The 134,447-nt window shown below is 46.3% G+C and overlaps 2 protein-coding genes and 1 long non-coding RNA gene across 3 annotated transcripts in view; 1 reads left to right on the forward strand and 2 right to left on the reverse strand.

The window, feature by feature from the left end:
- Window positions 1–4,852, reverse strand: part of pdap1a (pdgfa associated protein 1a) — a 26,148-nt gene extending 21,296 nt beyond the window's left edge. The window contains exon 1 of the mRNA XM_072271588.1: window positions 4,744–4,852. Coding sequence (XP_072127689.1) covers window positions 4,744–4,756 — 13 coding nt within the window. The 5' untranslated portion in view covers window positions 4,757–4,852. The remainder of the gene's footprint in view (window positions 1–4,743) is intronic.
- Window positions 4,853–13,613: 8,761 nt separating this feature from the next.
- LOC140204789 (SH3 domain-binding protein 1-like) lies at window positions 13,614–92,680 on the reverse strand. The gene is made up of 19 exons (XM_072271590.1): window positions 92,541–92,680; window positions 73,408–73,447; window positions 72,065–72,169; window positions 67,307–67,383; window positions 61,933–62,044; window positions 60,501–60,577; window positions 57,461–57,578; window positions 51,849–51,917; window positions 51,228–51,318; window positions 50,110–50,237; window positions 46,699–46,810; window positions 43,596–43,677; window positions 39,014–39,094; window positions 34,957–35,070; window positions 32,944–33,041; window positions 26,296–26,437; window positions 22,709–22,863; window positions 20,465–20,929; window positions 13,614–14,847 (listed from the first exon to the last, which is right to left on the reverse strand). The coding sequence occupies exons 1-19, from the start codon at window positions 92,594–92,596 to the stop codon at window positions 14,801–14,803; spliced, it is 2,169 nt and encodes a 722-aa protein (XP_072127691.1). The 5' UTR covers window positions 92,597–92,680; the 3' UTR covers window positions 13,614–14,800.
- LOC140204790 (uncharacterized) lies at window positions 18,503–34,879 on the forward strand. Its single transcript, XR_011887708.1, has 3 exons — window positions 18,503–18,781; window positions 21,241–21,340; window positions 34,793–34,879. It is a non-coding gene; the product is annotated as an uncharacterized lncRNA (long non-coding RNA).
- Window positions 92,681–134,447: the final 41,767 nt, after the last annotated feature.

Here is a 134,447-nt window from a genome sequence, read left to right on the forward strand (position 1 = left end):
TGTACTGTAAAATCTACAAATTACTTCAAAATACCAGCTTGTTCATTATGTGACATGGGTAATCATCATCCCTCCATGGCTGTTCTTGGCAAATTTTTCTACAGTAGTGGTTTGCCATTGCCTTCTTCTGGGCAGCATCTTTACAAGACGGGTGATCCCAGCCATTATCAAGACTCTTCAGGGATTGTCTGTCTGGTGTCAGTGGTCACACAGCCAGGACTTGAGCTATGCACCAGCTGCTCATACGACAATCCAGCACCTGCTGCCATGGCTTAACTTGATCCTGATCAGGGGGCTAAACAGGTAGTACAACTTGCCCAAGAGTGACCTGCAGGCTAGATGAGAGGAGGAGTACATTTCACCTTCTTTGGTAGAGGTGCATCTCCACCATGCCACCCAAAATGTCAGTAGGTTTGTCAAATAAGATTTTAAGAACACAAGACCATAAGAAACAGGAGCCTAAGTTGCGATCTGACCTGCCGAGCCTGCTCCATGATTCAATAAGATTGTAGGAGATCTGGCCAAGGACCTTCTTTCCTTATCCTCCACCCCGCCCCCCCCCCCCCGTTACCCTTAATTCCCCAACTCCGCAAAAACCTATCAGTGTCTCAAAGATATTCATTGAGGTAGCTTCTACTGCTTCCCTGGGCAGAGAATTCCACAGATTCACTACTCTGTGAACAGCTGTTTCTTTTCATTTCTGCCCTCAATCCATTCCCCTGAACCTTGAGGCCACGTCTCACCTACCCACTTCTACCCTATCTATCCCTTCCATAATTTTATGTTTCTGTAAGATGCCTTCTCATGACAGCAGAGTGGTTAGCACAACACCTTACAGCACAGGCAACGTGGGTTCAGAGAGCAACTAGAAGAATCATTAGGAGGCAAAAGGTGAAATATGAAAGCAAGCTAGCAAACAATATCAAAGAGGATAGTCGAAGTTTTTTCAAGATGAGAGTGGATATCGGACCGCTAGAAAATGAGGCCAGAGAAATAATAATGGGGGCCAAGAAGATAGCCGATGAAGTAAATGAATATTTTGCATCAGTCTTCACCATGGAAGGCACTAGCAGTGTGCCAGAGTGTGAGGGAAGCAAAGTGAGTGTAGTTTCTATTACAAGGGAAAAGGTGCTCAAAAAGCTGAAAGACCCAAGGGTACACAAGACACCCGGACCAGATGAACTGCACCCTAGGATTCTGAAAGAAGTGGCGGTAGAGATTTTGGAGGCATCAGTAATTACCTTTCAAAAATCATTGGACTCCTGCATGGTGCCAGAGAACTGGAAAACTGAATAGGTTACTCCACTTTTTAAGAAAGGAGGAAGGCATCAGAAAGGAAATTATACACCAGTTAGCCTGACCTCAGTGGTTGGGAAGATTTTGGAGTCAATTGTTAAGGATGAGGTTACGAAGTACTTGGTGACACAAGACAAGGTAGGACAAAGTCAGCATGGTTTCCTTAATGGAAAATCTTGCCTGACGAACCTGCTGGAATTCTTTGAGGAGACTACATGTAGGATAGATAAAGGGGATGCAGTGGATGTTGTATATTTGGACTTTCAGAAGGCCTTTGACAAGGTGCCACACATGAAATGGCCTACAAAGTTAAGAGTCCATGGTATTACAGGAAAGTTATTGGCATGATTACAGCATTGGCTGATTGGTAGAAGGCAGTGAGTGGGAATAAAAGGATCCTTTTCTGATTGGGTGCCAGTGACTAGTGATGTTCTGCAGGGGTTGGTGTTGGGACTGCTTCTTTTTATGCTGCATATCAATGATTTAGATGATGGAATAGATGGGTTTATTGCCAAGTTTGCAGATGAAACGAAGATTGGTGGAGGGGCAGGGAGTGTTAAGGAAACAGGTAGGCCACAGAAGGACTTTGTTTAGGAGAATGAGCAAAAGAGAGGCAAATGAAATACAATATTGGAAAATGCACGGTCATGCACTTCTGTACTAGAAATAAATGTGCAGACTATTTTCTAAACGGGGAGAAAATCTAAAACTCCGAGATGCAAAGGAACCTTTAGGGCATCCTTGTGCAGAACGCCCTAATGGTTATCTTGCAGGTAGAGTCAGTAGTGAAGAAGGCAAATGCAATGTTAGCATTCATTTCAAGAGGCCTAGAATACAACAGTAGAGTTGTGATGCTGAGGTTTTATAAGGCACTGGTGAGGGCTCACCTTAAGCATTGTGAACAGTTTTGGGCTCCTCATCCAAGAAAAGATGTGCTGGCATTGGAGAGGGTTCAGAGGAGGCTCACAAGGATCATTCCGGGAATGAAAGGGTTACCATGGTGGGGGAGTCTAGGACAAGAAGGCACGGCCTCAGTATAGAGGGGCATCCATTTAAAACAGATGCTGAAAAATTTCTTTATCCAGAGGGTGGTGAATTTGTGGAATTTATTATCACAGGCAGCTATGGAGGCAAGGTCACTGGGTGTATTTAAGGCAGAAATTGGTAGGTTCTTGATAGGACATGGAGTCAAAGGCTACGGGGAGAAGGCTGGGGAGTGGAACTCAGGAGGGGGGGAAAAAAACGATCAGGCATGATTGAATGGCAGAACAGACTTAATGACCAAATGGCCTAATTCTGCTATGTTTTATGGCAGCGGTGGCCAACCTTTTATATTCCATGCGTCAATTTTTCACGCACGAGTTCAGATGCAATTTTTTTCATGCACCAGTCCCATATTTTTACAAGAATTGTGGGTACAAGAGTTGTATGGCGCATCTGAACTCATGCTTGAAAAAATTGACGCATGGAATGTAAAAGGTTGGCCACCCGTCTTATGGACTGATGCAAAGAGTTTGTACATTCTCCGTGACCGCATGGAGTTCCCTGGGTGCTCCGGTTCCCCCACAGCCCCCAGAGTCTAAAGATGTACCCGTTGGTAGGTTAACTGGTATTTGTAAATTGTCCCATGATTATGCTAGAGTTAAATGGGGGAATTACTGGATGGTGCAATCTAATTGGTGCAGGAGACTGTTGCGAACAGTTTCAAACTAGTGTCCGATGCGTGCAATCATGGGCCATTACACTACACCATGCTCAGAGTGATCAGTTTTAAAGGGTATCCATCGTGCGTGTTTGCGTTCAAAATGCAGTGATTTTTGTCACTGATAGTTGGCGAGAAATAAGCAGCAAGATAATTCATAACTGATTTGTTCACTGCGGTTTCAAGCGTTCGGACTGGAGATGCCAGAAATGGCCGCCAGTGAAAGTGCAACGATTTCATTACTTCAACAAGTCAGAAACTATAAAGAATTTGAAGGTATCAACAATCATCTTGAATGTTACAATGAAAATGAAGACTTGGAGGGTGCAATCGTCGACACCATTGTATGCAGTCCATTATCTGCACTGATTTTGCTCATTTACAGTTAAAAGAATGTGACATGGATGAATTCCTCCATCAATAATTATTAGGAAGTAATATAGTTTTATAGTACTACAATAGTATTGGTAGTGTTCTAATTAATTCTGTATTTTACTTAAATACATATCTTGTCTTTTTTTAAAAATAGCTCTAACTAAATCCATGAAACTTTGGCTAATTGGGGCAGCCGCTTAAATACGCCAGAATGTACTGGTCCTGATGTGTCCCAAATAACTGGAGTTCATGTTTATCTTTTCTCAAGGAGAACAGTGCACACAGTACTCCAGGCGTAGCCTCACCAGAACCCCATATAATTGCAACATTACCTCCCTGCTCTTAAACTCAATCCCTCTAACAATGAAGGCCAACATCTCAGTTGCTTATGATAACCTGCTGCACATGCAAACTAATTTTTGCAATTCATGTGCAGACACTCCCAAGTCCCTATTTACAACAATGGTGCAATTTAAATAATGATCTGAGCTATTTTTCCTTCCAAAGTGGATGACCCTAAAGTCAGCACTATTGCACTTCATCTGCCAGAGCCTTGCCCACTTAACTATATCTCTACAGTCTCTCTGCAGAATTTGCCTTTCCATTTATTCATCAGCAAACTTAGATACATTATTACCCCCTTTAGAATTCCTGTTAAATGTTATCTAATCTCAGTGCTATTTTCTCACTGATTTGTTATTACCTTCCATATTAAACCTACAACTGGGGTCAGGCTCCTACATTCCACGGTTTCACATTCATTTTAAAATTGTCTTCATCTCCCTCCTCCAACAAGGGTCACCCCCCCCCCAGCACTTCAGCACCCAACTAGGGTCCCACACTGTCCCCAATCGATGCAGCACCCATCTAGGGTCACGCCAATACCGACCGCTTCAGCACCCAAGTGGGGTCACCTCCACCCCGACGTCCCCAATCACCAGCACCCAACTAGGGTCACCGTTCCAGTCCCCAACCACTTCAGCATCCAAATAGGGCTATCCCACCCCAATCGTTTCAGCTCCCACCCAGGGTCACCCCATCCCTCATCACCCATTCCCCCTAGATAACACGTCCCCACCCTGGCTGGGTCCTCAGCATTACAACCACGGGGGGGGGGGGAATACAACACCCCACCTCTCCCCACACAACTCCAAGCTCCTTTTTCGGGATCAACATTCCCTACTCCCCCTCCCCTGGGGGACGGTCACTTTCACCATTCCCCCCCCCCCACCATCACCCCCAGTTGCCATGGCGCCGTTCGGGCCCAGGTGCCCGTCCCAGGCCCCTGAGGAGAGCCGTCCCTCACAGGACTGACTTATCACCTCCGTCCACACTTCCCCACCGCTCTGGCAACCCTCGGCAGCCCTCACCTCCCCGCGGCATCTCTACGAAGAACCAACGGCAGATCCCAGCACAACTCCCTGCTTCACAATCGACCGCCGCCACCACCGAGTGATGACACTTCCGCTGAGAAGGCTGACTGATAGTTCATCCGGCCTATTACCGCGCAGATGACGTCATCCACGAGGGAGAAGTCAATTAGCGAGGCGGGACCACAGCCGAACCGCCTCCTGTGTGGGCGAGTGGAATGAGCGGCAGCTGTTTGATTGATGGTTTCCCTCAAACCAATCAGCGTTTAGAATTCTGATGCACGTGAGACGGTGGCTTTTCCATCCAAAAAGGCTGGGGCCATGCCTCGAGAAGATCCAGCTTCAAAATGAGTTATTTGGGCGTGTAGAATGGAGATTAGGAGAAATATTGGAGCTGGTTGTCAGGGAAGTTTGAAACATGGAAGCGAATAATTTAAATATTTGTTCCCTTTTTCTTAATGTCCATCCACAGCCAGGAGATGTTGTAACAGGGTAGTTGACTTTTGGAAATCATACCTTAGTGTGGGTAATTGGCATGGAGGTCAAATGGTAGTTGATGGTACAAGAGAGATTACAGTGAAAGTAAAAATTAAAATGCAGATGCTAGATATCTAAAATATAAATAGAAATCACTGTGGGAAGAGAAACAGAGTTAATGCTTCAAGGTCAAAGCAAAGGGGACGAGCAGGCACGCCAAGCCCCTTTCAAACCTACAAGTCTGGTTCATTGGTGAGACTGATGGCGGGGGAGTTGTGTGGCCTTGGTTGTAGTAAGGACTAGATCTCATACCTCTTGCAGCAGTCCGGGAGGTGGGGAATGCCAGAGGTGGTGTGGCGCAGTGTTCGTGCTGGATTGGAGGCAGGCTCCTCCCATCGGTACTGCCCCCCCCCCCCCAGTGTTAATTCGGTGCAAGACAAACTGGATTACGTGTATGCATGCATTCATCTGTGGACTGCTGAGGGCTTGATCTTGCCAATAACACCTCTGCACCATCAATGTACTTGGAGACTTGGGCTATATGTTGTTGTTGTTGTTCGTCCTTCGTAGTCGAAGATGACCATGGCTTCAGAGTCAAATGGGAGATTGGTGGCTGTGGGTCCGGAGGTGACTGATGAGGCCAATCCGGGCCCTGAAGGCTTGCCCACATGTGGGACACAAGTGGGTGGGTGCTGTCGTGGCAGTGGATGCTGCTCGGGCCTTGCGTGCAGCACGCTTTCGTTGCGCTCGATGATGCGCCTGACTTCAGCTGCACGGGCTCCTGTGGTGATCTTGCTGCGCCAAGCTGGACGGTCGAGGGCAAGCGTCTCCCACGTGTTGATGTCGACACCCAGGCCTTTGAGGCAGTCTTTGTAACATTTCTTTGTTATATACATTTGTAGCATTATATACATTTGCCATATCACTGTATGTTTACTCAAAGATTCAAAGTGCATTTATTATCGAAGTATGTATGCAGTATACAACTCTGAGATTCGTTTTCCCACAGACTACTACGAAGTAAAAAAAAATGGAACTCATTCAAAGAAAAAATTCAAACACCCAACGCGCAAAGAACAAATTACACAAACGGTACAAACAATGGATTGAGAAACACAGAATATAAACCTTCAAACCACGTCATCGAAACAGTCCAGGAATATTCAGTTCAGTTCAATCTGGCACCCTGTCGTTCGTTGACTGCACTCTGCAGCGCCAGTCCACCCCAATCAAAACTGTACAAAATAACAACAGAGAAAAAGGAGTGACCAGAAGCCAGAGACCCGTCATAACGTGAACTACAGAGTCCAACCCACAAACCACATCGATTAAACCCTGCCCCAGACCCAGAGCCCTGGCAGCATCAAGTGAGAGGTAGGGAGACGGAGACCGAGCAAAGGCAGACACCTTCCTCCCAGAGAGCGAAAGAGAGACCAGTCTTTCACAGGCTTATAAAATGTTGGGTGGTTGGAAAGGTGGACAAATTACAACATAATAGGATGGGCTGGGAAGATAAAGGGCTGGAGCAGAAGGAAACTGATAGGAGAGGAGAGTGGACCACGGGAGAAAGGGAAGAAAATGGGCACCCAGTGGGAAGTGATAGGCATTTGAGAAGAGTGGCGAGAGTGGGGAATAAACGAAGAGGGGAGGGAGAGGGAATTGTTTTTACCGGAGGGAGAAATCGATATTCATGCCATCAGATTGGAGGCCACCCAGATGGAGTATAAGGTGTTGCTATATGTGCTGTAGGTTCTGCGTTTTGCACCCTGGCCCCAGAGGAACACTTTTGCCTGGCTGTATTCATGGGTATTTATGTACAGTTGACTGATCATAAAATCTGAGCTTGAACTTAAGTTGTGAATCTGCTGAGAACTTCGACTGTGTCCTGTGCTCCCGATACAGTACAGCCTCCTCAGCATTGGTGAGACCTGTTGTAAGTTGGGGGACTGCTTCGTCGAGCACCTTTGCTCCATCCACCGCAAGCAGAACTTCCCCGTGGCCAAACATTTTAACTGCCAATTCCCATTCCCGTTCTGACACGTCGGCCCATGGCCTCCTGTGCCAAGATGAGGCCCCCCCTCAGGGTGGAGGAGCAACACCTTGTATTCCATCAGGGTAGCCTCCAACCTGATGGGGTAGATATCGATTTCTCCTTCTGGTTAAAAAAAAGAAATTCCCTCTTCTTTTATTCCGCACTCTGGCCACTCTTCTTATCTGCCTATCACCTCCCACTGGGTCCCCTCCTCCCTCCCTTTCTCCGAAGGTCCAGTCTCCATTTCTATCAGATTCTTTCATCTCCAGCCCTTGACCTTCCACACCCACCTGGCTTCGCCTATCACTTTCCAACTATTCTCCTTCCCCTCCCCCCAATATTTTAGTCTGGCATCTTCCCCCTTTTCCACTCCTGAGGAAGGGTCTTGGCCCAAAATGTCGACTGTTTAGATTAGATTAGATTATGAGGACACACAGTCCTCTTTTATTGTCATTTAGTAATGCATGCATTAAGAAATGATACAATTTGTTCCTCCAGAATGATATCAACGAAACACAAGACAAACCAAGACTGAAAAAACTGACAAAAAAAACAGCAACAGGCAAAGCCAAGGATTTGGGGCCTTCCCCTCTGGAGATTCTCGATCGCACAGTAGCAGCGGCAGCGAACCGGGCATTTCAGAAGTTTCTCCAGGTGTTCCTCCGTGCTTCTCACAGCTGTCTCCATCAAATCAGAATTGTGCACGGCCCCTATTTAACAAATACGATATCATTTCACTGCGTCGCCATCTTCTCCTCCCGCCCTTCTGCCCGAAATGACTGGTTTTAAGGTGCCAGTAACTCACCTTTGCCCCTTATTCTGTCAGTAGAAACAGTTCCACTGGGCTTAGTATATGTATGTTGTATATATATCAAAACATGCAGTGAAATGCGTCATTCCGATCAGCGAGGATTGTGCTGTTGTGCAAGTGTCACTGCACTTCCGACGCCAACATAGCCTGCCCACCACTCGCTAAACCTAACCGTACATCTTTGGAATCTGGAAGGAAATTAAGCACTGAGAGGAAATCCACACTATCATGGGGAGAGTGCACAAAATCGTCACAGACTGAAGAGGGAATTGAATCCTGACCTTACAGCTGGTGCTGTAGGGCTACATGACCCTGCTCTGGCGTGTTCAACGCACACAAAATGCTTGAGGAACTCAGCAGCTCAGGTAGCATCCACAGAGGAGAAGATGGTGGCGCGCACAGCCGCTCCAAATTGATATCATATTTGTTAAATGGGGCCGTGCACAATCTTGATTTGATGGAGACAGACGTGAAGAAGCACGGAGGAACATCTGGAGAAACTTCTGAAATGCCCACTTCGCTGCCGCTGCTACTGTGCGATCGAGAATCTCCGGGGGGGAAGGCCCCAAATCCTCGGCTTTGCCTATTGCCTGTTGCCGGGGCCGGGGTCAAAGCGCTCAGCAGAGATGGTGCTTGGTGCTCGGTGTCGGAGGGCTGGCCGTAGGCTCGAAGTTTTTGGACGGACTCAGAGTCGGACTGTGGTCGGGTGCTTCCAGGATGCTGCATCGGCAAGTTTGCGGCGCTGGAAGCTCATGGCAGGAAGAGTTTCTCCCTTCCACCGTCTGCGTGAGATGATGGGACTTCCGAGAGACTTGGAGACTTTTTTACCGTGCCCATGACCTGTTCTTCATCAAGTTACGGTATTGCTTTGCACTGTTGTAACTATATGTTATAATTATGTGGTTTTTGTCAGTTTTTCAGTCTTGGTCTGTCTTGTGTTTCTGTGATATCACACCGGAGGAACATTGTATCATTTCTTAATGCATGCATTACTAAATGACAATAAAAGAGGACTGCGTGTCCTCATAATCTAAAAGGGGCTCATCAAGCCTGGTTGGCAGCTCATCTAGGAGAAGGAAAACCCTGATTTCAAACCTCTGCTGCCCTGCTGCTATACCCACTCATGGGGAAGGCTTCAGGAGTAAAACCCCAAGGGAAAAATCCAGAGCTGGAGTCCCAAAGCCAGTCACACGTTGAGCTCGATACTGACCGGCCACTCCTGTGACCCTGCTGGTGCCAAACAGTATTGGTCTCTGCCGTTCTTGTGGGTTCAGCCGTTGTGTGGAGAGGGAGAACAACTTGCTCTCCATATCGTACAGCCCTGGCTAGCATATCACGTAGAAAGCTAGGATGCAACATCCATCGTCAACCCTGACCAGCGAAGGGCCTCCATCTCTCCCTCTCAATGACATGGTTGCTTTGTTGTCAGTGTGAACTCTATGACCCTATTAGATCCCTTGTGACCTTATTGAATTGTGTTGTCAGTAGCCATTCCTATTCTTTTGGCCTTGTGATAGCTCTTATTTGCTGGTGAGGGCACAGCATAATATCCTTTAGGCTCAGTGACCGGTACTGAACGAGACCAGGGCAGACTATTGTCCCTCCATCATCACTCCCTGATGCAGGAGACAGAAAACACACATTCAGCATTTTAGGAAGGGCTTCTCCTCTGCCATCATATTTCTGAATGGTCTATGAACTCATGAACATTCTCACTGTCGGAGTTCAGAGGTCAATTCCAACGCCATCTGTAAGGAGTCCTTGTGGAATGCGTGGGTTTCCTCTGGAAGCTCTGGTTACCTCCCACAGTCCAAAGACGAACTGGTTAGTAGGTTAATCAGTCATTGTAAATTATGCCATGATGAGGCCACAGTTAAATCGGGGTCGCTAGGCGGTATGGCTCAAAGAGCCAGAAGCACCTATTCTGTGTTGTATCTACCTCAATGGAAACATAAATAAATAAACAATACCTCACTATTTTAATTCTCATTCCTATTGAGGAATATTGTATCATTTCTTAATGCATGCATTACTAAATGACAATAAAAGAGGATTGCGTGTCCTCATAATCTCATCTAATCTGTTCTGACATGTTGGTCCACAGCCTCCTCATGTGCCAGGGTGAGGCCACTCTCAGGGTGGCGGAGCAACACTGTCTGCATAGCCTCCAACCTGTTGGCATGAATATCGATTTCTCCTTCTAGTAGACAAATTCCTCCCCACTTCCTCTATTCCCCACTCTGACGTTTTATTTCTCACCCACCTATTACTTCCCCCTGGGTCCCCTCCTTCTTCCCTTTCTCCCATGGGATGGTCCACTCTCCTCTCCTATCAGATTCCTTCCTCTCCAGCCCTTGACCTTTCCCACCCACATGGCTTCAGACATTATCTTCCAGCTAGTCCTCCTTCCCCCTCCCCCCACCTTTTTATTCTGGCATCTTCCCCCTTCCTTCTCAGTGCTGATGAAGGTTCTCAGCCTGAAAATCCGACTGTTTATTCATTTCCATAGATACTGCCCAACCCACTGAGTTCCTCCAGCATTTTGTGAGTGTTGTTCTGGATTTCCAGCATCTGCAGAAATTCTCATGTTTACAATTATATCACTATTTTGCTCCCTTTTTTATTACTTATTTTTTATTATACTTCTTATTGTTACTTATGCTAGCGTGTATTCTGATTTCAACAGCAACCAGTCTTAAGATCTGAATGTGGATTGTACACTGAATTTAAAATGCAGCTCAGAACAATGGTGTTCTTGGACCTGCAGACTGGGGCCGATTGCAAACCAGGAAGCATCTCATTGACCTGAGATGCTGCATGTGCATGAATGCAACTCAGAGACAGTGGTGATTAACGCTCAATCTAGGATGTCTGGAGTGTTAGTTGAAGATTGAGGTGTTTGAAAATCATATGAAAGTAAGCGCAAAGTAAGCATTGCCAATCCAAAGTATTGAAGTAAGCAATGTCATTGTAACTATCGAAACAGTATAGAGTTATCATTGATCTTAAAGATATTAAAATGTGACGTACGCAAACACGAGAGAATCTGCAGATGCTGGAAATTCAAGCAACACACACAAAATGCTGGTGGAACGCAGCAGGCCAGGCAGCATCTATAGGAAGAAGTAAAGTCGTCGTTTCGGGTCGGGTCCCTTCGTCAGGACTAACGGAAAAAACAGATAGTAAGAGATTTGAAAGTGGAAGGGGGAGGGGGAGACCCGAAATGATAGGAGAAGACAGGAGGGGGAGGGATGAAGCCAAGAGCTGGGAAGTTGATTGGCAAAAGGGATACAAGGCTGGAGAAGGGGGAGTATCATGGGATGGAAGGCCTTGGAAGAAAGAAAGGGGGAGGGGAGCACCAGAGGAAGATGGAGAACAGGCAAGGAGTTATTGTGAGAGGAAAAGAGAAAAATAAATAAATAAATAAATTAGGGATGGGGTAAGAAGGGGAGGAGGGGCATTAACGGAAGTTAGAGAAATCAATGTTCATGCCACCAGGTTGGAGGCTACCCAATGTGATGTACTTTTGAGATTATGAGCCTCTTCTTCCATAAGTGTCTCCAGTGTGATGCCTGCTTACTTTGCTGAATGGGATCTGTTAGTCTTGCAAGACCATGGATCTGCGCCTGGAAAGTCTTCACTCTCCAGGGTGCAGGGCTGGGAAAGGTTGTATGGAAGACCAGCAGTTGCCCATGCTGCAAGTCTCCCTCCTCCACGACACCGATGTTGTCCAAGGGAAGGGCATTAGGACCCATACAGCTTGGCACCGGTGTCGTCGCAGAGCAATGTTTCACTAAGTGCCTTGCTCAAGGACACAACACGTTGCCTCGGCTGGGGCTCGAACGCACGACCTTCAGATTGCTAGTCGAATGCCTTAACCACTTGGCCACGTGTCCACACATTTGCTGAATGAAGGCTTTAATATTCACCAACTCCCGGTGCATAGTCACAACAATTTATAGTATATTTTATATATTGATCTGTGCTGCTGCAAAACGGCCAAAGTTACGACATTTTTCAGTGAGAATAAATCTGATTCCGAATCTGACTGACCAAATTTGACCACTCTCCCCTTGTCACTTTTATACCACTGCTCGTACCAAGTGAAGTCATCAATTTAAAATCCAAATCAACACACACAAAATGCTAGAGGATCTCAGCAGGCCGGGCAGCATCTATGGAAGGGAATAAATAGTCGACGTTTCGGGTCAAGACCCTTCTTCAGGACTGAGAACAAAGGGGCAAGACACCAGAACGAAAAGGTGGGGGTGGGGAAAGAGGCTAGCTGGAAGGTGATAGGTGAAGCCAGGTGGGTGGGAAAGGTCAAGGGCTGGGAGAGGAAGGAATCTGATAGTGGACCACGGGAGAAAGGGAGGAGGAGGGAACACAGGAGGAAGTTATAGGCAGGTGAGAAGTGGTAAAAGGTCAGATTGGGGGAATAGAGGAAGGTGGGGTTTGGGGGGAACTTGTTTGCCAGAAGGAGAAATCAATATTTAAAATACTTGTTGGGGGTTTGGATGAACATTAAGCAGAATTATTCTCACCCAGAAAGGGGCAAGGAGGAGGCCTGAACTTTCAGCCTGAGAGTGCGGCAGAGGCAAGTGGCAGAGTACCGTAGAGGTTGGCGTAATGCTATTAAAGAGCCAGTGACCCGGGTTCAATTCCTGCCACTGACTGTTGGTAGTTAGTACGTTCTCCCATCTGATTGCAGGGGTTTCCTCTGGGTGCTCCAGTTTCATCCCACATCCCAGAGACGTACAGATTTGTCAAATGGCAGGAGAGTGGGGTTGGGAGGGTTGATAAATCTGCCATGATGGAATGGCAGAACAGACTCAGTGGCCTCATTCTGTTCCTATGCATCATGGTCTTATGGTCTAATTGGGCCTGATGGGTTGTTACCATGCAGTAGGTCTAAACATTCAAAAAATCTTGTACAACTAAAACCAACAGGGTTATATACCAGCAACACACATCAAAATTGCTGGTGAACGCAGCAGGCCAGGCAGCATCTCTAGGAAGAGGTACAGTCGACGTTTCGGGCCGAGACCCTTCCTCAGGACTAACTGAAAGAAGAGATAGTAAGAGATTTGAAAGTGGGAGGGCGAGGGGGAGATCCAAAATGATAGGAGAAGACAGGAGGGGGAGGGATGGAGCCAAGAGCTGGACAGGTGATTGGCAAAAGGGATATGAGAGGATCATGGGACAGGAGACCCAGGGAGAAGGAAAAGGGGGACGGGGGGAAAACCCAGAGGATGGGCAAGGGTACAGTGAGAGGGACAGAGGGGGCAAAAGGAGAGAGAGAGAAAGAATGTGTGTATATAAATAAATAACGGATGGGGTACGAGGGGGAGGTGGGGCATTAACGGAAGTTAGAGAAGTCAATATTCATGCCATCAGGTTGGAGGCTACCCAGACGGTGTTATAGACTAAAAGCTGAGACAAGGGATAAGGCCCGATTGTTCTTCCGTGGCTAGCACAAACTCAAAGGACTGAATAAGCTGCAAAGATGTTCTTCTCTCTGATAAATGAATAGCAAATCAGAAAACTCTATCTTCTTTTATTACTGCGGTATCAGGCATATTTAAATTACACAAGGCACTTTTCATGTAGTATTTACAGAGAGATATTTTTGTACAAAAGTAAAGGGGCCTGGGCCACTGGGTACAGAATATGGCACTTCTGGTCAGAGGGCTGAGGCAGGCGGAGGCGTCCCACCCCTCACCTGAAGCCCACTCACTGCGCCGCAGAGCGGCTGGGCTGCAGTCGAGGGCTGAGACCAGGCCGAGTGTTCCACTGCGCTCACCACGAGATGCCAGCTCTGGCTCACGGGGGTCACACTCTCCGTCCTGAGGTGGGTGGCTGTGAGGTTGAACTCCACCCCCCCCGCAAACTTCACAAATGCAAGCACACGATCCAGGCTGGCGCCGGCGGGAGGACGGGCCAGGCAGCACAGAGGCGCAGTGGCTAGCGCAACGCTTTACACTGCCAGCATGAAGACCGGTGTTCAATTCCTGCTGCTGTCCATAAGAAGCCTGTACCTTCTCCCCGTGGTGATGTGCATTTCCTCCCACATTCCAAACACGCACAGGCTAGGGTCGGTAAGTTGTGGGCTTGCTACCTTGGCGCACTTGCGGGCTGCCCCCAGCACGCCCTCGGACTGTGTTGGTTGTTGATGCATACGGCGCATTTCGCCGTACGTTTCAATGTACGTGTGACAAATAAGGCTAATCTTTTGTGGAGAGACTACACAGTAATGGGAAATGCTTTGGAACATCTTGCGTCTGATTTTGCACCCTGGCCGAGACTGGGCAGAGGCTGCACTCAGTCCTCAGGATCTCTCTCCCGGATTTGCATCCCCATGCCAGGGGGCAGAACATTTCCGGGGATGGGAGCTGGTCTTGAACAGGAATGCCTTTCTCCTGCCTGGTGACAGACTGCTCGCACTTGTCGTGGTCATTGCTGGGCCCGTCAGTCTCTCCCACCCTCACTTCAGGCCTTCGGCCTTCCCCCATCGACAAAAGGCAAACCAGGATCTGCCCGAATTGATTGGACGCTTCTCCGGCGTGGGCTAGCCAATGGGACAGGCAGGTCTCAAATCATCACTTTCTCATTGGATGCTGGAATGAAAGGGGAGCCAATAAAAATGATTTGTATTGCAGGTGCTCCAGCGTTGTCCAATCATAGGTTCTGTTTTTGGAACTGGGTGGGTGGGAGGAGTACAGGGAGGATGATGATCATCATGACTGCTTTTCTGTGGTGGCTTCTGGTACCTGCTCCTGGGAACCTGCAAGGAAACAGACGGTACAGGTTGAGTACCGCTCATCGGAAATGGAAGAGCTTTGGGTTTTAGGTAAAATAATAGATTGGCATGGATTAGATGGACCGAATCACCTGTTTCTGTGCTGTATGACTAAGTTCCTATCAGATCTCTTCTTCTTCAGCCCTTTACCTCTTGCACCTATCCCTTCCCAGCTTCTTACTCCATCCCCCTCTCCTACCCACCCACCTGGTCTCCCCTATCACTTGCCAGTTTCTACTCCTTACCCTCCCCTCCCCACCCTCTCATTCTGGCTCCTTTCCAGTCCTGACGAAGGGTCTCTTCACAGCGGGCAGCACGGTAGTGCAGGGGTTAGCACAACCCTTTACAGTACTAATGCCCCGGGTTCAATTCCCGCCGCTGTTTGTATGCTCTTCTTGTGACCATGTGGGTCTCCTCCGGGTGCCCTGGTTTCCTCCACAGTCCAAAGGCGTACTGGTTGTGGTTAATTGGTCATTGTAAATTCTCCCATGAATGGGCTAGGGTTAAATCGAGGGTTGCTGGGTGGCATGGCTCGAAAGGCCGATTCCACACTGCATCTCAATAAATAAATAAATAAGGAAAAACATTGACTCTCTATTCTTTTCCGTAGCTGCTGAATTCCTCCAGTATTTAGTGTGTGTAGCTCATGGTTGAGTTGTCCCTCTGTATCAAGTTATTACGATGTGCACCGACCTGCTGCGTAGTAAACCAGCGCAAGTGTGCGAGTTGCGGCACGGCGAGGGTTAAAGACAGCATCCAGGCAAGGATAACCTGGGGGCAGTTGTGGTCCAGTGGGACCGCTAGCGGCACCTTGGCTTATGACGGACGAGATAGACCGGGGTGACTGCGACAATCGAGGTGAGTAAGGCCTCTGTCGTGTCACTTTTCCAGAAAGAGCATTCTGAAACATAGCGCCTCTTTACACAGGGGGAGCCTGAGACAGGTGGGAAAAGGATCCCACCCATCCCACCCCTCACACGCTCCCCACCACCAGTCCTCCATCCCCACCCCTCACAAACCCCCATCACCCGTCCCCTATCGCCACCCCTCACAAACACCCATCACCCGTCCCCCTATCCCCACCCCTCACAAACCCCAACACCCGTCCCCCTATCTCCATCTCTCACAACCCCAACACCCATCCCCTATCCCCAGGTCTCACAATCCCCAACACCCTTACCCCTATCCCCACCACTCAAAATCCCCAATCCCCGGGCCTCACAACCCCAACACCCATCCCCCTATCCCCACCCTTCACAAACCCCCACCACCCGTCCCCCTATCCCCACCCCTCACAAACCCCCATCACCCGTCCCCTATCCCCACCCCTCACAAACCCCCAACACCCATCCCCCTATCTCCATCTCTCACAACCCCAACACCCATCCCCTATCCCCAGGTCTCACAATCCCCAACACCCTTACCCCTATCCCCACCACTCAAAATCCCCAATCCCCGGGCCTCACAACCCCAACACCCGTCCCCCTATCCCCACCCTTCACAAACCCCCACCACCCGTCCCCCTATCCCCACCCCTCACAAACCCCCATCACCCGTCCCCTATCCCCACTCCTCACAAACCCCCAACACCCGTCCCCCTATCCGCACCCCTCACAAACCCCAACACCCGTCCCCCTATCCCCACCCCTCACAAACACCCATCACCCGTCCCCCTATCCCCACCCCTCACAAACCCCCAACACCCGTCCCCCTATCCCCACCCCTCACAAACTCCCACCACCCGTCCCCCTATCCCCACCCTTCACAAACCCCCACCACCCGTCCCCCTATCCCCACCCCTCACAAACCCCCATCACCCGTCCCCCTATCCCCACTCCTCACAAACCCCCAACACCCGTCCCCCTATCCCCACCCTTCACAAACCCCCATCACCCGTCCCCTATCGCCACCCCTCACAAACACCCATCACCCATCCCCCTATCCCCACTCCTCACAAACCCCCAACACCCGTCCCCCTATCCCCACCCCTCACAAACCCCCATCACCCGTCCCCTATCGCCACCCCTCACAAACACCCATCACCCGTCCCCCTATCCCCACTCCTCACAAACCCCCAACACCCGTCCCCCTATCCCCACCCCTCACAAACCTCCAACACCCATCCCCCTATCCCCACCCCTCACAAACCCCCAACACCCGTCCCCCTATCCCCACCCCTCACAAACCCCCACCACCCATCCCCCTACCCCCACCCCTCACAAACCAACAACATCCCACGCCTCACACCTTCCAATTAGAAAGATCAGTTCTCTCCCTCCACCCTGACTCTTAAGTCATCATAAGCATCTTGACTTGAGCACTGGTACTTAAAGGAATCCATATTTGTCACCTAAATGTTCCTCCAAGTTGCTGCAAGTTCAAAAATAACACCTACCACTCAGAGAACCTGTTACCTTCACTTGGAGGATGCACTGTTTTTGGCCACTCCATTAAGAAACAGTTTCAAATGGATTTGCAAGGACATTGTCAGAACTGTTGGAAATGTGAAAGAGCCGAGGCTCCTTTCTCCGGAATGGAGGAGATTGATGGGGGTTTTAAAATGATTAAAGGGATTTGATCAGCTTGAAGTATCTTCTCTGCCAGAAGGATGGACCAGAACAAGGGACCGGGGGGGGGCGGAAAGATGTGGAACTTGCTCTCGTGCTCTCGCAGGCAGTGGCTGAAGTGACTGGTGATGGGTTTAAGGCAGGGCTTCTCAACCTGGGATTCACAGACCCCTCAGTTAATGGTAGGGGGTCCACGGTATCAAAGAGTTGGGTACCCCTGATTTAAGATGAAGCTCCAGAGGGAGAAAGGAGAAGGGTTAAGGATTGTAGCTGAAATGAAGAGGAGTGGGAGGAGGCACTAGCAAAGTTCAAAGTAAATTAATTATCGAAGTATGTATATGTCACCATATACAACCCGAAGATTCATTTTCCTGTAGGCATTCATAGTAAAACAAAGAAGTAGAACGTAGAAAAGGACAGCACCAATCTTGGTATCATCCGCAAATTTACTAACCCACCCATCTACATTTTCATCCAGACCGTTTATATACATTATAAACAGCAGAGATCGCAGCACAGATCCCTGCCGAACACAACTAATGCAACAGAACCAATGAAAAACTACACACAAACCCAGAGTGTTATCCAGGCTTTCTGTGTTTTGGATATAGACTTGGACTATAGATTTTTTTTCAGTGTTATCATTTTTTATATTCTGCATTTCTGCCTGACCTTTCTCGTATTTTTGTGCATGGGGGAGAGGGATTGGGGAGGGGTTGACGTGCCTGTTCCATTTTTTTTGTGTGGGGAGGAGGGATTTGTGGGGGGTGAGTTGATGATCGTACTGCTGTTCTTTTCTTTCTTGGTTTCGTGACTCTCTGGAGAAGAGTAATTCCAGGGTTGTATACTTTGATAATAACCTTTGAACCCACGATCAAAGACTGGCAGACAACCAACGTGCAAAAGAAGACAAACAGCGTAAATTCAAATAAATAATACCGAGAACCTGAGTCCTTGAAATGAGTCCATAGGTTGTTGAATCAGTTCAGTGTTGAGGTAAGTGTAGTTACCCACACAGGTTCAGGAGCCTGATGGTTGAGGGGTTATAACCGTTCCTGAACCAGGCAGGACTGCTAACTGTGCCGATGTACACAGCTCACTGAAGGTGGCTGCACAAGTATTAGGGTGGTAAGAAAGACATGTGGCACACTAGCCTTTATATGTCACGGAACTGAAATCTACAGTCAGGAAGTTAAGTTGCAGCTTTGTAAAACTCTGACTGGGCTGCAGCTAGAGTTAGTGCATTCAATTCTGGTCAGCCTATCTTAGGAGGAATGTTGAGGATCGGGAGAGGACACAGACAAGATCTCCAGGACGTTGCCTGGAATAGAGGGCACGTGCTATAAGGAAAGGTAAGACATACTGATGGAGAACCTCGCCCTGAAATGTGGACTGTTTATTTGTCGCCACAGATGCTGCCTGACTTGCTGAGTTTCTCCAGCATTTTGTGTGTGTTGCTCTGGATTTCCAACATCTGTAGAATGCCTTGTCTGTGGTTGTAAGACACACTCGGGAAGCAGAAGCTGAGAGGAGATCTGATAGAAGTTTACAAAATAATGAGGTGCCTAGAGAGGCAGTCAGAATCTTTGCCCTGGGTCAAAATGTATAATAATAGAGGACATACATTTAAAGTGAGAGGAGAAAGTACAGAAGAGATCTGTGGGGCATGTTTTTTTTAAACCATGGAACGGTGGGTGCCTGGAATGTTCTGCTGGAGGGAGCGTGGTAAGGCAAGGATAAAAGACAACGTCCAGGTGGGGATGGCTGAGGAGGTTTGTAGTCAAACCCAGACAAGGGAGACCTTTGAAGTGAGACCACCAGAGACCCCTCTGCTTACTGCAGACGAAATAGGCAGGGGTGACTGTGATGGTGTGTAGTCAAGCAAAATGAGTGAAGCCCCTGTAGTGAGTCTAGAAAAGGCTCTCTAAAACATAGAGAGTAGGGGGTGCCAGATACAGATGAGATAGGACTAATGGAAGGATGTGAAATGCACCAACAGCTAAGGGACAATTGTCTGTACTAACTTCAAAATGTCATCGATTGTCAGCTTGAAGTTTTGATTGACTTTTAAAATCTCTACTGTGAATGGTGATTGATTTTATAAGAAATTCAAATAGATGTACAATTTACCAAATGGTCAATATCCATAACTAGTAAGCCATTTCAGAATAAAAACAGTCATTTTCTGTTCAGATCACTGTTCCCACTAAGCTGTGTGGGTGTACAGCAGCACGGTAACTGAAATGTCCCCACGTACAGAGCCTCTGCTGCCACACAGCTAGAATGGGATGCAGCTAGAAAAAGTTTACGAAGTGTTGAAGATTTTCTTTGTTGAATTTCATTATTACCCTTTAGTTAACAAATAAAATCAAAAGTATGTGATACTTCAATTTTCATTCGAGATAGTCATAGGACGCATATTACAAAAAAAAATTAAAGTGTCGCGCAGTTTTCAGGCCATGTAAAAGTTTCCTGTCCAGAGCAATGGTTGGCCTGTAAGAAAAAAAAACATTAGAGGGAACACTGGTTCAGAATTCAGAACAGTGTGGGTGACAGGGCAACACTAAAATATGTTTAGTCATGGGGTGTGTGTGTGTGAGAGTGTGAGAGAGTGAGTGAGAGAGTGAGAGAGTGAGAGAGTGAGTGAGAGAGTGAGAGAGTGAGAGAGAGTGTGAGTAAGGGTGAGAGTGTGTGTGTGTGTGTGTGTGTGTGTGTGTGTGTGTGTGTGTGTGTGTGTGTGTTCTGGGCCTAATGATTTTAGTTACTTTATTTTATTTTTGGCAATGACAGATCCGATACAGTAGGGCATATAAGTGGTTCTTAGACAGAAACATGAATATGCAGAGGATGGAGGGGTATGGATCAGTTGGTGGTAGAAGGATTAACTTTATCAGTTTAGTTAGTTCAGTGTAACATTATGAGCCGGAGGGCCTGTTCCAGATCTGTACTATACTTTGTTCAGTTTGATGAAATGCTTCTCCACACCCGCTCCACCTTTCCTCCCTCAGCAGCTACCCACCCTTTTCCATGCTTACCACTTTTGTCCTCGGAAGAAGATCCATTCATTTCCAATTTCACTCCGGAAAGCATCACTTGACCGGCCGAGTAAACCCTGATCCTGGGCGTTGCCTCTGGCTGCTTGTCCCAGCTGACCAGCGGGTGGCGAGGGTGGGAGGACAGCGTTTCGGGTATGGTCCGCTTGATCAAGGCCTCCAGCGTCTGCTTGCTCTTGTCCTTGGACCCCAGCTGCAGGCCGTCCGCCGCTGTTGCGCTGGGCAAATCCAGGCTGGTGGTCCGCAGGTGGGAGCGAGGGGCGGGAACGGGAGGGGGAGGTACCGCGGGCACTCGGGCCGGACTGGTGGTGGCTCTGCGGCCGATGGACATCCTGTCCTCGCTGGTGTGGGTTAGGGTGCTGCAGACTGGCTTCGAGGTCCACGGCAGATTGGCTTTCGGCTGTTGTGGGGGAGGGTAGGATGGTCTGGTGGGGCCTGGTTTCTTTGCTGAAACAGAGACACAAAACGCATTTTGTGTTATGGTAGGTGGTGGATCCCATTACATTGGTGCTCCTGGAGCCAAAAGTTTTGCTAATACACTATTCTACATGGGTGCATAACAGCTTGGCACGACAACTGCTCTGCAAATGACCACAAAAACTGCACACAGTTCTGGACACAGTTCAGCACATCTCAGAATTTAACCTCCCCTCCATGGACCCTGTCTACAATTCTTGTTGCCTCAAAAAAGCAACCGACGCAATCAAAGACCCAGCCCATCCCAGACGTTCTCCCTCTTTTCTCCCCTCTCCCATCAGGCAGGAGATACAAAATTCTGAAAGCCCGTACCACCAGGCCTGAGGACAGCTTCTATCCCACTGTCATCAGACTCTCGAAATGGACCTCTCGCACAATGAGGTAAGTTCTGGACCTCATAATCCGCCTCTTTATAACCTTGTGGTTTACTGTTTACCTGCACTGCACTTTCTCAGTGGCTGTTACGCTCTATTCCGCATTGCTACTGTCTTACCTTGCTCTACCTGAATGCACGGTGTGATGATCTGATCTGTGTGAGCAGTTCACTGCATCTTGGCACATGCTACAATAATAAACCAACACGAATACCAAGCACAACTCTGCCACGGATGGTCCCAATCCTGGCTGCGAGAGGGGGTGGGGTCGGGCGTGGGCTAGCAACCTCATCCTGCAAGCACCCAACGCTACAGCCACACCAACAGGACCTCCAAAGGCCTCATCCCCGGGAGAGGGAGGATTTTCGATAGAAGGCTGGCCCAGGACAATGTTGAGTTGCCGTTGGCGGCCTATCTCACAGTAGGAATGAGGGGGCTTAAGAAGAAGAAAGGTAAGCAGTACAAATACGTGCTGTGAGCAAGGTCCCGCAAGGTGTTATAGCCGGGTTTGGTAACAGGGATAAGCTCCCACTACCTACTAAATATCCCCAGTCACATGCACCTCAAATAACCTCTGACAACCAAGTCCAGCTCCTGGCTTTCAGGTGTGGCTAAGTTACTATGCCAGGCAGAACCGTTTCTACTGACAGGAGAAGGGCAAAGCTGGGTTACTGGTGCCTTAAAATGAGTCACTTCGGGCAGATGGGGCTCGTCAGCTCATCTAAGAGAGGAAAACTCTGATCTCAAGCCTCCGCTGCCTTGTAGCTACATCCACTCATGGGGAAGGCTTTGGGAGTAAACCCAGAGGGAAAAATCCAGAGCTGGGCATAGACTCATACTGTACACATACACACACACACACACACACACACACACACACACACACACACACACACACACACACACACACACACACAAGCCATTTTGATTTCAATGATGAATCCACTCGATTTCACTGATGATCCCCGCCTGCACCTTCCTCTAACCACAATCTTTGCTCTTTCCTCACAACTCTGCAAGTCTCCTTCTCTTTGATGTAAAATTCTCACTTTCAATTGAAGCATTTACTAAAATTACTGGAACAGAAACGGCAAACGCAGGAAATACCCAGCAGGTCAGTCAGCAGCTGTAGAAGCAGCTTCAATAGTCTTCCATTCTTCGGTGCATCAACAGCACCTCATTTTCATGTTCAGTTCCCTACCTCTCCTTCCCAGGACTCAAAGTGATGTGACAAAAAAACTCTCTCCAAAGCAGACCACAGCCTCTTCAACCAAAAGGACTTCCCCCCTCCAACCCGAACTGGAATCCTCAACCTGACCCAAGCATCGTCCAATCTCAAAGCGACCAAACTGAGGGATGCTTCTTCACCACTAACCTTTCTTCGCCGAGTTGTTAGGATTCTGGCCGGCGGTAACCTCGGCCTGGACAGACGGGGTCTGGTTCGGTCGGGCTTCCACTTTGCTGGGCCCCTCGGCCACGGGCAAGGGCGGTGACAGTGGGGGAACCGGGGGCTGTTCCTCGCTCAAGCACCTGTCCGGAGAAGCAGATGTACACTTAGCCAGATCGGTCTCAGCATGGTAGTGTGGTGGTTAGCACAACGCTTTACAGTACAGACAACCCGGGTTCAATTCCTGCCACTGCCTGTAAGGAGTCTGTACGTTCTCCCCGTGACCGCGTGGGTTTCCTCCCACAGTCCAAAGATGTACCAGTTGGTAGATTAATTGGTCATTGTAAATTGTCCAGTGATTAGGTCAGGATTAAATCGGGGGATTGCTGGGCGACGTGGCTCGAAGGGCCAGAGGGGCCTATTCCGCACTATATCTCAACAAATAAGTAATTAAAAAAATTTAGTCCAATCACAAACAAGAGCAAACCTGCAGAGGCTGGACATCCAAGTAACACACACAAAATGCCGGAGGAACTCAGCAGGCCAGGCAGCATCTATGGAGAAGAGCACAGTTGACGTTTTGGGCCGAGACCCTTCATCAGGACGAGGAGTCAGAATGAGGGGGTGGGGAAAGGGGAGGGAGAAACACAAGGTGAGAGTTGAAACTGGGGGGAGGGGGAGGGGGAGGGGGAGGGGGAGGGGGGGTGAAGTAAAGAGCTGGGAAGTTGATTGGTGAAAGAGATGTAGAGCTGGAGAAGGGGGAATCTAACAGGAGAGGACAAAAGGCCATAGGAGAAAGGAAAGAAGGGGAGGAGAACCAGAGGGAGGTGATGGGCAGGCAAGGGGATAAGGTGAGAGAGGGAAATGGAAATGGGGTATAGAGAAGCCGGGGGGGGGGGAGATTACCAGAAGTTCGAGAAATCAATGTTCAAACCATGAGGTTGGAGGCTACCCAGATGGAATACAAGGTTTTGCTACTCCAACCTGACTGTGGCTTCACCGCAACAGCAGAGGAGGCCGTGGACTGACACGTCGGAATGGGAATGGGAAGTGGAATTAAAACGGAAGGACACTGGGAGATCCCTCTTTCTCTAGCAGGTGGAGCACAAGTGCTTGCTGAGGCGGTCACCCAATCATCATCGGGTCTGACCGATGTACAAGAGGCCACACTGGGAGCACCGGGACTCACAGAATCACAGGCGGAGCGTCACCTCGCCTGGAAGGACTGCCTGGGGCCCTGAATAGTAGGGAGGGAGGTGTAGGGGGCAGGTGTAGCACTTGTTCCACTTGCAAGGATAAGTGTCAGGAGGGAGATCAGTGGAGAGGGATGAATGGACAAGGGAGTCGTGTAGGAAGCGATCCCTGTGGAAAACAGAAAGTGGGGGGGGGAGGGAAAGATGTGCTTGGTGGTGGGATCCCGTTGGAGATAGCGGAAGTTATAGAGAATTATGTGCTGGATGCAGAGGCTGGTGGAGTGGTAGGTGAGGACAAGAGGAACCCTATCCCTGGGGGAGTGGCGGAAGGTTGGGGTGAGGGCAGACATGCGCGAAATAGAAGAGATGCAGTTGAGGGCAGCGTTGATGGTGGAAAAATTTAATCGCTGTTTTGCTGGCGGCTTCAACTGTATCCCTGAACACATACATGTATGGTTCCTTGAAACAAAGTAAAACACTTCTAGGTGCAGCCCAGGAACATTATCAGGCAGAATTTGACACAATAAGGCACGGACTGAATACAGACAGCCAACAGAGGTTTGAAGGAGATGTTTTAAGAGGCAGTTGGATAGACACGGGGATATTCAGGGAATAGAGGAATATGGATCGTGTACAAGCAGAAGATAAAAGTTTAATTTGGCTCCACATTCAGCACAAACATTGTGGGCCAAAGGGGCTGTTCCGATGCTGTACAGTACAACAGCGGCTACTTTATTAGGTACACCTGCTCATTAATGCAAATATCTAATTGACCAATCATGTGGCAGCAACTCAATGCATAAAAGCATGCAAACATGGTCAAGAGGTTCAGTTGTTGTTCAGACCAAACATCAGAATGGGGAAGAAATGTGAGCTAAGTGATTTTGACCATGGAAGGATTGCCGGTGCCAGATGGGTGGTTTGAGTATCTCAGAAACTGATCTCCTGGGATTTTCACGCACAACATTCTCTAGACTTTGCAGAGGATGGTGACAGAAACAAAAAAAAAAATATAATGAGAGGCTGTTCTGTGGAATAGAGACGTTAAAGGAGAATGGCCAGACTTTTTCAAGCTGACAGGAAGGTGACAGTAACTCAAATATCCACGTGTTACAACAGTGGCGTACAGAACAGCAACTCTGAACGCACAACATGTTGAACCTTTAAGTGGACAGGCTACAGCGCAGAAGACCATGAACATATTGCTGTAGCTCTGGGTTGTTATGGGATGGAGTTGCTAGTGGCAATGCCCAACCCTCCTCCTTTCGCATCTGGCCTTGGGACAGTCCATGGTGGATTAGGGTTAGGGTTAGTGAGTTGTGAGCATGCTCTGTTGACCCTGGAGGAATGGCGAACCTTGTGGGCTGCCCAGAACAATCCTCGCTGACTTGATTTGATTTGATACAAATGATGCATTTCACTGTAAATTTCGATGTACTGTAAATGTGATTGACAAAGCCGATCTTTAAATAAATAATGCAAAAAGAGAGCAAATTAATGAGGTATATCACGGTTCAAGGCCTGTTCAGAAACCTGATCACAGAGGGGAAGAAGCTGTTCCTTAAACATGGAGTGTGGATCCTCAGGCTCCTGTACCTCCTGTAGTAATGAGAAGAGGGTATGTCCCAGATAGTGAGGGCCTTCGTGATTGCTGCTGCCTTCTTGAGGTATCGTCTTTTGAAGAAGTGGACTGGTTTGATTGGTTGAATTTGCAAGTTTGGGACCCAGGCCACTGAAGAAAGGGGAGCAACTAATACATTGGTTGGCCACTTTATTAGGTACCTCTCGTAATTAATAAAGTGGCCACTGTGTGTATGTTTGTGGTTTTCTGCTGCTGTAGCCCGTTCACTTTAAGGTTCGGCGTGTTGTTATTTCAGAGATGACCTTCTGCACACCACTGTTGTAACATCTGGTTATTTGAGTTACTGTCGCCTTCCTGTCAGCCTGAACCAGTCTGGCCATTCTCCTCTGACCCCTCATTAATAAGGTGTTTTTGTGCACTGGATTTTTTTCCCCGCACTATTCCCTGTAAATTCTAGAGACTATTGTGCGTGAAAATCCTAGGAGATCAGCAGTTTCTGATCTCTGTCTAGCACCAACAATTATTTCATAGTCAAAGCCACTTAGATCACATTTCTTCCCCATTCTGATGTTTGGTCTGAACAGCAACTGAACCTCTTGACCATGCCTGCATGCTTTTATGCCTCGAGTTGCTGCCATGCGATTGGCTGATTAGAGCAGGCGTACCCAATAAAGTGGCCACTGAGCATACAGGAACACACAACATCATTTTGTGTGTGTTGCTCTGGATTTCTAGCATCTGCAGAATCTCTTGTGTTTAGGAACACACAAGTTAAATTGATTGATAAATACTGAACCTACTCTTCCTTCTGCACCGTGACCTCCTTGACTGGCGGGGCTGCAGTCTGTGTCGGCTCCATCGAGATACTCTCTTTCTTCGGAGCTGTGTAACTCGAGTACAGGGAACTTGGGCCGAACATTCCTGACACACTGAAATCCAAATCTGCAAAGACAAAAGCACTCTGTGAACACCGATTGGTCAGTAGGTTAAATGGTCACATGGGCATCGTTGGACAGCGTGGGCTCGTTGGCATGGGCGGGACTATTACTGGGAAAGGGAAAGAGGAGGAGGAGGAAAGGATGGGGGAGAGGGGGTAAGAGGGAAGGATAGAGGGGAGGGGGAATTCTTCATAGTTCCTAACTTGTTGAAGTGACAAAATCATTCCTTTTTCACTTCCAGCCGTTTTCTGGCATCTCCAAGGCTGAATGCTCGAAACCACAGTGAACAAAACGGTTCTGAATTGCCTTACTGCTTATTTCCCACCAACTATTAGTGACAAAAAACACTGCCTTTTGAACACAAGCACATGCAGCTGATGCTATTTAAAAACTGTTCACTCCAAGTACAGTGTAGGGTCTGACGGCCACAGAAGTGCACGTGACTGGTGCTAGTTAGAAACTGTTCGGCAACAGTCTCCTGCCCCAGTAAAGTGGCATATTGTCTAAATAAACAATATTTCAAGGAAATCTTGGCTATTTTCTTGATCAGTTTTTCCTCCTTTAAGGATTGTCCCAAATAAATGGCTGCTCTGATTAACCGATGGCCCAATTAATTGGAATGGTTCCTTCAGGCTGTCAATAGCCCAGGGGGTGGAGGTGAGCAGTGGGGACAAGCTCCCACTACCTATTAAATGCTCCCAATGGCGTGCATCTCAAATAGCTTCTGACAACCAAGTCCAGCTCCTCACCATCACTTGTGGCTTAGCGGAACCATTTCTACTGACAGGAGATGGGGCAAAGACAGGTTACCGGTGCCTTATAACCAGTCGCTTCGGACAGATGGGGCTCGTCAGCCATGGTTGGCAGCTCATCTAGGAGAGGGAAAACTCTGATCTCAATTCTCTGCTGCCTTGCGGCAATACCCACTCACGGGGAAGGGTTGAGGAATAAAGCCAGGAGGAAAAATCCAGAACTACTGGAGTCCCTAAGGCAGTCGTACACCGAGTTCAACGCTGACTGGCGACTCCTGCGACGCCACTGGTGCTGAACTGTATTGGTCTCTGCTGTTCCTTTGGATTCATCAGCTGTGTGGAGAGGGGGAGCCTGATCCATGGGGAACAGCTTGCTCTCCATCGTACTGCCTTGGCTTGCATATCACATAGAGAGCTGGGATGCAACATCCATAGTTGACTCCAACCAACAGATCCAACCACAGTTAACTGGAATCCATTGTACTTGAACTTCAACCTTGTACTTCCAGCCCCTCACCTTAAACCTTTCCTATTTAATAATTAGGTGGGGAGAAATGGATTCTATCTCCCCTATAAACACTTCTCATAGTTTTACCTCTTTTCATCAGGTCTCCCCTAAGCCTCTGACACTCAGAGAAAGCGTCCAAGTTTGTCCAACTAATAGTTAATCCTATCTAATCCAGGAAACGTCCTGGTGAAACTGGCACAGTGTCCACACTGCCCCCGCCCTGGGACTGATAGGTGGGGGTTTTCAGCAGTGACATACTTTCTAAAGACTCCCTGGGAAAAAAAATGACAGACCTCCCAGTGACTCCATCAAAATACTGTCACATTAAGTACATTGCCCTGCAGATAGTGGGCATAGCGGTTGGCGCAGTGGATTTTACAGCGCCAGTGTTTGGAAGACTGGGGTTCAATTCCTGCCACAGTCTGTGGGGAGACTGTACGTTCTCCCCGTGACCATGTGGGTTCATTCCAGGTGCGCCAGCTTTCTCCCACAGTCCAAAAAAGGCGTTCTGGTTAGTGTTGGTAAATTCTGGGTACGCTATGTTGGTGCCAGAGGTATGGTAACACTTGCGGGCTGGCACCAGACACATCCTCGGACCGTGTTGGCACAAAACAGCATGTTTCAGTGTAGGTTTCGATGTTTCGATGTACGTGTGACAAATAAAGCTAATCTTTCACCTCCATCGCATTTTCTCATTGGAAAAGAATAAACGGAAAGAAGGAAGTGTCAACAATGAAAATAAATGGGGATATTTGATACTCCACTACCTGACAGAGAGTACAAGCTGCTCGTAACACGGTTGTCGGTTTTGTATCCGAGTGGGCTCTGTACCAGCAGAGGACTCCACGTGGACTTCGCCTCTGAGCACATCTACATGGAGCACTGTCACATCATCATCCATCATCAAGGACCCCCATCCTCCACCACGCTCTCTTCTCGCTGCTGCCATCGGGAAGGAGATACAGGAGCCTCAGGTCCCACACCACCAGGTTCAGGAACAATTATTACCCCTCAAACGTGAGGCTCCTGAACCAGAGGGGATAACTTCACTCACCGCAACACTGAACCGTTCCCACAACCTATGGACTCTCTTTCAAGGACTTTTCGTCTCATGTTCTTGATATTTATTGTTTGTTTATTTATTAATATTATTTTCTTTTTGTATTTTCACAGTTTGTTGTTGTTTTTTTGTACATTAGGTGTACGTCCATCTTGTTATGTGCAGACTTAGACCGTAAGGCCATAAGATGTAGGTGCAGAATTAGGCCATTTGGCCCATCGAGTCTGCTCCATCATTTCATCATGGTTGACCCTTTGTTCCCCTCCTCGACCCCATTCCCCGGCGTTCTCCCCGTAACCTTTGATGCCACGTCCAATCAAGAACCTATCAGTCTGTGCCATAAATACATCCAACAACCTGGCCTCCACAGCTGCCTGCAGTAACACATTCCACAAATTCACCATCCTTGGGCGAAAGAAATTCCTCTGCATCTCTGTTTTAAATGGACACCCCTCTACCCCCCACCATGGGAAACATTCTTTCCACATGCACTCTGTCCAGGCCTTTCAACATTCGAAAGGTTTCAATGAGATCCCCCCCATCCTTCTAAATTACAGCGAGAACAGGCCCAAAGCCATCAAAGGTTCCTCATATGAGAACCCTTTCATTCATGACTTTTATTGATTCTATTGAATTTCTTTGTATTTACTGTGAATGCCTGCAAGAAAATTAATCCAAGGGTTGTATATGGCAACATACATTTACTTTGATAATAAATTTACTTGAATTTTGAGACTGAGCATCTCCCATTAACACTGCTGTTGTGGTGAGTTGACAGATGATGGCGCTGTGGGACAGAATCGCCTCTCAAACCAATCTGACTGGTCAGAACAAACGAAGCTTGAGTGTTGACTGTCGGCCAAGATTCTCCGGATCTCTCACCTTCCCACTGTGCTGTCTGTGCAAAGGGTCGTCCGTGCCTTTTAAAGTCACAGCGTGAATTAGATACAGAATAGAGCTTTCTCTAACCTGTCCCGTCAAACATACCCGAAACTGGGTCATGCTGGCTACCGACAGCGTAAAGAACTCTTGACATTGTCCTGTCAACAATCCCAAAGCAGGGACCTTGCAGATTTGATATAGAGTAAATCTGCCTCTACACTATCCCATAAACACACCCAGGGATCGGACAACATGGGTTAGGTACAGAGTAAAGCCCCCTCAAAGTTCACAAGGTTCAAAGTACAAGGTATGTATACCATAAGACAGGAACAGAGTTAGGCCATTCAGCACATTGAGTTGGCACTGGCATTCAGTAATGGCTGATTTACTATCTCTCTCAACCCCATTCTCCTGCCTTCTCCCTGTAACCTTTGACGCTCTTACTAATTGAGAACCTATTATCCTCTGCTTTAAATATACCCAAAGACATGGCCTCCACAGCTGTCTGTGGCAATGAATTCCACAGATTCACCACCCTCTGGCCAAAGAAATTCCTTCTCATCCCTGTTCTAAAGGGACATCCTTCTATTCTTCATACAACCGTGAGATTCATCTTCTTGCAGGCATTCGCACGAGAAAGCAACACAATAGAACCCGCTAAAAAACCCACACTACAAACTCCACATCAAACACCCAATGTGCAAAGAAAAAAAAAGAACAAATTGTGTAAGCAATAAAAAAAAAAGAAAACAAGTTACACAGAACATGAACTGTGGGGCACTCAGCCACGGAGTCAGGGTGGTGTTGTAGCCGGTCCGGGAGCCTGATGGATGCAGGCCACAGGAACACAGTCAGATCAGCTCTACAGACCTCTACGTTATTCTATTAAATATTGCTAGGCAAGGACAACACAAGTTAGATACAGAGCAAATCTCCCTCTAGATTAGACTGTCCCAATATACACCCCCAGGACGGGGACAGCACAGGCCAGTGTCACGTTAGGCTAACAAGGTGACAGATCTGTGTATGGATGGCCGATAACGATTCTCTCTGACAACAGGGGCCAGTTTCTACCCACCGTTCTGTGCCCTAATTGTAGACATTTCTCCAACTGGTCCCTGGGTGAACTTGAGGGAAGAGGGTGACACCAAGCTCTGATTTGGTTGGTTGATGTCTTTAACTTGCCTCTTTTCAGATTACGACAGCAACATGAAACTCCGCTTGCCCCTCCCAGCATGATATTCGAAGAGCCTGTTGGTGGAGTGACAGCCTGCTCTCCGTGGGCTCTGTCTTCACCTCCCACTCCCTCAGTAAAGCAGGCAGCACAATCAAAAACTCCACCTTCTCCAAATATTCTCTCATCTCCCTTTGGGCAGAAGGTACAAAAGTCTGAAAGCATGTACCACCAGGCCCAAGGACAGCTCCTACCCGACTGTTATCAGAAGGAGTAGCGGACCGCACCACCCAATTTACATCGATGGTGCACAAGTGGAACAGGTCAAAAGCTTTAAGTTCCTCGGGGTCAATATCACAAATTACCTGACTTGGTCCAATCAAGCAGAGTCCACTGCCAAGAAGGCCCACCAGCGCCTTTACTTCCTGAGAAAGCCAAAGAAATTTGGTCTGTCCCCCAAAACCCTCACTAATTTTTATAGATGCACCGTAGAAAGCATTCTTCTAGGATGCATCACAACCTGGTATGGAAGTTGTCCTGTCCAAGACCGGAAGAAGCTGCAGAAGATCGTGAACACGGCGCAGCACATCACACAAACCAATCTTCCGTCCGTGGACTCACTTTACACCGCACGTTGTCGGAGCAGTGCTGCCAGGATAATCAAGGACACGACCCACCCAGCCAGCACACTTTTCGTCCCTCTTCCCTCCAGGAGAAGGCTCAGGAGCTTAAAGACTCGTACGGCCAGATTTGGGAACAGCTTCTTTCCAACTGTGATAAGACTGCGGAACAGATCCTGACCCGGATCTGGGCCGTACCCTCCAAATATCCGGACCTGCCTCTCGGTTTTTTTGCACTACCTTACTTTCCATTTTTCTATTTTCTATTTATGATTTATAATTTAAATTTTTAATATTTATTATTATTGTACTCCAGGGAGCGCTAAGTGCAGAATCAAATATTGCTGTGATGATTGTACGCTCTAGTATCAATGGTTTGGCGACAATAAAGTATAAAGTATGTAAAGTATGTAAGTGGTTCCCTTGTACAATACAATGGTTGCTTGACCTCCCCATCTACCTTGCTATGACCTTGCACTTTACTGTTTACCTGTTCTGCACTTTCTCTGTAGCTGGTACACTTTATTCTGCATTGTTATTGTTTTACCTCATACTACCCCAATGTACTGTGTAATGATCTGATCTGTATGAACAGTATGCAAGCCAAACTTTTCACTGTACCTCAGTACACGAGACAATAGTAAACCAAATCCAATGATGGTCTGGGGCCATACGATTGCCAGCTCTGAAGGGCGGGAGGCTGGATACTTCCTCCCCAAATCTCTCGCTGCCCCATCGACAACCCAACACCTTCCCACTCCAATGTTTTCCCCCATTCAAAGGGCACTCCCTTTTCCACCTAAACGGATTAATTTTGAATATCAACCTACCCATCACCTTCAATGTTCATACCACACTTGAATTTGTTTTAAAACCCTCCCATGGTTTCTCTGCTAGTGCCCAAGACAAAAATCTTATACGGTACAGTGCAAAAGACTTAGGTGCCCCCAACTATACATGTGTGCCCGAGACTGTAACTGCTGAAGAAAAGGAAGGTGGAGGAGCACCAGAGGGAGGTGACGGGTAGGTAAGGAGATGAGATGAGAGGGGGAAATGGGAATGGGAATGGTGGGAGGAGCGGGGCATTTACCAGATGTCCGAGAAATCGATGCTCATGCCCTCGGGTTGGAGGTTACCCAGACAGAATATAAGGCGCTGCTCCTCCAACCTGAGCGTGGCCTCATTGCGACAGCAGAGGAGGCCCTGGACCGTCTATTAAAATTATACTATCGGGGGGAGGGGGCGGCAGCGTAGTGGTTAGCATAACACTTTACAGTAGCAGTGACCTGGGTTCGATTCCCGCTGCTGCCTGTAGCATGTGGGTTTTCTGGCTCTGTTCCGGTTTCCTCCCACAGTCCAAAGACGTACCGGTTGGTAGGTTAATTGGTCTTTGTAAATTGTCCTGTGATTGGGCTAGGATTAATTGTGAGGTTCCTGGACAGCATGACTTGAAGGGCCGAAAAGACCTATTCTGCGCTGTTATCTCAAATGAATAAATCGAAATGGGGCCGTACCTTCAGGGAAGATGCTGTCCGCGTTCTGTATGATGGGCTCGATGACAGACACTACTTGAACCGAAGATGCCGATGCCATGTCCATCATTGACACCTTCCTGGGAAATGAGGAAAACACAAGTGTCAGATCCTCAGTACTCATCAACCAGCTTCAAAATCCCAGCCTCTGCACCTCCCTCTGCAACTGGATCCTCTACAGACGGACTGTGGAGAGCAGTCCAAAGATGTACCGGTTGGTAGGTTAATTGGTCATTGTTAATTGCCCTGTGATTAGGCTAGGGTTAAGTTAGGGGATTGCTGTGTGGTGTAGCTCAAAGGACAATGCTGTATCTTAACAAAGTAAAATAATTTTAAAAAAGTAATGAAATGCGACACAATATAGTATAGTGAACATAAAGGGAGCAGGAAGGACACAAGCTATCTGGAAAATTGACCCAGGTACCTGAGCCTTGGTATCTGGACCCCAACCCACAATCCGTACCCTGGCTGCAGCTATTCCACCCAACTGCACTTTGACCCCAGGCTCATTCTGGACCAATGAATGAGTCAGATACTGGACTGTCAGGATTTCTGATCAACCAGATGCCATATTATTGTTTTATGTCAGATGCCATGGTAACATTTTTATCATTTCTTAATGCATGCATTACTAAATGACCATAAAAGGGGACTGCGTGTCCTCATAACCATATCTTTCTACTCTCAGGACAAAGTGATACAGAACAACTTACTGACCTATGGAAACAGGAGACAATAGGCAATTGTCTGTTTTAGAATGCTTGCTGTGACCGAAGTCAAAGTGGAGTTTATTGTCATATACGTGTGCGCATAGATGTAATGAGAAACTTACTTAGAGAAGTATCACAGGCAAATAGCATCAGATATGCAACACTTACAAGAAAAACATAAATTAAAGATAAACTCTACAAAGTGTTTAACTCTGCCATGGACAGTCCTAAGCCCGGCTGCGAAAAGAGGAGGGTTGGGCATGAGGCTAGCAATCTCATCAAGTAAAAACTCAGAGCTACAGAAACACCGAGCAACACACACAAGATGCTGGAGGAACTGGGCAGGCCTGGGAGCGTCTATGGAAAAAATTACAGTCGACATTTCTGGCTGAAAACCCCCCCAGCAGGACTGGTTGTAGTTGTTTCCACAGATGCTGCCTGCCTGCCTGCCTGCCGAGTTCCTCCAGCATTCTGAGCATTTTGCTCGGATTTCCAGCGTCTGCAGATTCCCTCGTGTTTGTGCTGCGGAAACACCAACAGGAGCTCCAAAGACCTCATTCCTGGAAGAGGAAGGACCTTCGCCTAGAAGACGTGGGAGGTTGTGCAGTGAAAGCAGAAGCCAGAGGGCTGATCAACCTTCGGCCTAGGACAGAGGGCTCTGGTGAGCTGCTCTCGGCGGCCTATGCCACCGTAGGTGCGGTGGGCTTAAGGAAGAAGAAGGTACGAACTTTTGATGAGAAACAACCCATTTCACTCAAAAAAGAAGCAAAGTGCATTGTAGTGCAAAGTGTTTATAGTGCTGCTATGCTGAAGTACTGGTCAGGATGCAGGTAGGTTCAAGGACAGAATGGATGAAGGGCAGTAGCTGTTCTTGAACCTGGTGGCGTGTGGAACTTTGCACCTCTGTACCTCCTGCCCAGCGTTAGCTGTGAGATGATGGAACAGCTTAGGTGATGGGTATCTTTGATGATAGACGTTGCCTCCATGAGGCAGTGCCTGACAGTGGGGAGGGATGTGTTTGCGACGTATTATAATAGATGCAAGATACACTTCGCAATAAGTTAGAAGTATATGTATACATCACCATATATTACCTCATAAAAGATTCCTTTTCCTTGCAGGCATTAACAGGAAAAAAGAAATACAACAGAATTTTACAAAGAAAATTCAGATACCGACAAACAACCAATGAGGAAAAGAAGATAAATTGTGAAAAAACTCAATACTGAGAACACAAGTTGTAAAGAGTCCTCGAAAGTGACCTCTTACCTGACCTTTAACCTACCCTTCATTCCTGGGCCAGAGAAGATTTGGCCCTAGCACAATGGCAATGTTGCTGGGCGTCATTTTGTTCACATCCCGGTATTCGGCCAACTTCGCCAAAAATTTAATGAGATACCTGGTTTTCAAAACAAAACATAGAGATTTATTTTCTCTTGAGATAGATAGTCAGCCAACTGGGGTTGCCTTTGGTGGTGAGCTATTTAACTGTGTGAGGCATCACAAAACAAATAAGGTGACTCTGTACAAAAGTGGGTGTGGTATCGTGGGCGAGTTTGGTTAGAGGGTGGGTTACAGAACTGTGACTTTCTCCTTGTGTCCCATTTGTAGTGGATTCTATTAGAAGGAGTAAGAGTGATTCCCAAACCATACCCTCACAGGGATGGCAAACCCATGGCACACTGGCCCAAAATGGCACATGCAAACATTTTGTTAGCATGTGGCACAATGAGAATAAAGGTCTACTTGCACAGTGATGCCAAAGTCACAATGAAGCAACACCTCATATTCTGCTTGATTAGCCTCCAACCTGATGGTATGAATATTGATTTCTCTAACTTCCACTAACTCCTGGTAACTTCCCCTTCTCTCTTTTTCCATTTCTCATTCTGGCTCCCCTCTTGTCTTTCTCTTCTCCTTGCCTCCCTCTGGTGCCTTTCTCCCATGGTCCACTGTCCTCTCCTATCCAATTCCTTCTTCTTCAGCCCTTTACCTCTTCTACCCATCACCCCGCCCCCAGTTCTTACTTCATCCACCCTCCCCCTCACCTGGCCTCACCTATCACCTGCCCTCTCTTCCCCCCCGCCTTCTTATTCTGGCTCCTCCCTTCCTTTCCAGTCCTGATTTATTTATTGAGATAAGCCTTTCTGGCCCTTCGAGCCAATCTCCCGATTTAATCCTAATCTAATCACGGGACAATGACCAATTAACCTGTCAACCGGTAGGTCTTTGAACCGTGGGGGCAAAACCAGAGCACCCGGAGGAAACCCACATCGTCGTGGGGAGAACGTACAAACTCCTTACAGGCAGTGGTGGGTATTGAACCTGGGCCACCTGTACCGTAAAGCGTTGTGCTAACCGCCCTGATGAAGGGTCTCAGCCCGAAACATTGACTCTTTATTCCCACCATGGATGCTGCCTGACCAGCCGAATCTCTCCACCATTTTGTGTGCGTTCCTGAAGATTTCCAGCATCTTGTGTTTACGAGAATAAAGTGTGTTAGTCCTCCTTTTCTTGATCTTTTATGAATTTGCACTAATGCTCACAATTCCAATTTCCATATTTCTTATGTTTTATTTGAGGTATAATAACAACTTTGTTGGCACATGGCCAAGTGGTTAAGGTGTTCGTCTAGTGATATGAAGGTTGCTAGTTCGAGCCTTGGCTGAGGCAGCGTGTGTGTCCTTGAGCAAGGCACTTAACCACACGTTGCTTTGCGACGACACTGGTGCCAAGCTGTATGGGTCCTAATGCCCTTCCCTTGGACAACATCGGTGGCGTGGAGAGGGGAGACTTGCAACATGGGCAACTGCTGGTCTTCCATACAACCTTGCCCAGGCCTGCGCCCTGGAAACCTTCCAAGGTGCAAATCCATGGTCTCATGAGACTAACGGATGCCTATAAACAATAACAATTTTACATGTAAACTGGGTGGCAGGGTGGAGATACGTCTCTACCAAAGGAGGTGTAAGACCGCTCCTTCCCTCCGCTAGCCTGCAGCTCACCCTTGGACAAGGTGTAGCACTTGCTTAGCCCGCCTGATCAGGGTGACATGAAGCCATGGGAGCAGGTGGTGGATGGTCGTATGAGCAGCTGGTGCATATCACAAGTCCTGATTAAGTGACCACTGACGCCAGGCAGACAATCTCTGAAGAGTATTGATAATAGCTGGCAGTCACCCATCTTGTAAAGATGCTGTCCAGAAGAAGGCAATGGCAAACCACTTTTGTAGAAAAATTTGCCAAGAACAATCATGGTCACGTAGACCATGATCACCCATCTCATGCAACATGGTACTTAAAGGATGATGACTAAAACAATAGAAACATAGAGTCATAGAGTGACATAAGCACAAAACAGGCCCTTTAGCCCATCTAGTCAATGCTGAACTATTATTCTGCCTAGTAGCATTGAATTGCACCTGGATTGCTATTTAAAAATTATACACGCAAAATGCTGGAGGAACTCAGAAGGCCAGGCAGCCAATATGGAAAAGTGTAAATAGTCAACATTTCAGGGTGAGACCTTTTTCTTGGTCCTGAACAAGGACCCTGAACAGAAATATCCACTGTTTGCTCTTTTCCATAGATGCTGCCTGGTCTGCTGTGTGTGTTGCTTTGGATTTCCAGCAAATCTGCAGATCTCGTGTTTGTGATTTAAAAATTATGTTATTTTTCCATTCTCTTTTTCAAAGATTAATATTAGTAATCTTTGAAAATGTTCTCTAAAATGCTTGATTTTATTTCAATCGGTCTCTGTTATAGTTTTATTCATATTAAACAATGAATAAGGCCCAGGATTCATTATTTTAATTATAATTACTTATTCACTAATCAACGATAATCTCTTTGGAAAATTACCATAGAATACAAGAGAACTTTCGATCATCGCCAATTTGGGCGCACGATCTCACCAAGGTTCGCCACCCTGCTCTGCTGTCAGCATTATGGGGGGGGGGGGGGTCTGTCTAATACAAGGGCACAGCTGGTAGAGCCTGCCTCAGTGCGCCTGAGAATCGGGTTCAATCCTGATCTTTGGTGCTGTCTATGTGGAGTTTGCACACTCCCTCTGTGATAACACAGATTGGCCTCCTCTCCCGGTGCCTTGATTTCCTTCCACATCCTGAAAGGCATGCAGGATGGTTGAAGGTTCAAGTTCAAGGTACATTTATTATCAAATTGTGTATGCAGTATACAACTCTGAGATTCATCTTCTCCAGACAGCCACGGAACAAAGAAAACCACGGAAGCCATACAAAGAAAAACATAATTCCTCCCACACAAAAAAAAATCGTGCAGACAGCAACAAAAACATCAAACCCCCAAGCCTCGTTGGCCGCTATAATAAAGGCATCCGTTAGTCTTGCGAGACCATGGATCTGTGCCTGGAAAGTCTTCACTCTCCAGGGTGCAGGCCTGGGCAAGGTTGTATGGAAGACCAGCAGTTGCCCATGCTGCAAGTCTCCCCTCTCCACGACACCAATGTTGTCCAAGGGAAGGGCAAGGGCCGGTACAGCTTGGCACCAGTGTTGTCGCAGAGCACTGTGCGGTCAAGTGCCTTGCTCAAGGACACAACACGCTGCCTTGTCTGGGGCTCAAACTCATGACCTTCAGATCGCTAGTCCAATGCCCTAACCACTTGGCCACGTGCCCACTGTAAAGCACCCTGAACGCAGGTGAGTGGTGGAATCCAGTGGGTGTTGATGAGAAGTGGGGAGAACTTAAAAGATAAATACAAGGAGGTTCTGCAGATGCTGGAAGCCCAGATGAACACACATAAAATCCTGGAGGAACTCAGCAGGTCAGGCAGCATCTATGGAGAGGAATCAAGATGTGATGTTTTGGCCAGAGACCCTTCATCAAGACATGAAAGGAAAGGGGAAGACATCAGAATAAGAACATGGGGGAGGGTGGAAAAGGAGTACAAACTAGAAGGTGATAGGTGAAGCCAAGTGGAAGGGGGAGAGATGATGAAAGAAGAATTGAAAGAGGACAGGATAATATAGGCTAAGTATAAATAAGTCAGAATGGATATTGGGCAGAAGGGCCTTTTACTGTCCTGTTGCTCCTGGTCTACATCAGGAATTTCTGCCTATCCAGCACGTGTACGTTCCCCCTTCCGCCTCACCACGTTAAGACGATCCATTAAACCCACTGAGCCTCTGCTCACTTGCCCAGTACCGAGCTGGTTATCTCCTCATTCTTTACGCTTTATACATGCAAGCTGCCACTGCGCCCCGACTCAGTTCTTGGCCAAGGGCGGGGCGGGGCGGGATGGGGCGGGGCATCGTCGTACAGAAGTGAGTAACCGCCAACCCTCACCATTCTCCCGGGTGGCCTTACCGCAAGTTCTTGTAGGATTCTGCAGGCATCTTGGCACACACGTCCCTCAGCTGTTCTATCTGCTTAGGAAGATCTTTCTCACTGTGCAGGGGAAAATAGACAACATGAGGTTCGGAAGCAGTCTCTCCTGGAACTCGCCTACTCTCTATTTTACGCCCATGACTTTGAACCCATTCTGTCTGATCTTTGATCCGGCCACTAATGGGACCATTTCCCCCAATGTACACCCAATGCCCATTTTATTAGGTACCTCCTTTTCTAATCAAGTGGCTACTGAGTGTAAATTTGTGGCTGTAGCTCATCCACTTCAAGATTCAATGTATTATGCATTCAGAGTTGCTCTTCTGCACACCACTGTTGTTAACGTGTGGTTATCTGAGTTACTGTCACCTTCCTGTCAGCTTGAACCAGTCTGTCTATTCACCTCTGACCTCTGTCATTGACAAGGCCTTTTCACCCACGGAGCTGCGGCTCACTGGATGTTTTCTGTTTCTCACACCACGGTCTGTAAACTCCAGAGATGGTTAGGCGTGAAACTCCCAGGAGATCAGCAGTTTCTGAGACACTCAAACCTCCCCGTCTGATAAAAACAATCACTCCATGGTCAAAGCCACTTAGATCACATTTCTTCCCCGTTCTGATGTTTGGCCTGAACAACAACTGGACCTCTTGACCATGTCTGCATGCTTCTATGCTTTGAGTTGCTGCCACACGATTGGCTGATTAGATATTTGCATAAATGAACAGGTGTACAGGCGTACATAATAACCTTATATAATCCAATCAAATCTCCTTGCAAATTTCATGCTTCAGTGGAATAGCCCAGCCTCTTCACTCTAAATCTCTGATTGAAACTTCTCATTGTATCATTAGAGCTTACTTACTATGTTGACAGAGGCTATTCAGCCCATCAAGTCTATGCTCCCAAGCCTACTTCCATCTTGCAGCACTGGGTCTGTAACCTTGTAGGAGAGAGCGCTTGTAGATAACAGAGAGTCATTGTGCACTACAGCACAGAAACAGGCCCTTCAGCCCATCTAGTCTGTGCCACCCTGAACCATCTTCCTGCACCCGGATAATAGTCCTCCATGCCCTTCTCAACCATTGAAACAGCTCCCAGACGCTGCAACTGAACCTGCGTCCAACATTTGTGCTGGCAACTTTTTACCACATTCACACCACCTTCTGAGTGGCAAAGCTCCCCCTCAGGTTCCCCTTAAATGTTCCACCTTTCACACTTAACCCTATGACCTCCAGTTCTAGTCTCACCCAATGTGAGGGGAAAAGCCTGCAAGCATTCACCCTATCAATGTACTTATCATAATTCTGTATATTCCCAACCTGGGGTCCACGGACCCCTTGGTTAAGGGCAGGGGTCCAAGGCATAAAGAAGGTTGGGAACCCCTGGTTTGTAAGACCTTCTCTCTTTCTTCTGCACTGCTGTGTATAAAGTCCTAACTTATTCAACTTTTCTCCATAATTCAGGTCCTCAAATTCCTGTGACATCCTTTTAATTTTCTCTGCACTCTTTCACACTTTATAATTTCAGACATGCCACCCTGCAAAAACTCATTTCAGGGAAGTAGCACCAGCAATTTGCGGGAGACTCCTGGAACTTCCGGGAGAGGTGGGATGTCTGCAATAGAGTAGCTCCTTAGCAGCTAGCCAGCTAGTTTAAATAACGTTAGCTATGCTAATGAACAAATGACACCTGTTAAACTCACCTCAACATGTCTTTTACAGTCTTAACCCACCATGGGCAATAGAAAAGTCACTGTTGCAAACAGTGCAGCGAGCACCACTGTCATTATTTTTGACCCCTATTAGGTAGGGGTACACTTTAGTGTAGTCTGGGGTGACGTATGTTTTATATTTTCTTTTTTTGGACCACTCTGCCATGGCTCTCTCTCTCTCGTGGTCACTCTCGCGCTCTCTCTTGCTTTCTCTCACTCGCTCTCAAAAAAATGATTTCCGGGATATTGTATATAATTTGCGGGCATCAGGGAGCCACTATCAATATGCAGGAGACTCCCGGAACTTCCGGGAGAGGTGGGATGTCTGTAATTTTTTCTGTAGTTAGGTGAGCAGCACTGCACACGATACTCCAAATTCAGCCATACACATATGCACAATGTCATATACAACTTCAAAATAGCATCCCAACTCCTGTGTGCAATGCAATGTGCCCAGACCTCTCTCCAGTACCTTATCCAAGTACTGCCTCAAGGTGACGAGGGTCCCTGCCTTCACCACCCTTTCAGACACCGAGTTCCAGACCCACCACATTCTGGGTGAAATATTTCTCGTCATCTCCCCTGTAATCCTCCTGCCCATCACTTGGGTTCTATGCATCTGCTTTTCAAACCCTTCTACAGAAAACAGGTTCTTCTCATTTGCACTAAGCCCCTTCTTCTTTTACATGCTTAAGTCTCCACTCGGCCTCCTCTGTTGCAAAGTAAGCAATGTTAGTTGATCAGATTAGAAACAATGTTCTAATGCACAGTACCTCCAGAACCTTTCCAGCAATCTTCTTGGCCCTTTGCATTCCCAAAGTGCAGCAACCAGAGATGGACATAGTATTCTAAACGTGTCAGACTGCGTGATCTTCCTGCCTCCATAGGTGGAGGCAATGTGGGTCAGGTGGGCAGACTTGTCCACCAATGTGATTCAGCTACACAGAACAGTCTACTCCTCAGAGAGCCAATCAGAGATCAGAATACAAGCCCAGATATCACCCAGTGGTTGGCTTTGGTTGTAGGCCACTGCATTACCTAGAAATAATTCTGAAAATGTGTAGCTCTGGTTGGGTTGAGTTGCTCTCCAATCTTGGCAATGTACTTGCAAATGTTTCATCACCATACGAGGAAATATTGTCAGTGTGCTGTTACTGTGGTGTGTCCATAAGATCATAAGATATAGGAGCAGAAGTAAGCCATTCAGCTCATCGAGACTGCTCTGTCATTCAATCATGGCTGATCCAATTCTTCCAGTCATCCCCACTCCCCTGCCTTCTCCCCATACTCTTTGATGCCCTGGTTAATCAAGAGCCTATCTACCTCTGCCTTAAATGCACCCAATGACTTGGCCGCTTGTGACAACATATTCCCCAGATGTGGGCAATGTATCCTCGGAATGCTTAGGCCATAAGACAAAGGAGCAGAAGTCGGCCATTCGGCCCATCGAGTCTGCTCCACCATTTTATCATGAGCTGATCCATTCTCCTATTTAGTCCCACTCCCCCGCCTTCTCACCATAACCTTTGATGCCCTGGCTACTCAGATACCTATCAACCTACCTGCTTGGCCTTTATATACTTTTCAATCAGCTGATTGGTTGTTATTTCAGAAACTCAGTTGTGACGTGAGGAGGAATTCTCATCGCTGATTGGTTGTGGGTGTGTTGTGTGAAATGACGGCCTGACTGCTCCAAGAACATAGAATTTCAGTTGTGCATAAGCTAACAGCAACGTTGAGGAGAGTACTTTGCAGACTAGAAGACTGAAACAGGCTATTGGATGAGACCAATGTCTACAAAACCCAATGCAGCATATATTATGTCGGCCAAACTGGGAGAAAACTATGCACAGGGATCCATTAACATCAACTGGCTGTAAAGCGTCATGGCCAACTCTCCCTTGTCTCTACCCATGGAGATCGAGAGGGACACAAATTCGACTGGGCATCAGTGAAAGTCATAGCGCAAGCAAACACAGGGCGTGGAAGAGAATTCCTGGAAGTGTGGTTTTCCGCAAACAATTCTGTAAACAGACACGTAGACCTTGATCCTACTTACGAGCCAATGTGGGCAAAATTCCAGACCACAAGGCACAAAGTTTGCCACGCAGCCAATCAACGACGAGATTTCCTCCCCAAGTCGCAACTGAGTTTCCGAAATGACGACCAATCAGCTGATTGAAAAGTATATCAAGGCCAAGCATTCGGAGGGCACGCCACGATCAACAGCGCACTGTCGATGTCTCCTCGCGCGGTGATGAAACGCTTGCAAGTAAGTCGCCAAGATCGGAGAACAGCTCAACTCAACTCCATTACCTTTGAGGAAGTTCCAGCCGTGGTACTGGAGGAAAAGGGATTGAAAGTAACTACAAAAGGTAAACACGATGCACAGAACTATAAAATTCTCACTGGTTTCACCACCATTTAAGGAGACACCAATTCGCAGAAACTTACTAGGTTTCAGGTGGTTACTATGCAGCCACCTTCATCATCGGCCAAAGCCTACACACCACCGAGGACATCTTCAAGCACCGGTGCCTTAACAGGGGGGCATCCATCATTCAGGACCCTCAATATCCAGGACGTGCCCTGTTCTCATTACTACCACCAGGGAGGAGGTACAGGAACCTGGAGACACACACTCAACGATTCAGGAACAGTTCCTGTTCCTCTGCCATCAGATTTCTGAACGGACATTGAACCCATGAACACAACCTCACTACTTCTCTTTTGCATTACGTACTTATTTTTATTGTAACTGACTTTAACTTGGCGCGCCCGCACCGTACTGCTGCCACAAAGCAACACATTCCACGACTGATTTCAGTGACGAACGTGCCATCACCTACCTGGCAGCTTGAAACCATTCATCGTAAAGGTCAAACGTCATGAGCGGCTGAGGTAATTCACGGAGGTAAGACTTCAGTGCACCTATCCCAGAGAGGAAGATGGGTAACCATGATTCATAGAGACATGACAATTGAATTCACCTGCATTCTATGCTTTCTAATTTTAATCACTAGAATACTTCCACCCCTCTCTGACATAGTGGGGAACTGCGCCATTGCCTTCTGCTGGGTGAGTTTCCAAAGAGATCACCAGCTCGTAACCCAGCATGGACAGAAAGCGTGCAGGGGAGCCGGCTGGATTCGAACCCGGGACCTCTCGTCCCGAAGTCCGACACTGATGCCACTACGCCACCAGCCGGGTCACTTTTCTTTAACAAACACGAATACTTTAACATCTAATTTTCTCATTATTGGCTATTTATTTAGTGATACAGGACAGGGTGGGCCTTTCAGGCCCTTCAAGCCGTGCCACCCCCGTTACCCTTGACAACCCCGGTTTACCCCAACCTAATCACGGGACAATTTACAATGACCAATTAACCCACCCAGTATGCCTTTGAACTGTAGGAAACCAGTGCAAACCCACACATTCCACAGACTCCTTACAGAACGGTGCCAGAAATGATCCCCGAGCTCCGGAAAGTTTGCTAAGCTGATGTAATGATACTTGTTTTCTTTACCTTTCCTTGTGATCAAACCCATGATTTTGTAGAAGCGAATTGTTTACACTAATCAATTTATTTATATTTCTACCATAGCAACGAATGCACTCTTAGGGTCAAAGTCTACTCCTCATCCTGTTGTATGTGACACACCAAGACACATCCTGGCATCAAGTACCTCCAGGGCACTCCCCAGTGGGACAGGTTAGATGTGGAGTAAATGCGCCTCCCTCCACTGAACCATCAAACATTCCCAAGTCAGAAACAGCACAGGATAAAAGAGAGAAAAAGAAAATCATTTCAAAAAGCTGCAGCTGGAGGAAATCTGAAATAAAATCCGAAAATGTTGGACACACTCAGCAGGTCAGGCAGTGTCTGTGGTGAGGAAAACAAGCAGGGGAAGTATAGTTCAAATTAAACAGAGTGGGACAGCATGGGTTAGATACAGAGCAAAGCTCCCTCTACACTGTCCCATCACACACTCCCAGGGCAGGGACAAGTTAGATACAGAGCGAAGCTCCCACTACACTGTCCCATCACACACTCCCAGGGCAGTGAAAAGTTAGACATAGAGTGAACCTCCCTCTACACTGTCCCATCACACACTCCCAGGACAGGGACAGCGTGGGTTAGATACAGAGTGAAGCTCCCTCTACACTGTCCCATCACACACTCCCAGGACAGGGACAAGTTAGATACAGAGTGAAGCTCCCTCTACTCTGTCCCATCACTGGTAAATTGCCAATGTCACTCCACTCTTCAAGAGAAGAGAGGCAGAAGAAAGGAAACTATAAGCCAGTTAGTCCGACCTCAGTGGTTGGGAAAATGTTGGAGTTGATTATTAAGGATGAGGTTTCAGGGTACTTGGAGGCATATGATAAAATAAGCCATAGTCAGCATGGTTTCCTCAAGGGAAAATCTTGTCTGATAAATCTATTGTAATTCTTAGAATAAGAAGCAGGATAGACAAAGAAGAATTGGCTGACGCTGTGAACTTGGATTTTCAAATGGCCTTTGACAAGATGCCAAACATGAGGCTGCTTAACAACGTATCAGCCCATGGTATTATAGGGAAGATTCTAGTATGGATAAAGCAGTGGCTGATCGGCCGGAGGCAAAGAGTGGGGGTAAAGGGAGCTTTTTCCAGTTGGCTGCCGGTGACTAGTACTGTTCCACAGGGATCTCTGTTAGGACCAATTCTTTTTACGTTCTATGTCAATGATTTGAATGATGGAATTGATGGCCTGTTGCAAAGTTTGCAGACAATATGAAGATAGGTAGAGGGGCATCACTTAAAAAGATTAGGAGAATGGGCAAAGAAATGGCAGATGGAATACAGTGTTGGGGAGTGCATGGTAATGCACTTTGGTAGAAGAAGTGACAGGGTTGCTTTTTTTTCTAAATGGAGAGAAAATACTAAGGACTGACATGCAAAGGGACTTGGGAGTCCTTGTCCAGGATTCCCTAAAGGTTAATTTGCAGGTTGAGTCTGTGGTGAGGAAAGCAAATGCAATGTTAGCATTCATTTCAAGAGGACCAGAATATGAAAGCAATGATGTAATGTTGAGACTTTATAAAGCACTGGTGAGGCCTCACTTAGAGTATTGTGAGCAGTTTTGGGCCCATAATCTTGAAGGATGTGCTGAAACTGGAGACGGTTCAAAGGAGGTTCACGAAAATGAATCTAGGGTTGAATGGTTTGTCATATGAAGAGTGTTTGATGGCTCTGGGCCTGTATTCGCTCGAATTCAGAAGAATGAGGGGTGATCTCATTTAAATCTATTGAATGGTGAAAGCCCTTGATAGAGTGGGTGTGGAGAGGGTGTTTCCTACGGTGGGAGAGTCCAAGATCAGAGGACACTGCCTCAGAATAGAGGGACATACTTTTAGAAAGGAGGTGAGGCGGAATTTCTTTCGCGGGAGAGAAGTAAATCTGGAATTCTTTGCCACAGGCAGCTGTGGAGGCCAAGTCATTTGGTATATTTAAGGCAGAGGTTGATAGATTCTTGATTAGTCAGGGCATGAAGGGATACGGGGGGATTGGGGCTGAGAGGAAAATTGGATCAGTCACGATAAAATGGCAGAACAGACACGATGGGCCCAATGGCCTAATTCTGCACCTACATCTTATAGTCTAAACACCAATGGACCCATCATCCTGCATGCTTTTGGGGTGCGGGTAGAAACCAGAGGGTATCGCAGTCACAGGCAGCCCCCGAGGTCGGCATTGAACCTGGACTGGGAGGGGGAGCTGTGAGGCAGCAGCACTACCCGCTGCACCGCCAGCCTTGCTGCGCGCGGCAACGCTGAATGGCGGTAAGGGGCAGAAGGGATCATTTCTACACACCATCCTGTCAAAAGTCTCCGACCAACTACAGCAAGGCTACTGTAAGGTGCAGACAAGAGAACCCCCGTAAAATCTGTGCCGGAAAACTTCTTACCCGCCACGGCATGTGGGTCTGAATTAAACTCCTGCGGGTCAAAGGAACCACTGTCCAGCGCAGATTTTAAACGCTTCAGAACAGAAGCTGCAGCTGCCAGTCGGAACAGGCCCTGCAGAAATTGGAAGAGCATTATGCAGACAGCATCAGTCATAAACAAAGACTTAAAAAATTATCTTCATGCATCACATTAGATAAAACAAGCAAAACTGTATGTTGGTGTGTGATCTCACCAACATATCAGTAGTCTTAATTACAAATGCACAGTCTGTGCCTGTCCTTTTGATGTCATACCTCAAACTGACCACCAGAGGGAGTCAGAGATGAGAAGGCCAACCCCTTTACCGCTAACCTACCCATTAGGCTAATCATTCATTCATTGTTACCACCTGCACCTTGTTTGTAGCCCGAAATAAGTTGTTCATCCCTTTTATCTTTGCTCACTCTTGGAGTTATCTTTTGTAAGTGAAGCCTTGCTGTTGTTTGTAGGAATCTCTAGTTTCTGGAACTCTAATTGATGTTCTTTTTTTGGATTTTGACTTTGCCTGTGAGGTTTGTTTTTGGACGATCTGCTTATACCTTGCCTGCTAAGGAATCCAGCAAAGCCTCGTTGGATTCTTCCCTCTCATTTTGCGTGACTTTTCCCTGCAATTCGGTTCACGACCTTTCAGCGTGAGGGAAGTTTGACTGAACAAGTTACCTGGTCAGCTGTGACATTTGAATATGAACTTCGCATTTACCCACAGATTCCACTAGTGTCACAACCACGGGCTCTGCTGTGGGGGGGGGGGGGTCTACATTCCCCTGCAACAGTCTTGGCAATTCCGTCATGAGTAACCAAGTTTGAGCGAATCATGGTTCCATTATGGTGGTCTTTAACTCTTTTTTTGATCCAGTCTTGTTGACACCTGACCAAAACCACAGCAACATTTACACTCCCTGCTTACCTTCTCCGGGAAAGTGGGCTACCATTTTGACTGAGGCTGTGAAGGAGCTGTATTCATTTAGTATTTGGTTATTTGGTTAGTATTTAGTATTTGGTTAGTTTGAAGTTTTAGTTAACTGCCTGTTGGCTGAGTGTTTATTGCTTTCCTTTAAATTCTGCAACAGTTCTTGTTAAAGTCAGTGAACTGTCCACCCGCTTCATTGTCTCTCTCTGCACTTTTGCCATATCTGAATGTTTTGACAACTAGTCTAAATCATCTCGATCTTTCTTTGCATTGTCCTCAATACTCACTATTTAATTCATAGATTAGCTTTATCTCTCACATATACATTGAAAGTTAGAGTGAAACGCATCATTTTGCATCATATTAAATCAGCGAGGTATGTACTGGGGTGTTGCCACACTTCCAGAACCTTAAATAGACAAGTACGCATGATCCCGACTTGGAAATAAATTACTGTTCCTATACCTATGTTAGGCTGCAGAAACAGGCCCTTTGGCCCATCTAGTCAGTGCCAAACCATTTAAACTGCCTACTCTCATCGATAGTGTTGGCGCGTGGCCAAGTGGTTAAGGCGTTTGTCTAGTGATTTGAAGGTGGCTAGTTCGAGCCTTGGCTGAGGCAGCGTGTGTGTCTTTGAGCAAGGCACTTAACCACACATTGCTCTGTGATGACACCGCTGCCAAGCTGTATGGGTCCTAATGCCCTTCCCTTGGACAACATTGGAGGCGAGGAGAGGGGAGACTTGCAGCATGGGCAACTGCCGGTCTTCCATACAACCTTGCCCAGGCCTGCGCCCCGGAAAAACCTTCCAAGGCGCAAATCCATGGTCTCACGAGACTAACAGGTGCCTATAAATACTCCCATCGATCTGTACCGGGACCATGACCCTCCATACCCCTACCATCCTTGTACCTATCCAAACTTCTCTTAAACGTTGAAATCGAGCTTGCATGCACCACTTGTGCTGACAGCTCATTCCACACTCTCACCACCCTCTGGGTGAAGAAGTTTCTTCTCATGTTCCCTTTAAACTTCTCATCTTTCACTCCGAACCTGTGACCTCTGGTTCTAGTCCCACCTGCCCTCGGTGGAAGAAGCTTGCTTGCATTTACCCTATCTATACCCTTCATAATTTTGTTTCCCTCTATCAAATGTCCTCTCAATCTTCTACGTTCCAAGGAATAAAGTCCTAACCTATCCAATCTTTCCTTATATTTCAGGTCTTCCAGACTGGGCAACATCCTTGCAAATTTTCTCTGCACTCTTTCAACCTTATTTACATCTTTCCTGTAGGTAGGTGATCAACACTGCACACAATACTCCAAATTAGCCCTCACCAATGTCTTATATAACTTCAGTATATCATCCCATCTCCTGTACTCAATACTTTGACTTATGAAGGCCAACATGCCAAAAGCTTTCTTTACGACCCTATTTACCTGAGACATGTTGATTAAGCATTCTTGTTTAAATAATTCATGTATTATATGTAAAAATACATGAATCGCACACGTCATCACGCTACTACATGATGTGTGAGCGTCTCGCTTAAAGTAAACTCGAAGTTAGACTTACATTTTGGAGTCCTGAGTCTTCTTTTGAAGTAGTTTAATGTTCTGGTCACAAAGCGCAACACTTCCCTAATTATTGTGGGAATACCTCACCTCAAAGACAACAGAGGTTCAGAACGGCAGCTCATCAGCACCTTCTTAAGGACAAGTAGGGACAGACAATTAAACATTTGCCCTGTCTGTGAAGCCCACACTCCTTTCCATGAATTATTTAAAATAATCACTTCACTTCTACAAAATGCTGGAGGAACTCAGCAGGTCAGGCAGCGTCTATGGAGAGGAATAAACAGTCAATATTTCGGGCGGAGACCCTTCATCAGGACTGAGAAGGAAAGGGGGAAGACGCCAGATTAAGAAGCAGGGGAGGGGAAGCCAGGTGAGGGGAAAAGGTGGGTGGCTGGGAGAGCGGTGGAAGAAGGGAGTAGCTGGGGAGGTGATAATTTGAAGAGGAAAGGGGCTGGAGAAGAGGGAGTCTGATGGGAGAGGAGAGTAGACCATGGGAGAAAGGGAAGGAGGAGGGGACCGAGGTGAGGTGAGGAGAAGGGATGAGCAGAGAACCAGAAGGGGGAATGGAAAAAAAAAGAGAGAAGGGGAGAAATTACTGGAAGTTAGAGAAAGTAATGTTCATCCAGGAGGCCAGCTGAGATCCTCCAGCATATTGTGTGTGTTGCTCTGGATTTCCAGCATCTGCAGAATCTCTTGCTCTCTCTCGGGGGGTAGGGGCACTCCTCTGTAGGGAGTTTGCACGCACCCTCCGGGTTTCCTCCAAGTGCTCCAGTTTCCTCCCACATTTCAGTTTTGGGCCCAGTGGGCCCGCACCGTCCAGTTACACCCATGTGACCTTTCTCATTCATTTTGCTCTCTCGCTCTTTACCCGCCCCTCATCCTACCTCTTCTTTCATCCCTTTCTCCAGCAGCATCATGACGCAGGCCTCGATGGGGAGGGCGATGTCCTGCCCACGGCTCTCCAGGTGCTCCTCCAGTGGGCGTCCGAAGGCGGGGTTCTTGGGGCTGACGGCTTCTCACAGAGAAAGGGAAGGGAATTAAGGGCATGGGGCAGAGGCAGGAACCATCATTAACATGTGACTGACGGCCGGGGGGGGGGGGGGCGCCAGCAAACATCCCGGGCCGTTCACCCAAAACTGGAGGAATGATATGTGCAAGACAGTGACAGAGCATTCTAGTGTGAATGGGAGAGCGAGGCTTCGAGTGTGTGAGAGAATGCATGAGACAAAGGATGCTTGAGTCAATTGATGTGTCAGATATCAATAAGGTTGAAAGAGTGCAGAGAAAATTTACAAGGACATTGCCCGGACTTGAGGACACGAGTTGTAGGGGGAGGTTGAACAGGTGAGGACTTTGTTTCCTGGAGCGCAGGAGAATGAGGTGAGACAAAACTATGAGGGGTATGGATAGGGTTTGGGTGGCAGGGTGGAGATACGTCTCTACCAAAGGAGGTGCTCCTTCCCTCCACTAGCCTGCAGGTCACCCTTGGGCAAGGTGTAGCACCTGCTTAGCCCCCCCAGTCAGGTGGAGCCATGGGGGCAGGTGGCGGATGGTCATACGAGCAGCCGGTGCAGATCACAAGTCCTGGTTATGTGACCACTGATGCCAGGCAGACAATCTCTGGAGAGTATTGATAATGGCTGGGGTCACCCGTCTTGTAAAGACACTGCCAAGAAGGTGGCAATGGCCAACCACTTCTGTAGAAAAATTTGTCAAGAACTATCATGGCTATGGATAGACCATGATCGTTCATGTCATACAACACAGCGCATAATGATGATGATAGATAGGGTAAATACAAGCTGGCTTTTTCCACTGAGGGTGAGAGAGACAAGGGTCAAGGGTGAAAGGTCAAATGCTTAAAGGGAACTTCCTCACATGGAGGGTGGTCCCAGTTATGGGACGAGCTGCCAGCAGAAGTGGTGGATGTGAGTGTGATTACAACGTTTAAGAGAAGCTTGGGTAAGGGTGCTCTCCATCCCTTTAGACAGAGTCTACTGACCTGGTGTGTTGGTGCTGGTCTTCAGTGTCGGCAGCAGAGTGTCCAGAGCATCCAGCGACCTCCTGTGGTAATCTGCCTGGGCCTCCATCAGCTTCAAAAGTTGAAGAAAATGAAGTTATATTAACAGGACCTAGGGCAGCGCAGAGATTAGTGCAACGCCATTACTGCGTCCGCGGCCCGAGTTCAATTTCCAACGCTGTCCGTAAGGAGTTTGCACGCACCCTCCGGGTTTCCTCCAAGTGCTCCAGTTTCCTCCCACATTTCAGTTTTGGGCCCAGTGGGCCCGCACCGTCCAGTTACACCCATGTGACCAACTAACCGACCAACTGGTACGCCTTTGAGGTGTGGGGGGAAACCGCAGGAAAGCCTCATGGTCGGGGGGTGGGGAACGTCCATTCTGCTTACAGACAGCACTGAAATGGAACCCCCATTGCTGATCCCCAGCACTGAAAAAGCATTACGTCACCATTCCATCCCTCATATCAACCCTGAAGTGATCTTTCATTGATAATTGTACTGAGTTCGACGCCCTTTGCTCGGATCAGGAGGTAAAGCCCATCCCAGGAGTGTTTGATGTCGAGGGCCCGTACTCAATGTTGTTGTTCCGTTTTTCTAGCTTACCAAGTAAAAGTAGTTGGAGTATTCCTCCTCTTTGCTGGCGAAGTGGTACAGGTCAGCAGCGTACTCATCCTACAACGAGACGAAGGAAGCAGATGCGAGCGATTCTACTTTACACCAGGAGAGAGTTTGCGGCCGATGCTCGAGCTGGGGGGCTCGGAATAAGAGCGGCGCTGAAGACAGACTGTAACGTCGAATCGGCGACCATTTGTCTCCCCCACCCCTCGCTGTGGAAGGAGCAATGCCCCTCTCCCTTGTTAGGGAGAGAGAGGGAGCCTGAGGGAAGAGTGGTTTTCAATGGACCATAGATCATGGCCTCTCTTTGGGGGCTTTAATGTTGCTTACATGGTGATGGGGAGGGTTGATGCTTTCTAATGGAATTAGTGAGGGTGGGGGAAAGAGGGAGGGGCTGATGTTACTGCATGTGTCTGGGAGGGGGAGAGGGCTTTAGGGTTCTTGTGTTTTTTTCTGTCATTTGTTCTTTGTGTTTTTTTTCTCTGTTTTGTGGATGTCTGTGATGAGTAAGAATCTCAGGTTGTATACTGTATACATTCTCTGATATTAAACGGGACCATTGAAGTGACTGGTTCTGATGATACTGACTGAGGGGTTCCGGTGTGTCCTCTTGGGCCTGCTGGATGGTCAGAAGGATAGCTTTGCTCAAGAGGCAACTGTTGACCTGCTGGAGGAACTGGTCAGAGCGGGGGACGGAGTTGTTGACTTATTGCGTCAGGACTGATTCCTCCATCGGATCAGTTGCTGCTCCAGATTCCAGCATCCGCAACCTTCTGTCTCTCTGATTCAGGTTACGGGAGTGCTGCTGAGGACCTGAACGATCGGGAAATGGGACAGACACACAAGCCAGATCCTCGCCAATAAGCGCCTGGTCTAACATCTGCGGGAGGAAAGGGTGGCGACACCACCCAGAAATGGCCTCCAGCACATCTCACTGCGAGAGCGTTACGTTTTCACATCATGCCGCTCTGAAACGTCAGACCTCACTTGGAGTACTGGGAGTAGTTTTGGGCTCCTTATTTAAGGTAAGATGTGCTGGAATTGGAAAGGGCCCAGGGGAAGCTCAGAAGAATGAAAAGGCTGGCATTTGAGGAGTGCTTGATGTCTAGGGCTTGTACTCTTATGGAGTTCAGAAGCATGTGGGGGATCTCAATGAAGCCTACAGAATATTTAAAGACTGGACAGAGTGGACAGACATTCCCATTAATCGGAAGGACTCAGAACCAAGGGCACAGACTCAGAATAAACGGGGGGGGGGGGGTCCCTTTAGAATGGAGGTGAAGAAGAACTTCTTTAGTGAGAGGGTGGTGAATCCGTGGAATTCATTGTCTCAGAGGGCTTTGGAGCTCAGGTCACTGGGTTTGTTTGTTGATTGATTGATTGATCGATTGATCGATTGATTGATTGATTGAGACACTGTGCAGAATAGACCCTCCCGGCTCTTCGAGCCACACCACCCAGCAACCCCCGATTAAATCCGAGCCTAATTGCAGGGCAATTTACAATGACCAATTAACCTATCATCCAGCGTGTCTTTGGGACTGTGGGAGGAAACCGGAGCACCCGGAGGAAACCCACACGGTCCCGGGAAGAGCGTACAAACTCCTTACGGGCAGCGGCAGGAATTAAGGTTGAGGTTGATAGGTTTTTGATTGGTGGTGGGGGGTTTTTTAAGTGTTATGGGGAGAAGGTTGTTGAAAACAAAGCTGTCATGACTGAACGGTGGAGACTAGATGAGCGGAATGGCCTAATTCTGCTCTTATATGTTACGGTTGTACGGTGTTAAAGGGGTGGAGAGAAATACAAAGAGAGGGTATGGGACAGATGGGCTACTCTGCTCAGGGCCAGCATGGGCATGGAGGGGCGAGTGGCCTGTGTTGTAGTAAGTAACGTCAGGTCACATTTTCTGGGATTCAGGAGACAGAAAGCTGATCTGAAATAAATCTCCTTTCTTGCCAGGGCATTGCATTGCATGTGTGTGGCTCTGGTGGCTGATGGTCAGGTGAGTTGTCACACACAAGATCTTGGCAACTTACTTGCAAACGTTTCTTCACAATGCAAGGAAGCATCGTCAGTGCGCTGTTTATTGTGGTGCGTCCTCCGAACGTTTGGCCTTTATAGACTTCTTAATCAGCTGATTGGAGGTCATTTCGGAAACTCAAGTCCTGAAAACTTAAGTTTTCAGAACCGCAGTTCCCAGAAGCATGATTTTCTACGAATAATTCTGTGAACAAACACGTAGACCTTGATCTGTTTATGAGGCAATGAGGGCAAAATTCCAGACCTCAACGCATGAAGTTCGCCTGACAACCAATCAGTGAGAAGATTTGCTCCCCACATCACAAATGAGTTTCTGTAATGACGTCCGATCAGCTGATGGATAAGTATATAAAGGCCAAGCATTCAGCACTGACAACGTCTCCTTACGTGGTGATGCAACATGTGCAAGTAAATTGCCAAGATCGGAGAACAACTCAGCTCAACCACTGCTAGATAACGCTATCACAGCGCTGGTGAGCTGGTTCAATTCCCGCCACTGTCTGTTGTGGAATTTCAAATCATAGGAACAAAGACATTTTGCAGATGCTGGAAATCTAAAACAACACTGAAAAAAATGTTCGGGTTCCTCCAATATTTTGTGTGCATTGTAAGAAGAATGTAGAATCTCCCAGTGACCGCGTGGGTTTCCTCCGGGTGCTCCGGTTTCCTCCCACAGTCCAAAGATGTAACGGATAGTAGGTTAATTGGTCACAGGGGTGTAATTGGATGGTGTGGCCTCGTCGTTACAGTGGCACGTCTCTAAAGATTCAAGATTGTTCAGTGTTATTTCCCGCACGCAAGTGTTGCTTGGCAGCCGGGGGTGGGGTCGAAGCGCTCGGCAGAGGATGGTGCTCGGTGCCGGAGGGGCTGGTCAGAGGCTCGAAGTTTTCAGACGGACTCAGAGTCCGCTGCGGTCGGGTGCTTCCAATGGTGCTGCATCGGCAAGTTGGCGGTGCTGGGAGGTTCGTGGCAGGGAGAGTTTCTCCCTTCTGCCGTCTGTGTGAGATGACGGGGCTATCGGGACTTTGAGACTTTTTTTTTTACCGTGCCCATGGTCTGCTCTTTATCAAATTACAGTATTGCTTTGCACTGTTGTAACTATATGTTATAATTATGTGGTTTTGTCAGGTTTAGTCTTGGTTTGTCCTGTGTTTCTGTGATCTCTCTCTGGAGGAACATTGTATCATTTTCTAATGCATGCATTTCTAAATGACAATAAATGAGGACTGAGCGTCCTCATAATCTAATCTAATAATTGTTACTTTGGACCTAGTGCAGCACAAAACAAAAACACACACACACACACACACACACACACACACACGCACGCGATAAAGAACACAATAATAATGAAAAAACAGTAAATATAAATACATAAGATAGCTTACATACATAGATTGATTGTGTGTCCATAGAGTGACACTGGGCTGTACATAAGGTGACCGACAGGAAATAATAAAGTTGTGGTGGAGTCAGTGGGTGGAGGTGTTGATCAGCCTCACTGCTTGGGGAAAGGAACTGTTTTTGAGTCTGGTGGTCCTGGAGTGAATGCTATGTAGCCTCCTCCATGAGCAGGGTGAGTGGAATAAAGAAAAAGAAATAAGAAGGAAGTACTATTGATGTGAGACTTGTGGGAATTACAACCGTCAAACTTACACACAGCAAGATCCTGCTAACGACAAATTGACAACCACCAAATAACATTGAGAAATAGGCATTATACGTCAATATTTGTAAGGAACTAAATCGGTCTCCCCAAAGCAACACACACAAAATGCTGGAGGGACTCAGCAGGTCAGGCAGCATCTATGGAGATGAATAAACTGTCGACGATTTGAGCCGAGACTCTTCTTCATGACTGAGAAGGAGGGGGGATGATGCCAGAATAAAAAGGTGGGAGGGGGCAGCAGGGTAAGGAGGAAAGTTAGAAGGTGATGGATGAAGTCAGGGTGGGCTGGACAGGTAAAAGGGCTGGAGAGGAAGAAATCTGATAGGAGAGGAGAGTGGACCACAGGAGAAAGGGAAGGAGGAGGGGACCCAGGGGGAGTTGATAGGTAGGTGTGAAGACATAAGAGGCCAGAGAGCGGAAGGGGCGAGGTGGAAACTTTATTTTTTAAACCAGGAGAAGTCGATGTTCATGCCATCAGGATGGAGGCTACCCAGATGGAATATAAGATGTTGCTCCTCCAACCTGAGTGTGGCCTCATCTTGCCGAAAGAGGAGACCATCGAGCAAAATGTCAGAACTGGAATGGGAAATGGAATTGGAATGTTTGGCCATCAGGAAGTCTCGTTTGTGGTGGATATGGTGAATGGTGCTTGAAGCGACACCTCAATTTATGACAGGTCTCACCAATGTAGAGGAGGCCACATTGGGAGCACTGGACACAATAGACGACACCAGCGAATTCGCAGGTGAAGTGTTTCCTCACCTGTAAGGACAGTTTGGGGCCCTGAATGGAGGTGAGGGAGGAGGCTTACGGGCAGATGTAGCACTTTTAGTGAGGAGGGAGATACTTAAACCAATGTTGCTGTACTGGGATTTGAACTTACAATATTCTGACTTCAAGGCAAGAGAGCTTCCCAGCATGCTATTGGTAACATTAAATAAATAAAGTTATTTGTGAGTCACTTATAAATTATCTGACATTATAAGAACATTGAAATCAAAATGATTTGAGTGTTCAGATGGTCAGGCAGCATCTGTAGAGAGAGAAGCTGAGTTAATTCTTCAAGTCTATGTCCTTTTGTTTGAGCATCCCCAGCATTTTCTGATATTATTTCAATTTTCAAACATACAGTCTTTATTGGGTACACCTGTACACCTGCTCGTTAATCCAAATATCTCATCAGCCAATCATGTAGCAGCAAGTCAATGCATAAAAGCATGTAGACATGGTCAAGAGGTTCAGCTGTTGTTCAGACCAAACTGGTCTAAACAACAATGGGGAAGAATGGTGAAGAAATGTGATCTAAGTGACTTTGACCAGGAAATAATTGTTGGTGCCAGATGGGGTGGCTGGAGTATATCAGAAACTACTGATCTCCTCGGATTATTGTGCAGAACAGACTCCAGAGTTTACAGAGAATGGCGTGAGAAACAAAAGCAAAAATGCCCAGTCAGCGGCAGTTCTGTGGGTGAAAACACCTTGTTAACGTGAGAGGTCAGAGGAGATGGGCGGACTGGTTCAAGCTGACAGGAAGGTGACAATAACTCAGATAACCACACGTTGCAACAGTGGCGTGCAGAAGAGCATCTCTGAATGCACAACATGTCAGAACTTGAACTGAATAGGCTACAGTAGCAGAAAGCCATGCCCCTGCACTCAGTGGCCACTTTATTAGGTACAGGGGGTGTCTAACAGAACGTAGCCACTGAGAATATATCAAATGCTTTCAATGCCCTACCCGGGTCTCAACTGTCACGGAGCTATGGACCAACACCCCAACTTTGCCATACATCAATATTCCTAAGGTCCCTGAGTGTGTGTAGTTTGTTTGTTTTTCTGTTAAGAGGACGTGGTTCGTCTAATCCCCATCTCTGACGTGCTCCCCACGCACCTTGGATAGCTCGACTTTTCTCCAGATTTCCTCCACCTCTTCCTTGAGGAGGTCCACCTTCGCCATCTGAGACTGAGCAGCCGCTCCTGCATTGGCCGACTTTGTCGCCTGCGATAGCCTGGGAAAGAGGGAGTGACCACAAGTAGCTTGAGGTTGGGTGGAATGAGGCCCAGTATCCACATCAGTAATCAGACACGTTTCACTGTGGTCCTCAAGCTCGGGGTAAACCGTGCGTTAAACGGAATATGCTTGTTATTCCATTCCTCAACCTGCCTGCAATTAAAATTAAATTAAATTAAAGGCATCCGTTAGTCTTGCGAGACCATGGATCTGCGCCTGGAAAGTCTTCACTCTCTAGGGCGCAGGCCTGGGCAAGGTTGTATGGAAGACCAGCAGTTGCCCATGCTGCAAGTCTCCCCTCTCCACGCCACCGATGTTGGGGAAGGGCATTAGGACCCATACAGCTTGGCACCAGTGTCGTCACAGAGCACTGTGTGATTATGTGCCTTGCTCAAAGATGCAAGACGCTGCCTCGGCTGGGGCTCGAACTCACGACCTTCAGATCACTAGACCGACGCCTTAACCACTTGGTCACATGCCTGCAATAATCCTGATCAAAGCTCAAATAGTGATTTAACTGAGGGAGTGGGGGCATGAAATGAACTTCTCTTCTGTCCAGCGTGCGTGCACACGTGTGTTTGTGTCTTGGTGCCTGTGATTCGGTGCTTGTGAAGTTGTTTTCTCTGATTCTGTGCCAGTGTCTCCGTGCCCGCGTTTCCGCGCCAGTGACTCCGTGCCTGTATTACTGTATCGGTGGTTCTCCGTGCACGAGTACTTGTGTTCCTCTGTGAGGGTGTTCCTGTATTCATGAGGCTCTATGCTTCTATTCGCATGCCCCCCTGTATGTTTTTCTGTATATGTCTGTTCGTGTTCTCTCTCTCTCTCTCACACACACACACAGAGTTGTGGCGTGTTTGTATGTGTGCACCCGTGTGGATAGACATGAAAATCAGGATCAGAATGAACTGTTACTTGGCCACAGATAAAAATTTGGAAAGGCCAATACGAATGTAAAAGATCAGAGTAGCAAGCTTTCCTCAGTAGTAGACTTCAAGAAAATCTGAACTGCCTTCACACCTTGTAGCACATCGGGTGTCATTTTTACAGATTCATCTGTTTTTTTTTAAAAATCACCCAGATCTGGGCCGTACCCTCCAAATATCTGGACCTGCCCCTTGGTTTTTTTGCACTACCTTACTTCCCATTTTTCTATTTTCTATTTATGATTTATAATTTAAATTTTTAATATTTACTAATTTTAACTATTTTTAATATCTTTAATGTTTAATATTTGTAATCCAGGGAGTGTGAAGCGCAGAATCAAATATCGCTGTGATGATTGTACGTTCTAGTACCAATTGTTTGGCGACAATAAAGTATAAAGTTGCTCAACACTCAACCCAGCACAGATGGAAAGCATGCAAGGAGCCAGCCAGATTTGAACTCAGGATCATTTGCTTCAAAGTCCAGTGTTGATCCCACACCACCACCAGCTGACTAGTTAGACTGACTGGGAAAATTGAAAATCTCGTCTGACCAACTTTTTTTTTGTGTGAGTGCCACAGGGAAAAGCAGACAATGACTGCAGTTTATGTAGATGTAGCAAAGGCCACCAGTAAGTTATTTCACAAAGAGCTTTTGCAAAATATCGGTGAGAGTAGCACTGATCGTAGCGAGGCCGAAATACAGACCGTGGGACGGAAAAGTCACTTTTCACAAGGGAGAAAGATATTCCCCAGGGACTGTGAATGAGAGCACTGCTAGGTTGAAAATTTAGACCCTGAATCAGAAGCACAAATTCTAAATTGGGAGATGCTGCTGACCCGAAATACAGCTGCCGCAACTACAGGAGGACTTTAATGAACTGGCAAAATGGGCAAATAATTGGCAGTTTAATTCAGATTAACGCAGTGTAGTATTGCATTTTCACTGTGCATTTTTCTAGACGGTGGGGGTTGAAATGGCATAGAGCAGGTGTTGCTAACCTGGGGTCCACAGACCTTTTGATTAATGGGAGGGATCCATGGTATAAGAAAGGTTAGGAACCACTGGCCTAGAGGAATGATTACAGTCAGTGGCATCTTTATTAAGTATACCTGCTCATTAATGTGGGCACGTGGCCAAGAGGTTAAGGCATTGGACTAGCGATCTGAAGGTCGTGAGTTCGAACCCCAGCCGAGGCAACGTGTTGTGTCCTCGAGCAAGGCACTTAATCACACAGTGCTCTGCGACGACACCGATGCCAAGCTGTATGGGTCCTAATGCCCTTCCCTTGGACAACATCGGTGTCGTGGAGAGGGGAGACTTGCAGCATGGGCAACTGCTGGTCTTTCATACAACCTTGCCCAGGCCTGCGCCCTGGAGAGTGAAGACTTTCCAGGTGCAGGTCCATGGTCTTGCAAGACTAACGGATGCCTTCAACTTCAGCTCATTAATGCAAATATCTAATCAGCCAATCATGTGGCAGCAAATCAATGCATAAAAGCATGCAGACATGGTCAAGAGGTTCAGTTGTTGTTCAGACCAAACATCAGAATAGTGGAGAAATGTGATCTAAGTGACTTTGACCATAGGATGATTGTTGGTGCCAGATGGGGTGGTTTGAGTCTCTCAGAAACTGCTGATCTCTTGGGATTTTCACGCACAACAGTTTCTAGAGTTAACAGAGAATGGTGAGAAAAACAAAAAACCTCCAGTGAGTGGTTGTTCTGTGGGTGAAAACACCTTGTTAATGAGAGAGGTCAGAGGAGAATGGCCAGACTGGGTGACAGTAACTCAAATCACCATGTGGTGTGCAGAAGAGCATCTTTGAATGCACAACATGTCAAACCCTTAAGGGGATGGGCTGGGGCAGCGGAAAACCATGAGTATACACTCAGTGGCCACTTTATTAGATACAGGAGGTACCCTGTGTACACCAGTCACCGGAAATCGCTGAGTGTTGGGCTTTGCCCTCAGCTGGACACAATCGTGATCTTACCGATTCTTTGCTGCTGTCCAGTCCTGCGTCAGTTTGGCAAGCTGCTTCTTGTGTTTGAGAATGTTGGGAAGCTCCTCCTGTTTCGCAAGAAAAAGCCAGGTTAGGTCGGGTGGGAGTATTTCCAGGAAGTGACTGGCCCTGTTAGTTTCATTGCCCCGGGCCACAAGTTCCCAACAACCCCGACTCCCAGCGGGGCCTCCCCCGCCCCACACTCCTCAGGGACCTTCCTGCTTGCCTAGCACGTCAATCGAATGGGTAATCAATAACAGGTGAACACAGAGTGGGTCAGGCAGCATCTGCGGAAGGAGGGGGAGAGTTAATGCTTCAGGTCAAAGATTCCCTGTCTGAGACGCGAAGGAATGGAAACAAGTTAGGCTAGCGTTGCCGAGAAGGTGAGGGGAGGGGTGGAAAGGACGCGGGGTTGGCATAAGGATGTGTTGTAGAGGACATCTGGTCAATGAAGTTCTGGGATGGGGTGGGGAGAGAGACAGAGAGATCCACTCAGTACAGAGTGACCACAGACCACTCAACGTGACATAGAGTGACAAGCATTGCGGCTGCAAAGCACATGCCCACAACCATACCTGCAAGTGACCCAGGCCCTGAGTCAGAGGGACGAGATTCCCAGAGTCACAGAAAGCTCCTCTGCCCAGCTCGGAGCAACCACAAGCTCGCTCCCTCTCAGCAGAGCGACCGCCCACCCACCCCCCCCCCGACCTCTCCGCTCGAGTGCCCGCCAACTCCGCGACGTGGAATTTTATTTTTACTTTCTTTCGAGGTACAGTGTGGAACAGCCCTTCCGGCCTCCTGAGCTGGGTCGCCCAGCAACCCACCGGTTTACCTCCAGCCTAATCACGGGACAATTTACAATGGCCACATACTGGTACATCTTCGGACTGTGGGAGGAAACCAGAGCACCCGGAGGAAACCCACACACGCGCTCAGGAAAAACGTACAAGCTTGCTGCAGAGAATGCTGGAACTGAACTTCAAGATCTGATACCTGGAACTGGAACAGCATCGTCCAGGGGTCTACATACAACTCCATAAGGAGACAGAGCTAACTCCTGGGAATTTTGGATGCACCTTAGGGATAATTCAGTTCACGGACAAATAGCTTGTGAACTGACTATATATAGAACCATTTCCACCCCCCCCCCCCCCCCGCCACCCCTATGGGTAGTGTGTGGAACTGACAGTTACACATCGTTAGGAACAGGAAGAAGGGGAGCCGTTCCAGAGAATGACTGCACACAGCAACAGCAGCCTGCCGAGAACTTGAACCAGCCTGGAACAAGTCAATCTATCACCCCTCTGTGCAAATAACCGGCACTTTTGAAGCGCTCACGGTGCGTTAATTAGCTCGACACTGTCGGGACGGGAACTGGAATTAAAATGTTTGGCCGCGCCCCGTGACTGTCTTATTCCCTCACCTCGGATAGCTTAAAGAGTGGGTCCAGGACTTCTCTCTCCAGCTGGAGTTCGTGTTCAACGCGCACCTTCGCCAAAGTACCTTCCACGTAGCAGCACACCTCCAACATTTTCCTGCGGGAGAGTCCGGGTAGAATGAGAAGCAGAGAGAGCAGCTAACACACTGGGCCCAGCAAGGCAGGGTGTATCACATCAGAAATTCAATCCGAGACAGGGCATGGCTCTCTCTGATGGGGCTACTAGGGGAATTGAATTGAACTGAATTGACTTTATTTCTTACGTCCCTCACAAACATGAGGAGTAAAAATCTTTACGATACGTCTCCATCTAAATGTGCAATCATAGTAATTTATAATAAATAGAACAGTCAATGTAACACAGAAATACACTCGAATCAGCGTGAGTTAATCAGTCTGATGGCCTGGTGGAAGAAGCTGTCCCGGACCCTGTTGGTCCTGGCTTTTATGCTGTGGTACCATTTCCCAGATGGTAGCAGCTGGAATAGATTGTGGTTGGGATGACTTGGGTCTCCAATGATCCTACAAACCCTTTTTACACACCTGTCTTTGTAAATAACCTGAATCATGGGAAGTTCACAACTACAGATGCGCTGGGCTGTCCGCACCACTCTCTGCAGAGTCCTGTGATTAAGGGAGGTACAGTTCCCATACCAGGCAGTGATGCAGTGTCAGGATGCTCTCAATTGTGCCCCTGTAGGAAGTTCTTAGGATCTGGGGGCCCACACCAAACTTTCTCAACCGTCTGAGGTGAAAGAGGTGCAGTTGTGCCTTTTTCACCACACAGCTGGTGTGTCCAGTGGTAAGTGGACTAAACATTGAGAATCTGAGTCAGGTTTAATACCTTTAGCATAAGTTGCTAAATGATTTCATTGCAGCAGCAGTGTATTGCAATACATTGTAATAAAAATTACTATATATTATAATTATATTATCAGGTGGCACGGCAGCGTAGGGGTTAGCACAACGCTGTACAGTACCAGCGACCCGGGTTCAATTCCCACTGCTGACTGTAAGGAGTTTGTACGTTCTCCCCGTGACCGCGTGGGTTTCCTCCGGGTGCTCCGGTTTCCTCCCACAGTTCTAAGACGTATCAGTTGGTAGATTAATGGGTCATTGTAAATTGTCCCGTGATTAAGGTTAAATTGGTGGGTGTCGTGGCTTGAAGGGCTAGCAGGGCCTATTCCAATAGATAAAGATAAAAAATATATACAGTAATTAAGCCATTTGAAACTTAATTACGCAAACCTATGCTCTGTCCGCCAGAGAAAGCAGAATCTCCCAGTGGCCACCCATTTTAATTCCACTTCCCAATCCTATTCCGATATGTCCATCCACGGCCTCCTCTACTGTAAAGATGAAGCCACACTCAGGTTGGAGGAACAACACCTTATATTCCGTCTGGGTAGCCTCCAACCTGATGGCATGAACATCGACTTCTCTAACTTCCGGTAATGCCCCCCAACTCCGCCCACCTTCACGGTTTCCCATCCCTTTTCCTTCTCTCACCTCATCTCCTCTCCTGCCCATTGCCTCCCTCTGGTGCTCCTCACTCCCTCCCCTTTTCTTCCTTCCATGGCCTTCTGTCTCTCTCACCAATCAACTTCCCAGCCCTTTCCTTCATCCCTCCCCCTTCAGGTTTCACCTGTCACCCTGTGTTTCTCGCTCCCCTCCCCCACTGTTTAAATCTACTCCTCACCCTGTTGTTCTCCAGTCCTGCCCAAGGGTCTCGGCCCAAAAAGGTTGACTGTACTATTTTCCCCCACGGACGCTGCCTGACCTGCTGAGTTCCTCCAGCATTTTGCGTGTGTTGCACAGACAGCACCAGGTCATTGAAGCATCAGTTCTCCTCAGTACAAGGCTTCCCTGATAACCTCTGAATTTATTTACTTACAAGTTCAGTGTGGACCAGGCACCCTAGCGATTTTAACCCTGGACCAATCACAGGACAATTTCTCATGACCGATTCGCCTACTAAACTGTACGTCTTTGGACTGTGGGAGGAAACTAGAGCACCCGGAGGAAACCCAAGCACAGAGGGGAAGGAACGTGTGAGCTTTCTTACAGAGGACGCTGGAACTGAACTCCAAACTCCAACATCCTGAGCTGTAATAGCGTGGTGCTAACCGCTCTGCTACCACGGCAACCCTATTCAGCAACGAGCCTCCGAGCTCTCCTTCTGGTGGGTTGTGGTAGGACACACCATCCAGGAGGAACTGGATGATTCCCTGAAAGGCTGAGGCCAACAGACGTGACGTGAAATGTCAAAAGCTGAGCACCTGCCCACGAGCAGATGACAGCTACGACGGGAACAGTCACTGGACTTTGAACAGGAGCAGATACCTTAGTGGATTGTCTCATTGTCTCCTCAGAAATAAAGTGCAAACGGGCATTGACTGGTGATAGAACTGGAGGTTCCACTTGGCTCATTACCGCGTGGTGGGCTGTCGTTGATCGTGGAAGCCCGCTGGCAGAGTGGTTATCATAGGACCAGTGATCAGAAGATCCAGGTTCAATTCCAATTCCCACCACTGTCTTTGAGGAGTTTGCACGTTCTCCCCACGACTCCTCTGGGTGCCCCGGTTTCCTCCCACATTCCACAGACGGCGGTTTATGGTCAGTGCGTTGTGGGCACGCCCTGTGGGTGTTGGAAACGTGACAACACTTGTGGACTGCCCCTAGCGTAGTGTTGGTCGTTGACACAAATGACACATTTCATTGCGTTTTTCAATGTACTTGTAACTAATTAATGGTTTCATGAAACCTTTGGTTTATTGTGTGACTTTGTGGAAGGCGTGGCAAGGCAGGGGTTCAAGACAACATCCAGGCAAGGGTGACCAGAGACCTGAGGGAAGGGAAACCAGGAGCTGATTATTGACTTCAGCAGGAGGAAACTGGAGATCTATGAGCCTGCCCTCATCGGGGAATCAGAGGTGGAGAGGGTCAGCAGTCTAAAGTTCTTCAGTGTTATCATTTCAGTGGATCTATCCTGGGTCCTTAACGCAAGTGTATTTATGAAGAAAGCACAGCAACTCCACTACTTCCTTAGAAGTTCGTGTAGATTCAGTATGACATCTGAAACTTTGACAAACTTCTATAGATGTGTGGTGGAGAGTATATTGACTGGCTGCCTCACAGCCTGGTATGGAAACACCAATGCCCCTGAATGGAAAATCCTGCAAAAGTAGTGGATACGGCCCAGTCCATCACAGGCAAAGACCTCCCAACCATTGAGCACATCTACACGGAGTGGTGTTGTAGGAAAGCAGCATCCATCATCAGGGACTCCCACCACCCAGGCCAGTGGTCCCCAACCTCCGGGCCGCGGACCGATACTGGACCGCAAAGAATGCAGCGGTAGCCGGGACGCACCCAGCACATCTTTGAGAAAAAAGCCGAAATAAACGAGCTAATTAATTAGGTGACGCAATCGGCAATTGCCTCTGATCTGGGCTGACATTTACGTGCCGGGCGGCACCTAATTAATTAGCTTGCTTATTTCGGCTTTTTTCTTAAAGAGGTGCTGGGTGCGTCCTGGCCACCGCTGCACCCCTGCATGCTTCGCGGCAATGTATCGGTCCGCGGCCCGGTGTTTGGGGCCCACTGGCCTCGGCCATACTCTCTTCTTGCTGCTGCCAAAAGGTAGAAGGTACAAGAGCCTCAGGACTCACACCACCAGCTTCAGGAACAGTTATTACCCCTCAACCATCAGGCTCATAAACTAGAGGGGATAACTTTACTCAACTTAACTTACTCCATCACTGAACTGTTCCACAACCTATGGACTCACTTTCAAGGACCCTTCATCTCATGTTCTCGATATTTATTGCTTATTTATTATTAATTTTCTTTCGTTTTCAAATGTTTTTTGTGAAGCAACATCAGCTTAACCACAACCGAAAATGTCCTAAAGTACAATGCTTCTCTTTTTTCTTTTCTTTCTTACAACAACATAATGAAAATCAAATGAATTTATGAATAGTAAACAAGCAAAAAGCAAAGGAAACCCTACCCCCCCATCTCCTTTCCCCTTCCCAGCCCTTCCCTCCCCTCACTCCTCTCATATGTGCTGTTTAGTTCCTACCGCCTCCCCCCCCCCCCACACTGAGTTCAGCTGTCGGTCTCTTCTAAATACAGCAGTAATGGTTGCCAGATTTTTTCAAATTCCTTGAGTCTATTAATTTTCTTTTGTATTTGCAGTTAGTTGTTGTTTGCACACTGGTTAGGTGTCTTTCATCGATTCATTCTACAGTGTTTCTTGGATTTGCTGTGTATACCTGCGAGAGAATGAACATAAGGGTTGTGTTTGGTGACAAATGAGTACTTTCACAATATATTTGTTTTGGATTTTGAACTTTGAAGTAAATCTGCTGGAGCCAAACTTGCTTACTGCAGACAGAGAGGTGAGACTGACTTTAGCATTGTGGACAAAAATTGAGAAGAACACAGCTTCCCTTTACACAGTAATGGGAGGTGGAGACAGATGAGGCAGGAATAATGGAAGGATGTGAACTACACCCAACAACTAAGGTTGTCAGCTTAAAGTTCCAATCAATAAACAATCAATTGTCTTTACTAACTTCAAAATATCGTCGGTTGTCAGCTTAAAGTTTCAATTGACTCAGTGCCTACATTATTATTTTTTGTGTGGCTGTATTTTACTGATATCTTGCTGTCTTATACGTGCTGAGTGTGACTGCTGGTACTGTGTTTTGTATCTTGACCCTGGAGTAATGCTCTCTCATTTGTATTCATGGGTATTCATGCATGGTTGAATGGCAATTAAAATTAAATTGAATTGAACACCTCTATTGCAAATGTTGGCTGACCTTGCAAGTAAGAAAATCAAACATACACAATCTAAAATAATCAATACCCATAACTGATAAGAGAATTCTGTATAAAAATAGTAGTTCTCTGTTCAGAACTCAGAACAGTGTGGGTGACAGGGGTCATGCTGTTCTCCTTGTGCACAAGTAAAGTAAGGTATGTTTGGGTCATAAGAGTGAGTGCATTCTGTTTTGCTACTGTGATGACCTGCGCTGCCCTTTCTCTGTGACTATAGCACTTTATTCTGCATTCTGTTATTGCCTCAATGTACATGCGATGTAATGATTGGTATGGGCAGCACAGACTTTCACTGTACCTCGGTATATGTTACAATAATAAACCTCAGATCTCATTAACAACCCCAGCAGGGAATAACGTGACTCAAATGAATCAGCCGTTTTGATATTATTTCCATAACTATTTTCCCTCCGGTCATTCTCCCCACCTCGTGGGCCACGTTAGGAACATTCCTGTCCCTCGTCCTGGCCCCGTCTAGTCTTCCACCTTTAACGGACGGCTTCTGACTCACCGAATGTGTGACTCACTGTCCAGCTCTCTACAGCTGTCTCCCATACACTGAGACAGCACCATCAGCGGCATCTTTTTCTGCAAAGACATGCAAGAGACAATTATTGTAGGTGTTGCCGAGGGGAGGAGTGTGACCACTTTATTAGGTACACCTGCTCGTTAATGCAAATATCGAATCAGCCAATCATGTGGCAGCAACTCAATGCATAAAAGCATGCGGGCATGGTCACGAGGTTCAGACCAAACATCAGAATGGGGAAGAAATCTGATCTAAGTGACTTTAACAATGGAGTGATAGTTGGTGGCAGATGGGGCAGTTTGAGTATCTTGAAACCTGCTAATTTCCCGGGATTTTCACATATAGCAGTCTCTAAAGCGAGGTGTTCCCAACCTTTTTTTAATACCATGGACCAATCCCATTAAGCAAGGGGTCCAGGGACTGCAGGTTGGAAACCCCTGCAGTAGAGTTTACAGAGAATGGTATGACAGGCAAAAAAAAAATCCAGTGGACGAGACATTATGAGCCGAAGAGCCTGTTCCTGTGCTGTATTGCGCTATGAAAATGAACAATGTTAAGGAGAGAGAGGTCAGAGGAGAAAGGTCAGACTAGTTCAAGGGTCAAGACAATAGTCACTCAATTAACCACGTGTTACAGCGGTGATGTGCAGAAGAGCATCTCCAAATGCACAACACGTCGAACCTGGACGGGCTACAGCAGCAGAAGACCACACTGGGCTCCACTCCTGTACCTAATAGAGTGGCCACTGAGTGCAAGGTGATGGCGGGGAGGGAGTGGGTAGTCACAGTGTACCAAGTAGGACTTCGGGAGCCTCGGAACGATACACAGCTAAACAGTGAATAACAGGTGTAGGAAGATGCACTCATTTTTATGCCGAGCGTACCCTCGCCCATCTTATTCTCCCCATGCTTTCGTCAACTTCCTTCCAGACACTGCCACTCGTCTACACAACAGAGGCGATTTACAGTCACTCACCAATTTCTCCGTCTTTGAAATGCGGAAGGAAGCAGGAATAACCGGAGGAAAACCCCCCGGGAAGACATGCGAAATCCACACAGTCAGCGGACACCCGCCGCTGTTCTCCGCGTGACCGCGTGGGTTTCCTCCCGCATTGCAAGAGACGTCCAGGTCTGGGTTAGTCCGTCGCGGGAACGCCAGGAGCACGGCGACACATGCGGGCTGCCTCCCAGCACGGCCTTGCAATTCCATAGGTTACGGGTTAGGACAAGTACAGTCTGGGACACCGTTCGCTGCATGTTTTGACATACAATAACACTGACCCCTTCCTTTAAAATCTTAAAGGTGGCGGCTCCACCCAAGGGAAGAGAAGGTGAACTGAAGGGTAAAGTAGAGGCTGGTAGGGATAGTGGAAACATGTACGCCAGGGTGTGAATACAGGCAAGGTCAAGGAGGGGATTAATCCTTAGCATGGCAGGCAGCTTCTGGGGATGGGGAAAACAATCACATTTCAAGTTGACAACTCTCCATTGGGACCGGGAATAGGTATTTACAGCAGATACAGTTCGTTCTCAGTCTCAGTGACTCTTTACAACACATCTTTGCATTATTATTTTCATTTACACAGTTTGTCGTCTTATGCACATTGATTATTTGCCAGTCTCGAAGACACAAGGGGTTCTACGGATGCTGGAAATCCAGAGCAACACAGGCAAAATGCTGGAGGAACTCAGCAGGTCAGGCAGCACCTTTGGAGGGGAATAAGCAGCCGGCGTTTCGGGATGAGACCCTTCATCATGACTGGAAGGGAAGGGGGAAAAAGCCTTGGTCTCACCTTCTTGTTCTGGCTTCTACCCTTAGCAGTCACCTATTCACAAAATTGCCATCGGGGAGATGTTACAAGTCCATCACCACCAGGACTACAAGTCATCTCTGAAGCCTCTTTCCTGCAGCTTCTCAAACTCACTCAGGTGTAATACCCTAAATGTCCCTGCTCAACATCCGTTAAATGGCCTTCCCTGATCTCCTTGTTCTGTTGATAATTGTTGAGTCTGTTCCTATGTATTCTCCATTGTTGGAATCAGTTTTTTTCATACCTTCAAAAAGGTATTAGTTGAATTAATGATTTAAATTGGAATTGCAGTTTACTAACATTCTTAACTCGTAGTTTTCACAACTTGTGGTGTTTGTCTCCGCCTACTGGTGATAACATGGTATAGCAGTTACAAAACGGTTTATCACCTTTTGAAGTGTTGGCACATGAGACACTGGCTGTGACTGAGTATCTTTTAATTGGCCTTTTGCTTATCTCAGGAATTTGCCTTGGCTCTGTATAAAAGTGTCAGTCTCTGCAAAAACTGCCATCTTGTCTTTGTCTTAAGTTTCTTCTCTTTAGTTTCATGTGGTTGGTTGGTTGGTGGCTGTTTTTTTTCTTTAAACATCAAATAAACTATCCTGAAGGGACAAGCTTTCGCTCCTTCTTGGAGACTTTAAAAAAAACATGGGGATGGAAAACCTGGGCCTGTAGAGTCAGAGAGAAGTACAACATGGAAACACACCATTCGGTCCATCTAGTCCATGCCAAACCCATCATTAAACTGCCTACTCCCATCAACCTGCACCAGAACCAAAGCTCTCCATACCCGCGCACCCCCCCCATCCATGTACCTATCCAAACTATTCAAACATTGAAATCGAGCTCGAATGCACCACCTGTGCTGGCAGCTCTTTCCACACTCTCACCACCCTCTGAGTGAAGAAGTTTCCCCTTATGGTCAACTTAAACTTCTCACCTTTCACCCTTAACCCGTGACCTCTGGTTGTAGTCCCACCTAACCTCAGTGGAAAAAGCCTGCTTGCATTTACCCTAGCTATACCCCTCAGAGTTTTGTATACTTGCTGGAGTTTAGAAGAATGAGGGAGGATCTCATTGAAATATGACTAATATTGGAAGGCATGGATAGAGTGGGTCCTCTAAAAGGACCACAACCTTGTTGTAGGGTTGGAGGCTTGTGTGCCTCAATGACCCAGAGAGCTGTGTTGGCCGGAGTCAGGGCTTTATGCTTTGACTCTTCATAGGGTCACCCACACAAAACGGGTCAAAGGGTAGAGACCAGACTGAGTGTGGTCCACTCGTCCTCCAGCTCAGGGCTAACAACCCTGACTGGACAACCCTGATGGTATAGGACAGATAGAGCTGGAGGACCTTCATTACTGCCCAAAATTCCAGCGGTGTAACAGGTAGTAACCAACTAACTAACCGGATCGAGTAAATGCTTCCTATAGTGGGGGAGTCTGTGACCAAACAGCATAGCCTCAGAATAGAGGGACGTCCATTTAGAATAGAGATGAGGAGTAATGTCTTTAGCCAGAGGATGGTAAATCTATGGAATTCATTGCCACAGATGGCTGTGGAGGTCGTCATCGGTTGACCCTCGATTTGATTTTGAGAGAAGGTGGGGCTCCTTTGCCAAATATTATCATTTAATTTGAATTAATTTATATGGTTTCCTTCCAGTCTTATTTTATATAAATGTGAATTGGCAGTTGATGATTTTTCTTCTTTATTTATATAGATGATTGTAAGTTGTATTGCTCCGGGAGTTGGTTTCTAATGGTTTTTTTTTCCCTCTCTTTTTTCTTCTTTTTTCCTTTTCTTTCTCTTGCAGTTTCTGGGTTTTTTTTCCCTCTTTCAGTAGTTGGGGTTCTCTTTTTCCTTCTTTATAAAATTTTTTTTTCATTATCATATTCTTTTTTGATGTTTTTTTCTTCAGCTTTATTAACTGTATATATATATATTAATTTGCTGTAATCTTGTACCATTTTAAAGCTGTAGAAGATTATGTATCAATAAAAAGATTGAAAAAATGAGAACAGCGGTTGACAGGTTCTTGATTAGTAAGGGTGTCAAAGGTTACGGGGGAAAGCGGGAGAGTGAGGTTGAAAGGGATAGTAAATTGGCCATGACGAATAGCAGATCAGTCTCAATGGGCTAAATGGCTTAATTCTGCTCCCATGTCTATTTCATTCGTATCCAATAAATTGGCAACTCTAGCCATGAATGTTTTGAATGACTGTGATTCAAGTTCCAATTTTATTTATCACGTGCATGCTGAAATAGTCCAGCACGGACTAGATGGGCTGAAGGGCTCCATTTCTGCGACTCCATGGCACACACAGCGAAACACATCGTTTGTGCTAACAACACACCAAATGATGCGCTGGGGGCAGCCCGCAAGTGTTGCCACATATTCCGGCGCAAACACCGTGTGCCCGCAATGCTTGGCAGAGCAACAAAGAACATAGCAAGGAACAAACTAATACCAATTTCCACAGAGAGAGAGAGACACACACGCACACACACACACACACACACACATACACACACACAGACACACACGCACACACTCCTCTAATCTCAAGACAGGCCATCGTCTTCAGCCTCCAGCCTACCTGGATTCACACTTGGACACGTAGACACTGGGCTGTCTAGCCTGCAGCCTCTGGGGTTCAATAGTCTAAAGGTTCACCATCCCCTATGTGAAGATATTCCTCCTCAAGTTCAGACCCAACATGGTCTAACCCTTCTGCCAACACACTGAACCCCCTCCCAATTCGAGGCTCTCCGAATGGGGGAAACAGCCTCACAGCATCTTCCTTCCAATCCCTCTCAAGCATCCAAGCCATGACTGGTGGTATCGCTCGGGCTAATTTCAATAAATTGTGTGTGGTGGGGCGTCAGGCTGTTGTTATAAACACGGCGGGTGGGGTTGCTTCACTCACCAGGCGTCTCTCGAGATCTGACCCCTGTTGACCCTGAAGACAGGCCTGCAGCTTCTTGTGTGTGTTGGATGTGGCTCGCCTCGCGGGTTCGATCCTGTTCTCAAACTGATCAATGGTGGAGACACAAGAAAGAAGGTGCGAGATCAACTCACTCTGCATTGACATGGTAGTAGAGTTGCCATAGCAACACAGCAAGGCCGAAGACTGAACGAAGAAAAGCGTTTTGTTCAAGTCTCTTAAAAACCCAGGCCCCTTACCTCCCAGTGTGGCTTTAAGGCAGGTTAACCAGTTTAGGCATTGAACCTCAGGCGATACAAGACTTCCTTAGTTATCAGAGTGACAGCTCAGTCTCACTATTAGTTACCACTGGGGCCTCTCTTCCACCGTTCCGAGACGTTTATCAGGAGCGCAGGGCCCTCGGTATTGGCAATGACCCCTCCCATCCATCCAACAATCCCTTTGACCTCTACCATCAGGCAGGAGGTACTGTAGCGTTAGGGCAAAGGTTGTTAGGATGGGAAACAGCTTCTTCCCCCAGTGAGACTACTGAACCCCTACCCCCATCACTAGTTTAACTTCTGCCTTCTAACTTGTGTCGTAAATGCATCTTATTCTAAATGCCAGCCTTCTGGAATATTTATATATAATTTGTTAAGTTGTTTGCGGTAATATTTACTTTACGTGTTGTGTGTGGAGTTAGAAGTACTTGTCTTGTGCACCTTAGTCTGGAGGAACATTGTTTCGTTTGGCGGTATACGTGTACGTGGTTGAATGACAATAAATGAACTTGAACTCGTCCCTCAGCACCTCTAACCTGCACGTACAAATACTACCAGTGAGGTTAAACTGTGTGACACATAGTGAGAACGTCACAGTGCATGGGGTACTTGCAAGAAGCCGCCAACGTTGGAATGAGCCGGTGGTCAGGACAGCGCAGTGGCTGGCACAGCGCTTTACAGTACTGGCAACCCAGGACCTTGCACGTTCTCCCTGTGACCATGTGGGTTTCCTCCGGGTGCTCTGGTTTCCTCCCACAGTCCAAAGACGTACCTGTCCACAGGTTAATTGGTCACTGCAAATTGTTCTGTGATTCGGCTCGGATTAAATTGGGGGTTGTTGGGCAGCATTTCTCGAAGGGTCGGAAGGGGATGGACGGATGGATTGTCAGGATCAGTGGGCAGTGAGAAGCCTCTGGGTTACAATTCTGTTTCTCTTGATGGAGGGAGAAGGGCAGGGTGCCGGAGGAAATGGGACCATTTGCCTCAGTCATTTCCCAGCACGCCTGCTTATAGCGCAAGTGTCATCCTGACATTAAGGTTCTGAGTTGTATGATAGCAATGTACCTGGATGAGGTCCTCGGTGAGAAGCAGAGAATTCTCGGTTCTAGAGGGGAGACAGAGAGGAGAAAACAAGATTAGGTGTGTCGCTTATTTAAAAATATATAGGTATTTCTGATTGAAAGGAGTTTGTGAGCTGTGTAGTGTAACACATCTGTATTTCTGGCTCTCAAATATTCATGATGTTTCATATATTTTCATTCCCCAGACCTAACTGGCGGGGTCTCCTTGAACTTCTGCAGTCCCTTGGCTGAAGAAGCCCAAAAGTTCATATCATGCGTAAAGCAAGATGGGGTGGGGGGTGATGTTGGAAATCGATCATCCCAGCCTCCGGAATCGAAGCTGCAATTCCTTGGGCAATGTCCCAGGTCTAACCAAACTCAACTGCCTTTCAGTGGTAGTTCAAATCACCAACATCAGTGGCTCTTCTTCTATACTGAAGCCAGAAGTGAGTATGTTCACTAATCTACGTAGAAAATAGAAAAGAACAATAATGACTGGATACTGATTGTGGACGATGAGCCACGATCACAGTGAATGGCGGTGCTGGCTCGAAGGGCTGAATGGCCTACTCCTGTACCTATTGTCTATTAACACAGAACAGGCCCTTTGGCCCACAATGTTGCGCTGATCTTTCAACCTAGTCTAAGATTAATCTAACCCTTCACCACTACGTAGCTCTGCATTTTTCTAAGAGCTTCAATGTCCCTAAAGTATCTCTTCTACCACCGTCCACCACTCTTTGAGGAAAAGACATCCCCCTCCCATACTTTCTTCCAATCACCTTAAAATGATGCCCCCTCGTATTAGTCACTTCTGCCCTGGGAAAAAGCCACTGGCTGTCCACTGGATCAATGCCTCTCATCATCTTGTACACCTCTATCAAATCACCTCTCATCCTCCTTTGCTCCAAAGTTAAAAGACTATTAATCTCCACCTCCTTCAGGATCAATGTTGTTGGTCGACAACAATGACCAGAGATTTATATAAATACCACGACTACAAGGCCGGGTTGGTGGCAGGGTATTCACCTCCTGATACCCCAAAACCTTTCCACCATCTACAAGACACAAATCGGGAGTGTTGGGCAGTAGGGCTCACTTGACTGGAGAGGTACACCTCCAACAACACTCCACACCGGAAAATAGTTACATTTTGGACCAATACCTTTGAACCGAAAATCCTACCGAGATAGTGGATTTGGCCTAGTCTGTCACGGGTAAAGCCCTTCCAACCATTGAGCACACCTACATGAAATACTGTCGCAGGAAAGCAGCGTGCAACATCAGAGATCCCCACCACCCGGGCCACGCTCTCTTCTCACTGCTGCCGTCAAGGTAGAAGGTACAAGAGCCTCGGGACTCACACCACCAGGTTCAGGAACAGTTACTACCCCTCAGCCATCAGGCTCTTGAACAAAAGGGGATAACTACACTCATTTGCCCCATCATTGAGATGTTCCCACAACCAATGATCTCACTTTAAGGACTCTTAATCTCATGTTCTTATTATTTATTGCTATTTATTTACATTTGCACAGTTTGTTGTCTTCTGCACTCTGGTTGATCTTTCACTGACCCTGTTATAGTTACTACTCAATAGATTTGCTGAGTATGCCCGCAGGAAAATGAATCTGTGGGTTGTATATGGTGACATATATGTACTTTGACTTTGGAAGGTCAATCTTAAAGGCGGAATACAGGGTTAATGGCAGGAGTCTAAGCTGTGTGGAGGAACAGAGGGATCTTGAGATTCAGGTCTACAGTTAACGCACAAGTTCATAAAGTGGTGAAGCAGGCATATGACATGTTGGCCCTCTTTCGTTGAGTTAAAGAGCCACAAAGTAATCCTGCAGCTCTGAAAAGCACTAGTTAAGCCGCACTTGTCGTATTGTGTTCTGTTCTGGTCACCTCATTATAGGAAGGATTTGGAAGCTTCAGAGAGGTGGGAATGGGGGTCTAGGGTGGTGAATGACATGCCAGTCTAGTAGCTTCTGTTTTAGAGGCTGCAGAGCATCAAACATGGCTCCAGAGATGCACTTCTGAGACCATACGTTATAGGAGCAGAATTAGGCCATTTGGCCCATTGAGTCTGCTCCACCATTTCATCATGGCTGATCCATTTCTCAGCCCCAATCTCCTGCCTTCTCCCTGTATCCTTTCATGCCCTGACTAATCAAGAATCTATCATTCCCTGCCTTAAATATACCCAAGGACTTGGCCATCTAGCCAACTTGCAAAGTTGACAGAGCTCTGCTTGAGCCAAGACCATGAGAAAGAGGAGCAGAATTAGGCCATTCAGCCCATCGTGTCTGCTCCATCATGACACCCTTTATTTTCAATCCCATTCTCCTGTCTTCTCCCAGTTACCCTTAATCCCCTTACTAATCAAGACGTTATCGATATCTGCCTTAAATACACCTGTTGTGGCTACTCGAACAAACCATCACCGCTTGGAGACTAAGCATGGGGGGGTGGCAATTAATCCTGTGTGATGTGCCTTCCAATCGAATCCAACAATGTTTCAAAGTCTAAGAAAATATTCGATCCTTTATTGAAAAACCAGCAAAATGAACAACTTTGAAATGATAAAACTAATGAACTAATACCAGTGATATAACAAAATAAACAGTCTTAGTGTAATAAATGTAATTAAGCTTTCTTCAACGTAATTAAGCCATTTGAAACTTAATTACGCAAACCTATGCTCTGTCCGCCAGAGAAAGCAGAATCTCCCAGTGGCCACACATTTTAATTCCATGTCCCATTCCCATTCTGATATGTCTATCCACGGCCTCCTCTACTGTAAAGATGAAGCCACATTCAGGCTGGAGGAACAACACCTTGTATTCTGTCTGGGTAGCCTCCAACCTGATGGCATGAACATTGACTTCTCAAACTTCCGCTAATGCCCCACCTCCCCCTGGTACTCCATCCGTTATTTATTTATATACACACACATTCTTTTTCTCTCTCTCCTTTTTCTCCCTCTGTCCCTCTGATTATACCCCTTGCCCATCCTCTGGGCTTTTCCCCCCCTCCCCCTTTTCCTTCTCCCTGGGCCTCCTGTCCCATGATCCTCTCATATCCCTTTTGGCAATCACCTGTCCAGCTCTTGGCTCCATCCCTCCCCCTCCTGTCTTCTCCTATCATTTTGGATCTCCCCCTCCCCCTCCCACTTTCAAATCTCTTACTAGCTCTTCCTTCAGTTAGTCCTGACGGAGGGTCTCGGCCCGAAACGTCGACTGTACCTCTTCCTAGAGATGCTGCCTGGCCTGCTGCGCTCACCAGCAACTTTTATGTGTGTTGCTTAAAACGTAATCAAGTGGCTTTGAGCAAAGTTAAGTGGTCAACATAAAAGATGTCATTTCCGGCCGTCTCTAACTCTAACTGAACTAAAGACACAAGTATGAATGAGTAACTAAAACTCTTTGCCTCTACCACGCCCCACCCACGTGACTAATTACCATAATAAACATAAACACACAACATAGACTACATTGCAGATAGAGAACAGCTCCTACAGCACCCAGTGACTCAGCTTCCACAGCCCGCTGTGACAACAAATTCCACAGGTTCAGATTCGCCATCCGCTGGCTGTAAAAATCATCCTCATCTCCATTCTAAAGGGATCCCTTTACACTGGCCCTTCTACTAATGGAAACAGCCTCTCCACGTCCGCTTTATGCAGGCCTTTCAGTACCCTGTAGGTCTTAATAAGATCCACTCCACCCACCCATGCAAGCCTGCAGACATTAAAGGCTCCTCACGCGTCAAACCTTTTGTTTCTGGGATCGTTCTTGTGAACCTTATCTAGACCCTCGTCAGGGCCAGCATATCTTTTCTTAGATATGGGCTTCAAAATTGCTCAAGTGCAATCTGACCAGCACCTTATAAAGTGTATGGTTGGCCAGAAAGAATGAAAGTTAGTGAACAGGAATGGAAGCAGCCATTTTGTGATACTGTCCGTGCATCCCCCCCATTTTGTGAACTCATTCTTGTTCTGCGATAACATAATCAGAGCAATTGAAGGTGGACACAAGGAGTTTCAACCAATGACCTGCTAAACTTGGAGAACAATCTCAGACAAGAAGCCATATATTATGTAAAGTGGCAGGTTTGCAGGAGAAGCAGTCTGTAATCTTGTTAGACCCACCTGGTTTGAACCAGTTAGAGTTGAAGAGAACAAAGGCACAATGTTGAGAGCAGAGACCGTAGAACAATGCTGATTGTAGCCCTGGACGAGAATGAATAAGGAGGTGACCCAGGTAGGTCAGGCGACCTGGAGCCAATGGGACAGAAGAGCATCATTTGAACTGATGACGAACACTACAAGAGCTATGAACTTCAAATGCAAAGGAGCGACAGCTCTTCAGATTCCAATCATCGCGGATGTGGAAGACCCCACGGACATGTGAGATTAGATCGGGACTCTGAGGAACATGTAGCCAGCAAAGACTCCTTTCCTGGGTAATAACTTTTCTATTCTTTTAATGTTCATGGAGGGTCAGAAAAACCTAGTAGGCGTACACACAGGTTGTGTAAATTTACATGCTCTTCAGCTGAGATGATAAAGGTACTTGCAGGTAATTTCTGATTCTCTCGGTGTCTCCCTATTACTAAGGGGTAGATCTGTGTCACAGAATGAGGTACAAAGCCTGTAGAGTGATGGACTGAATCACAAACAAGAGAAAATCTGCAGATGCTGGAAATCCGAGCTGGAATTACGGGTCGAAACATCGACCGTACTCTTTTCCATAGAAGCTGCCTGGCCTGCTGAGTTCCTCCAGCGTTTTGCGTGTGTTGCTGAGAGTAAAGGACTGTTTCCTCTCCCTTGTGCTGTTGGTTCTCATGACATAGTTTGAGCTTTGCTTAAAACCAAACACCAGAAGTGAAAGAACATGATATAATCCACTGTGTAAGACCCAGTAGGAACGAGGTTAAACCGATTATACTTTCCACCTTTCATTGGAACATACAGAATCCTTACAGGGCTTGGCGGGGTAAACGCAAGGAAGGCAGGGACATCACAGTAGAGCTGTGATTGGCGTGATGTTATTACGGCTTGGGGTGGCGGAGTTCGAAGTGCTATCACCCCTTCTGTCTGTAAAGGGTTTGGACGCTCTCCGTGTGGGTTTACTCCTGGGCGCCCTGGTTTCCTCCCACGGTCCAAAGATGTACGGCTAGTAGGTTAATCCGTCATTGTAAACTGTCCCGCGGTTAGGCTGGGGTTAAGTAGGTGGGCTGCTGCGTAGTGTGGCTCTTTGGCTGGAGGGGCCTGTTCCGCGCTACAGCTCAGAATAAAATAAATTTCCCCTGGCTGGGATGTCACGAACCCAGGGTCACCATGTCAAAGTTAGGGGTTTGTGAGAGAAACTGAACTGAATTGACTTGACTTTATTTCTTACACCCTTCATATACAGGAGGAGTAAAAACCTTTACGTTATGTCTCTGTCTAAATATGCAATTTATAGTAATTTTTTAGATTATGAAGAGACGCAGTCCTCTTTTATTGTCATTTAGTAATGCATGCATTAAGAAATGATAAAATATTTCCTCCGGTGTGATATCACAATACACACAACAGACCAAGATTGAAAAAACTGACAAAACCACATAATTATAACATATGGTAACAACAGTGCAACAATACCATAACTTGATGAAGAAGTCCATGAGCACAGTAAAAGTTCAAAGTCTGTCAAATGTCCCACATCTCACGCAGACGGGAGAAGGAAGAAATTTGTAATAAATAGTATGTACAACAGGACAGTCAATATAACACAGAAATACAATTGCATCGGCATGAATTAATCAGTCTGATGACCTGGTGGAAGAAGCTGCCCCGGAGCCTGTTGGTCCTGGCTTTTATGCTGCGGTACCGTTTCCCGGATGGTAGCAGCTGTATCAGTTTGAAGTTGGGGTGACTCGGGCCCCCAATGATCCTTCGGGCCCTTTTTACACACCTGTCTTTGTAAATGTCCAGAATAGTGGGAAGTTCCCATCTGCAGATGTGCTGGGCTGTCCGCACCACTCTCTGCAGAGTCCTGCGATTGAGGGAGTACAGTTCCCATACCAGGCAGTGATGCAGCCAGTCAGGATGCTCTCAATTGTGCCCCTGTAGAAAGTTCTTAGGATCTGGGGGCCCACGCCAAACTTTCTCAACCGTCTGAGGTGAAGAAGGTGCTGCTGGGACTTTCTCACCACTCAGCCGGTATGTACAGATCACGTGAGATCCTCCGTTATGTGTATGTCGAGCTGTTCACCCTCTCAACCCCAGATCCATTGATGTCAATAGGCGTTAGCCTGTCTCCATTCCTCCTGTAGTCTACAACCAGTGGCTTCGTTTTTGCGACATTGAGGGAGAGGTTGTTTTCTTGACACCGCTGTGTCAGGCTGATGAATTCTCTGTAGGCTGCCTCATTATTATTTGAGATTAGGCCAATCAATGTGCTTCACCCAGAGTGTAGTGAATCTCAGAAGTGATCTGGATTTCATTTTCATGGTGTCATTTGTCTTTGTCCACAAAAAAAGCCTTCATTATGGTAACTGTTCATTCACAGTATTGTAATGAATGGTACTGAAGACACATAAAATGGATATGAAAGAATAATTTCTAAAAGTGAAGAGGAACTACTTCTGTTAATCGAAACAAATGTGCAGATGTGCATTGGGCTTATGAAACTATTAATATCATGGGAACTTAATGAAATGGGAGGCCTTTGTCGGTCGCGGTTGCCCATGGACACTGCGTTTACAATAATTTACAACACAATTCAAATATTGAATATGCTACAATGGGCTGAGAGAGAAACAGTGAGACAGCAAGATCGAGAGAGAGGGAAAGAAACAGCGGGAGAGGGAGGGAGAGATTGATCAAGGTGGAGAGAGAAACAGCGAGAGGGAAGAGAGGGGGACGGAGACACAGACAGAGAGACATACAAAAGAACGTGGAGGTCCCTGATGGGGTACTTTGGCCACCAGTGCTCATTCTGACTGACTGTGTCTTCTCCAGACACTGGGAAGTCAGCACCCCTCTCTGATTTACCCCTTGCCCTTTGCCCTCTGACATCATGCGGCACTGTGATAGCATTGTTAACACATTGACTGCGCCATTTCAGGATGAAGGTTCATCTCCTCCCCCACCCCCACCCCCCCGGCACATTCCTGAGGGGAATTAGGAAGCGCAATAGATATTCACTTTGCAAGTTGGACCCCGTCATGGCCAATGACCAAGTTGTTGAGTGATACATTTCTGTGTTTCAGAAGATCACAAGACATAGGAATAGAATTAGGCCACTCGGCCCATCAACACTGCTCCCCAATTCTATCATTAACGATTTTCGTCATGGGCCCTGCAGACCTCTGTGACATGACGTAGAGCGTTGAGCACGTATATTTACGAATTGTGTTCTTAACTAGAGTCTTTAAGCTCTTGCGCTTTCTGTTTAATCTTGTGAAGGTAATTGTGATTTCCATGGGTTTTACGTACTCTATGATTAGTTAAAGCGGACTCCCGTTTAGGGAACACCGCGGGGTCTTTGTGCTGAGAATGATTTGTCTCGCAGTGTTTCTCAGTTGTGCCTCCAATGCTCTGTTGGTATTCCAATGTATAACCTCCTGCTCCTCTCTCTTTATGGAAAGTCTGCCATTTCTCCACTCCTGGGACCAGTTCTGTCAATGACAATTTATTATCCTTGTCTCATTTTCATGAGAGAGAGAGATAATTAACCCTAATCTCCAGCCTTCTCCTCAACCAAGAACCCTTCAATCTCCTCTTTAAATAAACCCAATGACTTGGCCTGCACAGCTGTCTGTGGCAATGAATTCACCACCCCCTGGCTAAAGAAACTCCTCCTCATCTCTGTTCTATTCTGGAGCTGTGCACTCTGGTCCTAGACTCCACCACCACAGAAAACATCCTCTCAACATTCACTCTATCTAGACCTTTCAATAGTCGTTAGGTGTAATATTCTCTGCGCCACGCAGAACTTAAAAGCTTCCACTTTCAAGTATTAAAATGCCTCGGCAGAATCTAATTTCTGGAGTTCACCTTGAGTGAGTCACATTGCAGTTTCGGGTTAGCACGCAGCACAGCTGGTAGAGCAGAGGTCTCGCCTTTCCAGCTCCCCAGCTCAACTCAGACCTTGACCTCACAATCTACCTCGTTATGAACTTGCACTCGATTGTGTACCTGCTCTGCACTTTCTCTGTACCCGTTACACTTAATTCTGCATTGTTATTGTTTTACCCTGTTCTAACTGTGATCTGATTTGTATGAACAGTATGGAAGGCAAGCTCTTAACTGTATCTCAGGACTCATAGAAAAGTACAGCACAGAAACGGGCTCTTCGGCCCATCTAGTCCATGCCAAACTCTTTGAACTGCCTACTCCCATCGACCTGCAGCAGGACCGTAGTCCTCCATACCCCTACCATCCATGTACCCATCCAAACTTCTCTTAAACATTGAAATCCAAATGGCATCTACCACTTGTGCTGGCAACTGATTCCACACTGTCATGACCCTGTGAGTGAAGAAGTTTCCCCTCCATGTTCCCCTTAAACTTTTTCACTTTTCACCCTTAATCCATGACCTCTGGTTGTAGTCCCACCCAACCACAGTGGAAAAAGCCTACTTACACTTAACCTATCTATACTGCTCATAGTTTTATACTTCTACCAAACCTCCTCTTAATCTAAATTCCAAGGAACAAAGTCCTAACCTATTCAATCTGTCCTTATAACTCAGGTCATCTAGAGCTGGTAACACCCTTGTAACTTTTCTCTGCACATCTTTCCTGTAGGTAGGTGACCAAAACTGTACACAATACTCCAAATTAGGCCTCACCAACTTCTCATATAACTTCAACATAACATCCCATCTCCTGCAATCGGTACTTTGACTTATGAAGGCCAATGTGCCAAAAGCTTTCTTCACGACCCCATCTACTTGTGATGTCACTTTCAGTGAACTATGGACCCTGTGTTCTCAAGTCCCTTTGTTCTACCACACTCCTCAGTGCCAAAAGTAAACCAATCCCAATGTTATCCTGTCCGCCTCCACCAGGCACCCACTACGATCTGTGTAAAAAAATAATGTCCCTCACATCTCCTTTAAGTTATCCCCCTCTCCCCCTCTAGAAGTAGACTCTGATTTGATTGTCTACCCTATTTAAGTCACTTACAAAAATTCTTTCCTCAGCTTCCAAACTACCAGAGTAAACAGACAAATCTGTCTGGCTTTCAATTCAGTTGAGGTTTGGTCTGATGTCACGAGGAAATCACACTGCATTGTTTTGGTATCCAATGACAATATTCAGAATCAACATTATTTATTGAGATACAGTGCTGAATAGGCCCTTCTGACCCTCCGAGCCGTGCTGTCCAGCGATCCCCTCACTTAACCCCAGCCTAATCATGGGGCAATTTACAATGACCAATTAACCTACCAACCAGCATGTCTTTGGACTCTGTGAGGAAACCAGGGCACTCCACATGGTCACAGGGAGAACGTACAAACTCCTTACAGACAGTGGTGGGAATTGAACCCGGGTTGCTGGAACTGTAAAGCGTTGTGCTAACCCCTACGCTACCGTGCTTCCCCTGAAAGAGAATGGATTGTGGGACGGAGTCACAGGATTCCAATCCTCTCCTCCTGTGCTGTCTACGCGGAGTCTGCATGACCTCGGGAGTGCTCCAGTCTCCTCCTGCTTCCCAAAGACGTGCGGAGCAGCGGGTTAACCTCGCACTATAAATCGGCCCAGGAGCGGGAGAACCTGAAGGGAGTGGATGTTAACATGGAGAGAATTAAACGCTTGGTGCAGTTGATGGTTCGTGTGAACTTGGCGGACTCTCATGAAAGATGTAGTGAACCTAAGGTTAGATGGTTAGAGCACAAGAAACAGGAGCAGGAGTCGGCCATCTGGCCCGTCGAGCCTGCTCCACCATTCAATAAGATCATGGCTGATCTGGCCATGTGCACATCTCCACCTACCTGCCTTTTCCCTATAACCCTCAACTCCTCTGCTATGCAAAAATCTACCCAACCTTGACAGCAAAGTCCTGATGAAGGGTCTCGGCCCGAAACATCGACTGTACCTCTTCCTAGAGATGCTGCCTGGCCTACTGCCTTTACCAGCAACTTTGATGGGTGTTGCTTGAATTTCCAGCATCTGCAGAATTCCTCGTGTTTGCTCGACAGCAAATGGCTGTCCTGGGCTCCTTGCTATAGGGATGTTACAATAACTAAGAGCATTCAATTCAGAACTTGATTTTAATAGTCTGTGGATTTTACGGCATAATATTGTAGAAATTGACAGGAGAAAAAGAGAATTTCTCTCTAAAACAGCATGGAAAATAAACAGTAATTACAGTCTAGGGTGCTGCCAGACTGTTCCATCCTCCAGCAGGAGATAATCCCTCCTCATCATTGAACAAATTTACAAGGGGTGCTATCACAATAAAGTAGTATCCATCATCAAGGACCCCCACCATCCAAGCCAAGTTCTCTTCTCGCCGCTGCCATCGGGCAGGCGGTACAGGAGCCTCGGGTCCCACTCCACCAGGTTCAGGAAAGTTACTACCCCTCAACCATCAGGATCAAAGTATGCATGCAATATACACCCCTGAGATTCATCTTTCCACAGACTGCCATGAAAAAAAGACAACCATGGAACCCGTTCAAGGAACCATCTTGGATAATTTCACTCACCTCAATGTTAAACTGATTCCACAACCTTTAGGCTTACTACAACTCAGTATTTTAGTTGTTTATATTATTTGCATGATTTGTCTTCTTTTGCACATTGGTTGTTCGTCAGACTTTCTTATTTATAGTTTTTCACAAATTCTACTTTATTCATTTATTTTTCCTGTGAATGCTGGCAAGAAAATGAATCTCAGGGTAGTACAGTACATGGTGACATATGCATACTTCGAACTTAAATAGATTTACTTTGAACTTCGAAAATGGTTGGGATTAGCACCAGGATCCTGATACACACACACACACACGCACACACACACAAAATCAATGCTGGAGGAACTCAGCAGGCCAGGCAGCATCTATGGGGGAAAAAAGTACAGTCGATAAAAGTACAAGCTGAAACGTCGACTGTACTTTTCTCTATGGATGCCGCCTGGCCTGCTGGCTTCCTCTAGCATTTTGTGTGTGTTGCTCGGAGCTCTAGCATCTGCAGATTTTCTCTTGTCCAGGATCCTGACGTTAAGTTCAAAGTACATTTATTATCGAAGTATGTATAGCATATCCAACCTTGAGATTCATCTTCTTGAATGCAGTTACACGAGGAGAGAGTGAGCAGTCCCAAGTTCCTGGGTGTCAAGATCTCTGAGGATCTAATCTGCTCCCAACAGATCGATGCAGTTATGAAGAAGGCAAGACAGCGTCTATACTTCATTAGGAGTTTGAAGAGATCTGGCATGTCAACAAAAACACTCAAAAGCTTCTATAGATGTACTGTGGAGAGCATTCTGACAGGCTGCATCACTGTCTGGTATGGGGGTGTGGGGCTAATGCACAGGGCCTAAAGAAGCTGCAGAGGGTTGTAAATCTAGTCGGCTCCATCTTGGGTACAAAGTACCCAGGACATCTTCAGGGAGCAGTGTCTCAGAAAGGCAGCGTCCATTATTAAGGACCTCCAGCACCCAGGCGCCCTTTTCTCACTGTTACCATCAGGGAGAAGGTACAGAAGCCTGAAGGCCCACACTCAGCAATTCAGGAACAGCTTCTACCCCTCTGCCATCCAATTCCTAAATGGACATTGAACCCATGAACACTACCTCACTTTTTAAATATATATTTCTGTTTTTTGCACGATTTTTAATCTATTCTATATATATATATATATATATATACTGAAATTGATTATAATTATTTTGTATTTTTTCTTCTATATTATGTATTGCTTTGAACTGCTGCTGCTAAGTTAACAAATTTCATGACACATGCCGGTGATGGTAAACCTGATTATGAAAAAAATGCAACAGAATCAAATAAAAAAACCCCACATTACAAAGACTGTCAAACATCCAAATTGCAAAACAAAACGAATCGTGCAAACAATAAAAATATGAACAAATAACACACAGAACAGGAAGTGCAGAGACCTCAAAAGTGAGGCAAATGCAGCTGGTCAGGACTCCAGCACCTTGCGCCCAACGGTAGGAGCGAGAAGAGAGGGACACGGGTCAGGCACAGGCAGCTGTCCTTTAGGAAGACATTATTTGTGTATCCCTGTTGATTTTGACTTTGTTTCAGAAACTTGTTGAATCCCTGAGGGAGAATGTCGCAGATAAAAGAAAGGACAGCTAAGATATCTGGAATATGCTGTGTGGGGGAAATTTAGGGATCTGCCAATAGACAGTGAAAATGGCTGAAAGTTAATTAAGGAGGGACTTTGGGGACATCCGAAATCATTTAACGTTTGGGATCCTCTGCACCCAGAACAAACTCCAGGCTCAGAGTCAAGCACCACATCAGACCAAGAGGCAGTGGAGTGATTCCTCTCATGTCATAGTGAGAGCAGCGTTCTACAGTTCACAGGGCTGAGCTGGGAGGGATATGATTCAAGTCGCTGGTGACCGCACCAAGATGCCATTTAGCAACTTCGTCACACACCAGACATCCTTCTGCCGGCAATGATCTCAAAAAAAAATGGTGAAGATGGGTCTGCTGAAATTGGGAAGACTTGAAGATGAAATGGACTGGAGCATCGTGGTTAGCACGGGGCTTTACAGTACCAGCGGCCCGGGTTCAAGTCCCGCCACTGTCTGTAAGGAGTTTGTACGTTCTCCCCATGACCACGTGCGTTTCCTCCGGGTGCTCTGGTTTCCTCCCACAGCCCAAAAACGTCCAGGTGATAGGTTAATCAGTCATTGTAAATTGTCCTGTCAATATGGCTAGAGTTAAATTGGAGTTTGCTGGGCGGCGCGGATCGAAAATTGGAAGGGCTGTATCTAAATATGAAATAATTAAAATACATTTTATTTTTTAATTTTTTAGTGATTCAGTGCTGAACAGGCCCTTCTGGCCCTTTGTGCCGTGCTGCCCCACAACCCACCTACTTAACCCGAGCCTAATCACAGGACAATTTACAATAACCAATTAGCCTACCGACCGCTAACTGAGCGGGGGGGGGGGGGGGGGGTGGACTGCAGCACCGGAGGAAACGCATGCATTCCACGGGGAGGACGTACACACTCCTTACAGAGGATGCCAGGACTGAGCGCGGGACTCCGGCACCCCCGACCTGTAATAGCATTGCATACTGTGCACACTGTGGTAGGTCTGAGATGACAGGAATTTGTGAAAATTATTATGTAAATTCCACCCCCCCCCCCCCATTTGCTGACCTTTTACTTCTTCTCACCTGTCCACCGTTTCCCCTTTCGCCCCTTCCTCCTTCCCTTTCTCCTATAGTCCACTCTCCTTTCCTATCAGATTCCTTCTTCTCCAGTCCCTGACCTTTCCCACCCATCTCCTTCCAGCTATCTTCCTTTCACTTCCCCCCCTCCACCTTTTTACTCTGGCATCTTTCTCCTTCCTTCTCAGTCCTGAAGAAGGGTCTCAGCCCGAAAATTCGACTACCTATTCATTTCTATAGATGCCAACACTGCAGACTGTAACATCAAGTTATTGATTTGCCCTCCCACTGTGGAAGGGGTGACACTTCTGCGAACACAATGTGCACTCAGCGAACTCAAACAAAAGCAATGCGATAACAACCGCATTTGGCTGAAGAGTAAGTGCTGGCCAAGGGCCTCTTTTCTGCTTTCAGCTGATGGCTAAGGGATCTTTTTTGTAAGTCAGAGAGAGAGAGAGAGAGACAACCTCTCAAAGACTTTGTTGTGCATCAGAATCAGGTTTAATATCACCGGTATATGTCGTGAAATTTGTTGTATCTGCGGCAGCAGTTCAATGTAATACGTAATAATAGAGCAAAAATCTGAATTACGGAATAGAGAAACAGAGAAAACCTAGAGCACAATACAGGCCCTTCAGCCCACAAAGCTGTGCCAAACATGTCCTTACCTTAGAAATTACCTAGGGTTACCCGTAGCCCTCTATTTTTCTGAGCTCCATATACCTGTCCAGGAGTCTCTTAAAGGACCCTATTATATCCGCCTCCACCACCATCACTGGCAGCCCACTCCGCGCACTCACCACTCTCTGTGTAAAAAACTTGCTCCTGACATCTCCTCTGTACCTACTTCCAAGCACCTTAAAACTGTGCCCTCTCGTGCTAGCCATTTCAGCCCTGGGAAAAAGCCTCTGACTATCCACAAGATCAATGCCTCTCATCATCTTATACATCTCTATCAGGTCACCTCTCATCCTCCGTCGCTCCAGGGAGAAAGGGCCAAGTTCACTCAACCTATTCTCATGAGGCATGCTCCCCAATCCAGGCAACATCCTTGTAAATCTCCTCTGCAACCTTTCTATAGTTTCCACATCCTCTCTGTAGTGAGGTGACCAGAACTGAGCACAGTACTCCAAGTGGGGTCTGACCAGGGTCCTATATAGCTATATAGCTGTACCATTACCAGAGGGGGCTGACCAGGGTCCTATGTAGCTGTAACATTACCATTTATGTGTAGTGTATCTTCTGTAAGTTTGCTCATGAAGCTAAACTGAATGGAAGAGCATATTGTGCAGAGGATGAGGAGAATCTACAGAGAGATATGGATAGGTTAAGTCAGTGGACAAGGGTCTGGCAGATGAAATACGATGTTGGTAAATGCAAAGTCATCCACTTTATATAAATATTGTTTCTATTTTTGCATTACATATAAATATAATAGTTAAATTAAATAAGTAGTACAAAAATAGAAATTAAAAAGTAGTGAGGTCGTGTTCATGGGTTGAATGTCCATTCAGGAATTGGATGGCAGAGGGAAAGAAGCTGTTCCTGAATCGCTGAGTGTATGCCTTCATGCTCCTGCACCTCCTCCCTGGTGGTAGCAATGAGAAGAGGGGGTGATGGGGGTCCTTAACGATGGATGCCACCTTTTTGAGGGATTGCTCCTTGAAGATGTCCTGGGTACTAAGGAGGCTAGTGCCCGTGATGGAGCTGGCTGAGTTTACAACTCTCTGCAGCTTACTTCGATTCTGTACGGTACCCCCGAAACCAGGCAGTGATGCGGCCAGTCAGAATGCTGTTCATGGTACATCTGTAGAAATTTGTGAGTATGTTTGGTAACATATCAAATCTCCTCAAACTCCTAATGAAATATGGCTGTGGTCTTGCCTTATTTTTAGCTACATCGATACATTGGGTCCAGGTTAGGACCTCAGAGATATTGACACCCAGGAACTTGAAACTGAAGTGGTGGAAACGGGTAAGGCAGGGCAACAGGGATCTGGTGAAGATGTACAGGCCAATCCCCTATACCGGGGATAAAATGGATTGCAGAAATATTGATGAACTCCAACCATACCATCGAATGGAGATGGGAAATCATCAGTGGTCTATGCTCCACTGGGAGCAAAGGGCCCAAGAAGAGGAAGAGAGACAGACAGGGACATTCAACATTGATTTCTCTAACTTCTGTTAACGCCCCTCCTCTTCTTCTTACCCCATCCCTTATTTATTTATTCATTTATTTATTATTCCCCCCCCCTTTACTCTCTATCTTTTTTCTCTCTCTGTCCCTCTCACAATCACTCCTTGCCTGCTCTCCATCTTCCTCTGGGCTCCCCTCCCCCCTTCTTTCCCCCTAGGCCTCCCATCCCATGATCCTCCCCCTTCTCCAGCCTTGTATCCCTTTTGCCAATCACCTGTCCAGCTCTTGGCTCCATCCCTCCCCCTCCTGTCTTCTCCTATCATTTCGGATCTCCCCCTCCCCCTCTCAAATCTGTTACTAGCTCTTCCTTCAGTTAGTCCTGACGAAGGGTCTCAGCCCGAAACGTCGACTGTACCTCTTCCTAGAGATGCTGCCTGGCCTGCTGCGTTCCACCAGCATTTTGTGTGTGTTGCAGGGACATTACAGTAGCTTTGCATCTTGTTAAGAATGAATACACACTTCCTCAATCTCACAGAAACTCTGGCCTCTTGTTCCAATATGATGAAACCAAGAACATTTCATGAAAACTGTTGCAGTATGTGTTAAGAGTCATAGAATTCAAACAGATATGTTGGACACTTTCAATATCATCATCTAAAAGATGCAAGAATTAGAAGGAAAGCAATAAATATTGCACAGTGGTTCCTTAATTTTCCGTTTAGGCAAAGATTCTTTAAACTCAGGTGGTGCACGTGCGCGTGCGCACACACACACACACACAGGAATAGGGTGAAGAATTAATAACAGACATTGGTGCTCCCAATCTAATTGGATACATTTACATTAAGTGTGTCAAGAACCTTTGACAGATACAGGAGATGTGAGCCGCACATGGACATCAACACCCCTCGCGCACCGTGTCACTGGCACGGTAGCATAGAGGTTAGTGCAGTCACTCTACAGTGCCCGTGATTATCAATTGGGCGTCAATTCCCACAGCTGCCGGTAAGGAGTTTGTATGTTCTCTCCGTGTTTGCTCGGGTTTCCCCCAAATGTTCCATTTTCCCCCCACTTTCCAACGATGTACAGGTTAGAATCGGTGAGTGGTGGGCATGCTGTGTTAGAATGTGTGAGTGGTGGGCATGCCACGTTAAAATGGGTGAGTGATGGGCGTGCTGTTAGAATGGGTGAGTGGTGGGCATGCTGTGTTAGAATGGGTGAGTGGTGGGCATGCTGTATTGGCACCGCACACCTGGTGACACTTGTGGGCTGCCCCTCCCACATCCTCAGGTGGTGTTGGCCATTGAACCAAAAAGATGCATTTCACTGTAAGTTTTGAAGTTTCAATGTACATGTGACAAATAAAGCTAATCTTTCTCTCCCTGTCCCCCTCTCTCCATTCCTCCCTCCCTACCCCTCTTCCTCTCTCTCCTTCCTTTGTAACGTAGATTAGTGACAAAGGACAGCATTTTCTTCCCCTCCCTAACTGCCCTTTGAGAATGTGTCGCTGAGCCATTTGCATTGGCGGTGTGATGACGATGCCCCCACAATCCCAGTGGGACGGCCACGGAGGGGATCTCCATTAGAGTCACGCCGCATGGAAATCGGCCCTTTGTCCGAACCTGAGCGGACGCAATTTTTGTCCCAGATGGTTCAAAGCTTCATGAGCATCATGAGGCAAACTCCGGCAAATTTCTCCCGATGCCCCGCAGAGAACATTCCAGCAGGTTGCCTCACAGTCCACGGAGGGGCTGCTGCACAGGCTCGGAAAGAGCTGTGGAAAGTTGTAAACTCGCCAGCTCCATCATGGGCACTGGCCTCCCCAGCATCGAGGGCACCCTCAAAAGGCAATGCCTCTAAAAAAGACGGCATCCATCGTTAAGGACCCCCATCACCCAGGCCATGCCCTCTTCCCATTCCTACCGTCAAGGAGGAGGTACAGGAGCCTGAAAGCACACACCCTGCAATTCAGGAACAGCTTCTTCCCCTCTGCCATCCAATTTCCAAATGGCCATTGAACCCATGCACACTACCTCAGTGCTCCTTTTACAGTACTTATTTAATTGTTTATATAGATTTCTTACTGTAATTTATAACTTTTAAAATTATGTATTGCAATGTACTGCTGTCACAATAGCAATAAATTTCAAGACGTATATTGGTGACAGTAAACCCGATTCTGAAATGAGGGTATTTTCCTCCGTTTCTAATCTGTGCTTTGTGGAAGGTGGGAAGAGTATGAAGCACTTGGCTTTTAGTTATTGGTTGACAGGGCGTCCACAGTGTCGCGTCTACGGTCTGCCTTAACTGCACACCAGCTTACAGCCAGTCGCAGTGGTCAGTCTGGAGTCATGCATTGGCCAGAAAAGAAAAAGACATCTGATTATTTAATCTGCGTATTTTTTTTTTTGAGATACAACGTGGTACAGACCCTTCCGGCCCCTGGAGCCGCGCCGCCGAGCAACCCACTGATGTAACCCTAGCCTAATCACGGGGCTGATTTCCCCTCTGATTTCAGTAGTTTAATAGTCACTGTTACTAAGCCTCGCCTCAGTTTTTAAAAAAAAAATGAAATATAAGATTTATTTAATTTCTTACATTTGAATCCCCCAGCATCTGTCGCGGATTAGAACTCCGGCTGCCAGACTGGTAAATTTACAGCACCGAGACTCCCTGCTGGGTGAGTCCCCCCGAATACCAAAATCTCACCTGGTGTCGCTGCCTCGGTAGTTATGCGGCCAGCACCTCCAGGTTGTGGTACAAGGTATTTTTTCACCTTGTCAGTGTGTTGAAGGACTTGGCAGCGGTAATGCGTACTGGGTGGTTCGATTCCGTCCTGCCGGAGATGGCTAATACTCAGTGTGGAAGTTCTCTCCAAAAATCCGGAGAATCCAAGACATCTTTCTCAGAAAGGCGGCGTCCATCATTAAGTACCCCCACTACCCAGGACATGCCCTCTTCTCGTTGCTACCACCAGGAAGGAGAGACAGAAGCCTGAAGTCACACACTCAACGATTCAGGAACAGCTTCTTCCCCTCTGCCATCAGATTTCTGAATGGACATTGAACCCATGAACACCACCTCTCTTCTTTCTTATTTCCTAATTTTTTGTACTACTTTTTAAACTATTATATATTTACCATAATTCTATTTTTTTCTCTCCATTATCACGTATTGCTGCCGCAAAGTTCGCATATTTCACGACGTATGCCGGGGATATTAAATCCCATTCTGGTTTCTGGTTCAACCCCAAGACCAGCTGCTTCGTAGGAGCATTGCACAAAGGAGTGTGTGGGGGGGGGGGGGCAGACCGGGAGAGAACGAGGGGTCGCGTTTGCGAGCACATTTCTGGGTTATGATCGTGCGTTGAAGATTTAAAAAAAAACTGGAACGGCATATGCCTCCAGTCTCCAGCGGCCACCCATCTCCCAGATGTGTCCAGTCAGTGCATCATTTAAGGCATTTACGACCCGGCGGGAGGATCTCCCTGCTTTTTAATGTTAACCGAAGAGCGGTCAAACCAGCCAGCAAGACTTTAACTTCCTTAATCGAGTACTGCAAAAAGCAATTGTCAAAGGCGTTCAAAACGACATTATGCAGATCCCTTTACTCTTACCTTCCTGCGGTATGGTTTGCCAGCTGTAACATCCGATTAAACTGTTTCTTCATCATTTTTAAAACTTTTTAAAGAAAACACAATTCCCTGCCTGCGTCTCCGTTAGTTTGCCCGTATCTGCAGTTTCTCCTTTACCAAGCGCTCTGGGTGCCGTGGGCGTGTGCAAAAGCCTTTCTATCTCCCTCCCACCACAGGCGAATATGAAACTTGTCTTAAAGTGACACCGACACACAAGAATCAGTCAGGTGGCAAAGAAGTTATTGATTCAGAGTGGCGCCCCTTCCAATTATCTTAAGGCCATAAGACATTGGACCAGAATTAGGTCATTCGGCCCGTCAAGTCTGTTCTACCGTTCTACCGTAGCTGATTTAATATCCCTCTCAACCACATTCTCCTGCCTTCTCCCTGTAACTATTGATGCCCTGACTAATCAAGAACCTATCAACCTCTGCTTTAAATATACACAATGACTAGGTGACTGTCTGTGGCAATGAATTCCACAGATTCACCACCTTCTGGCTAAAGAAAATGATCCTTTCTAAATGGACGTCACTCTGTTCTGAGGCTGTGCCCTCTGGTCCTAGACTCTCCCATCCTCTCCAATGACCATTCTGTCTAGGCCTTTCAATATTCGATAGGTTTCAATGAGATCCTCCACCAGTCTTTTGCACCCCAGCGAGTACAGGCCCAGAGCCATCAAAAGCTCCTCACATGTTAACCACTTAATTCTTGGGATAATTCTTGTGAACCTCCTCTAGAACCCTCTCCAATTCCAGCATAACTTTTCTGAGATAAAGGGCCTGAATCTGCCCCACATTCTCCACTTGTGGTCTGACCATTGCCTTATAAAGCCCCAGCAGTACCACCTTGCTTTAGATACTTTCAGCATTGGATCAGTCAATGGAGTTTGGAGTTTGGAGTTCATTTCCGGTGCTGTCTGTAAGGAGTTTGTATGTTCTTCCCACTGCCACCTGCGTTTCCTCCGGGTGCAAATACAAGGAATTCTGCAGATGCTGGAAATTCGAGCAACACACATCAAAATTGCTGGCGAATGCAGCAGGCCAGGCAGCATCTCTAGGAAGAGGTACAGTCGATGTTTTGGGCCGAGACCTTTTGTCAGGACTAACTGAAGGAAGAGCTAGTAAGAAAGTTGAAAGTGGGAGGGGGAGGGGGAGACCCAAAATGATAGGAGAAGACAGGAGGGGGAGGGATGGAGCCAAGAGCTGGACAGGTGATTGGAAAAAGGGATATGAGAGGATCATGGGACAGGAGGCCCAGGGAGAAGGAAAAGGGGGTATAGTCAGTGGGACAGAGGGAGAAAAAGGGGAGAGAGAGAGAGAAAGAATGTGTGTACATAAATAAATAACGGATGGGGTACGAGGGGGAGGTGGGGCATTAGCCGAAGTTAGAGAAGTCGATGTTCATGCCATCAGGGTGCTCCAGGTGCTCTGGTTTCCTCCCAGATTCCAAAGACAAACTGCTATTTCATATATGCTATGTGTGCTTTGTGTTGTGCATGACTGTTGGTACTGGGTTTTGTACCTTGGTCCTGGAGTAACAGTGTTTTGTTTGGCTGTGTCCATTGGTATTCATATATGGTTGAATGACAATTAAACTTGAAATTAGTGGGCTAACTGGTCATTGGAAATTGACCTGTGATTAGACTGGTGTTAAATCTGCAGACGCTGGAAATCCAGTGCAACACACAAAATGCTGGAGGAACTCAGCCCGCCAGGCAGCATCTGTGGAAAAGAACAGATAGTCGATGTTTTGGGCCGAGATCTATCTTCAGGACTGCTGGGTTGCTGGATGGCATGGCTCATTGAGCCAGAAATGCCTGCTCCATGCTGTATTTTTAAATAAATAATTTTTTTTTTTGTTCAAAGAAATGGTGTTCCTTAATGTCAATTCTGTCTCCATGAATTCCACCCTGACTCTCAGTCATGAACCTTGTGGATTCAACTCCCAACTCTGGACAACGTATGCTCAAAGGGAGAATTTGAGGCTCTTTCTTGAGGATTAGAAGTTGGACTGCGGATGTCAAAGATCTCATGGGCTTGTCCTGTGGCTATCCATCCATGCCATGTCACAACATACGTCAGTGACAATTAACCCGACCGGTAGTCGAAGCTGCCCAGCACATCATCAATACCAGCGTACCCGCTATCAAGGACATCTATACAGAAAGGTGACGGAAAAGGACCAGTAACATCAGGAAGGATCCCACGCACCCTGCTCATGGACCGTTTGTCCCACTCCCGTCATTAATTAATTAATTAATTTCACAATACTGTACGGAGTAGGTCCTTTGAGCCGGGTTACCCTAGCAACCCCTGACAAGCACAATTGACCAACTTTAACCTAATCACAGGACAACCTACAATGAGGAATTAGCCTTCCTGGTAGGTCTTTAGACCGTGGGAGGGAAACTGGAGGACTCGGAGAAAAACTGTGCATTCTGCGGGGAAGACATGCAGAGGCTCCTTACGGAATGGCTCCAAACTCCAGAACATTCTGAGTTGTAATAGAGTCATGCTAGCTGCTACTCTACTGTGAGAGGAGGCTACAGAGTGTCCGCGCCAGGACCACCAGATCCAAAAACAGTTCCTTTCCCCAAGCAGTAAGGCTGATCAACACCTCCACCCACTAACTCCACCACTACTTCATTATTTCCCATCACCCACCTTATGTAGAGCCTAGTGTCCTTTGTGGGGCGGCGGGGTGGAGACATGTCTCTACCAAAGGAGGTGCAAGGTGCTCCTGCTCTCCGCTAGCCTGCAGGTCACCCCTGAACAAGGTGTAGCACCTGCTTAGCCCCCGATCAGGGTCACATGAAGCCATGGGAGCAGGTGGTGGATGGTTGTATGAGCAGCCGGTGCAGATCACAAATCCTGGTTATGTGACCACTGACACCAGGCAGACAATCTCTGAATGGTATACTTTATACTTTATTGTCGCCAAACAATTGATACTAGAACGTACAATCATCACAGTGATATTTGATTCTGCGCTTCCCGCTCCCTGGATTACAAATCGATAGTAAATATTAAAAATTTAAATTATAAATCATAAATAGAAAATAGAAAATGGAAAGTAAGGTAGTGCAAAAAAAACCGAGAGGCAGATCCGGATACTTGGAGGGTACGGCCCAGATCCGGGTCAGGATCCGTTCAGCAGTCTCATCACAGTTGGAAAGAAGCTGTTCCCAAATCTGGCCGTACGAGTCTTCAGGCTCCTGAGCCTTCTCCCGGAGGGAAGAGGGACGAGAAGTGTGTTGGCTGGGTGGGTCGTGTCCTTGATTGTCCTGGCAGCACTGCTCCGATAATGTGTGGTGTAAAGTGAGTCCAAGGACGGAAGATTAGTTTGTGTGATGTGCTGATTCATAATGGCTGTGGTCACCCGTCTTGTGAAGACACTGCCCAGAAGAAAGCAATGGCAAACCACTTCTGTAGAAAAATTTGCCAAGAACAATCTTGGTGAGAGATCATGATTGCCCACATCATGCGAAACAGCACATTATAGTGATTGTGCTTTATCGCTGTGTAGCATTAAACATTGTGGTGGGACAGCAGCAGGGTCTAATGTAACGCTATTACTGCACCAGTGACCTGGGTTCAATTCCTGCCCCTGCCTGTAGGGAGTTTGTACATTCCTATAAACATATTGTACTTATCTGTGGAGTTCTCTACCTAATGAAGCAGTGGAGGCTACCTCAGTAAATATATTTAAGACAAGGTTGGATAGATCTTTGCATAGTAGGGGAATTAGGGGTTACGGGGAAAAGGCAGGTAGGAGGAGATGAGTCCATGGTCAGATCAGCCATGATCTTATTGAATGGCGGAGAAGGCTCGACGGGCCAGTTGGCTGACTCCTGCTCCTATTTCTCACGTTCTTATAACGAAGTTGTAACGCTCAGCTATATCGGCTCGTATTTATCTCCGGGAAACCCCGTCCGCAGCCCAACCTTGTCTCCCGCTTACGTCGGTTGCTGTGCAAATGCCACCTGATTCGGCTTCAAACACCAATCATCAGCCAGCACACAATGTACGTTTTACAAATTACACTTTATAAATCATACTAGGACTATGAGATTAATAGAGATACAATACAAAAGGGCATGAAAAAAAAGGTGCCAGAGTTATCAAAGTCCAATTTCTTCGTGCACACACAGTTGGAGCTCAGGACCTTCTTTCTTCCCCCTGCGATCCACTCCGGCCCCCTCGTCTCGCAGCTCAGGACCACCCGGAGTGATCCACCAGAGTGCTCCCAGCACGTCCGTCGTTCTCACGGTCTCTCCTCCAATTCCCCACCAATTCCCCACAAAAACCCCCCGTTTCCCAGCCATATGAAACAGCATATCACCCCAAGAAAGAATAACATGGACACCCATTGGTTCATTTGCTCTATTATCAATAATATAATCCAAGCAAACTGCTAGCTGGAGACTTCCTCAGCATCTAACATAACAAAGAAGCCATTTTAATTAACATACGCAGTAACATACAAGAAGAAACCCCTTACAAAGTGATCGGAACTGAACACAATACTCTAAGAGGGCTAACTGGGAGGGGAGGGTTAGATTGATCTTGGAGTAGGTTAAAAGGTCGGCACAACATTGTGGGCTGGAAGGCCGTACAGCGCCAGGTTCAGTTCCCGCTGCTGCCTGTAAGGAGTTCGTACGTTCTCCCCGTGACCACGTGGGTTTCCTCCGGGTGGATCGGTTTCCTCCGACATTCCAAAAAAAAAAAGACATACAGGTAGATAAACTACAGTGTAGTAAGTTGCGGGCATGCTACGATGGGGTCAGAAGCACGGCAACACTTGCGGGCTGCCCCCAGCACATTCGCACTGTGTTGGTCATTGATGGAAAAGATGCAGTTCACTGTCGGTTTTTAACATGTATGTGACAAATACAGCTTATTTTTAGTCTATAAATGGCTTGATTAACGCTTTATACCTGCAGAATTCACCCTGCTGAGGAGCTGAATTAAAGGGGGTTGGCCCGGGAATGAATGGGGGGGGGGGCTAGTTACGGAGGTGGAAGTAGGCTCTGTTAGACGGCAGGGGTACATGGTTTGAAACTTTATTTGGAGTGAGATTAGACAGGAAGGCAGAGTGCATAACCTTTGGTGACTGAGTCTATTTAGAGCATTTTGCAATGCTGCAGGCAGGTGTTGCACACACACATACACACACACTCACACACACACACACCCTTAGGCTGAACTTGGGGCACAATGATTTGCTACGTGTGGTAGCGAAACCCTCCATCGCTCCTGCACCAGATGTAAAGCAAAGCCTCGGGCTGCAAGAAATACTAGCACCTTGCATTGTCACAGCACTTTTAACTCAGCAGAGCGTCACTCAGTGCCTTACGGCTGCATGTTCACCGCGGTGTTTGACGATTCATGGCTGCATCCTGAGCTTGGTATTTTGCACTGGCTGATACAGGAATAGCTATTACTTGACAACCTTCAGGCTCCTGGACAGGCATGGATAGCTGCACTCAACCAATACTGAACTATTTCTCAACCTACAGACACACTTTCAAGGACTCTACAACTCATGTTCTCAGCTTTATCTATCTGTCAGTCTGTCTGTCTAGCTATCTATCTTTCTATCTGTCTGTCTAACTATCTATCTTTTTCTTCTATCTAGCTATCTTTCTACCTGTCTGTCTATCTATCTGTCTAATTATCTAACAATCTAGCTATCTATCTCTCCATCTGTCTATGTAGCTATCTTTCTATCTACCTCTTTCTCTATCCATTTATTTATCAGTCTATCTTTCTATCTATCTGTCTAACTATCTATCGATACATTTTTCTATCTATCTAGCTACCTTTCTGTCTGTCCGTCTGTCTGTCTCTATCTATCTATCTGTCTATCAATCTATTTTTCTATCTAACTACCTTTCTATCTTTCTATCTACCTATCTATCTATCTATTTATCTGTCTATTTATCTGTTTAATTAATCAGCTATTTACAATATACATTAATGATTTAGATGAAGGGATTAAAAGTAACATTAGCAAATTTGCAGATGACACAAAGCTGAGTGGCAGTGTGAAATGTGAGGAGGATGTTATGAGAATGCAGGGTGACTTGGACAGGTTGGGTGAGTGGGCAGACACATGGCAGATGCAGTTTAATGTGGATAAATGTGAGGTTATTCACTTTGGTGGCAATAACAGGAAGGCAGATTACTATCTGAATGGTGTCAAGTTAGGAAAAGGGGAAGTACAACGAGATCTAGGTGTCCTTGTTCATCAGTCACCGAAAGTAAGCATGCAGATACAGCAGGCAGTGAAGAAAGCTAATGGCATGCTGGCCTTCGTAACAAGGGGAATTGAGTATAGGAGCAAAGAGGTCCTTCTGCAGTTGTACAGGGCCCTGGTGAGACCACACCTGGAATATTGTGTACAGTTTTGGTCTCCAAATTTGAGGAAGGACATTCTTGCTATTGAGGGAGTGCAGCGTAGGTTCACGAGGTTAATTCCCGGGATGGCGGGACTGTCATATGTCGAAAGATTGGAGCGACTGGGGTTGTATACACCGGAATTTAGAAGGATGAGAGGGGATCTGATTGAAACATACAAGATTATTAAGGGATTGGACACGCTAGAGGCAGGAAACATGTTCCTGATGTTGGGGGAGTCCAGAACCAAAGGCCACAGTTTAAGAATAAGGGGTAGACAATTTAGAATGGAGTTGAGGAAAAACTTTTTCACACAGAGGGTTGTGGTTCTGTGGAATGCTCTGCCTCAGAAGGCAGTGGAGGCCAATTCTCTGGATTCTTTCAAGAAAGAGTTAGATAGAGCTCTTAAAGATAGTGGAGTGAAGGGATATGGGGAGAAGGCAGGAAAAGGGTACTAATTGTAGATGATCAGCCATGATCACAGTGAATGGCGGTGCTGGCTTGAAGGGCTGAATGGCCTACTTTTGCACCTATTGTCTATTGTCTATTACCTAACTATCTATCTTACCATCTATCTTTCCATCTATCTATGTATCTCTCTATCTGTCTAACTATCTACCTGTCTATTTATTATTTTTATTTTCATAATTTATTTTCTTATACACATTGGTTATTTTTATTTATTAGTGTTTTCATGTAGTTTCTCAGAAATGCTATTTAGTTATTTTTACTTTCCTGTAAATGCCCACCAGGAAATGAATCTCAGGGTTGTATATGGTGACACATATGTACTTTGATTATAACCTTACTTTGAAATTTGTCAAAACCGCACAGGGACGGCGCTAGGAGGCAGATTTTGAGGTGTTTTTTGAAGAGAGAAGCACTCACCAGCTATTGGGAGAAATTTGCTGAGGTTTAAGCGCGTCACAGAGCTACAGTTGGTAAGCATAGAAACATTGAAAATCTACAGCACATTACAGGCCCTTTTGGCCCACAATGCTGTGCTGACCATGTAACCTACTCTAGAACCTGCTCTAGAATTTCCCTACCGCACAGCCCTCTATTTTTTCTAAGCTCCATGCACCTATCTAAGAGTCTCTTAAAAGCAGAGCCACGGCCTCACAGATTTCAAAGTTTGATCTGACTTCATCTGCTGTCTGTGTGGAGTTTGAACGTTCTCCTCAGGACCGCATGGATTTCCTCTGGATGCTCCTGTTTCCTCCAGTATTTCAAAGAGTGCAGGTTGATAGGTTAGTTGTGTGCTGATAGATAGATAGATAGAAAGATAGACATCAATAGACAGGTAAAAAGATAGGCATAGATAGATAGGTAAAAAGATAGACAGATAGGTAGCTAGATAGATTAATAGTAAGTTGTCCTCACTGTGTAGGTGACTACCATCATGTAGGAAGAGTTGAAGAGAATTTGGGAAGACCATTGGAACACTTCAGTGCAGTACAGGCCCTTCGACCCAGGATGTTGTGCTGACTTTATAACCTACTCTAAGGTCAATCTAACCTTCCCTTTGACATAGCCCTCCATTTTTCAATCATCCAAATGCCTACTTAAGTGTTTCTTAAATGTCCCGAATGCATCGGCCTCTGCCGCCACCCCTGGCAGGGCGCTCCATGCACCCGCCACTCTCTGTGTAAAGAACTTACTTCTGACATCCCCCCCCTACCAAACTCCCCATGCTTTCTTCCAATCACCTTAAAATTGTCCCCCTTGTATTAGCCATTTCTGCCCTGTGGCAGGAAATGTAGAGGAGGCTTGACCAAACAGCAGAGCAGCGAAGACGATTTAGCGGTAAGCAATACTTTACGCGTGAACTTCAAACTAACAAGCCACGAGAAGGCACAAAACTAGAGAGAATGGATATTCGACATGACGAGGAAACAAGGTAACAAGGCCAGGAGTAACTGGCTCATGCTGGCTGCTTTGTGTGAGTGAGCATAGGCCTGGGTTTAAACGGGCTGCGGATGTGAACTGGGTTTAAATGGGCTGCAGGTGATGAACCGGAAGTGAGTAGCAGGTGGTTCGTGTTAGCTCTGAGGTGACTGGGAGATGCCAGCCTGTGCAGGTCTGACACCCTGGGGAAAGGGTCTCTGGCTTTTCATTCTATCTATGACCTTTATTATTGTGTAACCTTTATCAAGTCACCTCTCATCTTAAATCCCAATAAGAGATGACATTAATGTAGGATTAGTATAAATGGGTGATTGGTGTCCAGTGCATATGCTGTGACAGAAGGGCAAGTCTATTTATCAATCTTTTTATGTATCTCTCTATCTAACTATCTGTCTATTTATTACTTTTATTTTCATAATTTGTTTTCTTATACACATTGGTTATTTTTATTTATGTATAGTGCTTTTACGTATAGTTTCACAAATTCTTTTTCATGTTTTAACTTTCCTGTAAATGCCTACAAGAAAATGAATCTCAGGATTTTACATGGTGACATACAGCATATGTACTTTGATAATAAATTTGCTTTGGGTTTGACTAAACTGCACAAAGACATCACTAGGAGGCAGATATTAAGGTGCTTTTGAAGGAGGAGAGAGAAATGGAGGGGATAGTGAGGGCACTCAAAGAGGAGAGAGAAATGGAGGGGATTCGAGAGGGCATTTCAGAGGTTAAGGTGTTCACCCACTGGTGGGAGAAATTGGCTGGGGTTTAAGAGTGTCACGGTGACACAGCTGGTAGACTGCAGGACTGCCGTGTGACTGTCAGACTACCTCTGTCAGAAGCTGTTAACTTGGTAAGCTGGTTTATCATTGTCACATGTACTGAGGAACAATGAAAAACGATTTCTGCATATGGGTGCATTGAGGTCATACGGGGAAAACAGCAACAGAATGGCCAGTGAAGTGTAGTGCAGGCAGACAAAAAGGTGCTGTCACGATGTGCATTGACAGACAACTGAACCAGGTGCAGAGGAACGACAGGCTCCCACGTTGAGACAGAAACAAGAGCTGATTTATTGGAATTTCAAGCAACACTGCAAAGTGAATCATTCTCGAAATACACACAAGGACCCTCCGCTAATTGGGAATCCTCTTTAAGTAAGCGCAGCACGCTGGAAACCCATGCCAGTCAAAATAAATTTGACAAGATGAAACTGAAAGCACAAGGGCTTAACAATTCTAGATAAGGCAATAATCAACGACTACAGAGGCACAGGCTCACAGGGCTCGTGATAATACCTCCCTCCCTAAATCTGGCACCTGACGGCCCAGGGATACCTGATGCTTTTGAGACAGGGCTGGTAAAATGAGACAGACCTGATGTTCCCGAAACAGGGCTAGAAAACTCAGGAACGTAGCATATAACTCAGGAACGTAACATATAACTCGAGAACGTAGCATCAAACTCAGGAACATAGCTTCAAACTCAGGAACATGAAATTACTTGGAAATATTGCATCAAATTTGGGAACATGGAATAGTACTTGGAAGCTTGCAATAGTCCCTGGAAGCCTGGAATACTTCTCAGAAACCTGGAGGGCCATGGGAAGCTCAGGAAACCTTGACCACCTTGTATTAGACTAGAGAAGGTTAGAACATGGAAGCTAGAAGCTCAGAACATCGCCTTGGGAAACTTGGAGCATAGCATTGGGACAAGCACTGAGAATATAAGGCAGCTTTGCCTCTGGCCGACCAATGCCCAAGCCTCTGTTGAACTTCTGCTGGGTCCATTTACGGCGCGGGGCCCTTCTGTCACAGAGTACACTGACCAACAACTGAGCCCGGGTGCAGTGGAACGACAGACTCCCATGTTGAGACAGAAACAACAGTTTTTTTGTAGGAATTCCAACTGAACATCGAGCGACATCGTGGGCTGAATCATTCTTGAAAAACACACACAAGGACCCGCGCTAATCGAGAGTCCACTTTAAATGAGTGCAGTATGCTGAAAACAATATTCAGCAGAAAGCACAAGGACTTAACAACTCTAAATGAGGTACCAATTAACTAATGCGGTCATAAAACTACAATGAGGTAGCTTGTGAGGTTGAGCCCTTCTTAACAGACTGGGGAACTGTTCAAGAGTTACACAACAGTGGGATAGAAGCTGTCTTTGAACCTGGTAGTACAGACTATTGTGTCTTCTGCCCATTCAAATCCTGGAGCTGAAAATCAGCACCCGAAAAGGTAGAATGGCCTTCCCCTGCTATTTGGAAAGTGTTTCGTTATGAAAGGCATGTTCCTTTCATTTTCCTTCCATGTCTTCCTGAAAGCAGAGTTTTCCTCTGGAATAGGGCTCCACAAAATCTCCAAATTTTCCAGTCAGAGCATTAGTTCAAGGTTAATTTATTATCAAACTCTGTATATGTCACCATATACCGAGATTCATTTCCTTGCAGGCAGTCACAGTAGAACAAAGAAATGCGCTAGAGTCAATGAAATCCTACATGCAAAGACTGTCAAGCTTTCACTGTGCAAAAGAAGACAAACTGTGCATATACAAATAAACAATTTATAATAATAAATATTAATGACCACAATAAATATTATTATTGGTGACACAGTAGGGTAGTGACTAGCATAATGCTATTCCAGCAATTGGGGTTCATTTCCTGCTGCTGCCTCTAAGGGGTTTGTACATTCTCCCTGTGACTGTGTGGGTTTCCTTCGGGTGCTCTGGTTTCCTCCCACAGTCCACAGATGTAGGAGTTAGTAGGCTAATTAGTCACATGGATGTAAATGAGTGGTGCGGACTCATTGGGCCGGAAGGGTCCGTTACTGTACTGCATCTCTAAATGAAAATAAAGATGAACAAATAAAATAAATGAATAAATAATACTGGGAACATGAAAGTGAGTACTAACTAATCTAACAGTATCCCTAATCCCAGCATTCCCTTCATCCATGTTGGATCCGACTGTTTAATTCTTAGATTAGACTGTTTAATTGATATTTTCTTTGTAGCTTAACAAGTAATTATCTGCGTGAATTTTATATAATTACTTATTTACATGTAACTTCTGAGCATGCTTCCTAGTGGTATCATCATGTACATGCAATTGTAGTGGTTATACAAAGTATAAGAGGAAAACTCTGGAAACTTCTTTGTACTGCGTTATTTGAATAAGTGCTATCTCATTGGTTGACTCTTATCTACAAATTTGAGTGGAATTTTCCTTATCTCTGTAGTACAAAAATAGTTGACCATAAGGCAGCACCATTTTTTCCCAGCTTTCTTTCTCTCTTTAACCAGTAGACCTCTGTCAGAGGTTCGTTTTTTTCTTTCTTCTTACCAACTCTTAATAAAATGACCGTGAAGCAACAAGTTTTGTGCCTCGTTCCTGACTTCTGAAAGAACTTTTGATTAAAACATCAGAATCCAATATGCACTATGCGTGTCTGGGCCCATAATAAAGGCACTGGCTCGTCACTTTGGAGTTTCTTCACTGCCCTATTCTCATTCAGCAAGATTAGCGAGATGGATGAAAGAGGAAGCCCAATCATATCATCAGCATTATAATCTGTTGTAAAAGGGGAAATTCCTTTCATTCTGTCATTGCTCCTCTTTTCCAGTTTATTTAAAATTCTTGGAGCATGGCTGCTATTGGTGAGCTCACACTTACTGCCCTCGAGTACATGATGGTGAATCTCCTTCTCAAACCTTTGCTGTGTCCCAGAACTTAGTACCAATGCAGATGAAGGAATAGCAATAGATTGTCTAGGGGATTCTGTATGACTTCAAAGTTCAAAGTAAAGTTTATTATCAAAGTACATACGGTATATGTCCTCATATACAACCCTGAGGTTCATTTTCTTGTGGGCATACTCAACAAATCTATAGAAAAGTAACTCCTGTGGAATCAATGAAAGACCGCCCAACTAGGCGTTCAACCAGAGAGCAGAAGACAACAAACTTTGCAAATGCGAATATAAATAAATATTGAGAACATGAGGTGACGAGTTCTTCAAAGTGAGTCCACTGGGGCATGATGGGGCAAGTGAAGTTGAGTGAAGTTATCCCCTTTTGTTTGTGAGCCTGAGAGTGAATGTTCCTCAACCTGGTGGTGTGAGTCCTGAGACCCCTGCACCTTCTTCCTGACGGCAGCAGTGAGAAGAGAGCATGGCCTGGGTGGTGGGGATCCCTGATGATGGATGCTGCTTTCCTATGACAGCGTTTCATACAGATGCGTTCAGTGGTTGTGGGGAAACCTGTGGGTTCCCGTGTATCTAGAGTATCACGGTCTGAGGGGAGACCAAATAGAAGTGTATACGTTATGTGGGGTATAGCTAGGATAGTCAGTCCTTTTCCCAGTGAGGAAAACTTTCCTCTCCAATCAGTTCCCTTCTTCTTTAGCCCTTTATCTTTTCCACCAATCACTCTGCAGCTTCTCACCTCACCCACCTTCGCCCTCATCTGGCCTCACCTATCACCTACCATCTTGAACTTCTTCCCCTCCCCCAACCTTTTTAATCTGGCTTCTTGCTCCTTCTTTTCCAGTCCCGATGAAGGGCTTCAGCCTGAAACGGCAACTGTTTATTCTTCTCCATAGATGCTGCCTGGCCCGCTGAGGTCCACCGGCTTTTTGCCTGTGCTGCTCTGGGTTTCCACCATCTGCAGAACGGACCTGAAGAAGGGTCTTGGGTCGCATCATCGACTGTTTATTCTTCTTCATGGATGCTACCTGACCTGCTGAGTTCCTCCAGCATTCTGTGTGCCTTACTCCAAATACAAGAGGCGAGAGGGGAAAAGTTTGAAGGAGGTTTGTGAGGTGAGTTTTTTTTCACACAGAACTTGGTAGGTGCGGGGGAAGCAGTGGAAAAAGGTGCAATAGTAACGTTTAAAAGGCTTTTAGACAAAGTTCAAAGTAAATTTTATTATCAAAGTACACATATGTCATCATATACAACCCCGAGATATGTTTGCTTGTGGGCATACTCAGTGAATCGAAGAACCATGATAGAAGCAATGAAAGACCGCAGCCAACAGGATGGACAGCCAGCGTGCAAAAGACAACAAATCAAAAAGAAAGAAAAAAAGTGATAACATTAATAATAATAATAAATGAGCAGTAAATATTAAGAACATGAAATGAAGAGTCCTTGAAAGTGATTCCATAGGTTGTGGGAACTCTTCAGTGATAGGGTGAGTGAAGTTGAGTGATGCTCTCCTGATTGGTTCAACACAGACAGAAGTTGGGCGATGTGGACCACATGCAGGCCGATGTCGGCACAGACAAGATGGGCCAAATGGCCTGTTACTAAGCTGTATTGTTCTGTGTTCCGTGTTCTTGATGGCAGAGTTAGCAATTTTAAAGTTCAAAGGTCATTTACTGTCAAAGAACATATATTTCACCGTATATTACCTTGAGATTCACTTTCTTGCATCCAATCTCAGTAGAACAAAGAAACACAATACGAAACAAAAGACTGACAAACGGTCAGTGTGCAGAAGAAGACAAACTGTGCGAGCGAACACAATAATAATAATATAAAAAAATTATATGGAGAACATGAGACATAGAGTCTTTGAAAGTATTTCCATAGGTTGTAGAATTTGTTAAGAGTTGAGGTGAGTGAAATTAGCCACGCTGGTCCAGGAGCCCTGATGATTAAGGAGTAATAACTGTTCCAATTTCTAAATGGACATTGAACCCACGAACATACCTCACTACTTTTTAGTTCTATTTTTGCAATACTTATTTTAATTGAACTATTTAATATACATAGTTAACGTAATTTACAGTTCTCTTTCTCTATTTTTATAAATTTCAGTGTACTGCTGGCGCAAAATCAACAAGTTTCGTAACAGATGCTGTTGATATTAAACCTGGTTCTGACTCGGTTACAGCTTCTCTATGGCTGAGGTATAGGAAGTGAGGGAGCCAGGCTGGGTATGAGAGCTCCGATTTGAGGTAGATAGGCATTATTCTCCATGGCACTACACACTGGCGTAAAGCCCGTGGTGCTTTGAGCACACGCGTCATGGTTAGCGCGACTCTATTACAGCTCGGGGCATCGGAGTTCAGGTTCAATTCCAGCGTCCCCTGTCAACGAGTTTGTGCGTCCCTTCCCGCGTGTGCACGTGGGTTTCCTCCGGGTGCTCTGGTTTCCTCCCACAGTCTGAAGATGGGCCAGTTAGAAGGTTGATTGGTCATTGTAAGTTGCCCTGCGATTAGGCTAAGGTTAAAATCAGTGGGTTGCTGGGCGGTGTGACGGGGTGGGCTGGAAGGCAGTGTACTGCACTGTATCTCAAATACAAACGTAGATTAGATTCCATTAGATTCAACTTTATTGTCATTGTGCCGAGTACAGATACAAAGCCAACGAAATGCAGTTAGCATCTGACCGGAAATGCAAAGAATAATGTTATTGACAAAATAACTGCGAATAAAAGAAGTGCTACAGCACACAAATATAAAAGTACTTGAGACAGTACAATATGGATGCAATACTGCTTAGCGCTGTGATGTGAGGTTCAGCAGTGTCACAGCCTCAGGGAAGAAGCTCTTCCTGTGCCTGCTGGTGCGGGAGCGGAGGCTCCTGTAGCGCCTGCCGGATGGGAGGAGAGTAAAAAGTCCCTGGTTAGGGTGAGATGCGTCCCTGATAATGCTTTTCTCCCTGCCTGGGCAGCGCTTATGGTAGATGTTCTCAATGGTGGGCAATTGAGTGCCGATAATCCGCCGGGCAGTTTTCACCACACGCTGGAGTGCTTTGCGGTCCGCAAATAGATAGATAGATAAATCAAACAAACAGGTAAGTAAATAAGCAAGCAGGCATGCAGAATATTCTGCTCAAGATGTCCCAGTCAGAGCTTAGTACCGTGCAGGAACAGTCCCTTCTGACCACGATGCCAATCCAACTTCATCCCATCTGCCAGTTCGTGTCCATATCCCTCCGTGAGCTGCCTGTTCATGCTTCTAACCACCTCATTAAGGCTGCTGTTGTAGCTGCTTCCACCTCCTCCCTTGCCAGTGAATTCTGGGCATCTGGTATACGCTGTGTAAAAATACTTGCCTTGAATCCACCTCTAAACTTTTCCCCTCATCTTCAACCTGCGGCTTTTCATCAACGTTTGACACTTTCGCCCTAAAAGACTCTTTCAACTTTATATATGGTGCTTAGTCCCCTGTACAATCACTTAATGCATTAATCTTTAGCCAGTGGATGGTGGAATTCATTGCCACAGATGGCTGTGGGGGCCTGGTCACTGGGTATATTTAAAGCGGAGGTTGATTGGTTCTTGATTAGTCAGGGTGTCAAAGGTTACGGGGAGAAGGTAGGAGAACGGGGTTGAGAGGGATAACAAATCAGCCATGATGGAATGGTAGAGCAGGTTCGATGGGCTGAATGGCCTAATTCTGCTCCTGTGTCTCCTATGGTCTATCTGCGCCACAGAATCAGGAAAGTGTCCCGGGTTAAAACTTATGGACCTGTTCGGGGCATGGAATCAGGAAAGCGTCCCGGGTTAAAACTTATGGACCTGTTCGGGGCATGGAATCAGGAAAGCGTCCCGGGTTAAAACTTATGGACCTGTTTGGGGCGTGGTAGTCCTTTCCTGGGTGGCAGCAGTACAGGGGATTTGTTGTGGTGGTGTGGTTCTCCACTGGCCAAAGACAACCCCAGAGTTTCAGCACTCTTACCCAACTCGTGCAAGGACCCAAAAAGGAACCGTCCACTCCATTGAACGATGAGGAAGAACCTTCATTTGTAAAGCCACTGACGTTCATTAAAAAAAACATGCCTGAAGATGCTTTACAGGAGCACTTCCCATTGTAAATGAACCCACACCGAGCTACAGTATGAGATCATCCCTCTGCAACCTCGCCACACTGCATCCCACCTGTGAATCCAGCGTAAGGAGAGGCCCTGGTTCTTCTTCAGTGTCCCAGCCTCTAGCTGGATAGCCCTCTGAAAATCGGGCAGAAGTGAAGGGGAATGCGGGGCTTTTGCTGTAACCTTTGTCAAGCTCCAGGAGAACGAACGTTTGAGACAGAGGCTAACTTGCTTTACTTTTCACTAGGAAGCGATTTCTGTAAGAACACGAGCATCATTAGAGTGTTGCGGAAACTGGTTTGTGAAACTCCATATGAGCAGAGCCCGTTTCTGCAGGTGTTTTCTATGCCCTGCTCTCCTTGAGTGGCAGTGGAACTCCCTCAATATTGTCTCTTTACTCTCAGCACAGACATAGCAGTGGGTGGGATACAGAGTTAAGCTCCCTCTGAACTCTTCTAATACACACTCCCTGCCCCGGGACCACAAGACCATAAGACCGTAAGATATAGGAGCAGAATTAGGCCATTTGGCCCATCGAGTCTGCTCCACCATTTCACCATGGCTGATCCATTTTCCCTCTCAGCTCCAAACTCCTGCCTTCTCCCCCTACCCTTTCAAGCCCTGAGCAATCAAGAATCTATCAACCTTTGCCTTTAATAAGCATAAAGACTTGGCCTCCACAGCTGCCTGTGGAAAAGAATCCCACAGATTCACCAATCTCTGGCTAAAGAAATTCCTCCTCATCTCTGTTTTAAAAGGACACCCCTCTATTCTGAGACTGTGTCCTCTGGTCTTAGATTCTCCCACCACAGGAAACGTGCTCTCCACATCTGCTCTATCAAGGCCTTTCAGCGTTCAATAGGTTTCAATGAGGTCACCCCTCATTCTTCTGAATTCTAGTGAATACAGGCCCAGAGCCATCAAACACTCTTCATGTGACAAGCATTTCAAACCTGGAATCAGTTTTGTGAATCTCCCTTGAACCCTCTCCAGTTTCAGCACATCCTTCAAGATTATGGGCTTAAAACTGCTCACAATACTCCAAGTGAGGTCTCACCAGTGCTTTATAAAGTCTCAACATTACATCCTTGCTTTTATATTCTAGTCCTCTTGAAATGAATGCTAACATTGCATTTGCCTTGCTCACTACAGACTCAACCTGCAAACTAACCTTTAGGGAATCCTGCACAAGGACCCCCAAGTCCCTTTGCACCTCAGTCTTTAGTATTTTCTCTCCATTTAGAAAACAGTTAATTCTTTAATTTCTTCTACCAAAGTGCGCTCCTTGAAGATGTCCTGGATACAACGGAGGTTAGTGCCCATGATGGAGCTGACTAAGTTTACAACCCTTTGCAGCTTTTTTCAATCCTGAGCCCACCCCCCACCCCCCCCCACCCTCATACTAGACGGTGATGCAGCCAGTTAGAATGCTCTCCATGGTACATCTGTAGAAATGTTCATGAAAATTAGAAAAGCAATAGAAATTATGAAAAAACAATGAAGGATAAATAACCAATGTGGAAAAGAAGACAAGGTGGGCAAATAAAGAATCATTACGTAGATATGGAGAAAAAGCCCGACATTGGAACTAGGTGGGAGAATAGTTTAGCTCATAGTGGAGTGGTAGAGCAGACACGATGGGCCGAATGGCCTACTTCTGCTCCTTTGTCTTGTGATCTTGTGGTCTTGTGATAGATAGATAGGTAGATAAATAATACTGAGAACATGAGTTGTAGAGTCCTTGAAAGTGAATCTGTGGGTGGCGGAATCTGTTCAGCGTTGTGGGGAGCCTGTGGTATGTCGAATGCCGGGTGAAACGCGAAGTCTTTGGGGTGGCTACAAGTCTGTGTCTTTGCTATTGCTTTGCTCACGCTTGAGTGCTCAGTGGTGGTACTGATGCTTGCTTTTTTTTGCCGGTGGTGGGAGTTGGGGGAGATTGTTGCTCACTGCAGCTTACACATGGGAGGGGGTAGCTGTGGGGGGACTTTGGGGTTCTCACAATTGATTGCCATTCATTCTTTGGGGCACTTCTCTGTTTTCGTGGATGTTTTGCGAAGGAAAAGCATTTCAAGGAGTATATTGTATGCATTTCTCTGACATTAAATTGGACCTTTCAACCTTCGGAGAGTGATGATAGCCACGCTGGCTCGCTAGCCTGATGGTTATAGGGTTACAACTGTTACTGAAAGGTATGATACAGAGTAAAGATCCCTCCACTCACTGCATTTACACACTCCTCCTCAGTCACTCCACTCCACAGGAGGACTGAAGGACCATAGGAAACATTGAAAGAGTTGAGATACCCAAAGAAATTAGTATTTGGAGGAATTCAAAAGGTTTGAGAGAATTTGATGAAGATACTTGTGTCTGGAAATTGCATTGTGCAATGCTATTTTAGGAGAACTTGCAGGTTGAGCCAGTGGTAAGGAAGGCAAATGCAATGTTAGCATTCATTTTGAGAGGACTAGAATACAAAAGCAAGGATGTAATGTTCAGGTTTTATAAGGCATTGGTCAGACCGCACTTGGAGTATTGCGAGCAGTTTTGGGCCCCTTTATCCAAGAAATGATGTGCTGGCATTGGAGAGGGTCCAGAAGAGGTTCATGAAAATGATTCCAGGAATTAAAGGGTTAATGTGTGAGGAGCCATTTGATGGCTCTGGGTCTGTACTTGCTGGAGTGTAGAAGAATGGGGGGGGGGGATCTCATTGAAACCTATGGAGTATTGAAAGATTGGAGAGAGTGGACATGGAGGGGGTGCTTCTTATACTTGGGGAGTCTAGGACCAGAGGGCACAGCCTCAGAATAGAGTGATGTCCATTTAGATCAGAGATCAGAGGGATTTCTTTCGCCAGAAGGCGGTGAATCAGTGGAATTCCATGCCACAGATGTCTGTGCAGGCCAAGTCATTGGGTATATTTAAAGTAGAGGTCGATAGGTTCTTGATTAGTTGGGGGGGGCAGGGGAGAAAGCAGAAGTTTGGGATTGAGAGGGATAATAACTCAGCCATGATGGAATGCCAGAGCAGATTTGATGGGCTAAATGGCCTAATTCTGTTCCTATGTCTTATGATTATGATCTTTAGGTCAATGTAATTAAAATTTGATCCTTCCAGAAGTGACGCATTCCACCATGATTTGCGTCACGTGTAATATGCAGCCAAGCGGATGGGTCACCCTCGAGATCCCAAAGCAGCTTCTGCATTAGGGACGCGTGTTGCTGTCCTTTACTGTGCAAGCGTTTGGCAACCAGCAAGTCCCGCTTGTGGTGGATGGAGCAGAGGTGCTCGACAAAGCGGTCCCCCAATCTACGACTCACCAATGTGCAGGGGGCTGTGCCAGACACAGTAGCTGATCCCAGCGGATCTGCAGGTGAAGCCTTGCCCCACCTGGAAGGACTGTCTGGGGCCCGGAATGGTGTATGGGCAGGTGTAGCACTTAGGGAAAGTGCCTGGAGGGAGATTAGTGGGGAGGGACAAGGGAATCTGGGGGGACTGACCCCTGTGGAAAGTGGAGGGGGTGGCTGGTAAAGGTATGTTTAGTGGTAGGGTTCCTTTGGGAATGGTGGAAGTTCTTGAGGATAATGTGTTGGATGCAGTGGATGACGGGGTGGTAGGTAAGGATGAGGGGGACTCTATCACTATTACGACGGCGGGAAGATGGGATGAGTGCAGATGTGCGGGAAATGGAGGAGATACAGGTCAAGGAAGCATCAACAGTGGAGGGAAACACCGTTCTTTAAAGGAGGAGGAGATGTCTGAGATGTCCTGGTACGGAAAGCCACTTCCTGGGTGAAGAAACTGAGAAAAGCGAATAGCATTGTTACGGGAGATGGTGTGGGAAGAGGTCCAGTCCAGTCAACTATGGGAATCAGTAGGTTTATAAAAGATGACGGTTGACAGTTTGTCTCCGAAGATGGAGGCAGAGAGATCAAGAAAGGAGAGGGAGGTGTTAGAGATGGCCCAAGTGAATTTAAGGGCAGGTAGGAAGTTAGAGGCGAAGTTGATGAAGTTCAGGAATTCAGAATTGGCAAGTCAGAGGATTGAGTTCAAGAGGTAAAGTTGCAGGTCTATAAAACTCCAATTAGGCCACGCTTGGAGTATTGTGTTCAGTTCCAGTTACCTCCGGAAGGATGTGAAAGCTTTAGAGAGGGTGCAGAGGAGATTTACCAGGATGCTGTCTGGATTAAAGAGTATGTCTTGTGAAGATGGGTTGAGCGAGCTGGGACATTTCTCTTCGGAGTGAAGGAGGATGAGAGGTGTTGATAGAAATGTGTAAGATGGTAAGAGGGACAGATTAAGTGAACAACCAGAGCCTTTTTTCCAACAACAGAAATGACTAATATGAGAGGGCATAACTTTGAGGCGATTGAAGAAAAGTGTAGGTGGGATATCAGAAGTAGATGTTTTGCACAGAGGTTGGTGGGTACATGGAATGGGCTACCAGGTGTGGTCGTACAGGGAGACATTTAAGAGACACTTAGATTGGCACATGGAAAAAATGGAGGGCTAAATTGGAGGGAATTCCTAGATTAATCCTGGACTAGATTAAAAGGTCAGCATAACATTGTGGGCCAAGAGGCCAGCGCTGTGCCATGCTGTCTCATGTTCTAATAAGGAATAAAATCTCAGATACAGAGAAGTGCAGGACTGACAGACAATAAGGTACAAGGTCACAAAGAGGTCAAGTGCCCTCCTTATTGTCCAAGAGGTCTGTTCAATAGCCAACGTAACGGCCAACATGAGCTGTCCTTGAGCCTGGTTTCCTGTCTCAGAAATCCTATCCCTCCAACCAACTCCACAACTCTAAAGCCACTGTCAAAGTTTCCATCTCCCTCAGCCCACATCTCTGTCCCGATTTGAAATGGCACTCAGTCCAGGTACGTCACAGGAGCAGAATTGGCCCATTCGACCCATTGAGTCTGCTCTGCCATTCCATCGTGGCTGATTCATCCTCCCTTTCAACCCCATTCTGCTGCCTCCTCCCCGTGACCTTTGACACCCCAACTAATCAAGAACTTCTCAACCTCTGCTTTAAATATACCCAATGACTTGTCCTGCACAGCCAACTCACCATGTTCACTATGTTCTGGCTAAAGAAATTCCTCCTTATCTCTGTTCTAAAGGGACTTTTTTGTATTCTGAGACTGTGCCTACTGGTCCTGGACCCCTTCTACTATAAGAAACATCCTTTCCATGTCCACTCTATCTAGGCCTTTCAATATTCGATAGGTTTCAATGAGGTTCCCCCCTCCCCCACCACCACCTCTTTCTTCTAAATTCTAGTGAGCACAGATCCTGATCCACCAAGAGGTCCTTATATGTCAACCCATTCCTCCTCTGCACCATCTCTAATGCCAGCAAATCCTTTCCTAGATCGGAGCCCCCAAAACTACTCACAACGCGGTCTGACCAATGCCTTATAAAGCTTCAGCATTACATCCTTCCTTGTTTAGGTTACAATGTGCCTACCCCAGTCCCAACACCTTTTCTCTGGGCAGGGAGCAGAGGTTTTCTCTCAAGCAGAGTAAAGGATTTGTCTGTGACCACTCTCTGAATGAGGAAGTTGTAAGCGAAGAAAGTCTCCGGTTTCCCTTTTGGCATGATCTGTTTCACTTTTCGGCATATGAGCACAATGTGTTGAGGTTCAAATTGCAGAAACCAAGAAATCTATCATTACAAAACTCGCTCCTCAAAGCCCAACCCCCTACTGCTTACAATGTAGCTGTCAGCTGAGCCTGGGCATGTGATCAGAGTCTTGTTTCGAACTTTCCTGAGTAAAAGCTTCTGCTTTACACTTCCCATTTCCTTAGTGGTGAACCTAGTGTGTGAGGAACTGCGTCTGTGCTGGGGAAAGTACACCCGGTATCAACTCTATTATGTACACTTGTACACCTGCTCGTTAATGCAAATATCTAATCAGCCAATCACGCGGCAGCAACTCAATGCATAAAAGCATGCCGACATGGTCAAGAGGTTCAGTTGTTGTTCAGACCGAACAACAGAATGGGGAAGAAGTGTGATCTAAGTGACTTTGACCTTTGAATGATTGTTGGTGGTTTGAGTGTCTCAGAGACTGCTGATCTGCTGGGATTTCTGCATACACCAGTCTCTAGAATTTACAGAGAGTGATGGGAAAAACAAAAACGTATGTCCGGTGAGTAGCAGTTTGGTGGGAGGAAACACCACAGAGGTCAGAGGTGAATGGCCAGACCGGTTTGAGCTGACAGGAAGGTGACAGTAATTTAAATAACCACAGCTTACAACAGTGGTGTGCAGAAGAGAATCTCTGAAGGCACGACATGTCGAACCTTGAAGTGGATGGGCTCCAGCAGAAGACCATGAACATACATTGTATTGTGTCCATTGTGAGAGAGAGGAGCTTCCTAGGAGGGAGTTCTGGGCTAGCACAGGTTGACCTCCAACGTCAATCATTTTATAAGATGCAACAATTTGTTACAAGTGTGAACTTCTCTCTCCTTCTTCCCATCGAAAGCTCAAAGGTTCAAAATTCAAGATTCAAGGTTAGTTATGATCTGGATATTGAAACATACAGGCAAATGCGTGGCTTGCATAAACAGCCAACGCACGTCAAGATGTGCTGGGGGTGGTGGGGTGTGGCAGCCTGCAAGTGTCCCCACACATTCTGGCGCCAATGTAGGATGTGGCCAAGATGCTTGGCACGTCAACGCAGAACACAACGAGCAACAAGACAACAACAGCAAAACAAGTCCCGTTCCTCCCTCCGACCCATGCACGCGTGCACGCACACACACACATGCACACACACACACACACGCACATATACACACACACACACTCACTCTCACACACACATACACACACACACACACACACACACACACACACACACACACACAGTGATTTAACCCCAGGGACAGGCCGTCTCCTTCAGTCTCCGGCCTCCAGAGGACTCAGACTCGGACTTGCGGACATTGGGCTTCGAGCCCCCTGGGAAGCTCATGGAGATTCACATACTCGGCTCCAGAAACCGGTCTCGACTTCTGGACTTCTGATTTGACCCCCCGGGCCTCGATACTCGGCACTGATCCCACGACACGCTGATCAGCAAATACTTGAACTCCAGACTCTACACCAAACACTAAAATTCAAAGTTCAAAGTAAACTTATTATCAGAGTACATATATGTTACCATATACCCTAAGATCCATTTTCTTGCGGGCATACTCAATAAATCCATACTAGAATCAATCTTAGTGCAACAGCGGTCCAGTGTGCTGGTGATACAGATGGTAATTGGGCAGGGATTTCCTCAAGCAAGCCCGTTTGAAGTCCACCACTACGATTTGAAAAGCGTTGGGAGGGACTGTTTCTTGTTTGGTGAAGGCATCAGGCAGTATCTCAAGTACTTGCTTATAGTCATCCGCTGGTGGTACGTCAACTGCAGTCAGGATTATGGAGGAGAACTCCCTAAGTAAATAGAATGAATAGCACTTGACCGTTAGGTGTTCAAGATCAGGGGAACACAAATTTGGCCAAGCCACTATCTCAGAGCAACACCGAGATTTTATCATGAAACACACGCCTCCACCTTTTGCCTTTTCTGAATCAGCAGTTCAGTCCATTCTGTGAATCAAGAAACCTTTGGGCCTGATCACCACACCTGTCATGCTGGGAGTAAGCCATGTCTCATTTAAGCGTACCCTGCCTTGAAAAAATATTCAGCCCCCAATCCTTCGTTCATATAAATGAGCATTACAACCACGGATCAATTTAACAGAGATTTTTTATTTGTGAATCACCTTTGTTTTTCACAGTAGAGCCCAAAAAAAAGGGAGAATTGTAAAGCATGAAAAGCTGAAAATTCAAAAATTGAAAAGTCAGCAGTTGAAAAGTGTTCATCCCCCTTTGCTCACCTCTGGCAGCTATTACAGCCAGTAGTCTTTCGGATAAGACTCTATTAACTTTGCACAATGTGATGGAGCAAAATTTGCCCAGTCCTCCTTGAAAAATTGTGCAGGCTGCACCAGGTTAGTTGGGGAGTGGCAGTGGAAAGCAGTCTTGGGGTTTTGCCAGATATGTTCAATTGGGTTAAGGTCCGGACTCTGATTGGGCCACTCCTGGACATCAATTTTCTTCATTTGAAGCCACTCCATGGTTGCTTTTGGCAGAGTACTTTGGGCCATTGCCCTGCTGAAAAATGAACTTCCTCCCCAGTTTAAGTTTTCTGACAGAAGCTAGCAGGTTTTTTATCCAGCATCTCTCTGAATTTAGCAGCATTCCTCTTCCCATTAATCCTGACCAGATTTGCAGTCCCTGCTGCTGAAAAGCATCCTCATAGCATGATGCTACCTCCACCATACTTTACAGTAGGGATGATGTTACCTGGCTATTGCACAGTATTAGATTTATGCCACAAATGCCACTTAGAATTGAGGTCAAAAAGTTCCATTTTAGTCTCATCTGACCACAAGACCTTCTTTCAGGCATCTTCCAAGTGACACTTTGCAGAGTCTTTACAGGCAAGGACATGCTTTTCTTCAGTGGCACATGTGACATAAATCTAACAATGCACATCAGCCAAGTAACACCATCCCTACTGTAAAGTATGGTGGCGCTAGATCATGCTATGGGGATATCTTTCAGTAGCAGGGACTGGAATCTGGTCAGGATTGATGGGAAGATGAATGCTGCTAAATACAGAGAGATCATGGATAAAAAAAATAACCTGCTGGACTCTGCCAGAAAGCTTAAATTGGGGAGGAAGTTTATCTTTCAGCAGAACAACCCAAAGAGTAACCCTGAAGAAAATTACATAGAAAACATACATAGAAAATAGGTGCAGGAGTAGGCCATTCGGCCCTTCGAGCCTGCACCGCCATTTATTATGATCATGGCTGATCATCCAACTCAGAACCCCGCCCCAGCCTTCCCTCCATACCCCCTGACCCCCGTAGCCACAAGGGCCATATCTAACTCCCTCTTAAATATAGCCAATGAACTGGCCTCAACTGTTTCCTGTGGCAGAGAATTCCACAGATTCACCACTCTCTGTGTGAAGAAGTTTTTCCTAATCTCGGTCCTAAAGGGCTTCCCCTCTATCCTCAAACTGTGGCCCCTCGTTCTGGACTTCCCCAACATCGGGAACAATCTTCCTGCATCTAGCCTGTCCAATCCCTTTAGGATCTTATACGTTTCAATCAGATCCCCCCTCAATCTTCTAAATTCCAACGAGTACAAGCCCAGTTCATCCAGTCTTTCTTCATATGAAAGTCCTGCCATCCCAAGAATCAATCTGGTGAACCTTCTTTGTACTCCCTCTATGGCAAGGATGTCTTTCCTCAGATTAGGGGACCAAAACTGCACACAATACTCCAGGTGTGGTCTCACCAAGGCCTTGTACAACTGCAGTAGTACCTCCCTGCTCCTGTACTCGAATCCTCTCGCTATAAATGCCAGCATACCATTCGCCTTTTTCACCGCCTGCTGTACCTGCATGCCCACTTTCAATGACTGGTGTATAATGACACCCAGGTCTCGTTGCACCTCCCCTTTTCCTAATCGGCCACCATTCAGATAATAATCTGTTTTCCTATTTTTGCCACCAAAGTGGATAACTTCACATTTACCCACATTAAATTGCATCTGCCATGAATTTGCCCACTCACCCAACCTATCCAAGTCACCCTGCATCCTCTTAGCATCCTCCTCACAGCTAACACCGCCACCCAGCTTCGTGTCATCTGCAAACTTGGAGATGCTGCATTTAATTCCCTCATCCAAGTCATTAATATATATTGTAAACAACTGAGGTCCCAGCACTGAGCCTTGCGGTACCCCACTAGTCACCGCCTGCCATTCTGAAAAGGTCCCGTTTATTCCCACTCTTTGCTTCCTGTCTGCTAACCAACTCTCCACCCACACCAATACCTTACCCGCAATACCGTGTGCTTTAAGTTTGCACACTAATCTCCTGTGTGGGACCTTGTCAAAAGCCTTCTGAAAATCCAAATATACCACATCCACTGGTTCTCCCCTATCCACTCTACTAGTTACATTCTCAAAAAATTCTATGAGATTCGTCAGACATGATTTTCCTTTCACAAATCCATGCTGACTTTGTCCGATCATTTCACCGCTTTCCAAATGTGCTGTTATCACATCCTTGATAACTGACTCCAGCAGTTTCCCCACCACCGACATTAGGCTAACCGGTCTATAATTCCCCGGTTTCTCTCTCCCTCCTTTTTTAAAAAGTGGAGTTACATTAGCCACCCTCCAATCCTCAGGAACTAGTTCAGAATCTAACGAGTTTTGAAAAATTATCACTAATGCATCCACTATTTCTTGGGCTACTTCCTTAAGCACCCTGGGATGCAGACCATCTGGCCCTGGGGATTTATCTGCCTTCAATCCCTTCAATTTACCTAACACCACTTCCCTACTAACATGTATTTCGCTCAGTTCCTCCATCTCACTGGATCCTCTGTCCCCTACTATTTCTGGAAGATTATTTATGTCCTCCTTAGTGAAGACAGAACCAAAGTAATTATTCAATTGGTCTGCCATGTCCTTGCTCCCCATAATCAATTCACCTGTTTCTGTCTGCAGGGGACCTACATTTGTCTTTACCAGTCTTTTCCTTTTCACATATCTATAAAAGCTTTTACAGTCCGTTTTTATGTTGCCTGCCAGTTTTCTCTCATAATCTTTTTTCCCCTTCCTAATTAAGCCCTTTGTCCTCCTCTGCTGAAATCTGAATTTCTCCCAGTCCTCAGGTGATCCACTTTCTCTGGCTAATTTGTATGCTTCTTCTTTGGAATTGATACTATCCCTAATTTCTCTTGTCAGCCACGGGTGCACTACCTTCCTTGATTTATTCTTTTGCCAAACTGGGATGAACAATTGTTGTAGTTCATCCATGCAATCTTTAAATGCTTGCCATTGCATATCCACCGTCAATCCTTTAAGTGTCATTTGCCAGTCTATCTTAGCTAATTCACATCTCATACCTTCAAAGTTACCCCTCTTTAAGTTCAGAACCTTTGTTTCTGAATTAACTATGTCACTCTCCATCTTAATGAAGAATTCCACCATATTATGGTCACTCTTACCCAAGGGGCCTCTCACGACAAGATTGCTAATTAATCCATCCTCATTGCTCAAAACCCAGTCTAGAATAGCCTGCTCTCTAGTTGGTTCCTCGACATGTTGGTTCAAAAAACCATCCCGCATACATTCCAAGAAATCCTCTTCCTCAGCACCTTTACCAATTTGGTTCACCCAATCTCCATGTAGATTGAAGTCACCCATTATAACTGCTGTTCCTTTATTGCACACATTTCTAATTTCCTGTTTAATACCATCTCCGACCTCACTACTACTGTTAGGTGGCCTGTACACAACTCCCACCAGCGTCTTCTGCCCCTTAGTGTTACGCAGCTCTACCCATATCGATTCCACATCTTCCCGGCTTATGTCCTTGATGCCCTTGAGTGGCCCAGTCAGAGTCCCAACCTTAACGCAATTGAACGTCTCTGACAAGACCTCACAACTGCTGTCACCACCACTCTCCAACTAACCTGGTGCAGCCTGACCAATTTTGCAAGGAGGAATGGGTAAATATTGTGCAAAGCTAATAGAGACTTATCCAAAAAGACTACTGGCTGTAATAGCTGTGAGGGGTGGTTCAATTAAATACTGAGCAGAGGGTGATGGATACTCTTGAACAGATGACATTCAAGGTTTTGAGTGTTTAATGTTCCATGCTTTACAATTTTCCCTGTTTTTTGGGCTCTACTGAGAAAAAATGAGCGTGTGATTCACAAATAAAAACTCTCAGTTAAATTGATCAAAATCCCTGGTTGTAATACTCATTTATGTGAACAAAGGACTGGAGACTGCATACTTTTTCAAGGCAATGTAAAGCACAACAATATCCCATTTCCCGCTGATACAGCAATCTTGCCCTCGGGTCCTCAAGTTTGTTCTCCAACGACTACACATTTGCTAACAAGCTGAGTGGGCGGGGCGGGGGGGGGGTGTCTCATTCTTCGGTGTTTCAGCCTGGCTTGGAGTCCCCCCCCCCGCCAACCCCGCCACCTTGCTTATGGCCATGGTGAGGAACCTTCGTCTGCTCAAAGGTGTCGTACCTGCCTGAGATTTAAGCCCATTGAGTCCTTCAGAAGATCATGAAATCTGTTGATCATTAAGTCGATTTAAAAGTAGGTTGCTTAAAGGGGAATTACATGCTGCAGATTGCAGTAATATCACTGGCGTATGTTGTGATGTCTTGTATGTTGCTTGCAAAAACATCACTGTGGTTCACCAGCACCATCTTGGACAGCATAATAGGCCTTGAACTCCAGACTCTGTTACCAAACACTAGGCCTCTGACTCCAGACTAGATCAGCAAACACTGGCCTTGAACTCCAGACTCTGGTACCAAACACTAGGCCTCTGACTCCAGACTAGATCAGCAAACACTGGCCTTGAACTCCAGACTCTGTTACCAAACACTAGGCCTCTGACTCCAGACTAGATAAGCAAACACTGGCCTTGAACTCCAGACTCTGTTACCAAACACTAGGCCTCTGACTCCAGACTAGATAAGCAAACACTGGCCTTGAACTCCAGACTCTGTTACCAAACACTAGGCCTCTGACTCCAGACTAGATAAGCAAACACTGGCCTTGAACTCCAGACTAGATCAGCAAACACTACTCCTTGAACTCCAGATTCCCAGGGCAGGAGAAGCACAGGTTAGGCACAGAGAGAAGCCCCCTCTACATTATCCCATCAAACAATTCCAGAACAGGTACAAGAAGGGTAAGATAAAAATCCGAGCTTCAACGAGCTTCAGTCTCGCCTCTCCGGCCATCCTGCCTGCCTTTTAGCCTGCGTTTCAGAGTCTGGGACACATCAAAGTATCCGCTCGCCAGTGGGGAAGGAGGTTGTGGTTAGCAGGAGAGGATGTGGTGATGGACCAGATAGCTGAGGAGTAAGCTGCAAAAAAAATACTGAAGCTCGTAGTCGAAGCCTGGAGAAGATTAGCCTATGTGGGTGTCAAGCAGACTCTGATCCCAAATGTGCTTAGCTTCACTCAGTTCAATCAGATCATTGGACCCAGGTCCCTAACACTCCTTAGCTCTTAGAAATGCCCTCCCTTGTTGCTTCCGAAAAGTTGCACGCGAGGGCTGTTCCTGTGATCTCTCCGCTTCCTCACCCCCCCCCCAGCTATTATCTGGAAAAGGCATGAACTGGATGTGGAACCCCTCCCCCTTTACATTGAGGAGCCGGGGTATAAGACTCTTGCACAAAGTGGTGTCAAGTAACAGGAACTTGATCTGTAAATACCAGGCACCATAGGGGATGGAGAGGCTCACTGAATCAGAAGTCAGAATTGGGTTTTAATATCACCGGCATATGTTGTGAACTCTGTCGCAGCAGTACAATGCAATATTGTACACGATAAATATAGAGAAAAACTGAATTACAGTAAATATCTGTATGTATATTAATTGTCAAGCTAAAACAAGTAATGCAAAAATAGAAATTAATAAGTCATGAGGTAGTGTCCATGGGTTCAATGTCCATTCAGAAACCAGATGGCCAAGAGGAAGAAACCGTTTCTGAATCGTTGAGTGTGTGCCTTCATGCTTCCTGATGGTAGCAAGGGGAGCAAGGCATGAGATGGCTGAGGGGGGTCCTTAATGATGGACGCTGCCTTTCGAGGCACTGCCCCTTGAGGGAATGTCCTGGGTACTACGGACACCAAGAACACTTTCATATAAGGATTTAAAAATGCAAACACGAGGAAATCTGCAGATGCTGGAAATTCAAGCAACACACGTAAAAGTTGCTGGTGAAAGCAGCAGGCCAGGCAGCATCTCTAGGAAGAGGTGCAGTCGACGTTTCGGGCGGCCTGGCCTGCTGCGTTCACCAGCAATTTTTATGTGTGCTGCTCATATAAGGATTTGTTGTTTTTTTTTAAAATTTTAGACTCAACAAAAATGACACACAAAGATGAGTTAGATACAGAGTAAAACTTACCCCCTCTCCACTTCCAACAACTGAAACAAAAAGACAATCTCAAGCGATGTACATCAGAGACTGATGAGACACCCTTGATACAGTCTCAGCATAATTGGGGCAAATAAAAAAAGGTCTTGGAAATTATGAGCGGCAGCAACACAGAAGGAGGCTATTCAGCCCATTGTGGCTGTGCTGGTAAAATGCCAAAGGAATCCTACCTTCCAGCACTTTGTCCAGTACCCTGAAGGGTACAGATCTTAAGTACTATTTAAGTTTGATGAGGGTTTCTCAAGATCAGAATCATGTTCAGTATCACTGATTATATCATGAAATTTCTTGCTTTGCAGCAGTGCATTTCTGGATGCTGTTTACTTGCTTTTATTGTTGCCTGATTGTTTATTTTTTCCCCCCTCTCCGAATACTGGGTGTTCGACGGCCTTCTTTTTGTTTTTAATGGGTTCTACTGTGTTTTGTGGCTGCCTGTAAGGACACGAATCTCAAGGTTGTAGAAAGTACACATGCTTTGAAGAGAAATGTACCTTGAACTTCAATCTATAGCTTTGCTTCCTGCCAGTAAATTTTGAACCAAATTTGCCACTCTCCCTTGGATCTGCTGCTTTGACCACTCCGACATGTGGGTTAGAGCAGAGTGAGACTCCCTGCACACTGACCCACCAAGCAAGCCCGAGGCAAATATAGATTAGAAAAGCAAAAAAAAAAAACAAGCTGATAATATTAGCTCAGATCCGCTTCCTAGCGATACTGTCTGAGCTGCTGAATATTTCAAGCACCTCTTGTTTCTATTTCAGGCACGGCACAGTTTACATTGAGAGTTAGTCCCTACCTATCCTGTCCTAGGAGCGTTTGATGGGACAATGCAGAAGGAGCTTTGCTATCCCCTCCAACAGTGAATGGGGTTAGGTTACAGAGTAAAACTCCACCTACACTGGAGAGGAAGTTTCCAAGAGTGGGAGAGTCTTACGAACCAGAGGGCCCAACCTCAGAATAGAAGGATGTCCTTTTAGAACAGAGATGAGAAGGAATTTCATTAGCCAGAGGGTGGTGAACCTGTGGAACTCATTGCCACATACAGCAGTGGGGGGCAGGTCATTGACATATTTAAAGCAGAGGTTGATAAGCTTTTAACTATTAAGGGTGTCAAAGGTTACAGGGAGAAGGCAGGAGAATGGGGTTGAGTGGGATAATAAATCAGCCCGATGGAACGGTGGAACAGACCAGATGGGCTGCATGGCCTAATTCTGCCCCTATGCCGTACGGTCTACCCAGTCCCAACGAACACTCGCAGAACAGGTTGGTTACAGAGGAAAGGTATCTCCACGCTCTCCCATCAAAAACTCCCAGTACAGGGACGGCATAAGTTAGCCATGGAGTGAAGCTCCATCTGCTGTGGTCTCACCACCTCCAGGACAGGTAAGGCGTGGGCTAGGCAGGGAGTAAATCTGCCTCCGCACCATTGCAAAGTCCTAACGTCACTGCGGCGGAGCAAGAAACTCAACACAGAAAGGAGTTGGAGGGGGGTAGTCAATTTGACAGATTTTTGCACCCACCATTTTGTAAATATTAAAACAAAATAGCCCAAAGCTGCAAATTTCCTGTTTGAAACCACAGGAAGTTCAGCTGAACGTAAGGACAGACTCTTTGACTCATATTTCTGGAGGCGAGGGAGTTTATTTTTTGCTGAGAGGTGTGGAGTGGTTCTGATGCATTTCGCTGATATGGTCAGCTTTATTGACTTGGTTCTCAATACAAAAGTGAAGCTAAAAGAGGGAATTTGGCCGCTTGGAGCAATTCAGTGCAAATCTGAGTGGAATCTCGATTTTTGGCTCTTAGTTGTTTTTTATATACATTTGAAGATGAAAGTGAAAATCAAAAAAAGGACACAAGCTGGGGTTATGAGGTTCCATTTCATTCAGGAAGTGATCCCAATTTAATTAGCAGAGGCCTGGGATTGGGTGCTTCAAGTACTTCAAAAAGGGTTCAAAAGTTATTGGAAACCACAATTTAAAGTTGATGAACCATGAATGTTTCTCCTCCAAATACTTTACACGTCCCTTTATTTTTTGAATAAAATTTAGCTTTAGTCGTCTTTTTCATAAGTGCAAACAAAGTCATTCAGTCAGAAGCAGACTCAGAATCGGAATCAGTTTTCATATCTTTGGCAAATGTCCTGAAATTTGTTGTTTTGCAGCAGCAGTACAATGCAATACATACTAATAAAACTATAATTTATAGTAAGTATATATAAAATATTAAGCTACATAAGTAGTGCAAAAAGACGGGAAGATACTGAGGAAGTGTTCATGGGTTCATTGTCCATTCAGAAATCTGATAACAGGGGAAGAAACTGTTCTTGAATCGTTGAGTGTGTGTCTTCAGGCTTCTGTACCTCTTCCTTGATGGTAGCAATGAGAAGAGGGGATGTTCTGGGTGATGGGGATCCTTAATGATGGATGCCGCCTTTTTGAGGTGTCCTGGATGCTGAGGAGGCCTAGTGCCTATGACGGAGCTGGGGGGCCTTTATCTTATCCCATTAGCATGGGAGTTCCAACGTGAAGGAACATAAGAAACTGCAGAGAGCAGTGGACTCAGTCATTCGTAAGGCCAGTGATGTTGTGGGGATGGAACTGGACTCTCTGACGGTGGTGTCTGAAAAGAGGATGCTGTCTAAGTTGCATGCCATCTTGGACAATGTCTCCCATCCACTACATAATGTACTGGGTGGGCACAGGAGTACATTCAGCCAGAGACTCATTCCTCCGAGATGCAACACAGAGCGTCATAGGAAGTCATTCCTGCCTGTGGCCATCAAACTTTACAACTCCTCCTTTGGAGGGTCAGACACCCTGAGCCAATAGGCTGGTCCTGGACTTATCTCCTTGCATAATTTACGTATTACTATTTAACTATTTATGGTTTTATTACTATTTATTATTTATGGTGCAACTGTAACGAAAACCAATTTCCCCCGGGATCAATAAAGTATAACTATGACTATAATGCACCATGGGTGCCTCCCTCTCCACGGCCACTGGACCTGTCTCAAAAAGATGGCACCTATCAACTAGAGTCCCATCATCTGGGCCATGCTATCAGCTGGCAGCTACCATCGGACAGGAGGTACAGAAGCACGAGGATCCTGGGAATGAAGGGGTTAACACACAGTATGAGGAGCATTTGATGGCTCAGGGCCCACACTCTCTTGAGCTTATGGGGTATTTCGCTGAAACTTAATGAATGTTAAATGGCCTAGTTGGAGTGGATGTGGAGAGGATGTTTCCTATCGTGGGGGAGCCTAGGACCAGAGGGCACAGCCTCAGAATAGAAGGGCATTCCTTTAGAACAGAGATGAGGAGGAGTTTCTTTCACCAGATCGTGGTGAATCTGTGGAATGCACAGATGCCTTTTAAAGCGGAGGTTGATACGTTCTTGATTGGTAAGGGAGTTGGACGTTATGGTGAGAAGGCAGGAGAAGGGGCTGAAAGCGATATTAAACCAGACATGATGGAATGGGAGTTCTGATTCGATGGGCTGAATCGTTGGTGCACGAAGGCTCAATCTCTGTGATTCAGTAACAGCCTCTTCCCTTCTGCCATCCGATTTCTGAATGGACATTGAACCTAGGAAAACTACCTCACTACTTTTTTATTTCTATTTTTGCACTGATTATTTAATTTAATTATATATATATATTTACTGTAATTCAGTTTTTTTCCTCTATTATTACGTATTGCATTGTACTGCTGTCACAAAGTTAACAAATTTCACGAAATACGCTTTTGATATTAAACCTAATTCCGATTCTGAGTTCTTCTCCTATGCCTTGCAGTCTTATTAAATTCCACTCCACCAGGCTCAAGAATAGCCACTTCCCTTCAATCATTCAGCTCTTACACCAACCTGCACCACTCTAATCACTGCTTCAGCGCAGGGTAACACTTTGACCAGTTTACAATGCATTTTCTTCATTAGTGCTAATTGTGTTCTTCCTAGTATAATTATACTGTGTCTTTCTGCTGTATGGATGACATGTGAGACAAGCCTTTCTTTGTACTTCAGTAATAAACCAATTTACCAAACTAACTTATGTTTAGCTTACATTTTATTTGAGGGTATTGCACCTGGGATGCCACCTGGGAGCTGTGTAGCCTCGGTTATAGTGAGAACTAGGCCTCAAGCCTTGGACTTGCCTGCTGCAGCCCGGGTGAGAAGGCCGGGAAGCGTTACAGCGTGGCGCCTCCCCTCGGCTGGGGAGCTGTCCTCCCTCATCAGTGCTGCCCTCCCGCGTTCGAGCAGTGGAATGACAGGCTGGATTGCATGCGTCGGCGCACGGGCGGGAGACTGTACCATCGACTGCTGGCGCTCGCCGCTCGGGGCCTTGGACTATACGTATTTGCTTTCTTTTCCCCCCGCGTGATTATGATTCTTTGCTTGCTATTTTGAATGTTTTACACCCTGGCCCCAGAGGAACACTGTCTCGTTCAGCTGTATCTAGGTACGGTTGAATGATAATTAAACTTGATTTGATTTGATTTCATTTTGACATGCCTTTGACGCTGATGCAAGTAAGATTTTCATTGCACCTGTGCATACATAGACTTGGCCACATGACAATAAACTTGACTTTGACTTCGTTGGGAACATCTGCATCCTCTTTTGCTCAGTAACTCTTGTTAACGCAAATGAATTCTTTATTTGTTATTGTACAAACTTAAATTATCTCTGGGAACAGGTCTCCTGATGTCTGCTGGGTCGTCCACTGGGTCCGGTGCTCCTGATGCGGCCTCCTCTGTATTGGTGAGACCTGTCGTAAATTGGAGGGGGGGGGGCGGCGGCTTCATCGGGCACCTCCGCTCCATCCGCCACAAGCGGAACTTCTCGGTGACCAAGCATCTTAATTCCCATTCCCATTCCCGTTCCGACATGTCGGTCCACAGCCTCCTCTTGAGCCAAGATGAGGTCACCCTGAAGGTGGAGGAGCAACACCTCATATTCTGTCTAGGTAGCCCCCAACCTGGTGGCGTGAACATCCATTTCCAGTAAAAAATCTTCCCTCTCCTCCTCCTTCCTCTATTCCCCACTCTGACCTTTTACCTCCTTTCACCTGCCTATCACTTCCTCCTGGATCCCCTCCTCCTTCCCTTTCTCCTATAGTTCACTCTCATCTCTTATCACATCCCCTCTTTCCCAGCCCTTGACCTTTCCCACCCACCTGGCTACACCTATCACCCTCCAGTTAGCCTCCTTGCCCTCCCCACACCTCTTTATTCTGCCGTCTTCCACCTTCCTTCTCAGTCCCAGCACGAGACGTTGACTTTTGATTCCCCTCCATAGATGCTGCCTGACCTGCTGAGTTCCCCCAGCGTGTGTGGCTCTGGATTTCTGGCATTTACGGACTTTCTCGTGTTCCTGGTGTCTAAAAGCCTCTGTGCAAATTTGCCTCCTAAATAGCTTAGCTATTGCTTCAAGATTATAATCGCTTTGTTTTTGATCTTCCACGCCCCCTTGCTCATGCTAATATAAATAGATTCCATTAGCAAACAACTGTTTTTAAAAAAAATTAGTTTAGTTTAGTTTAATTTGTCCCGCCTCCATCAGGGAGGAGGCTACACAGCATCTGTGCCAGGTCCACCAGACTCAAAAACAGTTCTTTTCCCCAAGCAGTAAGGCTGATCAACACCTCCACCCACTAACTCCACCACTACTTTATTATTTCCCACCAGTCACCTTATGTGCAACCTAGCATCACTTTACGGACATAAAATGAATCTATGAATATAAGCTGTCTTATGTATTTGCATTTATTGTGTGCTTTGTCGTTACTGTGTTCTTTATCTTTTGTGGGTTTTTTTTTGTGCTGCACCAGATCCGGAGTAACAATAATTTTGTTCTCCTTTACACTTGTGTCCAGGAAATGACATTCAACGATCTTGAATCTCGAATCTTTTGTTTCACTTCATTTAGTTCTGTAAACAGAGAGGCACGGCAGAGTCGCGGGCCGGCGCTGCCCGATCACACGCACGCGACCGATTAACCTGCTAACCCGCACGTCTTTGTCACGCAGGAGGAAACCGGAGCAGCCCGGAGGAAACCCACGTAGCCACGGGGAGAACGTACAGACTCCTTACGGGCAGAGGCAGGATTGATCCTGGGTCACTGGCACTGTCGGAGTGTCACGTTAACCTGGTCAACGTTTCTCTGTACTGTAGCTGAGGTTCTCAAGCCCTGGCAACATGCTTGTACTGTAAGTATATGTATGTAAGTTGTACGCCAATAAATAAATAAAAGTCTCTAATGTTTCTGCTTCTATAACCACCCTGGCAGTTCATTCCAGACACCCAACACCCATTCACGAACTCCACCACACCTTCAGTATTTCCTGCCAGTCACTTCGTGTACAGTCCAGCGACACTTTATGTTCACAATCTGTGAACGTAAGCTATCTTACTCATATTTATTGTGTGTTTTGTTATTAGAAACACAGAAATCTACAGCACGTTACAGGCCTTTCGGCCCACAATGTTGTGCTGACCATGTAACCTAATAGTCATAGTCATAGTCATACTTTATTGATCCCGGGGGAAATTGGTTTTCGTTACAGTTGCGCCATAAATAATAAGTAGTAGTAAAACCATAAATAGTTAAATAGTAATATGTAAATTATTCCAGGAAATAAGTCTAGGACCAGCCTATTGGCTCAGGGTGTCTGACCCTCCAAGGGAGGAGTTGTAAAGTTTGATGGCCACAGGCAGGAATGACTTCCTGTGACGCTCTGCGTTGCATCTCGGTGGAATGAGTCCCTGGCTGAATGTACTCCTGTGCCCAGCCAGTACATTATGTAGTGAATGGGAGACATTGTCCAAGATGGCCTACTCTAAAAACTGCCTAGAATTTCCCTTCCGCAGAGCCCTCTATTTTTCTAAGCTCCATGTACCTATCTAAGAGTCTCTTAAAAGACCCTATTGTATCCACCTCTACCACTGTCACCGGCAGTGCATTCCATACACTCACTGCTCTCTGTGTGAAAAACTTACCCCTGACATCCCCTCTGTACCTACTTCCAAGCACCTTAAAACTGTGCCCCCTGACTGTGGTATTTATCGTTTGCGTTTTTTTTGTGCTATATTGGATCTGGAGTAACAATTATTTTCATTCTCCTTTACACTTGTAAATGGGAAATTATATTAAACAACTTGCCCCTCCTTTGAAATGACCCCCTCTCACCTTAGATGCATGCCCGCCGGTGAAAGATACTGTCTGTCTACTCTATCTATGCCTCTCACAATCTTTGATGGAGAGTGGACGTGAAAGCACAAAGGAACATCTGGAGAAATCTCTGAAACGCCCATTCGCTGTTGTCGTTACTGTGTGGTCGGGAAACTTTCGGAGGGTAGGCCTCAAAATCCCTGGCCTTGCCTGCTTTTGGCTACCGAGAAGGAGGTCAAATCGTTCGGGCAGAGGTGGTGCTCAGTACTCGGTGTCGGAGAGCTGATCAGAGCTCAAAGTTTTCAGATGACCCAGAGTCGGATTGTGGTCGGCATGGCAGGGAGAGTTTTTCTTCCTTCTCCCGTCTGTGTGAGATGTGGGACATTTGAGAAACTCTGGACTTTACTGTGCTCATGGACTTCTTCATCAAGTTATGGTATTGTGCACTGTAGTAACTATATGTTATAATTATGTGGTTTTGTTAGTTTTTTCAGTCTTGGTCTGTCCTGTGTTTTGTGATATCACACCGGAGGAAATATTGTATCATTTCTTAATGCATGCATTACTAAATGACAATAAAAGAGGACTGCGTGTCTTCATAATCTAAAACCTCTGTCAGATCTCCCCTCAGCCTCTGGTGCTTCAGAAAAAACAACCCAAGTTTGTCCATCCTCCCGTGGTAGCACATCGCAGCACCCTTTCGAACAGACTCAATCAGCTCTGCTGTCACGGGGATCGTTACAGAAAATCTTTCCTACCAAATGTGATAAGCATATAAAACAGTTCAAGCAACACACATAAAATTTGCTGGTGAACGCAGCAGGCCAGGCAGCATCTCTAGGAAGAGGTACAGTCGACGTTTCGGGCCGAGACCCTTCGTCAGGACTAACTGAAGGAAGAGCTAGTAAGAGATTTGAAAGTTGGAGGGGGAGGGGGAGATCCAAAATGATAGGAGAAGACAGGAGGGGGAGGGATGGAGCCAAGAGCTGGACAGGTGATTGGCAAAAGGGGATACGAGAGGATCATGGGACAGGAGGCCTAAGGAGAAAGAAAGGAGGAGGGAGGAAACCCAGATGATGGGCAAGGGGTATAGTGAGAGGGACAGAGGGAGAAAAAGGAGAGAGAGAGAAAAAAAAATTAATAATAATAATAAATGAATAAATAAGGGTTGGGGTACGAGGGGGAGGTGGGGCATTAGCGGAACTTAGAGAAGTCGATGTTCATGCCATCAGGTTGGAAGCTGCCCAGACGGAATATAAGGTGTTGTTCATCTCTGTCCAACAGAACACACATCATAGTACAATAGTCTGTTTTATTATCTTGTACGTTATTATTGAACGTTGGTAAATTATTATTGTGTATATTATTATCCTGTACTTTATTACTAAAGTCTGCTTACTGCCAAGTGTGTTTTTAAATGTTGCTGCTGTGATGAAAAAAATTCCCACTTGGGATCAATAAAGATATTATTATAACTTCATGTTTATTTTTAAGTTTTATTTTATATTCATGTTTGCACTTTTATCCCATTGTAAGGTACTTAGAGCTACATCATCTGTATGAACAGTGGTCTATAGATAAAGTTACTGTTATTGTCAAGAACTGCTACTGTTCAATTCACTGTAACAGCAATTTTAGGCTCCCGGTGATCCCTCCTTTAGTTAGTTGTGGGTTCAGTCCCGAGACAAGCATCCAAATTCCAGGTTGTCTCCCAGAGCAATACTGAGAGGCTGCTGCCCCGTGAGAGGAACCAACTTTTGAGTGAGACATTATTGGTATTTGCTTATTATTTTCACCTGTACTCTGAAAGGCTTTTTGTTCACACGCCGTCTAGGCAGATTGTACAAATATACACACATCATAGTGGTTAAAAGAAACCAGAATGGAGATGGTACTGCAGCAGTTACCAAGAAAGCGCAGATACGGGCCACAGTGAGACGTCAGAATCAGAATCAGGTTTAATATCACCGGCACACGGGGTGAAATTTGTTGCCTTTGCAGCAGCAGCATAATGCAGTACAATAATAGGAAAAAAAACTGAGTTACAGTAAGTATATATATATTAAATAGTTAAAATAAATAAGTAGTTCAAAAAATAGTGTAATGTGCTGTAAGGTTTCACTGCTAATGTAATGACCCCTCTGTAATATTTCACTGCTAAGGTAATGGTTTCTCTGTAGCAGCAATATTTAGGTTATGACTAGAGATAACGGGGGCTTTGGAATGCGCACTATCCAATGAGAGGCATGTTGTTCTTTCTTGTGGGTCTGGGAGCAGGGGTTTCGCGGGCTTTTGTTGGCAAGAGATGAAGAGAGAAGACGTGAGTGGAGAGAGTTGGTAGACAGAGTGGATGGAGTGAACTCAGAGCGAGGGTCGGACAGTCAGCGACACTCGGAGGTGGTCGATGGGGAACGAATGGACGAATCCGTAAGCTCCAACGTGCATGTTGGACTGTTTCATTAAAGTGGGCCCTCTTCCTTTTTATTTTCTTTACTAACTCTATAGTCAGATTAAGATTTATAAAGTTCAATCATTTAATTGCATATGGTGTATTGTCTGATATTTTGCGGTTCGGATTTGTAACTGGGCAACACATCACGCAGTGTCCACACAAACGAGATTTCTCAGTTTGGCTGGGCCAGAGGCTGTCCCACCCTAGACAAATGCATGTGGCCAAACCAACGGGTTACAGTGATTTAATTTTTTATATACTTACTGTAATTTACAGTTTTTTATTTTTATGTATTGCATTGTACTGCTGCTGCATAACAACAGATTTCACGACGCATGCCAATGATAATAAATCTTTGTGTGCCATGTGTGACTGTTGGTTCTGTGTTTTGTACCTTGGCCCCGGAGGAACACTGTTTCATTTGGCCGTATACACGTCTACAGTTGAACGGTAATTAAACTTGAGCCTGAACTCGAATTATAATCCTTGGAAACATGTTGATGCAATTATGAAGTGAGGACGCCTGCGGTTATATTTCATTAGATGTCTGAGGAAAGTTGGAATGTTACCAAAGAGGGGCCAGTGCACAAAATGTGCAAAATCTGTAGGAAGTTGCAAACTTGGCCAACTCCATCGTGGACACATTGAGGACGTCTCCAACAGGCAATCCCTCAGAAAGGTAGCACCCAAAGTTAAGGAACCTCATCACCCTTCTCATTGCTGCCATCAGAGATGGAGGTACAGGAGCCAGCATCTGCGGGATCTCGTGTCTCTCTGTCAGTGGTGGCATCATTTTAGTTATTCTTCCTTCCATGTTGACTGAAGATGCACTGACACACAACTACAGGCGGACAGCGCCCCCTACTGTTCTGAGGACAAACTGCAGGGGAACTTCCCTTTCCAACATTATTTGCTGAGCGCCCCACAGAGAAATTGGATAACTCATTTGGAGCAGGGATAAGGAGCAGTTCTGGTCTCAGCACTACAGAAAGCATGTGGTAGCACCAAATGGAAGTGATTCACCAGGATATTTCCTAGAATCAAAGAGATCTAGTTGTAAAGAGAAAACAACAGGAATTCTGCAGATGCTGGAAATTCAAGCAACACACATCAAAGCCGCTGGTGAACGCAGCAGGCCAGGCAGCACCTGTAGGAAGAGGTGCAGTTGACGTTTCAGGCCGAGACCTACAGATGCTGCCTGGCCTGCTGCGTTCACCAGCAACTTTGATGTGTGTTAGTTGTAAAGAGAGGCCGGATAGTGTAATTGAATGCCACTCTCAGGTTGAAGGAGAAGAACCTCATCTTCCATCTGACAGATTTCTTTAACTTTTGGTAATTTCTCTCCCCTCCCCCTTCTCTCTTTTTCCATTCGACTTCCACCTTTACCCCCTTGTCTTCTCCCACCTGTCTCTGGGGCCCCTCCTCCTTCCCATTCTCCCACCATCCACTCTCCTCTCCTGTCAGATGGGTTTGTTGTTCCCTTGTTGAACGGGTTCCACGGTTTTCTTTGTTTTGTGGCTGTCTGTGAGGAAGACAAATCTCAGGGTTTTATACTGCATACGTACTGTGATAATAAATGTACTTTGAATCTTTAAGTCCTTGAATCTATAAGGGGCACGGATAAAGTGGATGGTCAGGGAGTCTAAATGCCATTGGTTTATGTTGAGAGGGGAACGATTTAAAGGGGGTGTGAGGGAGAGGGTGGTGGGTGTATGAAATAAGCCATAGAGGCGGTAGAGAAGGGTACAACTGCAACGTTTAAAAATATTTGGACAGATACGTGATAGAAAGGTACGGGCCAAATAGCGGCAAATAGGACTAACATTTTGAGTGGCTGCATCATGGGCTGTTGTGGAAACTTAAATGCATGAGACGCCACAGACAGGGGTAGACTCAGACAGTTTCTTTGTGGGTACATTTCTCCCCACCTTTGGGAACATTGACAAGAGGCTACAGACAGGTGGAGACTCACACTGTTCCACTGTAGGTAGAGCTCTCCACACCATTGTGCACATCCACAAGAGGCTCAGACAGTTCCGTTGTAGGTACAGCTCTC

The sequence above is a fragment of the Mobula birostris genome, chromosome 11 (assembly GCF_030028105.1).
Source record: "Mobula birostris isolate sMobBir1 chromosome 11, sMobBir1.hap1, whole genome shotgun sequence".
In the NCBI taxonomy this organism is placed as follows: Eukaryota; Metazoa; Chordata; class Chondrichthyes; order Myliobatiformes; family Myliobatidae; genus Mobula; species Mobula birostris.

Excerpts from the sequence above, each read along its gene's own strand:
- LOC140204789 (XM_072271590.1), bottom strand. The coding sequence starts at position 92,596 with ATGATGAAGAAACAGTTTAATCGGATGTTACAGCTGGCAAACCATACC. Across the intron at positions 51,918-57,460 it reads GAAAAGTCGAGCTATCCAAG|GATGAGTACGCTGCTGACCT; the intron begins GTGCGTGGGGAG and ends GTCTCGTTGTAG. Across the intron at positions 20,930-22,708 it reads TAACAACTCGGCGAAGAAAG|CAAAGAAACCAGGCCCCACC; the intron begins GTTAGTGGTGAA and ends TCTCTGTTTCAG.